The 144,179-nt window shown below is 36.9% G+C and overlaps 9 protein-coding genes, 2 long non-coding RNA genes and 1 pseudogene across 20 annotated transcripts; 9 read left to right on the top strand and 3 right to left on the bottom strand.

Annotated features, from left to right (window-relative positions):
- Positions 1-341: 341 nt before the first annotated feature.
- On the top strand, positions 342-5,316 carry LOC149019051 (endo-1,3;1,4-beta-D-glucanase-like; annotated as a pseudogene). The gene is made up of 8 exons (XR_016173025.1): positions 342-669; positions 1,123-1,144; positions 1,422-1,548; positions 2,287-2,377; positions 2,538-2,627; positions 2,794-2,894; positions 4,441-4,620; positions 4,973-5,316. The product of XR_016173025.1 is annotated as an endo-1,3;1,4-beta-D-glucanase-like (transcript).
- Positions 5,317-10,853: 5,537 nt separating this feature from the next.
- Positions 10,854-14,163, top strand: LOC149019050 (uncharacterized). Its single transcript, XR_016173026.1, has 4 exons — positions 10,854-11,345; positions 11,494-11,667; positions 12,351-13,205; positions 13,655-14,163. It is a non-coding gene; the product is annotated as an uncharacterized LOC149019050 (long non-coding RNA).
- A 4,909-nt stretch (positions 14,164-19,072) lies between these two features.
- On the top strand, positions 19,073-22,904 carry LOC149019049 (endo-1,3;1,4-beta-D-glucanase-like). 2 transcript variants are annotated; one of them, XM_089153141.1, is made up of 8 exons: positions 19,150-19,238; positions 19,330-19,388; positions 19,701-19,722; positions 20,211-20,337; positions 21,161-21,251; positions 21,411-21,500; positions 21,667-21,767; positions 22,090-22,904. In XM_089153141.1, the coding sequence occupies exons 2-8, from the start codon at positions 19,337-19,339 to the stop codon at positions 22,228-22,230; spliced, it is 624 nt and encodes a 207-aa protein (XP_089009267.1). In that variant the 5' UTR covers positions 19,150-19,238; positions 19,330-19,336; the 3' UTR covers positions 22,231-22,904. The 2 variants fall into 2 exon arrangements, with proteins under 2 accessions (XP_089009268.1, XP_089009267.1); XM_089153142.1 differs by lacking the exon at positions 19,330-19,388 and having other exon boundaries at positions 19,073-19,238; positions 22,090-22,422.
- A 7,208-nt stretch (positions 22,905-30,112) lies between these two features.
- LOC149019048 (endo-1,3;1,4-beta-D-glucanase-like) lies at positions 30,113-36,316 on the top strand. 2 transcript variants are annotated; one of them, XM_089153139.1, is made up of 11 exons: positions 30,113-30,504; positions 31,021-31,042; positions 31,132-31,256; positions 31,898-32,225; positions 32,392-33,230; positions 33,370-33,889; positions 34,027-34,142; positions 34,724-34,814; positions 35,052-35,141; positions 35,945-36,120; positions 36,228-36,316. In XM_089153139.1, the coding sequence occupies exons 1-4, from the start codon at positions 30,357-30,359 to the stop codon at positions 31,912-31,914; spliced, it is 312 nt and encodes a 103-aa protein (XP_089009265.1). In that variant the 5' UTR covers positions 30,113-30,356; the 3' UTR covers positions 31,915-32,225; positions 32,392-33,230; positions 33,370-33,889; positions 34,027-34,142; positions 34,724-34,814; positions 35,052-35,141; positions 35,945-36,120; positions 36,228-36,316. The 2 variants fall into 2 exon arrangements, with proteins under 2 accessions (XP_089009265.1, XP_089009264.1); XM_089153138.1 differs by having other exon boundaries at positions 31,132-32,225; positions 35,052-36,120.
- On the bottom strand, positions 36,228-39,522 carry LOC149019047 (sm-like protein LSM2). The gene is made up of 3 exons (XM_089153140.1): positions 39,380-39,522; positions 39,131-39,289; positions 36,228-36,911 (listed from the first exon to the last, which is right to left on the bottom strand). The coding sequence occupies exons 1-3, from the start codon at positions 39,380-39,382 to the stop codon at positions 36,792-36,794; spliced, it is 282 nt and encodes a 93-aa protein (XP_089009266.1). The 5' UTR covers positions 39,383-39,522; the 3' UTR covers positions 36,228-36,791.
- A 169-nt stretch (positions 39,523-39,691) lies between these two features.
- On the top strand, positions 39,692-43,830 carry LOC149019046 (Pentatricopeptide repeat (PPR) superfamily protein). The gene has a single exon (XM_089153131.1). The coding sequence runs from the start codon at positions 39,929-39,931 to the stop codon at positions 42,074-42,076; it is 2,148 nt and encodes a 715-aa protein (XP_089009257.1). The 5' UTR covers positions 39,692-39,928; the 3' UTR covers positions 42,077-43,830.
- A 5,066-nt stretch (positions 43,831-48,896) lies between these two features.
- Positions 48,897-61,488, top strand: LOC149019045 (mitogen-activated protein kinase 15-like). 5 transcript variants are annotated; one of them, XM_089153136.1, is made up of 11 exons: positions 48,897-49,450; positions 49,654-49,853; positions 50,289-50,697; positions 50,866-50,993; positions 51,114-51,173; positions 58,297-58,446; positions 58,560-58,715; positions 58,803-59,014; positions 59,530-59,631; positions 59,720-59,880; positions 60,560-61,488. In XM_089153136.1, the coding sequence occupies exons 2-11, from the start codon at positions 49,830-49,832 to the stop codon at positions 60,832-60,834; spliced, it is 1,677 nt and encodes a 558-aa protein (XP_089009262.1). In that variant the 5' UTR covers positions 48,897-49,450; positions 49,654-49,829; the 3' UTR covers positions 60,835-61,488. The 5 variants fall into 5 exon arrangements, with proteins under 5 accessions (XP_089009262.1, XP_089009261.1, XP_089009259.1 ...); XM_089153135.1 differs by having other exon boundaries at positions 48,898-49,450; positions 49,762-49,853; positions 60,554-61,484; XM_089153133.1 differs by having other exon boundaries at positions 48,898-49,443; positions 60,554-61,483.
- A 629-nt stretch (positions 61,489-62,117) lies between these two features.
- LOC149019044 (BTB/POZ and MATH domain-containing protein 1-like) lies at positions 62,118-86,072 on the bottom strand. Its single transcript, XM_089153137.1, has 4 exons — positions 85,280-86,072; positions 74,901-75,249; positions 70,434-70,710; positions 62,118-62,884 (listed from the first exon to the last, which is right to left on the bottom strand). The coding sequence occupies exons 1-4, from the start codon at positions 85,702-85,704 to the stop codon at positions 62,706-62,708; spliced, it is 1,230 nt and encodes a 409-aa protein (XP_089009263.1). The 5' UTR covers positions 85,705-86,072; the 3' UTR covers positions 62,118-62,705.
- A 4,606-nt stretch (positions 86,073-90,678) lies between these two features.
- On the top strand, positions 90,679-101,427 carry LOC149019043 (uncharacterized). 3 transcript variants are annotated; one of them, XR_016173024.1, is made up of 4 exons: positions 90,679-92,033; positions 92,860-92,998; positions 93,882-94,065; positions 101,355-101,427. It is a non-coding gene; the product is annotated as an uncharacterized LOC149019043 (long non-coding RNA). The 3 variants fall into 3 exon arrangements; XR_016173023.1 differs by lacking the exon at positions 101,355-101,427 and having other exon boundaries at positions 90,679-90,775; positions 91,958-92,033; positions 93,882-95,506; XR_016173022.1 differs by lacking the exon at positions 101,355-101,427 and having other exon boundaries at positions 93,882-95,506.
- A 10,351-nt stretch (positions 101,428-111,778) lies between these two features.
- Positions 111,779-117,013, top strand: LOC149019042 (uncharacterized). The gene is made up of 5 exons (XM_089153130.1): positions 111,779-112,157; positions 113,220-113,400; positions 113,494-113,962; positions 115,439-115,516; positions 116,199-117,013. Exons 1-5 carry the CDS (start codon positions 112,074-112,076, stop codon positions 116,695-116,697), a joined length of 1,311 nt encoding a protein of 436 aa, XP_089009256.1. The 5' UTR covers positions 111,779-112,073; the 3' UTR covers positions 116,698-117,013.
- A 10,433-nt stretch (positions 117,014-127,446) lies between these two features.
- Positions 127,447-130,593, top strand: LOC149019041 (uncharacterized). Its single transcript, XM_089153126.1, has 2 exons — positions 127,447-129,920; positions 129,993-130,593. Exons 1-2 carry the CDS (start codon positions 127,866-127,868, stop codon positions 130,416-130,418), a joined length of 2,481 nt encoding a protein of 826 aa, XP_089009252.1. The 5' UTR covers positions 127,447-127,865; the 3' UTR covers positions 130,419-130,593.
- A 640-nt stretch (positions 130,594-131,233) lies between these two features.
- LOC149019040 (elongation factor Tu, mitochondrial) lies at positions 131,234-142,994 on the bottom strand. The gene is made up of 12 exons (XM_089153129.1): positions 142,664-142,994; positions 142,315-142,390; positions 142,018-142,110; positions 141,826-141,900; positions 141,258-141,362; positions 141,033-141,123; positions 140,736-140,941; positions 139,954-140,037; positions 139,685-139,750; positions 138,990-139,052; positions 138,454-138,694; positions 131,234-131,590 (listed from the first exon to the last, which is right to left on the bottom strand). Exons 1-12 carry the CDS (start codon positions 142,843-142,845, stop codon positions 131,520-131,522), a joined length of 1,353 nt encoding a protein of 450 aa, XP_089009255.1. The 5' UTR covers positions 142,846-142,994; the 3' UTR covers positions 131,234-131,519.
- Between the last annotated feature and the right edge of the window lie 1,185 nt (positions 142,995-144,179).

Raw genomic sequence — 144,179 nt, 5'->3', positions numbered from 1 at the left:
AAGGATGTAACTCGCCTAGAAGTTCCTACTTCCATTCAGTGATCACTTGTTCCATTTAATTAACAAAACCATTCTATAAAAGGGGAAAGGGGGAGAGGAACATATCCAAAAATTATAAAACTTGAGCCTATTTGCTCCAACAGCAAGGAAATCTGCTGTGTCTATCTGTCTTTATTTTAAGCTGACATACTGAGCAAGCCAGTCCAACATGGGATTTTCACTAGGTCCCATCCTCTGTGACTTTGTCTTTCCCACCATTTTTTGTCTCACAAACAGACGAACATCACCCATTTAGAAACTGTAAAATAATAGCTAGACGCATTATCCAAGAAAAAGAAAAAACAAACAAAAGGCAGCATTGTTTGAGAGAAGCCACTTGGGTTGATCTAACTATCTTGCCTGCTCAACAAGATCGAAATTGCTCATAGGGTGTGTTTAGAAGAAGTTGGGGGACTCAAAACCTAATTTAGATACTTCGTGGTGTAGTGTGAGCTTCGTGAGTTTATCTGGAGGAAGAAGAGATGTCAGGTCAGCAATGTTGTGAGAACCCACCAGCCCTTAGCTCAAGCTATGGTCATGGGTTTGTAGAAGAAGTTGGGGGACTCAAGACCTATGTTTCCGGCTCAACAGAGTCCAAGCGCGCCATTCTGCTTATCTCTGACCTTTTTGGTGAAAACAACTAACTTTGATCTATTCTTCTTCTTCTTCTTCTTCTTCTTCTTTCTTGATTTGCAAGTATTCCCTTGTTGGGATTAGTTTAGAAGTTTATGGGTATCACTCATCAAATGGGGTTTGTAAAATATCTAATGATTCCCCCACCCACCCACACCTCCAACTTTGATGGAAATCGTTTTGAGGTTAGAAAGAATGACTTGTTAGTATTCTGAGTATTAGGATGCTCTGAGTCTGTGATCCCTCCATTTTCACCATTTAGTCAGGTGTTCAGGTGCAGGGCAGTTGTATTTGATGAACTGTTCCCTACTTAAATAATTGATTATTTCTTTCAAAATGGTGTTCATTTGAACTTAAATAGATCACAAGTAAAGGATAATTGAGGATTCATAAAGAAACGAATTTTTTACACTACGTGTAATTTATAACAAAATTCTCCTTCTCTTGCAGGATATGAGGCACCGAACTTGAGGTATGAAAGTTATTGACTCAGATTCTACACTGTATTCTTAAAATTTTCCTTGCAGATCTAATTTGTCTAACTGAAAATCAAATAAAAGGAAGCTCTTCAAGTGTTATAATCAGTATAAAAAATAAGATTTTACTTGAATATTTTATTTTTGTGTTGTGGAATAGTAAATAATTTCTGTACAAGCATATGACCTTGTGTTGATCTTTTGAGATTGCTTTAGGTATGAGAAATAAAAAATCATCTTAGGAACTAACCTCCATGCCATTGTACTGTAAAGAAAACTTGCAGACAAAGTTGCAGCTGCAGGATTCTATGTGGTTGTTCCTGACTTCTTTTATGGAGATCCTTATACACCTGATAATCCTGAGAGGCCCATTAGCGAGTGGATCAAGGACCATGGAATGGTAGGTTCCTTCATCTTGGAGATAAATGCTTGTTATTTATTTATTGATAGGATTTTTGCATTAAATGCCCATTTATACTCCTTGTTTTTTTTGCAAGAAAATTAAATGATATAAACCTATCTGGTCAGTCTTTGTACAATGTGACTCATAACCTGTCAGTTCATCTATCCAGTTATTTAGTCAGTGATAGTCATTAGTGATGCTGATCACCCTCTGCATGCTTTTGCTGTCAATCTATGTTTCTGTTAAAAAAATACAAAGTGTAGCTGGGATTCTTGACATTACCAAAATGGCAATATCTTTTAGACAGTTGGTGTAATCTCATTATCACTATGTTCAGATTCAACAAAAAGGCCTGTTAAATTGATAATGCTGACTATTGCAAATCTAGTAGCTTTTTCAGTGAACTAGCTGCTTTAATTAAACCACCCCAACAAAAAAGAGAAATCGCTGATTCTATGATTTTATGGACCACATGTCTGATAATCTTGTCTATGAAACAGTCTCTTCTTTTGTCCAAGCTCCTATTGTGGATGGTTTTATAGAGAAATGGTTTATACCATCCATGATCAATCCATATAGGCCCCTGCTGTCTTCTTGTTTGAATTTGGAGTATGTCTACCTTTATGCCATCATTGTCATCTGTGGAGGCCAATGTCTCTGCACATTCATGCTAATTTTCTTCAATCCATTCAATTACTAGTTCTATGATCTGATATAATGACACTCTTTCTGCAGGATAAAGGTTTTGAGGATGCCAAACCAGTTATAGCAGCTTTGAAAAGTAAAGGGATATGTACAATAGGGGCTGCGGGCTTTTGCTGGGGTGGTGAGGTTTTTTTCACTCCATAGCATTTGGAATCATTCAATGCTCTGGAACACTTCTGTGATATACATTTGGCATTGCAGAAATAGAGTGTCTAATATTAGTATAAACATATATCTATTACTCAACGGAATTGTGATTTAATGTGTTGATTTCTTCTCAGCCAAAGTGGTTGTGGAACTAGCCAAATTTGATTACATCCAAGCTGCAGTGCTCTTTCATCCTGCACGTGTCACTGTAGATGATATACAGGGTATGAATCTTTTCAGTTGAGGTTTCTGCTTGATGTTCAATTATCTATTGATGCCTCTGGTGTAGTTCAATGCTTTTAGGGAAATATATTATACTTTTAGCTTTGATAACTGGTACTGAATCATCTGCTGGTAGAGATCTAATGATTGATGGTTGGATATTTTCAGAGGTTAAGGTCCCAATTGCTGTTCTTGGAGCTGAGATTGATAGGGTTTCTCCCCCAGAACTTTTGAGACAGTTTGAACAAATTTTGTCCTCTAAACCTGAGGTAAGGAACATGATTTTTCTTTTATCGATGAATAGGTTCATGATTTTTATTTGAAGAGTCTCTCTTCCCAAAAACTCCTATTGCTCCTCAAACTTGTAAATGTAAATCCTTTTATGAAATTGAACTAGAGAACACACAATGGTCCTGTTTTGGGATACGACTTCACTTCCCTTCCTACCCATACACTGCTAGGGGTTTTGAAATTTCCCAGGTGAAGTCATAAGAATGGAAGTCCATTATGTTGGCAATATAAGTCACCTATTTTTCTTCCATAAGCATACAAAATTAGTTCTTATTAGCCTAACTTGTCAATTACATGTTACCATGTAGTATGAAGACCTTATATGTATGGCACAACTGTAATAGTTTAATATTTTCTGATGAATATTGCTTATTTATTCAAAGAATTGGATGTTTCTCTGGAATCTTCAAGCTTAGACTCCAAGAAGCTGGTTCCCCACATGCGCGCATGTTCTGTATGAAGCTCATTCAGCAGGGTATGTGTGTAGGTAAGAGCAGCAGATGTGTATGCACTGAAAAGCCATGGAAGTCATTCAAAACTAAGGCTGTTTCACATGAAAACATGGAAATTATCCTGTTAGATACGATTTTTTCCCTTTAGAAATTATGAGAATCCTTGGCTGTGGAAGGGGGAAGGGGAGTGGTAGCAGTGGAAGGGTTCAACAGGGCTTTTGATATACAGAGGGAAAAAAATGGAAAACAGATGAAGCTTGCGGGTTCATTTTCTAAATAGCATACAGATTGCAGCCTCTCCATTTTCCCAAATTGGAGAAGCTTGTGGGTTCATTTTTCTTTGGTACAAAAAGGAAGGAAGAGGGGAGTGGTAGAACTTACCTGAATGGGACTTGCAGGTTCTCTAAGATTACAGCCTCTCCCAAACTGTAGCTTCTCCAAAGGTTGAAGACAGAACTGGTTCAACAGTAAACCCTCTAAATTTTCAGTGAGGGGTAATGAAGGGGTAATATGCTAAAATGGACTTGCAAGACTAGCAATGTTAGGAATTGGAGCCAGTCTAGTAGTTTGATTTGCTTTGCAGTGGCATTACTATCAGAGGGTAAACTCAAGGGATGGTCCTGAAATTTTCCCATAAAAATTATATTGCTGAAATAAAAGAAAAGGATGAATAAAGTAGTAAGCAACAACAAAGAAACATTCAAAAGCTGAAACCATAAAGGATCATAAATAGTAAAACCCCAAATACAAAGATTTTATATCAGCTTCATTGTTCTCTTTGTGTGGCTGTTGAAATGATTTAATTTTATTCTTTTTGGGTATTTCTTCAGTTACATTTCTGTTCTCTCAGCCATGCTTTAAGAGCTTGATATAAACAGCATACAGTTTGAGCCCTTGGGCCATGCATTAGCTTTATGAACAAGTAGGGAAACTAATACATGCTGATTTGATTATGTTCAATAAGCATTTCATTTACTTGTAGCATTTTCTGTAATGAATTTTCATTACTAATACGATTTTACTTGTCTCAAAACAAAAAATTCAAGAATTAACAGATGTTGGTTTTGCACAGCTTGATGCATACGTGAAGATATTTCCCGGGGTTGTACATGGATGGGCTGTTAGATACAATACTGAACAAGAAGAAGCTGAAGAAATCTGCTGAGGAAGCTCATCAGAACATGTTAGATTGGTTTGCGAAGTATGTTCAATAAAGAAAAGATGCACAGCAGTGGAAACTAGTTGTTTTCTGGTATACTACATAATCTTCTCTGGATGCTAACCTTTCCTTCACACATTAACATATAGGAGTACTATGACATTAGTATCGAACAATGGCCATCCGTGCATTTTTGGTATCTTGCTACATAAGAGTCTAGCAAGAAACAGCCAACAGTTATACATAATGAACTCTTTGGTATCATCAGTTAGGAAAACAGATACTTGTCTCAGGTCATCATATCCATGATTCCATAAATTTCTACTTCATTAAGAATTTTTTGATAGCTGCATTTATTCATCAACCATTAGATTTTCCATTTATGGCTGATCGACTATATGGTTTTTATTTGAGTTCTCAATTAAATTATGTTTGTTTTCCACAGATTGATGTGCATGTGAAGATTCTTCTAGAGATGGATTACTTGCTATGATTTATGAGGATTCTCATCTGAACATCTTAGACTGGTTTGTCAAGCTATGTTAAGTAGGAAAAGATATACAGCAGTGGAAAACTGATTTGTGTATGTTATCCCATCTTTGTTTCATACATAAAATGGAACAAGCAGGAACCTGATTGTGTATAAGATGTGTAGTTTAATGGATTTTTATCCTCTATAATTCTCATCCATCAAGTTCTTCTCAATTCCTCCTAAAAACCTGATGAATGTTGCTGTATTATAGAAAAGAACTTGATTATTGTGAAACTATGAAGACATTGTGTGAAATTTCTGCAAGTTTTGGTTCTTTTTTTCATCTTGGGAAAGAAGTTAGACTACCATGAAACTGTGAGAAATAAACACAAATTCCTATTATCAGAAAATCATCAGATCCAATGTGTGGATATGGCAAAAACAACCAATTGAATCAACACATGTTTATCCATGTAGGTTAACAAATTCGCTGTCCATATCAAATATGGCTCTCTGTTCTATCAATTGCATATTCAAACTCTCTTAGAAATTTAGGGTTTAGGAATTATCTTAACTTTAGCTTGTGGGTTCATTTAAGTGATGATTAGTTTTATTTATTAATTGTTTTTATATATTATTTTAATTAATTATATACACATATAATGAATTAACCAATTTAATTTTGGATGAAAGAACCAATTTTTGATAGGGAGGGATGATGAAAAATGCATGCACATCCTTCAATACATGACTCATTAGTTATATATAAGATAATGACTTAGTAATTATATATAATAGATAATATTGATTATTAAAACTCATATTCATATTACTTATATTTAAAACATTTGAAATTTGATTTTTAAATTACCTAAATACCCTTAGTTAGTATCCCTTCACCATCTCTTCACCCATCTTCTTCCTCTCCACCACCGAAAACCGCCATCCGCCAGAAATGACGAGACTTGACGGCGCCCTTGCCGACATGACAATGAGTTCGAATTAGGAGGGTGGTTAGGCCATGATTGAATCACTACCTACTCATTGGATCCCCTTTCACAATTCACATGCCGTAGCTTTGCTACTCTTTTTCTTGCTTCTATTACAGTCTCAGATCCTCTGAAATCCTTTCCTTTCTTCTCGGTTTAGGCCTTCTAATGCTTGATTTAGCTGAGAATTCACACTTTTTAAATATTCTTCATTTGTGTACTTTTTTTTAATTTCTGGAAACTTTGTGCACTATTTCATTTCTTTCTTTCTCTTTGATCCACTTTAATCCTTACTTTCAAAGGAAGATAAGGGGTAAAAAAGAAGTAGAAGACCCTAAACATTCCCTTTTTGGATCCTCTATCAATAGATCTTAAAACAAAGATTTATTCTTGTATCTCTTCTTCTCTTTGAATCATTTAGTGTTGTTCTATTCCTTTTATGGTTTCAGATTTTTCCAAGTTTTGTATTGAACCTAGAAATTAGCCAAATTTGATTTCTTAAAGTTGCGTTTGCTTTTATTAGGCGATGATCAAATTGAAGCACACATGATCGACAACGGCGAGTTCATTTCTCTCATATTGTTCAGCATCTCGGGTGGCTTTCCCCAATCTGCCTGCACTCGTATGTGCTTTGATCTAGTTCCCAGAGCCCTAGCCCCTGCAATTCATCTGGTTCCCCAATCAAACCCACAACTACCAATCCATCGTCGACGAATTCGATGGTGAAGTGAGACAAATTAATGTTAGGTTTTTTATTGCAATCAATATTAAGTTTCAAAATTAGTTTTTGCATTTCTTTTATTTTAATTGGTTTGTTCGTGCGTGGGACTCATGAGGTAACGGTGGTAATGAGGCACCCATGAGTAAAGGAGGCCCTTTATGACCGGTTATGAGGTTCATTATGACATTGATCATGGGTCTTAAAGGTCTTGATCATGGTAATGAGGTGGCTTACTTGTAGGGTGAAATTTACTCAAATTCTAACTATTGACCTTCAATTTTTATTTCAATTTCATGACCATTCATGGCCATTACCATGAGTAGGGTTAAGGTTATTGAATGGATAAATCCAATTCATACAAAAGAGGTGAATATGAGAGTTAATTCTCCTTTTAGTGGGGAGGTTAGGTCAAGGTGGTTTAATCCCATTAGTGGAGAAGGGACATTGCCCATTGATTATCCATTAGCAAGAAATTGATTCTCCCGCTTGTGAGGAGGTGAGTCATTGTGATTCAATGACCCAATTCATTGCCTTGAGAATCTCAAGGGGTGTAAGGTGTGGTTTGGGCATATATAAACCCAACCCCTTCCTTGCATGTGGTATAATAGAGACACTCCTCACTCTTGCATTATTTGTTTTACAAAGTTCATTTCTTCTTTTGAGTTTGTCTAAGTGTTGTGTTGTAGCTTTTGGCTCTTTAAATGAACTAGAAGAACTACCTCATCTTCTAGTTGGAGGTTGCTTTATCTTGGAGGTGGTGGTGCGAAGAATCCATGGTAGCAAGGTGCATCAATTACTTTAAACACAACATTAAAGGTGTGACTCAACCTCGTTTGTCAGTGGTTCGTTCGATTGCAACATCAAGCTCTCCGAATTGACTAAGGATCTTCATCTTTCAATTGTATTGCAATTTCATTATTGTGTTTTTTAGAATTTGTAATACAATTACCCAACAATTAATATTGTTGGAATTAGAAATCAGAGTTCAAATTAAAGGTTTCTCCCCATTTATTGGTTTCAGCATCGAAGGAGTAGGTCACATGGAACCACTTCTCCAACAGGTAGAGTTTGCGATTGTTGGAGACACCAGTGGAGATCCAAGTGTTGGTGCATAATTCATGTGGTGTTTGGTCCTTTTGTCCCATAGACCCATTTGCACGATGAGAAAGAGAGGAAAGATGAAAGACCATAACGGATCCGTTAGTCTTTGAATTCAATTGAATTCAAGTTTTTAAATTAGTTTTTGAATTCAAGTTTTTAAATTTGAATTATTCTCTCAACTAAATTCTATTGTAAACAATTCTTGTATAACAACCATATTTTTTCATGTTTATTTATAAAGATATACACAAGACTTACCTATTAAGTAAACAACGTACTTATCAAAATTAGAGTTTTTCTCTCCATTGTTTCATGGTATTAGAGCCAAGGGTTTTTTTTTTTTTTTTTTAAAAAATAATACATCTTCAATGGTCACTACTAACACTCTATTCTCCATTACCAATCTCTCCAACCTTGTTTCTGTCAAGCTTGATGAAGCAAATTATCTCATGTGGAAAGAACAATTAAAATATATTTTTATTATTTGTGATCTTATGCATCATCTTGATGGTACTGGATTAATGTCAAATCAAACTATTACTACTGGAGGAACTCAAACACCGAATCCAACATTTCAAATCTGGAAACGAATGACCATTTTGTTTGAGTATATGCATCAATGCCACCTTCACATCGTCTCTTTTTTTCTCATATTCTTGGCCTTCAAACAGCAAAGGATGTATGTGATGCTCTAGCACAACTTTTTCAACAACAATCCACTGCTCGAAAGACTTATCTTCGCAGTGAATTGTAGATGATCAATAAAGGAATGAGCACAATTACGGACTATCTTCACAAAATTAAGTCCATCATTGATTCCTTAGCGTCAATTAATGATGAGGTAAATGACTCTGACTTTGTAGCATATACATTAAATTATCCTGGTCCGGATTATCTCACTTTCATTATCATTGTGGAAAATACTATCACACACATTACCTTTACCGACATAAGGGCCAAACTACTTACTCTTAAGCAACAGTTACGCCGCAACTATGGGAACACCCAATCAATCTTAACTAATCCCCATTCCCTTACTGTATTACTTGTTACAAATCAGCATAAATTTAATCAACCTAATAACAATATTAATTCCTATCCACCCAACAACCGAAACTCACCTAGATTTAACTTCCAAAATTCATCAAATGGCCCTCCAAGATCTCAAAATTCTTATAACCGATCAGATCAAAACACGTTCAATACCAATTTCTTCAAATATCAAATATGTGCTAAGCAAGGCCATTTAGCCAATTGGTGCTATTTTCGTTATGCCCAGAGCTAAGATAATCCTAATCCACCACCTCACATTCCTTATGCTGGCTTACATGGTACCCAAAATACCCAACACACTACATCACAGAATGATGCACAGTGGATCAGATTTAGGTGCTACCAACCATATGTCATTTGATCTAGCCATGCTACAACGATATGCCACTTACAAAGGAGAAGACCAAGTTTAAGTAGGTGATGGTAAGAAATTCCTAATAACTCATAGAGGCTCATCAACTTAAAAAACAAATTCAAATATTTTCTCCTAATGATATACTAATAGTTCTCCAATTGTCAAAGAATTTAATTTAAATTTCTCAACTTACATTTGACAATAATTATTCTGTTGAATTTTTTCCATGGGGTTTCTGTGTTAAGGATTTAGAGTTAGGCATCACTTTACTAAAGGGTCCAGGCAAAGATATATTGTATTCTTTCTTAACCAATGTTGTGCCTCTTTTGGCTCTATATGGAAATAAAGCTTCTTCTGATATTTAGCATCGTTGACTTGGTTATCCTTCTTTTGCAGTACGTAATCATTTGAGAAATAATGTCTCATTTAATTCCTTTGAAACAATTAGATCCAATAAAATTTGTGACACTTGCCAACTTGGCAAACATCACAAATTACCCTTTTTTATTTCAGTTAGTAGAACTACTCAACTATTACAGCTTATTCATTGTGATTTGTGGGGTCCCACTAAAACTTTGTCAATTAGTGGATTCAATTCGTATATTATTTTTGTTAATGATTTCAGTTGATTTATTTGGTTTTATCCTTTGCGATTTAAATTTGATACAATTCATTGCTTCAAGCATTTAAAAAATATGACTAAAAATTTACTTTCTATTAATGTTAATTTTTTTTCAAACTGATAGAGCCTTAGAGTCAACAAGTGGAGCTTTAAAAAATCTATGATGATGAATGTGACATTGTATCTAAAATTTCATGTCCTCACACTCCAAAACAAAATGGAGTTTTAGAAATAAAACACAAGCATATTACGAAGATGGGGTTTATCCCTTCTATTTCAAGCTAACATGCCTAAAGAATATTGGTTAGAAGTCTTTACTGCTACTGTTTATTTAATAAACCGGTTACCTACACTTGTGTTGTAAGGAAAATCTCATCATGAAGCACTGTTTGGCTTAAGACTAGATTATTGTTTATTGAGAGTTTTTGGCTACCTATATACCCCAACTTGACACCCTACAAAGAAAAAACAAATTATTGCCAAAGTCCAAGGCTTGTGTATTTCTTAGTTACAGTTTCTATCACAAGGATTATAGATGCTTAGATAAGAACATTATAAATTTATATTTATCTATACATGTTATTTTTAAATAAATGACTTTTCTATAACAACCATATTTTTTAAAGTTTATTTATAAATATATACATAAAATTTTCCCATTAAAGTAAGCAACATACTTGACAACATTAGAGGTCTTTCTTTCCATTGTTTCATAAGAAAATCATATGATTTATCAAAAAAAAGAAAAAAAAAAGAAAAGAAAATCATATATATATTCTTTACCAAGGTATCGAATCCTTGTGGATGCAAAAAATCCCCGCTAGGAGACTCACTCACCACAGCCAGGTGTGCGACGTGGGTCGAACCACCGGTTTATAAAACCGGGGTAGGAAAAAAATATATATAGAAAGAAAAAGAAAAGAAAAGTAAAAACACAAAATGAGAAAAGTGAAAATAAATGGGTAAAGAGTCTAAAGACTTAACTCCAAGTCTCTTCTCGGTCTTTCCTTCCTAACAATGATGTCGTCGTCAGGTCTTCTTTTTCAGCCTTTTCAAGTTCTTCATTTCCTTGTTATTTCCTATTATTCCTTCCATCATGTTCTCGAATATGATATTGCTTTGATTCTTTGGCTACACCATTGGAGATTTTCTGTGCGATGCCGATGGGATGATGTGAGGAAGTCAAAAGGAAGTCAAAAGTGGCTGTCTGGAAATTTCGTGTGATGTGTGCTCAATAAAGCGGTAGGAACTTTCAAGAAAAAGAAAACAAAAAGCATCTTCGCATCGTTTTTGTTTCCTTTTTATGTTCATATGCTCTAAATGCTGCAGCTGCTCTACAAATACATCCATATTCAGATACTTCTGAAAAAATAGAACGTGCCCGGAGCAACAATACTTCGAAAACCTTGAGGGGCGGAATGGTGATGTATAAAACCTCAACTAGGGTTTTGAACAGAGCTTTCTGAAGCGGGTGACGGACGCGGCAGGAAGGCTTCCCCATTCTCGTAAGTCGCTGAGTTCTCTCTCTCTATCGTTCTCAGTATTCTCAATTCTTTTTTATTTGTATTCTCAATTCTTTTTGTTGAAACTTCAAATCACATCTCTTGTTAACAATTTCTGGTGTTACCATTTTCTGGCTCCACTCTTATTCAGATTCGAAGGAAAGCATTCTCCAAGTAATTTGATAGAAAGAACGGCAGCAATTCAGATCTCTTCTTCATCATCAACTACTTCTTGTGGTTCTAAGATCAATTATGAAGTGTTTTTGAGCTCTGGCTTTGGTGGCATTGGAAAGACAACTTGACATTGATAATATAAAAAATTCTTGTAAGTCGGATAGTTCCCTTTTTACTTGAGTGTAGGTGATGTTCTACAAAACCATGCTTAGTCACCAATTAAAGGAACCTAGACAATATGATTTCCATTCATGTGACCAATTTGCATTAGCTGTATCGTATATAAAAAATATTTTAATGGAATATAGATAAAATAATACAAAATGATTTTTTTGATAACTTTTGAAATTTCTGATACAAGCTCTCAAAGTTATCAGAATTAATTAGCATGAACCATGCTCGATCCGGGATCTTGATTTGGACATGGTTTGTGAAAATAATTTTTTGACCTAGTCTTTGGTTCTGGTTTCTTCCATTGTTAGGAAGCAAGTAATTAGTCCATATGGTAACATTATGTTTTCAAAATTCTGGAATGATAAGTAATGTACAATAATTGGTACAAATCATGCAATTAAGCCATATTGGTTCTAAGTGACCGAAGGCACAAAGTATTAGAAATTTATTGCAAAAAGGTTAGTTTCCTGACTGATTCTAACTAGGATAAATGCAGAAACTTAAACAATGAAATAGCATACAAATGCATAGGAAGAGTTCCATAATATAAATATCATATATTCTTCAATTTGTTTTTTTGCATATAGTGCTGATATATATTTTCTTTTCTTACTTATTTATTTATTTATTTACTTGTTTTTAAATATTTGAGTTATGCAGATATGAAGGACAGGTAATTAAAGAAGTTGTTAATGCAGTTCATGACAACTTGAAAAAGAGACCCTTAAGTGAAAATAACAATTTAGTTGGAGTCAGATCTCGCTTAAGAGAAATGTTGATGTGTTTAGACATTGAATCTGACGACAGAAAAATTATCGGAATCCAAGGCCTTGGAGGCATTGGAAAAACAACGATTACTAAAGTTGTCTATGGTGAAGTCTTTAATCACTTTGAAGGGTATAGTTTTATTGGAATGTTCGAGAAGCTGCTCAACGACTTAATGGACTTGTTGATTTGCAAAAACAACTTTTATGGGATACCTTGAAGTATGAAGGTCGAGATATTACTATTACTATTGTGGATGTTGGTACCAAAGTGATCCAACAAAGGTTATGTTCCAAAAAGGTCCTTCTTGTCCTAGACGATGTGGATCATGAAGATCAAGTAGAATGTTTTGTTGGGAATCGCTAATGGTTTGGTGTGGGAAGCAAAATCATTATCACAACCAGAGACAATTGTATTTTAGACTTTTTGGAATCATATAAAATTTATGAGCCATCACCAATGGATTCAAACGAATATCTTCAACTTTTTAGCCGTCATGCATTCAAAAGCCACCAACTTCCAAATGATTATTTGGATCTGCAAAAGCTATGATAAAAATTACTGGAGGACTTCCCTTAGCACTAAAAGTTACCAAGTTTGAGGGCCTCGAAATATCTGAGGACTGCAAGGGTTGTTTGCAACAATTGCATTTCCGACTTTGAAGGCGACAGAATGGACTCTCTTGAGGGTTTGGAATTACAGAAGTGCTACTCATTAAGGAAAATACAGAAGTGCTACTCTATCAAAATGGTAATGTCTTTTAGACAGTTGGCGTAATCTCATTATCACTATGTTCAAATTCAACAAAAAGGCCTGTTAAAATGATAATGCCGACCATATTGCAAATCTAGTAACTTTTTCAGTGAACTAGCTGCTTTAATTAAACCACCCCAACAAAACAGAGAAATATCTGATTCTATGATTTTATGGACCACATGTTTGATAATCTTGTCTATGAAACAGTCTCTTCTTTTGTCCAAGCGCCTATTGTTGATGGTTTTTATAGAGAAATGATTTATTCCATCCATGATCAATCCATATAGGCCCTTGGTGTCTTCTTGTTTGAATTTTGAGTATGTCTACCTATATGCCATCATTGTCATTTGTGGAGGCCAATGTCTCTGCCCATTCATGCTAAATTTCTACAATCCGTTCAATTACTAGTTCTATGATCTAATACAATGACACTCTTTCTGCAGGATAAAGGTTTTGAGGATGTCAAACCAGTTATAGCTGCTTTGAAAAGTAAAGGGATATATGTACAGTAACAGTAGGGGCTGCGGGCTTTTGCTGGGGTGGTGAGGTTTATTTTCACTCCATAGCATTTGGAACCATTCAATGCTCTAGAACACTTGTGTAATATACATTTGGCATTGCAGAAATAGAGGTCTAATATTAGTATAAACATCAATCTATTGCTCTACGGAATTGTGATTTAACGTGTCGATTTCTTCCAGCCAAAGTGGTTGTGGAACTAGCCAAATTTGATTACATCCAAGCTGCAGTGCTCTTTCATCCTGCACGTGTGACTGTAGATGATATAATGGGTATGAATCTTTTCAGTTGAAGTTTCTGCTTGATGTTCAATTATCCATTGATGCCTCTGGTGTCGTTCAATGCTTTTAGGGAAATATATTATACTTCTTAGCTTTTATAACTGGTACTAAATCATCTGCTGGTAGAGATCTAATGAGTGATGGTTGGATGTTTTTAGAGGTTAAGGTTCCAATTGCTGTTCTTGGAGTTGAGATTGATAGGGTATCTCCACCAAAACTTTTGAGACAGTTTGAACAAATTTTGTCCTCTAAACCTGAGGTGAGGATCATGATTATTTTTTTTGGGATGAATAGGATCATGATTTTGATTTGAAGAGTCTTTCTCCCCAAAAGTTCTTGTTGCTCCTCAAACTTGGAAATGTGAATCCTTTTATGAAATTTAACTGGGGAACCCACAATGGTCCTATTTTGAGGTACAAGTTCACTTGCCCTCCTAGCCATACACCTAGGGGTTTTGAAATTTCCTGGGTGAAGTCATGGGATTGGAAGTCCATTACATCGGCAATCTGGACTCACCCAACTTGCTTCCATACATGCACAAAATTAGTTCTTAGTAACCTGACTTCTCATTTACATGTTTTTTTGGGATGAATAAATAAATATATTAAACAACAGGAAACAAGAGAACAAGGTCTCTAATTAGAAGATCAAAAAGAAGAGCTAAGACCCCAAGAGACAACAATAAGCCTGTTCCTTGGGGTATCATCAATAGGGGGGTGGGGCATAGCTAACAGTTTAAAAAACATATCAAAATAGATGGCATTCCAAATCCTGTCTATAGAGCGGGATTTGGAGGTCCATCTCCGAAGATTGCGCTCCCACCAAAGGTGATGGATCAAGGCACAATACACTAACTTACCAATCCGATCGCAGATGGAAGAACCTGAAAAGTTTCTCAAAATCCAAGACCAATCTCAGAAGAACCCATAGGATCACCTCGAACGGGGCAAAATGGAGGCTAGGGATTTTCCACAGATAGATCTAGAGAAGGGGCTAGAAAAGAAAAGGTGTTTAAGGTTCTCCAAACCGTTCCAGCAGATGATGCAATTGGGGTTAGCAGGGATGTGGTGGTCAATAAGGAAGGATTGGGTGGGAAGGGCTTGGTTGAGGGCTCCCCAAAGGGTAAGGGAGGGACGGGGAATATAACCTTTGAACCAAACCAATGGGGCTTGGGTTATTGGATTTGAGAAGGTTCCTGGCTAATGAAGTGGAAAAGGTTTTGGAAGGGGAAGGGAGCCAAATGAAGAGGTCTCTAGTGGAGCTAGGGGGGGGGGGGGGAAAATCCCAAACTTGTGTGAGAATGGGGAGGGGAGAAGGAATGCAGGATCCATTTGAGATGAAGTTTGACAAGGGGGTTGTTTTGGGGATACGGATGTCATAGACAGTGCGGGGACCTAAGTGGTTATAGAGAATACCCATCGGATGCCACGGATCAAGCTAGAAGGAGGTGGAGGAACCAGAGGAGATGGAGATAGAAAACATGAGATCGAACATTGATGCTAGAATATGAAAGGATAATATTTGAGACCCTTTGCTACATAAGGAATAGTATATGTAACTAAGGAGAAACCAGTCCCATTTGAAAAAGAAAAATACAAAGTGATGTGCACAAAAATTCTGACTTTAGCTTTTTCACTGGCCATTTATCTGTTTTAGTGGAAACAAACTTACGTAAACTATCTTGCAGTACTGTAGACAGTAACATATTTCATGCTTACTAGCTCTAGATATTTTATGAAGTATCGGGGCAGTATGCTCTTGGGCAGTGTATGAAATAGAACAATTAATGGATTCATTTCCTTATTTAGTCATATTAACCAATATGTGCACTATTACCTAGAAAAATATTGGAATGCCATCTATTTTGATGTCATTTTTGGACTAGTAGCTATTCCCCATCCCCCTTTTGATGATAACCCAAGGAACATGCTCATTGTTGTCTCTTGGGATCTTAGTTCTTCTCTTTGGGCTTCTGCTTAAAGACCTTATTCTCTTTTTCCTTTTCCTTTGATATATTTATTATTAGCTCCAATGTGTTAACAAATGAATTATTTGATTCACTTCCTTATGCATTCTAATTAAATGTTAATGTTTCATATCCTCATCCAGTCATTATTTTTTCTCTACAGCTAATGTAGGGACTATTACATTAATGATGTTGGGGTCTATTTGGCTTTTGAGTACCATATAAGCATTGGCAAGGAATTGTCTCATGGGAACATAAACTTGTTAGGGTGCAGCCGGGCTAGGGGAGGGCTAGTTTTTTTGAGAGTTTGGATGCTGGCCATGCAGCAGGGGCGGTGGGACCTGGGGGTGGTGTGTGCATGCAGGCGAATGCAACAGGGTATGTGTGCAGCAGGTAAGAGCAGTATGTGTATGCACTGAAAAACCATGGAAGTCATCCAAAAATAAGGTTGTTTCACATGAAAACATGGAGATTATCATGTTAGATTTGATTTTGCCCCTTTAGAAATTATGAGAATCCTTGGCTGTGGAAGGAGGAAGGGGAGTGGTAGCAGTGGAAGGGTTTACATACAAAGGGAAAAAAATGGAAGAGGGATGAAGCTTGCAGGTTCATTTTCTAAATAGCATACAGATTGCAGCCTCTCCATTTTTCCAAAATGGAGAAACTTGCAGGTTCATTTATCTTAGGTACAGTAAGGAAGGAGGAGGGAGAGTGGTAGAACTTACCTGGATAAAACTTGCAGCTTCTCCCAGATCGCAGCCCAACCCAAATTGTCACTTCTCCAAGGTTGTAGAAAGAACTGGTTCAACAATAAACCCTCTAAATTTTCACTGAGGGGCAATGAAGGGGTATTATGGTAAAATGGACTTGCAAGACTAACAATTTCAGGAACTGGAGTTTGATTTGCTTTGCGGTGCCATTTCTCTAAGGGGGTAACTCAAGGGATGGTGCTGAAAATTTTCCATAAAATTATATGGCTGAAATAAAAGAAAAAGATGAATAAAGTAAAGTAGTAAGCAACAATAAGAAACAGTCAAAAGCTGAAACCATGAAGGATCATAACTAGGAAAGGCTGAAAGCCCCGAATACAAAGATTTTCTGTCATCTTCATTTTTCTTTGTGCCGCTGTTGAAATGCTTTTATTTTTATCTTTTATTTTGGCTATTTCCCCAGTTACATTTCTTTTTGAGAGTTATATAAACAGCATGCAGTTTGAGTCCTTGGGTCATGCATTAGTTTTATGACCAAGTAGGGAAACTAATACATGCTGAGTTGATTGTGTTCATTATTCATTTACCTGTAGCATTTTTTGTGATGAATTTTCATTCCTAATACAATTTTACTTGTCTCAGAAGAGGGAGGGGGAAAAATCTTCTGTATCTACCTTGAGTGGGTTTTCCATATATGAATGATCCACTACTGTGAGTATTTCATTAGAGAATTAATAGATTTTGGCTTTGCCCAGCTTTATGCATACATGAAAATATTTCCCAGGGTTGTACATGGATGGGCTGTAAGATACAATATTGAACAAGAAGAAGTGAAGAAATCTGCTGAGGAAGCTCATCAGAACATGTTAGATTGGTTTGCCAAGTGTGTTGAATAAAGGAAAGATGCACAACAGTGGGAACTAGTTGTTTTCTGGTATATTACATAATCTTCTTTGGAAGCTAACCTTTCCTTCACACATTGGGAGTACTGGGACATTTGAATCGAACACTGGCCATTGGTGCATTTTTTTGCATCTTCCCACTTAAGAGTCTAGCAATAAGCAGCCAACCATTGTACCTCGTGAACTCTTTTGTATCATCATTAGGAAAACAGATACTTGTTTCAGGTCATCGTGTTCATGACTCAATAAATTTCTACTTTACTAAAATTTTTCAGTAGCTGCATTTAGTCATCAATTGTTAGATTTTTCCATTTATGGCTGATCCACTATATGGTTTTTATTTGAGTTCTCAATTAAATTATGTTTGTTTTCGACAGGTTGATGTGCATTTGAAGATATTTCTAGAGATGGACTACTTGATATGATTTATAAGGAATCTCATCTGAAAATGTAGTTTGTCAAGCAAAGTAGGAAAAGATATACAGCAGTGGAAAACTGGTTTGTGTATGTTATGCCACCTCTGTTTCGCACATTAAAGTGGAACAAGCTGGAACCTTGTTGTGAATATGATGTATTGCTTAATGGATTTTCGTCCTTTGTAATTCTCGTCCATAAATTCTTCTCAATTCCTCCTAAAAACGTGATGATTGTTGCTGTATTTATGGAAAAGAACTTGACTAATGAGAAATTATGAAGACATTGTGTGGTACTCTGCAATTTTTGGTTCTTTTCTTTTTTTAGTCTTGGAAAAGAAGTTAGATTGCTATGGAAATATGAGAAGTAAACACAATCCCTATTATCAGACACTTCTGGAAAGGAAAATCATCAGATCCAATGTGCGGATATAGCTAGAACAGCCCATTGAATCAACAAATGTTTATCCATGTAAGATGGCAAATTCGCTCTCTATGTTAAATAGCTGTCTATTCTATCAATTACATGTTTCTAACGCTCTTAAAAATCTAGGGTTTAGGGTTTAGGGTTTAGGATTTAGGATTTGGCTTTTAACTTGAGGAGTTTCCAAGTACTCAGCATACTGAATTTAATACTCTGAAGGTCTAAAAATGTAGAGCTTTTGGTTGAAATTGATTTGTTGCCTTGACAAGTCAGAATATAATTATATCCGTAGAAAAGCATATACCAGAATTTAATTTACCATCCCCCACCCACCCCAACCAAAATAATGACAAATCATTATATGAGTTTAAATGGATTCAAAAGTTAGGTTATCCTTATTTTTTTTTCATCTTTCGGTAAACAATCAAATCAGAACTGTTTTTGTTAAAAGAGGTTTACTGGATAAGAAAACCAGTTAAAGGGGGCAGCTTATGATCCTTAAATGGTTATGAATGGCACGTGTAATTCCGAACTTTCACGAATCTAAGGTCATCCAATGGTCCAGGATCCAGATCTCATTTATGACGCAACCGAATAAATCAAAATGGTTTCGCTTATTAGTGGAGTTGTGTGAATTTCGTGAATTTGGCGAGAGGAAGAGGAGATGTCAGGCCAGCAGTGCTGTGAGAACCCACCAGACCTCAGCTCAAGCTCTGGCCATGGGTGCGTAGAAGAAGTTGGGGGACTTAAGACCTATGTTTCCGGCTCAACAAATTCTAACTGTGCCATTCTTCTCATTTCTGACGTTTTTGGTAAACCTAATTACTTTTAACTTGTTTTTTCTTTATGGGTTCTTTTGAAGAAGTTATGGGTATCACTCATCACTTGGTGTTTGCAAAGTAGAGTTCTAATGGTTCCCTTACCAACACATTTCTCCTACTTCAATTGGAAATCCATCAGAGGTTCGAAACAATGAATTGGGAGTATTCTGATTGATAAGGTTCTGTGACCTCTCCGGTTTGCCCCCAATTTTTTCACCATTTAAGCAGGTGTTCTGGGGCAGGACAGATGTGATTGATGAACTCTTCCTTGGGTTGTTAATTTCAAATTGCTGCTTCCTTTTAAAGTAGTATGATTTGAACTTAACTAGGAGATTCACAAGTAAAGGATGCTTGAAGTTGCATACAGAAATAAATATAGATTATGTAAACTTATACCAAATTTTACATTTCCCTGTGTCATCATCTGAACTGTACATTCTTGGTCTTCTGCAGGGTATGAGGCACCAAACTTGAGGTATGACGAATCCTTGATTGGCTTCTAGAATGTATTGGTTGATCATTTCTTGTTAATCCTGATTGTTTCTCTCTAAATCAGGAAGAGAGAACTTTTCAGGTGTTGTCAGTATTAAAGAAAAAGGATTGTCTGTTCTAAATTCTCTCTTCTTGTGCTTAAGCCACTGCTAGACATCCCAAGGAACAGACTCGTTGTTGTTATCTGGGGCCTAAATTTTTCTTTGTTGACTCCTAGGCATCACTACCCTTGGTGGCCTCCCCCCTTCTTTCCCACTTGTTTTCCTCCTTTTTGGGCTGTTTATTATTTGAAAGTTTTTTTTGGCATCATTTTTGGATGGGAAAAAACAGGGTCATAGTAAATCTTCTTCATTACAAGCTTAGTCGATTTTTCTTCTGATATGGCTTCGGCTGTGTCCTCCCTCCCCTCAGCCAAAAAGAAAAAAAAAAAAAAAACTTTGGAACTGATCTTCATGGTATTGTTTCATAAAGGAACCTTGCAGACAAAGTTGCAGCTGCAGGATTCTATGTGGTGGTTCCTGACTTCTTTGGTGGAGATCCTTATGATCCTGATAATGCAGAGAGGCCAATTAAAGAATGGATAAAGGGACATGGAACGGTTGGTTTCTTCATTTTGTTGATATATGCATGTTATTTGTGTTTGAGCAAATTGCACTAGCACCCCAAAATGAAAGACTTAAAGCACTAACACCCCACTTTTTATTTAAAAAGCATAGAGACCCCAAAATTGAATTTTCATTTGATATATTTGTCTAATTTGTCATTAAAAACCTTTCAGACACTGTTTATTATAGCGATATTTTGAAAAATAAGCAGTGATTTAACTGTTTTCAGTGATAACTTTGACAAATATTTCCAACGAAAATCCAATTTTGAGGTCTCTGTGCTTTTTAAACATAAAGTGGGGGTGTCCGTGCTTTAAGGCCTCTATTTTGGGGTGCCAGTGCAATTTGCTCTTTATGTTTTGATAGCGATTCTGCCACAAATGCCCATTTATGTCACCTGAGTTGTGGGAGAATATGTGGTGTAGTATATCTGGATCGATTGTCATATAATGTAACTCATTGCCTATCAACTCATCTATCGAGATTATGGATTCAGTGGCACTCTTTTCATCTTGACCACCTTATCTATGCTCTTATGACTGTCAGACTTTTTTTTTTTTTTCCTTCTTTCTCATGGTACTAACTTCTGGTCGAGATTGCTGCCATTGCCAAAAGTTTAAAATTCTTTGGACAGTTACCATCTGTGATCAATGCATATAGGGCTCTACTCTCTGCTGATTTAGATGTTAAGTATGGTTACCATTACACCATCCTGGATCATCTATTGAGATCAGTATCTGCCTGTTCAGTCTAATTTTCTAGAATTCATTCAAATACTAGTTCTAGGATATAACACCATGATAATGTTCTCTGCAGGATAAAGGATTTGAGGATGCTAAACCAGTTATAGCAGCTTTAAAAAGTAAAGGCATTCGTTCAATAGGGGCTGCAGGCTTTTGCTGGGGCGGTGAGATTTATTTTCACTCAAATAGCATTCGGAATCATTTGTATCCTGGAGCACCTTTCTTGTAGATTTTTTAAATTGTTTGTATAGAGGATCTAATGTTGTTTAGCCATATATCTATTACCACTGCAGTTGTTATTTAATTTATTGATTTCTTTTCAGCCAAAGTGGTTGTGGAACTAGGAAAGTCAGATTACATCCAAGCTGCAGTGCTCTTGCATCCTTCACTTGTCACTGTAGAGGATATAAAGGGTATGAATCTTTTAAGTTGAAGCTTCTGCATGACACTCATTTATCAGTTGATGCCATTGGTGTAGACCAACACATTTTGGAAATATACTATGCTTTTTGGCTTTTATAGCTGCTATTGGATCATCTTCTAGTAGAGACCTAATGAATAATTTTTGAGTATTTTCAGAGGTTAAGGTCCCAATTGCAGTTCTTGGAGCTGAGACTGACAGGATATCTCCACCAGAACTTTTGAAGCAGTTCGAAGAAATTTTATCTTCTAAACCAGAGGTAAGGATCACGATTTTGATGTGAAGAGTCTTTCTTCCCAAAATTTCCTATTTTTCATTACAAGTCTGCAAATGTGGCTAAGATCCTATTGTCCATTTGAGTTGGAGAATCCACAATGATCCTATTCGCATGCTCATGTGTGATTTACATTCATGACCTGAGTATTTCATTTGGTGAATTTTTTTTTTATATTTAATTTTTATAAAGTCGTTTAAGTTATCTACTTTCTTCCCTATTTTCCCAGGGTTAGATTTTCCATAAGTGGCTGATCCACTGCCATGAGTAATTCAATCAAGAATTAAAGAATGTTGGTTTTACACAGGTTGATGCATATGTGAAGATATTTCCTGGGGTTGCACATGGATGGACTGTTAGGTACGATACTGGACATGAAGAAGCTGTGAAATCTGCCAATGAAGCCCATCAGAACATGTTAGACTGGTTTGCTAAGTTTGTCAAATAAAGAAGAGAGCACACATATCTTCTTTCTAAGCTACCCTTTCCTTCATATGTTAACATGTAGGAGTAACAAGGCATTAAAATTAAAAAAAGGCTTTCGACAATTCCTTCTTTTTTTCTTTTGGGTTGGTTTATCCATGACTTAGTAATTTTACTTTTGTTTAAAATTTGTGTTAACCAAACTAGTGCTACATTTATGTAGTCAACTTAATTTTCTCTGTGATTTCTTCAGTTGGATTCTTCACATATGGTTGATTCACTTGTAAGATTTTTGTTTCAATTTTCAATTAAAATATATTGAGTTTTCACAGGTTGGATGCATGTCTGAAGATATTACCAAGGGTGGTACATGGAAAGACTACTAGATATGATTTTCAACATGAAGAAGCTGTGAAATTTGTTGAGGAAGCCCATCAGAACATAGTATGTTAAAAAGATAAGCTGCACAGCAGTGGAAAATTAGTTGTTTGTATCTGTAATCTATGTTTCTTGCATAAAATTAATCAGGCATGAAGTTGTACTCAAGATATTAGCTATGTTGCTCTCTCTCAGTGGGTTATTATGTGTGTAGTTTGATCATTAAATCCCTTGAAATTGTGGATGTTGACAATTTAAATAGCTGTCTTCAGATCTAAATTAAGCCACCACAATTGCACCTACTCTGCTTTGATGTTAAATTTTCATGTCAGGGTACTCCAGATGCCAACCCCAGCTTGGAGGTGATTCTGGTCCAAATTAAACTTAAGTTCACCATTAACCAATTCCATTCTTGATTCTGAGTTTTAGAACCCTGAATTATATATACATAGTGAGGAGCTGGTTCTGCTGGAGCTGAAGAGGGATAAAAGAAGTCTGGCTAAGCTAAAGGATGCTAGAATTTCTGATTACTTCTACTTGATAAAGTGAATAATAATAATAATAATACGGCTCGAACTATGGTCAATTCGATCATCCCGGTCTGGACAAGTTTTAGAAGATAACCAATTGGTGCATTAAGCACGAAGGAGCTTGGCGGTTAAGGAAAGAAACATGGTCCCGCCAATCTCGGGATTGCCAATTGTCCCCTATATGGAAACCTTAACTAACCCAAATTGAGGGAGAAAAAACTATACGATCGGATGGCTACCAGAAAAACTAATGAGCTGATCTAACAGTTGGAAATAAGAGGTAAATCCTACATAAACCTAAGCACAATGTGAGGAGAAAGTAATTGAATCGTTTCTCTCCTTTCTCATCTTTCAATTAAGCTCTGCAACTTGCTGAAGCATGGTGGTAGTTCACTTAATGATTCAACCTTCGGAGGTGGGTTCTGGACCGCTGAGTTGGCCGACATCTGATGTTATTTTGTAAGAACCTAACGGTGGATCAATTTTTGGACATATCACTACTTTAGTGTCTTCCACTGCAGAAGGAGAGGGGATTCGAAATCAAAATCGTTGGGCTTCAAGTGAATTCTAATCTATAAATAATTGAAAATATGATAACTACCTTTCCAAGTTCCAAATGAGCTCTCTCTCCTTTATCAAAAAAAAAAAAAAAAAGTGAGCTCTCTCTCATATTGGTTTTATTGATGGATCATTGTACTCAGTATTTTATTTATTAGAATATCATTATTCTATTTCAGAATTTCTTGTAGGGATTTCTAGGTATTAAATCTCATTCTAGAGCCATAAAATCTGCTCATTATGGGTGACCGTACATTTAATATCTAAATCCTATTTTTTGTTCTATATTTTCCAGTTGTCCAATTACCCTTGGGCCTTCCTAGCGCCCTCACTTAGTACATTAAAAATAGAAAATAGTTTGATAACTCAGTCCAAAATAAATTATAGAATAAAAAATAAATTTGGTATGTTCAAAATGCGGAAGAAAAATGGTAATGAAAATTGAGAATGAAAGAATTGTTATAAATAATATTTATTATGGATGTCCATTACCCCAAAGAGATTGTACTTCCAATTGAAGATCTCAATTACCTCAGGATGCAATATTGGTGAAGATCACAACCATCTCATTACACAATATTCAGTCAATATTTCCATTCTATGCACCTTCTATCTTGGGCAATCTATGTTTCCATATCAGATATCTTATTGTGTCAGATCATATTTGTATTTCCATATCGGTGTGCTCCTTCTACTATAAATATGTATGCACTCAACTGAATAATTGTTCGTTGAACTCATCTTGTCTTTCTTCTTTGTATCTAATATATTTTCTCTTTATTTTATACGTTATCGCGATTCCGTCAGCGTCCGTCGTATTCGTTTGAGAGGGACTATGTATCATTATGTTTTCTATTCCAAAGTAAGTATCGACCTCCTCGTCGTTTTGTAACATGGGTTTACCTTGTCCATCTTGAATGTGTGCATCTGATAGGTATGTGTTTTATTGAATATAAGAATCAATCAAATATGATATTATGTTGCTTTACGTTGTGTTTTATTTATTGTATATATGGTTGCTAGTTTTGCCCTATTGTTAATCACTTTGCAGATTTGAAATTGTAATGAATCGTTTCGTGCACTGGTTGAGATTTGACGTATGATCTTTGGATGAATGGTTGCAGTTGAACTGATATCGTTCGATGCACTGGTTGCAAGATTTGCGTATAAATACGTTCTTGGATACATGGTGCAGATTTGACTAAATAAATACTCTGTAGTATTTGAATTAATTCTCTTTTGAAATTATAAGGAGAAATATTATTCATGAAAATATCCCAGCTTTTCAAGTTTCGATTTGTTGTTACATAGTAATATTGTAAAAGGAGTTTTAAGTACTCTAATGATATCATGCCTATTTGTGGTGAGTAAATAATGGACTATTAATGAAAAGTCATGAGCTCATCTTATTAGTTTTACTCCATTCCCTGTGATCCATTCATATATGCCGAAGAGGCAATTAAAATTATGATCATGCTGTGAGAGGATGAGGCAAGCGGAATAATTACCGTCATTATTATGGAGTTAAGAGAATATAAGGATTCTCAATATAACAATTCAAGAGTGAAGATAATATTTTTTACGATGTGGTTGAAGCTATTAGACCGTATCTATCATACTCCACAATATTTAATTAGCTTTGTCGGCCTTAATTAAAGTAATAATGTAGATAAATTAGATTTTCCAAAATCATGATACTTGAGCAATTTTTGCTATAAGGAATGATTTTGATGGCCTCACATGTACTACATTCTAGATGCTGCAAACTTCTTTGAAGATAATAGTTGAAGATTTGATTATGTAATTCTTTTCTCTTCAAATCTCATCTCATATGTTAGTTTATCTTAAATTTAATCTTTTTCTTCTATAAATTTTTTTTATTGACTTTCTATATATCTTTTAATATATTTTGTTTCATTTTGATGAAGAATGTGAATATTCTCTTATATCTTTGGATATTATCTTGAGAATATACATATTTCTCTTATTTGATGATCTGGGCCAATGTTCATATAAATCGGTAGTACAACATTGATTGGAAGCTCCGGAAGAGCTAATCTATTATTATCTGGAGATAAATTGGTTATAATAATTCATTATTTTGTAGTAAAGAAACTTATTAAGTTTCAAAGCTATTTGCCAAAATTATTATCGATTGAGACTACAAATAATGGTATAAGTAAATATCTATACAAAGTTATTAGATATTTCTCCCAATTTGTACTACCGAATATCGCATGGTCAAACACATGCTTGGGTAAATCAAATGAACATTGATTCCAATAATTTTATTATTTGGTATGACCGGTTGACCATCTGGATCAAGTATGATGCAAAATTCTTGTTCAATTGTCATCCATTGAAGAACCGAGATTCTTCAATTAAGTGAATTTTCTTGTATTGTTTGTTCTCAAGAAATATTTATTATTAAATATTCACCAGCTAAAGTTGAGATTGAACATTCTACGTTTTTTAAGCGTTAGAGGGTGAAATGTATGGCCCATTCACCCATCATGTGGATCATTCAAATAATATATGATTTTAATAGATGCATCTATAAAGTGGTCACATGTATGTTCATTATGAACTCGCAATTTGATGTTTGCGAGATTGTTTGCTCAAATAATGAGATTAAGAGCATAATTTATGAATTATAAGATAAAGCGTTTATCTTGATAATGCTGGTGAATTTACATCTCGGGCTTTATGATTATTGTATAACAACTAAATCACAGTTGAATAGCTTGTTACTCATGTTTATATCCAAAATGGTTTGGTAAAATTATTTATTAATTGTCTCCAATTAATTGCTAAACCATTGTTTATGAGAACAAAGCATCATTTGTACTGTCGGCCAAAATGTTGTCATAAATTCTCCCTATTACAATTGGCTTATGGTCGGCCTTATTTCTCATCTTAAAATTTTTGGATGTCGGCTTCGTTCCAATTGCTCCACCACCAAAGATGAGTCCCAAAATAAAGTTGGGAATATTTTGGATATAAATCTCCTTATATAATTCAATATATTGCTAAGAATAGGAGATTTATTTAATGTAATACTTCTGAGTATTATTTTGATGAATTAGTTTTTCCAACATGAGGGGGAGAGAATAAACGGTTGGAAAAGAGATTGATTGTATGCATTATCATTATCTCATTAGATCCTCGCGACCTGTGACTTGAAGTTCAAGGATAATGCAATAAATATTATAAATCAACTGCCGTTTGCTTTACCTGCTAAGAGTTACTAAATCTCATATTCCAGTTGTAAATGCTCCAATTAAAATTGATGTCCCGGGACAATCTATCGTGCAAATGAAATTAAACCACGTTTAAACGTGGAAGATCAATCGGTTCAAGGATAAAATCCTAGAGGAAAGAGCAAATGATCAAGATGGTCATAATATGGAGACAATTGATTATGAAGATCCTGAAACATAACTTTCTATAAAACCCCGAGAGGTTCGTGTACCTAAAATAATGAAGAGATCTCGATTAGTTATGTCATTGCGGAAAAAGATGGAACCGAAAGATAAAGTTGTCGACAACATTTTTGCATATTATGTTATTGTTGAAATAATACATCAAGCGAGGATCTTGAATATAAATTTGTTGATGAATATAAATCAAGAAATGATTGGCCAAAATGTAGAGCGCAATTCGCTTGAATTCTTGAAAATTAAAGTTTTTGGACCCGTAGTCCAACATCTGAAGGTATAAAGCTTGGGATCATTGAGTTTTCTGAAAATGAAATGAGAAAAATAATGAAATCGTGATATATAAAGTATGAATTATGGCACAAGAATTTTCGGATGCGGCATTGATTACATGGAAACATGTTCTCTTGTGGTGGATGCAATCACCTTCGATATCTTATTAATCTGGCGGATATGAAAATTTTGACATGCGTCTAATGGATATTATTACGCCTATTTATATGGCTCACTCGAGTGTGAAATATATATGAAAATCCTGAAGGATTCAAAATGTGCATATAAAAATTCCTAGGAAGTTTGTTCAATAAGGCTTCAAAGATTATCAAGGCATATATGGTAATCTCCTTAGTGGATATTTACTAAATGAAGCATAAAATGATCCAATTTATTACTGTGCCTTTATTAAAGGATATGGATCTAATTTTAGTAAGTATATATGATGATGATTTAAATATCACGAAACTCCTAAGAGTTTTCAAAATCGTGATTATTTTAAGAAAGTTGAAATGAAATCTTGAAAAGACAATGTTTTGTCTTGATTTGTAAATTGAGCATTTGACGAATGAAATATTCGTTCATCAATCAACTTATATAGAGAATATTTTGAAGAGATTTTATCTAGATAAAATACATCCATTGAGTACCCCAATGGTTGTGAGATCACTCAATATAAAGAAATATTCATTTCAACATCAAGAAACCAGTGGAGAATTTCTTGGTCCTGAAGTACCATATCTTAGTGCAATTGGGGCATTAATGTATCTTGTGATAATACACAATCGGATGTAGCATTTTCTATAAGTGTATTAACAAGATTTATTTATTTTCCAATACGAAGACACTGAAATGTTATTAAACATATATTTCAGTATATTTGAGAAATTATTGACATGATATTATTTTATGAATGTGGATATCAACTTACTAGTTTTGCGGATGCGGGATATTTATCTGATCTACATAAAACTAGATCTCAAACATGCTATTTATTTTCAAGTGAATGTTAACTATTTTATATTTGGTTAAGATCAATGATACAACACAGTCATGAAGCATGCAGTCTTCTACTAGAAGAAGGAATTTCAACAATATTATATGAAGATTATGCTGCATGCAAAGCTCAATTGAAGGGATGATACATCAAAGAAGATAGAACGAAGCATATTTTACCGAAATTCTTCTTCACTCTTGATCTTCAATGAAATGGTGAAATATATGTTCATTGAATTCGTTCAAGTGATAACTTGACAGGTTTATTTATTGAGGCGTTGCCTACTTCAAATGTTGAGAAGTTGGTATATGATAATGGAATGTACGTATTCAAAGATACTCAATGATGTTATCATCAGGGGGAGTAAAATACGTGCTGCACTCTTTTTCCCTTAACCAAGGTTTTGTCCCACTGGGTTTTCCTGGTAAGGTTTTTAATGAGGCAGCTACCAATACGTATTATTTAGATATGTATACTCTTTTTCCTTCACTAAGATTTTTTTCCCATAGGGTTTTTCTTAGTAAGGTTTTAACGAGGTACATTATCTATTGATGGACATCCAAGGGGGAGTGTTATAAATAATATTTATTATGGATGTCCATTACCCCAAAGAGATTGTACTTCCAATTGAAGATCTCAATTACCTCAGGATGCAATATTGGTGAAGATCACAACCATCTCATTACACAATATTGGCAGTCAATATTTCCATTCTATGCACCTTCTATCTTGGGCGACAATCTATGTTTCCATATCAAGAATATCTTATTGTGTGCAAGAATCATATATTGTATTTCCATATCAGAGTAGATGCTCCTTCTACTATAAATATGTAATGCACTCAACTGAATGAATTAGTTCTGATTGAACTCATCTTGTCTTTCTTCTTTGTATCTAATATATTTTCTCTTTATTTTATAACAAGAATATATATTTACTATTACACCCTCAATTTGTATTTGAATTTTTAAGTCATTTATGTAAATATGAATAAAATATTAAAATGACCTTCAAATTATGGATTTTGGGAGCTTTTTTATTTTTTAAAAATAAAAATAAATGTCAAACACATTAAAAAGATGAAAAATGCAAGAAATTGAGAACGAAATTTAACACAAAAAAGGCCCTCATTAGTGTCAGTTTATCCATTTTCATTTCAGAACATAAAGACTTACTTTTCGAGTTCCAATTTTGAGAAGGCACACGGAGAGGATGGATGTAAGATTATTTATTATTATTATTTTTTTTAACAGGAGAGTTTTATATATAGAGGATGTGGGTATTACGTATGCCATCTAAAATGGTCAAATCATAACTTCTTTACTAAGAAATATGAGTTTTTACCACTTGACAACCCTGCATTGACATCATTGTAATTTATTAGTAACAATAAAATGATTCACTTCATAATAATCTTAATGCGTCTATTCTACAAGACCTAAATGTAAACGATCATTTTCTTAAGGGGCTGGTTTTTTAATAGGTGCATGTAAATTTCTCTCAAAACAACCCCAAGAGATGGTTTAGTAACTTTAGTTGGTAAAAAACCAATTTCTCTAAGTAGGAGATTAGAGTTTGATTCTTCTCGAGGCCAAGGACATAGCCCCTATTATGTAATATCCCATCCAAATTTATAAAATAACACTCGTTACAAAAGAAAAAAAAAAATAATAAATAAAGTTATTTAAAATGATGCGAAAGAAAGATAAGGAGAACTCCTTATATACAGAGACATCAACAAGAGTTGAATTCACAACCGTCTGGCTAAAACCTAAAATGTTGGTGTCGAAGAACCTTGCATTGGAGTGCATGTCCTTGGGTTTGCCAGATGATCTCGCTCGCTCAGTGGTCACTAGTGCTACTAAATGTAATAAATTGTAGAAGTGTAAAGGTGAGAGACCTTTGTTTTTCGTACCAAAAAAAAGAGAGACCTTTGTTCCTTCTTGCTTGATAAGTTTTTTAGCAAGAGGAAGAAGAGATGTCAGGGCAAAAGTGCTGTGAGAACCCACCAACCCTCAGCTCAAGCTGTGGCCTTGGGTCTGTACAAGAAGCTGGGGGACTCAAGACCTACGTTGCTGGCTCAACAGATTCTAAGCGTGCCGTTCTGCTTGTTTCTGACGTTTTTGGTAAAACTATGTACTTCAGCTTGTTTGATTTTTCGGTCTAGGTCTTGATTCCTAATTATTCTCTTTCTGGGTTCATTTTATTGAAGGAGTTTATGGGTATCACTCATCACATTGTTTTCCAAAGTAGAGTTTTTAAATGATTCCCCTACAAACCCAGTTGGGCGCCCACTTTTCCTTCTTCAATTGGAACCCATTAGATGTTCGAAAAAATTGAATTGGGAGTATTCTGATTGGTAGGGTGCTGTGACCCCTCGAATTTGCTTCCAGTTTTTCACTATTTAATCAGCTGTTCTAGTGCAGGGCAGATGTTGTTGATGAACTCTTAGTTGATTGTTTGGTTCAAAATGGTACTTCTTTATAGATCAGTATGATTTGAACTTGACCTGGAGATTCACAAGTATAGGATACTTGAGCTTTCATATAAAATGAACTTAAATTATGTAGACATATAGCAATCTTACGTTTTCTTGTGTCATTATCTGAAGTTCTGAACTGTAAACTCTTGGTCTTCTGCAGGATATGAGGCACCAAAGTTGAGGTATGAGTCCGTATGACATAGTCTTGGCTCAGCTTCTACATTGTATGTGTTGAGTTTTCTTGCTAATCTGAAAAGAAGAAACTTTTCAGGTGTAATCAGTATAGGATTTTACTTGAAACTTCTGCTGGTTCTAAGATCAATTATGAAGTGTTTTTGAGCTCTGGCTTTGGTGGCATTGGAAAGACAACTGATGGTGACATGTTGGCGAGCGAACGTAAGTCTAAGAGTTCCTTTTTTACTTGAGTGTAGTTGATGTTCTACAATACCATGCTTAGTAACCAATTAAAGGAACCTAGACAATATGGTTTCCATTCATGTGAGCAATTTGCATTAGCTGTGTCATATAAATATATTTTAATGGAATATAGAGAAAATAATACAAAATGATTTTTTTGGTAACTTCTGAAATTTCTGATACAAGCTTTCAAAGTTATCAGAATTAATTAGCATGAGCCATTCTTGATTTGGAGTGTTACATGGTTTGTGAAAATAATTTTTTGATCTAGTCTGAGTTTGGTTCTGGTTCCGACCATTGTTAAGAAGCAAGTAATCAGTCCATATGGTAACATTATGTTTTCAAAGTTTTGGAATGATAAGTAATGTACAATAATTGGTACAAATCATGCAATTAAGCCATATTGGTTCTAAGTGAAAGTATTAGAAATTTATTGCAAAAAGATTAGTTTCCTGACTGATTCTAACTAGCATAATGCAGAAACTTAAACGAAGAAATAACATACAAATGCATAGGAAGAGTTCCATAATATAAATATCATATATTCTTCAATTCGTTATCTTGCATATAATGCTGATATATATTTTCTTTTCTTATTTTTACATATTTGAGTTATGCAGATATGAATGACAGGTAAAGAAGTTGTTAATGCAGTTTATGACAACTTGAATAAGTGAAAATAACAATTACTAATAACCAAAAATCTTGGGTAAATGCAGAAATTCTTTTTCAGAACTAAGGTGGCTTCGTTGGATAATTTGACGTCGCAACTCTAGTTCAAAATTGAGATGGTTTAGTTGGAAAGGATGTCATGAACTATTTTCACTAACCAAATTTTGTCCCAAAAAACTACTTATACTTGATTTATCACTGAGTACAGTTGACTGAAAAGTGGATGGGTTGGAATTACATGTTGATGAGAAAACGTAAGTCCAAGAGTTCCTTGAGGTACGACATATTCTTGACTCAACTTCTAAAATGTATTTCTTGAATTTTTCTTGCTAGTCTGATTGTCTCTCATTAAAATCAGAAAAAAAAAAAAAAAGTAAATAAAAAAGAAACTTTTGAGGTTTAATCAACATTAATTTAATAGAATTTTTTTTTGTTAATGCAGTTCATGACGACTTGAAGAAGAGATCCTTAAGTGAAAATAACAATTCCTGAATGATACTTTTAAAGTAGACTCAAACATAAGGGATCGTGATAGATTAAAAAGAATGATAGAAGAAAGGGTTTCAAGGGAGAAGGTTCTTCTTGTTCTCGATGACGTCGACAGTAAAGAACAAATAGATGATTTGGCTGATAGACGCTATTGGCATGGTCAAGGAAGTAGGGTCATAATTACAACCAGAGATGAGAATATTTTGAACTTGGTTGAAGTTAATAAAGATAAATATACAGGCCTACATTGCTAGATCATACGGACTGTCTTCAACTATTTAGTTTGCATGCCTTTAAAAAGGACGAGCCTCGAAAAGACTATTTGGATCTCTCGAAAGCAATTGTGGAAGTTATTGGAGGGCTTCCCTTGGCTCTTCAAGTTGTAGGTTCATCTTTGTTTTCAAAGAATAAACCAATATGGGAAGAAATGTGGAAGAAGTTGCAAAAGGTTCCCAATAATGATGTGATGAAAAGGTAGAAAATAAGTTATGATGGATTAGGGCATGCAGAGCAACAAATATTTTTGGATACTGCTTTTTTTTTTTTATGGGAATGAAAAAAGACATTATGTGTTATATATGGAAAAGCTATGATGATTTTCCCCCTCAAATAGGACTTGATATTCTTTGTGCAAAGTCTTTGATAACAATTAATGAATATGATCAGCTAAGGGTGCATGATGTGCTTCGAGATCTTGGAAGAGAGATTATTCATCAAGAGAGTACAAAACCGGAGAAACGTGGCCAAATATGGTCTAAAGAGGAAGCCTTGGATGTACTGGTGAACAGAAAAGTATGTATCTAGTACATATATTGTTAATTCCTTCTTTATTTTTTTTGTGACAATTTTGTAAATTAGTTGAGGTCTTTCTTTTTGGAGTTGTTATGTAAAATTTAATTTTGTAGTTAATTGAAAGTGTTTTCTTTTGTAGGGAACAAATCAGTGTATAGGACTTGTTGGTGAGTTCGAGCGCAGATTAAAGGGTGAAGGCCTTAATACAATGACCGAATTAAGATTATTGCAATTTGGTTATGCAGAAATTCTTTTTCAGAACTAAGGTGGCTTCTAATTTGTCGTTACAACTCTAGTTCAAAATTGAGATGGCTTAATTGGAAAGGGTGTGATGAACTATTTGCACTAACCAAATTTTGTCCAAAAAAACTAGTTGTTCTTGATCTATCACTGAGTAAGATGACTAAAAAGTGGATGGGTTGGAATTACATGTTAATGAGAAAAACTTAAGTCCAAGAGTTCCTTGAGGTACGACATATTCTTGACTTAGCTTCTACAATGTATTTCTTGAATTTTTTTCTTGCTAATTTGATTATCTCGCACTAAAATCAGGGGGGGAAAAAAGAAGAAACTTTGAGGTGTAATCAGCATTAATTCACAGGATTTCACTTGAAACTGCTCTTTTTGCATCATTTTTGCCCGGAAACAAATGCATCCTGGTAAAAATTCTTTCGTTCAATCATGAATGACATTTATCTTCTGAGATGGATATAGTTGGGATTAAAAAAAAAAAATCATATCCATATCTACTTTGGAACTAATCTCCACGGCATTGTATCATAAAAAAAACTTGCAGACAAAGTAGCAGCTGCAGGATTCTGTGTGGCGGTTCCTGACTTCTTTTATGGAGATCCTTTTGCACCTGATAATGCTGAGAGGCCGATAGCAGCGTGGAGAAAGGAACATGGAATGGTTAGTTACTTCATCTTGTTGATATATATGCATGTTGATAGCATTTTGTTATGCTGAGTTAAGATTCTGAGACTGAGGCGTGTTAAGATAATTATGTTAACTACTGCAAATCTATAAACTTTTTTAACTGAACTATATCTGATTTAAACAATTCGTCCACAGATACCCCCCCCCCCCGCCCACCTACACACACACACACACAAATGCCAACTCAAAAACAGAAAAAGAAAGAAGAGCTGATTCTATGAGTTTATGTATCATTTGTATCTGATAAAATCATCTATTAAAAATTCTCTTCCTCTGCAAAGCTCCAATTGTGGGCATTGATGATTTGTATATAGATGGTATTGCCATCTCTAGCTCCAATTGTGGTCATTGATGATTTGTATGTAAATGGTATTGCCATCTGTGATCAATTCGTATAGGCCCCTGCTGTCTTTTAGTTGAAACTTGAAGTATGGCTACAATTAAGCAATTTTGGATCATCTGTTGAGATCATTATCTGCCCATTCATTCTAATTTTCTAGAAACCATTCAACCATTTGTTCTAATATCTAGTATCATGATGTTCTTCCCTGCAGGAGAAAGGATTCGAGGATGCTAAACCAGTTATAGCAGCTTTAAAAAGTAAAGGCATCCGTACAATAGGGGCTGCAGGTTTTTGCTGGGGTGGTGAGATTTATTTTCACTCTACTAACATTTGGATTCATTCATTCTCCAGAACACTTATGTAATAGATTTTTGCTGGGGTGGTGAGATTTATTTTCACTCTACTAACATTTGGATTCATTCATCCTCCAGAACACTTATGTAATAGATTTTTGGAATCCTGGATGTAGAGTCTAATATAGTATATCCATCTGTCTATTACCACTGGGATTATTACTTAATGTATCCATTTCTTTTCAGCCAAAGTGGTTGTAGATTTTGCAAAGTCAGATTACATCCAAGCTGCAGTGCTCTTGCATCCTTCATGTGTCACTGTCGATTATCTAAAGAGTATGAATCATTTCAATTAAAGCTTCTGCGTGATGTTCATTTGTCAGTTGATGCTCTGGTGTAGATCATTGTTTTTTGGATGAAGCTTTTTAGCTTTTAGCTGCTATTGAATCATTTCTGGTAGAAATCTAATGAATTATGGTAAAATATTTCCAGAGGTCAAGGTCCCAATTTCTGTTCTTGGAGCTGAGTTTGACAAGATATCTCCACCAGAACTTTTGAGACAGTTGAAACAAATTTTATCCTCTAAACCTCATGTAAGGGTTGTGATTTTGATCTGAAGAGTCAAAGTCAAACTTGAAAATGAGACTAAACTAATATCCTTATTGTGCAATTGAACTGGAGAATCCACAGTGATCCTATTTTGAGGTGTGAGTTCACTTCCCCCCACCCACAAACTGCTAGGGGCTTTAGAAAGCCCCTGGTTAGGTGATGAGAATGAACTCCACTACCTTGACGATATGAACTCACCCGAGTTGCTTCTAACACTTACTAGATTAGTTCTTATTAACCTAACTTTTCCTTTTACATGTCTCTCCTATATAAAACTTGAGAATCGAACAATGGTATGGATGAGCCTAGTTGCAGATGCAACTAATAATAGTTTCATCTTTTCCAGTCGATCAGCCTTTGTGTAATAATTCCAAGAATTGGATGTTTCTCTAGAACTTTCTAGCTTAGTCACCGATAACCAGACAAGTGCCACATTTATGTTGTCAACTTTCTTCTGTATTTTCCTTGGGGTTGGATGTTCCATAAATGTCTGATCATTCTATCAGTTAAAGAATGTTAGGTTTATACAGGTTGATGCATATGTGAAGATATTTGCTGGGGTTCCTCATGGATGGACTGTTAGGTACGATGTTGAACATGAAGAAGCTGTGAAACCTGCTGAGGAAGCTCATTAGAACATGTTAGACTGGTTTACCAAGTATGTTGAGTGAAAAAAGGATGCACAGCAGTGAAAACTAGTTATCTGGTATACGCCATACTCTTTTCTGTAAGCTTACTTTTCCTTCACATGGCTGATCCACTTCCATTAATGTATTTGTCAATCTTCAATTGAAACATGTGGGTTCTTCATAGGTTGATGCATATGTGAGGATATTTCCCAAGGTTCAACATGGATGGACTACTAGACATGATTTGAACATGAAGAAGCTGTGAGATCTGCTGAGGAAGCCCATCGTATCATATTAGACTGGTGTGCCAAGTAGGAAAAGATGCATGAGTAGTGGAAAATTGGTTGGTTGTATATGTAATCCCAACTCCATTTCTTGCCAAAAATGTAACAGTAATAGCTATGTTGTTCCCAGTTGAATTATCAGATGTGTGTAGCTTGTTTGTAAATCCCTTAAAAGTTGTGGAAGTTCACAAGTTAAATAGCTGACTTCAAGTCTCCAGTAAGCCACCACAACTGCATCTACTCTCCTTTGATGTCAAAATTTCATCAGGGTATTCCAGATTAACACCAATTTTTCATAGGAGGAACAAAACAGAATTTCCCTTTTCTTCAAATAAAAAGACAATTCAAATTAACCAAAAATTACTAGGAATACATAAATCTAAAACTGCTTCATTGAAAGATCCACATCTATGAGTATTAACCACTACATGACCAATGTATCTGATCTGTTCTACGATTAACAGTCAGCCACCAAGAGCTTCCCTCCTTGTTGCATCATGAAGGATATCAATGTCAACTCCATCTGGTGGAAGCTGAACGTATCTGACAACCGATCCCCTGATGAAGCAGTTCCTCACTGAAAGCTGGCATGAGAAAACAACAATGGTTATTAATTGCCATCCTTCCATCTCTTTGTACAGATGTATTGTACAAATACAGTTCTACCATGCATTTTGCATCGACATAAATAATGGGATGAGGAAACAAACAACCAAAGAACAGTCACAAACTTGAAGACATTCGAAAGTCACAGTCAGATTGTATAACACAAGAGAAGGGTAAAGATAGCCGAAAGAGGGGGTCGGAGGGGATTTTTATCCAGTCAACTTCTGATTGTGGATGTGTGAGAGAATTGCAGAAGTCACATCAAAGGGATGTGATTGAATTAAAATAAACTTTAGTTAATCTTGTACACGTAACCTCCACTTTTTTATGTGACGTAAGAACATGTCACACATCCACAAGAAAATGGACTAAACTGCATAAAATTCCAGGAAGGAGGAGGTGGGTTTCTACACTTGGGGGAAAAGGAAAATGGAGCAAAAAAAGATGTGAAAAATCCTACAACCTATTAGATTCTTAAACTGCCTGTTCAAGTCTGCAATAACTACAATTACATGTGACAACTGCCTATTGTTTGATCCAATATTGACAGGGACAATCCCCGACTTCAACAGGCCTTGGTTTGAACTCTCGTAGCGATCTGTGCTTTGTTCAAAGCGGAGCCGGCCGATTTCTTGTACTTCCTCTCACCCCCCCCCGTTCGTCAAGTGCCCCACCCGGTTCACCGGGTTGTTGGCCTACCAGGAAGCTGTCGGGTGCTTGGTATCCTTACTGCTCTCTCTGCTAGGGTCCCCTCCCACTGCTCTAGATATAAAGCTATTACAGCTGCAGCTCGCAACCACATCTATTCTGTTTTTTGTTCCTCCATTTGAGAAAAGGAAAACAGATGGTTAACAGAGGAAATAAATCCATTCAAGAGTGGAGCTAAAAAGTAGTAGATCCCACAAACAAAACTCAAGGTACCAGAGACTTAAAGGTCAGCTAAGGATAGTTTCAACTCTTTGACTGAACCCATCATGTTTATGGACCATTGCATGAATGGGTGTAATGACCAAGTTAGTATAAAAGTAGGCGGTTGAACTTTATAACACCCATGCTTAGCTCAATACGAACTTAAATTCAGGAAATCTACGAATAATACGCCGAAACCTAAAACCTTAAGCCCATACATCCTTCCAAAATCCTTATCCTTCATTCTGAAACACTTGAAACATGTTAATATGTAACCATGCCCTGCTTCAATAAACTCCTGCCTTAAGAAAGGCCAAAATGTTTTCTGTAGTAGAATCAAACCCCAAATATACACCATCTCTACTCATCCCCACTTGCATGAAATCAAACAACATTTCATAACGCAATCCAGAATGAAATTCTACCTATAACTTTAAAGTTATGGTTCCTAATCTCAAGATTGAGTTCCTCAAACAATTATACCATAGAAAATCATAAATCTAGACTTCTGAACTACTTTGCCTCAACTGGCAATCTTCAGCAATACCAGAAACTATTTACTAATTCAAGACTAGGAAAATTTTAAATACACTAATTGCTGTCGAGTACTAAAAATTGAGTAAGGTAACCACTTCTCGACATGCTTTCTTCTTCATACTGCACATAACTCAAATCCCTTAAACCCAAATTTCAAACCAAACTTCCAGAATAGGGTTTCATTCAAGAACTTTTTCTGTTATCTTTCCTACATTTTACTAAATAAAAAACCAGTGGAAAATTCACGTATGACAGAGAACAGAACACCTATTACTATCATGTCCCAAAACCTGAGCAGGCTACCCAGTTCCTTGACGTGCTTTCTTGTCATTTTTCCCATAACTCTAAGTCCATTGAACCCTGAAACCTTAATCTGAATACCCAGAAACCCAAACCCCCAAACTTCCAGAATAGGATTTCGGTCAATCGTTCAAGTAATTCTTCTGTTATCTTTCCTACATTTTTCGAAGAAAAGCGCAGCTATTTTCAGTGGGAAACTCACCTAGACTGAGAATAACACACCTATTCCTGTCAATTCATGAAACCTGAGCAGGGCAACCAGCTCCTTGACATGCTTTATTCTCATACACACAACTCAAATCCATTGAACCCTGAAACCTTATTCCGAATTTTAAATAACAGGGTTTCGTTCAAGAACTTTTATTTATATTCCTACATTTTTCGAGAAAAGAAAAAGCTCAGAACCAAGGAGAAACTAGAAGAAAAAGGTTCAAGAAGGAAAAGAAAATACCATGTGAGGATACTTGTCTTGATCTACAACCCTTGTGTTCTCGAGCTTTATGTTGAGGTACTGATCAACAGAGTGAAGTGTCCCTCTTATGGCGAGATCATTCTTCAATTCCACAGTAACTTCTTTCCCCACCAAATCTTTGAAGTACGAGAAGAACAACTGCGAAATAAACACAGAATAACAATCAGGAAATCTGAAAATCTGAACCAATCAAAGAAAGGAAAAACCCACGAAAAGAACTCCCAGTACCATCTTTTTAGCTCTCAATCACCGGATAAACAAAGCAGAATTCACCGATTTTTGCTAGCAATCCTATCAAGTTGTAACCCTAGTGCAATACCATTCATCGTGTCATAAAGAATCAATTGAGGCGGGCTTCGCTGCTGCTGTGGGTCCAAAGACTCGAAATTTCTTTACTTTCTTTCCCATCTTTATAACCCTAGAAATATATGACACGTCACTAGATTCTTTTTTTACGTCTCAGATCAAGTGATCAACACAAGACGGAGTAGAAAACAGAGAGAAACAGAGAGGCGACGGAGATTTTTTTTGCGCCTTCTTCAGTTCTTCTTCGCTGTGTTCGCGGTTTACGAGGGTTACCTGCTTTTGGGCGTTGATACAAACAAGAAATTATGCTCGGGTTTGATTCTCAGATTCGTTGAGAGCTTTAAAGCTGATAATAACGAGCTAAAATCGAGCTTTCTAACGTAATTCCGATCCAATCTAATGCCCTCGTAACCGAATTAGAGTTGGGTTTTGGTGGTACAGTTGTGGGCAGTGGGAGAGGAGAAATAAAGAATGAGGAGAGCATTGATTGCGGATTCTCTGAAATCGTTATCTTCTCCTTTAGGCATTCGAACCCAAAAATGGTTCTTTTCTTCTTCGACACAATCTGATCTGAAGAGACCTCTGTTTGAGATACCACCATTGAAACGGAATGACAGAGACCTGAAAAAACCTGTTTTTGAGATACCTCCATCCAAAGCGGATGACAGTGATGGCCTTGTAAGTCGGCTATGTAGAGAGAACAAATTTACAGATGCCATTCTCCTACTTTGTCAGAAGAAACGCCTAAGGGAAGCTATTGAAATCCTTGACCTTCTTGATCGTTCTAAAACCTGCCCATCTCCTGCTGTGTACTCTGCTCTTCTTCAGCTCTGCCTCCACCAGAGAGCGCTTAAAGAAGGCAAACGGGTCCATGCTCACATTAAGAGCTCTGGTTTTCTACCGGGTCTTTTTATCTCTAATCGCCTCATTGATATGTACTCGAAATGTGAAAGCTTGATGGATGCTCGTAAACATTTTGAGGAGATGACGAATAGAGACATTTGCTCTTGGAACACCTTAGTTGCAGGCTATGCGAAAGCAGGACAACTTGAAGAAGCCCGCCAGTTGTTCGATGAAATGCCACATAAGGATAATTTCTCCTGGAGCACACTGATTTCTGGTTATGTTCGTTATAACCGGCCCATTGAAGCGTTGGAATTGTACAGAAAAATGCAAACGGACGAGAAGCTGGAAGATAACAAGTACACCGTTGCTAGCGCTCTTTCGGCTTCTGCTGCCCTCCCCTGTCTTCGGCTTGGTAGAGAGATTCATGGACATATAACGCGAACTGGGTTAGACTCAGATGATGTGGTTTGGAGTGCCGTGACAAGTATGTATGGGAAATGTGGGAGTGTAAAGAAAGCTAGGCGCATCTTTGATGGGATGTCAGACCGGGATGTTGTTTCATGGACTACAATGATTGGGAACTACTTCGAAGGTGGGAGGAAGAAGGAGGGATTCGAGTTGTTCTCAGAACTTCTATGCTCAGGGGTCCGGCCCAACGACTTCACGTTAGCTGGGGTTCTCAATGCATGCTCAGAGCTTGCTTCAGAGGACCTTGGCAAACAGGTTCATGGATACATGACCAGAATTGGGTTTGACCCTTTTCCATTTGCTGCACTTGTCCATATGTATTCAAAATGCGGGAACATTGTGAGTGCAAAAAGAGTTTTTGAAGCAGTGCCCCAGCCAGATCTGCTCTCATGGACTTCCATGATTTCTGGGCATGCACAGAATGGTCAACCTGAGGAGGCCCTTCAATACTTTGAATTGCTACTTAAATCGGGTACCAAGCCTGATCATGTTACATTTGTTGGGGTTCTTTCAGCATGTGCTCACGCTGGATTAGTTGATAAAGGCCTTGCTTATTTCCATTCGATCACTGAAAAGCATGGTTTGACAAGAACTGCTGACCATTATGCTTGTATAATCGACCTGCTTAGCCGATCAGCCCGATTTGAAGAAGCTGTTGAGATTATTGATCAAATGCCTATGAAGCCCGACAAATTTGTATGGGCTGCCTTGCTTGGTGGATGCAGAATTCATGGAAACCTGAGTTTGGCAAAAAGAGCTGCAGATGCATTATTTGAACTAGAGCCTGATAGTGCAACCACCTATGTCACACTAGCCAATATATATGCCACCTCTGGTATGTGGGATGAAGTGGCAAAGATCAGAAAGAAAATGGATGATAAGGGGGTGGTGAAAAAACCAGGTTCAAGTTGGATAAAGATTAAGAGGAAGGTTCATGAATTTTTGGTGGGAGATAAAACCCACCCAAATACTAATGAAATCTATGGTTTTCTAGAGGAGTTGTCAAAAAGGATGAAGGAGGAAGGATACGTTCCGAACACAAATTTTGTATTGCGTGACATAGAGGAAGAGCAAAAGGAGCAGGACCTTACTTACCACAGTGAGAAGCTTGCAATTGCATTTGGTATCATTGCTACACCAACTGGAACACCAATCAAGGTCTTTAAGAATCTGAGGACTTGTGGAGACTGCCATACTGCTATTAAATTCATCTCAAAGATTGTTTGTAGAGAGATCATTGTTAGGGATTCAAACAGGTTCCATCATTTTAAAGATGGCAGCTGTTCATGTGGAGACTTCTGGTGATTTGCCTTGGTACTCTGCTGATAGACTTTAAAATCTGTAACATAGTCTTCCCAGTCATTTAACAATTTTAAGGAAGTTTTAGTTAATTCGTGAAGATTGAGATTTTCATTCTATTTTGATAGGCATTTCTGATAATTAGAGGGACTTTTGGTGTTAAGAGGTAGCTCCATCTTGTGGAAGATATTGAATTGGAATTATTGAAGGGAACAATAGGATAACAACAGATGAGAATTTCGTAGTCCCAGAATTGGCTCCAACAATTTTGGGTAATAGAAACTGAAGCTGTATTAAAAGGTGCAGGAAATGAAGTTCAATTTTGAGATCATCTGAAGTTTGAGAATTTTTTTACGTTCATCCAGTTGTGGATTAAGGTAAGTAAAGTGTTTCAATGACTTGGAAGAAGTAAGGAAGATATTGTGAAATAACATGGAATATGAACTTGGGGTCACTGAAATGTTTGGAGATGTAAAGATAGGCTCTCTTCACACTTTTTACCAGCCTTGCATGACCTGTGGTTGAAAGATCAATCAGTTGGCAGGTGAAGAAATGAGATGACGTAGACATACAAGCTTGGAATGCATCTTTGTGTTAGGCCTCAATTTCATTAACCCTCAATGCCTCTCAACCTCTCTGGTTCATCAATGGATGTGGAGTCCTATTGCTGAATCTGGGTAACTTGAAGGAAGCTTGGTAGATGGATAATTCAATTTGTTGTGGGCTGCTTCTATTCAAAGTTTCAGTTACTGCATTAGATACAGCATGAAGGATCTGCTCCCAGCTTTAGCTTTTGCTAGGTGGAACTACAGTAGCAAGCAAATTTATCTGCTGTCGAAATTAATTATCCACAAGGGTATTCAATCTCATACCCCCAGGCTTACAGGAAGTGGTGAATATTAACACTGTGGATCTCTGGATTAGGTGATGAGCAATATTGTTAGAATACATATCAATCAGGATCAGAATGGTGATCACAACAAATGATCAAAGGCTGGAGGGTCTCTGACTGACTTTGAGACAGAATGGTGATCACAACAAATGATCAAAGGCTGGAGGGTCTCTGACTGACTTTGAGATCATCATCCCTGTCTGCACTCCTGCATGGTTCAATGACTCCAAAACTCGACTGAAACTCTACACCTTCACTGGTATTGGCATTAACTCCGCGTTCTCCTGCACTGCCTGACCTGTATCCTGAGGTTTGCATTCTATTTTTTTCTCTACTTTGAACTCAACTTGGACTGAGCTTAGCAATGCAGCTGAAAATCATATATAATCTCTGTTGAGGCAAATGAGTCTTGAAAGGAACCATCATATTCCATAACCTTAATCCCTGGTCCACCATTCCAACTAATTGGCTACTTCGATCAGGCATAAAAAGCCAGCTGAAGCTGAATCATGAACTTTACTTAAGCTGATGATGAACTACCCCTATTGCAGTGCTCCACGTTGTTGTTTATACTGGCAGACAAGTATAACTTAGATTTAATTAAAGTTTTAGAAAACGAAGCACTAGATGGTTAAGACCTTGGAATGTAAGTCAGCAACGAATGCAAAAGCTAAAATCCTTAAGAAATTGACACTTCAGAAAAAAAATATCTTGGAGATGAACACAACAACCCTGCTATCAAACTAATCAAAAAGCTAATTACCAATATCATGATCAACAGCTGGTTAATTGCAATGTCAATGAACAAAATCTACAGCAGAGATCTGGAGTGAAAATTTGTTAAAAGGACTTAGAAAGCTTCCAAAGCAAGAATATCCTCACCTTTTTCCCTGCACTGGAAAATATTTCAGGAAGTATAATAACTTGCACTTCCTTTTGAAGGAGCAGGTACTTGATTCATGCCCCCACTAAGTCTCTTTGTTAGTGGAGAGAAAAATAAATTGATGCTTCTCAACTTGGTGAGCTCTTTCTTTCTATATTCTTTATTATTTTTTCTTCTTTTTTTTTCTTCTGCATGGTTGATGATTCCTTGAGACTTTATCTCTTGTCTCATAACTGTTGTTTAAGAATTTGGCAACTTTTTGAAGTACATTAGTCATTAAAGGTCTTAGGTAGTTGAATATGATACCCATATGGAGAGAGCACCAATAACATGCAATGACATGATTTCGTCCGTAAAAGGACATTAAGGTCATTTCATATAAAGACAGAGAGAAAGTGTGTGTGTGCATGCATGCTAGCGTACCCCTTTCTTAGGTTTCCTCAAATGTTACAATGTCTAATCTCGTTCGATCAGTAATTCAAGATTAAGTCTTGATTTTCAATCATTGATTCTAAGAACTTTCACGAATCGAGATTCAATCTTGACACTTGTATGCTCTCAAACACGACCACTTGTCGAATATCTATAGGCTGAATTTTTAGTGGTTTATCAACCCTAAGGACATGGAAAGATCTATTGTGTGGGGTAGTCAATAAAAAGATGGCACTAGAATGGCATTGTTATGGAAAGTTAGGTGGTTCCTTAATGAGGACATGCTTTCTAAAACGTAAAATATCTATTGTTGCTTCCTTCATAGGTTGGGAACTGAGATAACCAATTAATTGTCTAGGTTGTTGGGTGTTAAAGAGGATTGCTTCCTTTATATGTGGGGAAGCTGAGATAACCAATTATTTTTAGGTTGTTGGGTGTTGAGAGGAAATATCTTCTCTCTCTCTGTGATGTTGGTATATCTAATTATTACCATTTGTTTTTGAGAGAAACTAATGAAAACCCAGATTTCTGGTTGTAGATTTAGCTCTCTCATGTTGTTTTGAGAGATAAACTTGGGCCAACAACCCCTATCAATTCATGAAGTGATCCCATTTGACCTAAATTGTGTAGGTTATTCACTTTATGTAAGCTTTTGACCTAAACTTTCACTTTATGTAAGCTTTCAATCTAACTAAAGCAATGTCTAGGGGTTAGGGGTGGAGGGAATTTTTCTACGTAGTGTTACCTCAGCAATTTTTACTAAGAAGTTATTTTGATACATTGAGGTGAGCAACCTATACTTGAAGTCCTAAAACTATGACTTACAAATCTAATTGAAGACCCACCGCCCTGTGCATGTGTTAATTATGTTGAAAACGATTAGCGACACTATAGCCCACATTATTCAAGTTTGGGTCATGTGTCTTACAAATTGAGAATCAGTATTCGATGTGATTATAACCAGGGAAATTTTCAACGCCACCCCGTGAGTTACCTACCCCATAAAATTAATGCCACCGCCTGAATTATTCAATTTGTCAATTAGACCCTTATAGAGTGAAAATGTATAATGACACTTTACGTAAGTAAGTTAAATTTTTCAAAAAGACAAAAATAACTTTGAATAGAAAACCTTGTGCTCAACTCATTTCTTTCATCTTCATTTATCACATATCACTTTTTTCTCTCCCAATTAGAAATTCTCACAAAGTTTGAAGATGCATGATTAATAGAGTGTTTTATACTTAAGAAGAGAAACTAAAGCCAAAATAGGAGGTAGAAGGTAGTAATAGGAATTGATAAATAGAAATTAAAATAAAACCAACAGTATTTTTTTGTAAAGTGGATCAGAATCCCCAACAATGATCTCTCTAGCAACTCAAGGGATGAGAATGAAAATTTATTATTTTCATAATTTTATTTGATTGCCTTTATGGAACTTTTACATTTAAAACTCACACCTTAAAGGCTTCTTTTCTTTCTTTGTCATTACCATTTATGCTACCTATGTTCTTAAGAAAAACAAAATTATCTTTTCTCCAGAAGCTGATTCATTATTCTGTGAGGTAAAAAATTTCACAATGGATGGAATGGTTTGAGAATCCAATCCTCCTCAGGGTTGGGAATCATGGGACCCCATTACAGTGAATTTAAGATATAACAATTAAAATCCAACTGAAACTAGGGATTCAGTGGTGAATGCTCACCACATGTTTAACAAAAAGCCAAAGTGATGTGTTTGGCCCCATACAGACTTCATGTCCAAACAACTGTGTCACTTTCTTCTTCTATGTAGATCTCCCCCACCATAAGCTATTGCTTCTTTTCTCTCCAATGCCTAGTTTTCTCTTTGCTTCTTCATCTACTTCTCTCCATTTTATCCTTTTGGTCCCATGACCTCATATGCTTTGAAAGGTCCTTGAAGGGTGTGTATGTTTTCTTTTTATATCTCTTTTTCAATCTATTTTTCAATCTTTGTTTTTCGTAATCAAACTCAAATACAAGTATCTTACTCTTTTTCTTTCATTTATTTTCTATGAATGGACATATTTACGTGTCATAATCATAGCTGCAAGGTAATAGAAAAAACAAGAGAGAGATTTTCATAAAACGTGTTTTAAATATAGCAGATTGGCCCAATAAAAAGTCAAGCATGAGAAATGGACGAAGATGGATTGATACAAATTGTCTTCCACCCCCTCTGAGAACGACAAGACGTCATAGTCTCGTTAAATTATTATCAAACATGATCTAAAGTTTAACGGATTAACTCTTTTATTCACTCTAAATCTTGATTAGAACATTTTTATTTCAATAAATCTAAATTTTCATTCGTTGTATACGAGTCATTATATGAGAAAGCGTATCAAGAAATCTGAGAAAGTAGTGATGAATTTTTCTTTCTTTAATTGACTTTAAAAAGTATCTTTCATCTCTATCAATTTTTTTTCTATTTAAAAAAAAAATTGTTATGCAATTATAACTCTTTTTTCTAATTTTATGTCAAAGATTCTTTGTCTACCACATGCAACGCACATGCATGAAACTGGAAACTGGAAACAGAATGAAAAGAGAACAAAAAAATTAGAAAAATATCACTCACTTTATTATTAATTATTATTAAAATATCCATGATACATTTTGGCATAATGTTACTATTTATTTGGTTATTTTTGTTTTTCTAGAAAGTGCAGTTGTCATTTCATGCATACTTGTGTCTCATTTCATGCATGGAGAAATCTTTTTTAGATATTGAATAATGCAACTCTTCTTGAATTCGGATCATCACTCCCCGTCAGTGCTCTCTGACGGTTTTATCACCACAAATCATGTGGGACCCACATGTAAAAATTAAAAAAAAAATTTAAACAAATCCCATCACCCAACCCCTGGATCCCCCCTGTATTTATGGTGGTAAAGTCGTCGGGGAGCACAGAGTGCTCCTCCGACGGATAGTTGATCCAGACTCACTGATCTTCTTACGTGCTCTCCTGCTATTGTTATTATTGCTATTGTTATTATTATTCTGTTAATCATCTTATCTATGAATATGAAGACAATTGAAAAAAATATATATTTGACCATCATCTAAGATACTTGTATTTTATGAACCAATTGCGTGTTAACAATTGTCTTTTATTTTTTTAAGGTGAAGTAAACGGTTGTCTTTTCTTATTGTTATTATGTAATGAGAATAAAAATTAGATAGATAAGGAATCAATTTTGGTGCTTATTTAAAATTTAAACAATGTATTTTTGTACTATAATATCACGTTAGTGTTATCCACCTTTTTTTATATTTTTTGGTACATGCATTATTTAATTTTTTTAAATGAAATTAATATCTTAAAATAAGACTTGAACCATGACATGACAATTTCTGGTTGCTTGATAAGTAAATCTAAGATTGGATTAGTTATATATCAAACTCTAAACCTCGTAAAAGATGCTCAAATTTTGTACATATGAATCAATATTTATTAATTTCAGTCTAGATCAAATCGAAATCAGTCCCAAAACCCTTAAATTTGTATTGACTCAATGACTTATACTAGTTTCAAAGCAATTTGGTATTTTATCCCAAGGAATTGATTCAATATAAGAGGTCAAGAATTTGAATCTCTATATACCAAAAGGAGGGGGACAATAGTTATGTTTTCCCTTATATGTAAAACTACCCTTTGACAAATAGTTTGTTTAATTTTTTTTTTCTAGAAATATCATAATTTTGTTTGTTTGTTTAACGAATAATGAAAAGACAATCATCCATGATTTAAGAAAAATGTTTACTTATAAAACAAAAACTATTTTCTTCACACCATCTTTTGTATAATGCATATTACATATAGGCCCCTGTATATACAATCAATTATACCACTATTCTTGAAAAAACATTAATTACAGATGCAACTGTCAATTTAAAGCTTTCAATTCTTAATAGTAAAGAGAGCATCTGAAATTGATTTTTTTTTCTAGGATAGTAGATGTAATTGATTACAAACATATGGACGATTCTATATGTAATTTGTCCTTTGTAAAAAAGTCCAAACTTTGTAGTTTGACATATTTGAATCCTTTTATTTACTTACTCGTTCTTCTATCTTATTATTGGTGGATCTCGTATTTTTATCTTTCTCACCCCTTTCTCTCTTGCAAATAAGAATAGTCAAAACACAAATAAATTAGTTTGAAACTCTAGATAATATTGATTTGACCAAGACTTCAAATATTTTTAACCAAAATTTTGTTGATTTTGACTAAGTTTGGATGAGTCCGCAGCCTCCCCTATATAGAGTGAAAATTTTCAATTCACATGATTGGATGTATAATAGGTGTCTAACGTAAAAACAAAACTTTAATTTAAAAAAAAAATTAAAAAATATAAGAATCCAAATTTTCTTTCCCAAGAGAATTTTGTTTTCAAATCTTGAACATACATCATGCATTCAACAACCAAAATGAAAATTCAATCTGGTTTGGGTAGAGAGTCTAGGGACCCGTTTGGACACACCTATGAGTTCCTTGTGGTCCTATGGGTAGTGAAGCAGTGGTCCTAAGCGACTTTGGCGATAACAATCCCTATGTGGCCCAAAGTGACCAAAATGAACACAAGATTCACCCACCCAAAAGCACAACTCCCTCTCTCTCTCTCTCATCTTTCCCATTTATTATGAAGAATAAGAAGAAGAGCTTTTAATGGCTCCTCATACTAACTCTCTCTCTCTCTTTCCTCTTTTGCTTGAAGAACCCAAACGCACATCTTCTTGAATTTTCTATTCTAGTTCTCTGAAACCCAAGTAGAGAATCTAGTGGAGTTCCACTAATCTTATAAGTTCCATTTTCTTTTTCCGCTCCTTGCGATCGTCTGCTTATTCAAGCTTTATTTTTTTATGTGTTCTTCTACGACAATTTTAGCAGAGATAACTAAGGCATCTGGGTTTTACATGCTATCGACTTGCTGTCTGTTTTCCAGCTATATTTTGCGGTGGTTCCTGTAGATTTTCGCCTTACTTCGTTCCATCTAGTTAGGCTGATACGACACATTCAGTGAGAAGAAGAGATTGGGAGCATTCCTAAGATTTTTTTGATCTGGGTTCTGTTACTTATAGCTGCATTTAATTGAGGAACTTCGAGTTCTTCCTAGTTCTAAATTTTTGCTTCATTTGGGTAAGAGGTGAGTAGCTTTAGTGTTGAAACATTTCATTTTGATCTTGCCAAATTTTCTTCCATCTGAAGATGATTCTCCATGTCAATTTTTCCGGTGATACTAGGGTTTCATTTTTGTATTTTTGTTTCCCTTGAACTTGAGAAGAAATTAGTTAATTCTTCTATTCAGCTCTTATTGTTTGTTATTTTCTTTTTCCTTGTCGGGTCCAGCTTCTGCCGAGTTTGGCCGTGAACAGACTCCTTGATTTTTCTTAATTTACCACCGATCCCAAGATAATTGATTGCTTCCTGGTTCTTTGTCTACTTGGATTCCTGAAGCTGGTGATATGTTATTATCGGTTTCCTGCTTCGGAAAATTTTGAGCATTTTGAGCTTTGCTTGATAAGATGCAGCCTGAACAGCGACGCAAGGTATCTATATATCATTTACTGATTTGTCTGGTTCAATTTGATATCATTTTCATGAACTGGTTTGCTTTTGTTGTTTGCACGGGTCTTTATGCATTTCTACTATTGCTAGCTAAAATTGTATAAATAAGGTGAAGGGGGTTAATTTCAGTGAATCCAGCTGTGCAGGGGACTTTCTATGAAAGAGGAAATGAAGTGAACCAGATCTGACATGGAGCTGCTGAAAATGTTGGCATTGGCCTCTGTCCTATGATTTAGAAATATATTTATTCCTTTTGTATGTACTGTTTGTCCTAGGTTAAAAATTATGGGGTCTGAAATTACAGTCAGCTAAATGTGGTGCCATATGTGGGTGAATTGCTTTGTTTGAGAGTCCTTGAACAATTTGGAGTCTTTGGACTGATAATGCAATAATTTTAATAAATTTTGGTGATGCAGGCACCTGCTGAAGTAGATTTCTTCACTGAGTATGGAGAAGGTAACAGATACCAAATAGAAGAAGTAATAGGTAAAGGAAGTTATGGAGTTGTTTGCTCTGCGTATGATACACATACTGGGGAGAAAGTTGCAATTAAGAAGATCAATGATATCTTTGAGCATGTCTCGGATGCAACACGTATTCTTCGTGAAATTAAGCTTCTTAGGCTCCTTCGGCATCCTGATATTGTGGAAATCAAGCACATCCTCTTGCCTCCTTCAAGAAGAGAATTCAAAGATATATATGTTGTTTTTGAACTTATGGAATCTGATCTTCACCAAGTAATCAAAGCAAACGATGATTTGACCCCAGAACACTATCAATTCTTTCTTTATCAGCTTCTCCGGGGCCTAAAGTACATACACACAGGTTATTCAAAACTGCCATAGTCAGTTTGATTGTATACAGCTTATTTATTGCGGATGGAGAATACGTTGCATTGTTTACCAATAACTGGCGTTAGACTGATATTCCTTGGTCAGTTCTGATTTTTTTTTTCCTTTTACCCTTTTTCTTCTTTCCCTATTGGTGGTTCAGCAAATGTTTTTCATCGGGATCTAAAACCCAAAAACATCTTAGCAAATGCTGATTGCAAACTCAAGATCTGTGACTTTGGTCTAGCTAGAGTGGCCTTCAATGATACTCCAACAGCCATATTTTGGACAGTAAGTTTTCTACCCGTCAAATGTTGTCAGGTTTTGAGATTTACTTCCTGGATCTGAAAATAGCAGTTGTGTATATGCAAATTTACAAGCAGTCATGTTATTTTGTTCCCATCCTTACAGGATTATGTTGCGACGAGGTGGTATAGAGCTCCTGAGTTATGTGGTTCTTTCTTCTCAAAGGTGTGTGAGCTGTTCGGTTGGCCATTTATTTAGAAGTACCTTGATGTGATTGCTTTGGTGGTGTGATATTTATTCCCTTTGTATTGATCTGATGATTTGTCTTTTAAATTACTTATTTCTTCTATTAATATATTTTTACCTTGCCTTATGTATTCCAGTTCTGCATTTATTTCCCTTTGTTTTACTTCCCATGCTTCTGCTTTCATCTGTACCTTCAGGCATTCTCCTCTGTCTTTATGCCACTTCCTGTGCTTATATCCTGTCTTTCGCTCACTTTACCACTCAGTTGAATGCCATGTTTCCATATGGCATGTGAAATATCTATACCATCATTTTCAAGAGAAGTTATTCTTCTGATAAGGTTGGATGAAGTACACCTTTAGCCTTCTTTGCTTTTGGTTTTTCCCCCTTTCTTTCTTTTTATTTGTGACTCTTTCTTTTTTTCTCTTTTTCTTTTTTTAAATTATTATTATTATTTTGGGTGGGTTGGGGGAAGATTGATACAGCAATGCTACCTTGGAAAACCCCCTGCTGGTTTTTAGACCAAGATGGACCAGGTCCGTTTGAGTCATGGACTTGGTAGAATATTAAGTACTTACACTTTTTTTGTAAATAGCATATTAGTCAGTCAATTATGAAAAGTGGGATACGTTTGCAAGAATCGGAGTTGATTGGGAATCTTAAGAGATTATTTCCTTTGTTAAAGTTTCTCTCTTAGGTTTCCTCTGTTAGTTGGTTTTCCTTCTGTTACACAGCTTTTATAGAACTACATTTTGTGTATGTGTGAGAGCCTGTCTGGTTGTGTGCACTCTTCACCCTCCCCTTTCTTCTACCTTGCTCTTTCTGAAGCCACCATAGCAGATCAGCCACTGGGTCTGCACCAACTTGGTATCAGAGCCAAAGTGCCATTTCCTCTTTCACATTTTCTTTCCCCTAAAAGTCCTGTCCTGTATACCCCTCCCTGTTAAATTTTTTAGACCCCTTCTAATATTGTATCCTTCCCTTTCTGCCAATGTTCTGCAATCAGCAGCAGATATATAAACTCACAGAAACCACATTTCCTTCCTGCAGCAACCCTTTGCTCTACATCTGTGGCTGAAACCCATATTCACCCTCCCTTAGATTTCCCACCAGCTTTTGACCCAAAAAATAGTTTCCCACCAGCAAAAATCTCACCAAGAATTCCAATTCCACCCCCCCTCTGGAGACCACCGGAGCTTTTTTTATTCCTGAAACTGCATCATCCTTTATATGTGGGCAAAAAGAAACGTGTAGAAGCGAGGGTGGGAAAGTCCTGGGGAAAAAAAAGGGAGTGAGAAGAAGATAAGACAGAGCAGGACAGCCAACAAATTAGGGGCAAAAACAGTACCTCTTTCAGAATTCTTGTGCAGTCAGCACCATCTATTCCAGTGTCAATTCGCATATAGTTGAAGTTCTGTCACCGGTCATAGAACATCCCATTTGATTCCACTACCAGTTCTTGGTTTTCCAGATCCCTAATACTTCTCTCTCTCTCTCTCTCTCTCTCTCTCTCTCTCTCTCTCTCTCTCTCTCTCTCTCTCTCTCTCTCTCTCTCTCTCTCTCTCTCTCTTTTTATTTTTTTATTTTTTTATTTTTTTGGTTCTCTGGTTCAAGGAAGTGAACCCGGACCCAGTTGCACCAATGATTTCTTATTATTACCTTTCTTCAATTTATTTAATTTGTTTTTACTGAACTGTCCTTCCCTTTCCTTTATTCCCTTTTGTCCATCTTTCCCTGTGTTTCCAAGCTTGCCCCTCTATACAAACTACTCATTTATCCCATTTCTTTCCTGTTTTCGATTTTAATTCCAATATTAACATATTGACATTCCCTCATAGAGTGTCTTGTTTACAACTCTCCCATTGCTATCGTAAACTCATACATGGAGATTTATCAAGACTATTTATTCCTTTCAACCAGTGATGGGTTCCATAAAATGCAATGTATTTTTTAGTTAAATGGTGTTGATACTCTCATTTTACAAAACTTGGAGGGGAGGAAGAGTGCATGGAAACATTTTATTGAACTTGGCTAGTTAAGTTAGATTCTCAAGGTTTAGAGGTTAGTGTGAAAGCTTTGCAACTCTTCTTTTAGTGAAGCCCTCTTCTTTTTACCTTCCTCCAATCCCTTTAATAGGGTGGATGCTTGAACTTACATGAGGGGATGAACTATCCATCCATTTCTTTCCCCCCCCCCCCCCCCCCCTCCCTTTTTTAAGGTGTACACTAGGGAGTGCACCCCTATGCAGGGGTCCCCTTCTCCTCTTTTTTTTCCCAGCTGCTTTAATTTTGTTTCGTGTAGCACTTTGTTGGGGGGAGTTGCTAAAGCTACATAATGACAAATGGTCTTACTTCCTTTAAATCCTGGATATAGGTGGGCAAAGGGAGTCTTCTTCACCTTACTTCACATCTTGTTACTTTTCTTTCCCATTGCATGCATTTAATATTTTGATTTTTTTCTTCTCCCTCACCCTCTGAGGACCCACATGCTTTTTCCCACCCCTTTTTCCCACCCCACCTTGGGGGTGGATGACTAAGATTCCTTTCTATGGGATAAAACTCACTATGCTTTTATTTTTTCAAAACCAAAAATTTTCAAATCATTTCAAAACTTTTTATCAATGGTTGAAGCTTATTTATCTAGTTAGTAGAGTAAAATAGAAGGAAGTTATGACATGTAAATCTCTAATCTTATTTAGTATTTCATGTTTTAGTTGTGTTCCTCTATAATTCTTTGAGTATGATGACTTCGCTAAATATCAGATGAGTATGTGAATCACTTTAACCTTTGATTATGCGACCCACCCTTTGAGCACTAAACCTTGCTATTGAGTTATTGCATTTAGGGATTTTCAAATGAGACTGCAATTTTCTTGTTCAATCAACATATTAGAATCCACCAAGATTTTCTCTTGAGGCAAAATTCATGAGTGCCACTTGTTTAGAGAAATGATAAAGGCCATTCTTCTTTCATTTAAATTTTTGAAAATATATATATTCTCTTTTAATTTGTTCCACTTCTACTATACCATGTTTCACTTCGTGGATATGTATATGGTTTATATGTTAGTATCTCATTGGTGACTCTTCCAAGTCGTGTGATCCCTTGAATAGACCGAAGGTGATATGGATTGTTAAAAGCATGGTGAGGATTAAAAGCATTGTGAGTAGATCTTCTTTATAGTTGCGGGTCTCCGTAGTTAATGTCACTTAGTGAGCCTTTTGGATTCTCACTGGGTTAACATTACACAATTGGGGCTTAGGGACAAAGGCCACCGCAACGCTTGGATAGATAGTTATTTGAGAGCCGTGTTATGGGTGTAGGATATGTTTTGGACTGCTTCTTGGGAGATGTGTTATCACCGTGAAAAAAAAAAAAAAAAAAAGAAGACGAAGAAAGAAAAGAAAGGAAAAGAATTTGGTGCTCCAATGTTATCATCTCCATATATGTAGCCATATTCTACATTTCTTCCACCTTCACAAGTCCTCTTGACCTTGGATAAGTGATTGCTCTTCATTAGTGGAGAGAGGGATGATAGGCTGGACATATAAGAATTGACTTTGAAACTAGGGAGTTGTCGGTTGAATTTGGGATCTCAAACATGCATGCACTTGATTGGTTAAGGTATACACACACACATGGGTCAAAGTTTTGATTTTGTGATCTATCTACTCATCTCTTATTTAGCTTATTTTATACATTCTTTTGAATTATGGTTGAACTTGACTTAGATTGAATATTTAATCAAAATGAGAGTTTGTCTGATCCTGATGTTTGCTTGAGGACTAGCAAATGTTAAAGTTGGGGGTAATTTGATAAGTTGATTTCATGCATATTATTTTATACGATTAATTTACTACATGTATTTACAATTGTTTTATATCAATTTATCCTAATATGATATGAAAATGAATATGTTGCACCCTTTCCTTTAATTTCTCTAATTTTGGTGATTTTATATATTTCCTAACAAATTCTAATTAAGATTTATTACTTTTACGTGTAGGAAATTATCAATCAAATCTATCTAGGTATTATTGCAAGAGTCCTACCTCAAGTCAAAAACATAGAGATAATGAGTCCTTGCATGTTTCTATGTTTTATTTCCTATTTAGGATTTGATCAAAGAAGGGGAAAGAGGAAAAAGAATCCAATTCAAATAAAGAAGACTCAAAATTCCCGTTTTTGAGTGTCTCTATCCAGTTTTGATCAAGCCGTTCATCGGATAGTCATCCAGTGTCTGATCGAGCCAAATTTTGGAGGAGAGCTTCATGACTTCTTGGTCTTCAAATCCAACGGTGGGATTATGCATTGGAGATCTCTAAGTTAGTTTGATTCGTACGTCAAAAGACTCCTTGGTTAAGTCAGATAGGCCTGAGTTTGATTCAAACTCTGAGTTTGATTCAAACTCTAAGTTTGATTCAAACTCTAAGTTTAATTAATCTATAAAAGGAGAGCAAACTCCAGGAAGAAAAGGGAAGGACGTTTTTGGGAGCTTTGGAAGAGCGGAGAGAACCTTCTTGGAGCTTTGGAGGAACGAAGAGGTCGAATTAGGAGACGTTGGTTGGCTTTGGAAGATCTGAAGTTTGGGAATAAGTTTTTCTTGATCTTCTTTCAATGTTCACGAACTCTTTTGTGATGTTTTTTATTTATAGTATGAACTAATTTAATTTTTCTAGGGATCAGATGTAGCATATCTTTGATTCCCACTCTTGAATTCATCAATATAATTTTGAATATTGTTTTCTTTGATTGAGTTTTTACTTCTATTCTTCATACTTTTGATTAATTGGCCACTAATCAATTGATTTGTTAATCATAATGAACTAAGAAAGGGATTTATGTGTTTAGTTCATTGGAATAAAAGCCATGAATTACATGTAAGATAGAGATATACTTACATGGTTTGTGTAGTTGTTACATGGGAATCTATAGAGTTTAATGATTTTTTAGTTGTTTTAACCTACATAGAAATATAGTGGGTTAGTAATTGAGGGAATTTTTATTGGTACTCAAGAGAGACTAGTAGATAGCGAAGGGAATCCCGACTATCAATTAGAAATTCCCTCAATTGCTAACCCACTATATTTCTATGTGGGTTAAAACAACTAAGAAATCACTAAACTCTATGGATTCCCATGTAACAACTACACAAACCATGTAAGTATATCTCTATCTTACATGTAATTCATGGCTTTTATTCCAATGAACTAAACACATAAATCCCCTCTCAGTTCATTATGATTAACAAATTTGGCCAATTAATCAAAAGTATGAAGAATAGAAGTAAAAACTCAATGAAAGAAAACAATATTCAAAATTATATTGATGAATTCAAGAGTGGGAATTCAAAGATAGGCTACATCTGATCCCTAGAAAAATTAAATTAGTTCATACTAGAAATCAAAAACATTACAGAAGAGTTCATGAACATTGAAAGAAGATCAAGAAAAACTTATTCCTAAACTTCAGATCTCCAAAGCCAACCAACGTCTCCTGGTTCAACCTCTCCGCTCCTCCAAAGCTCCCAAAAACGTCCTTCCCTTTTCTTCCTAGAGTTTGCTCTCCTTTATAGATTAATTAAACTCAGAGTTCTTATCTGACTTAACCAAGGAGTCTTTTGACATACGAATCGGACTAACTTAGAGATCTCCAATGCATAATCCCACCGTTGGATTTGAAGACCAAGAAGTCATGAAGCTCTCCTCCAAAATTCGGCTCGATCAGACACCGGATGACCATCCGATGAACGGCTTGATCAAAACTGGACAAAGACACTCAAAAACGGGATTTTTGAGTCTTCTTTATTTGAATTGGATTCTTTTCCCTTCTTTAATCAAATCCTAATTAGGAAATAAAACATAGAAGCATGCAAGGACTCATTCTCTCTATGTTTTTGACTTGAAGTAGGACTCTTGCAATAATACCCAGATAGATTTGATTGATAATTTCCTACACGTAAAAGTAATAAATCTTAATTAGAATTTGTTAGGAAATATATAAAATTATAGAAATTAAAGGAAAGGGTGCAACATATTCATTTTCATATCATATTAGGATAAATTGATATAAAACAATTGTAAATACATGGAAATATAGTAAAATAATATGTGCATGAAATCAACTTATCAGTATGACTATAATGTCTCTTGCATATGGTATCTTGCATGCTTGAAGTTGAGGGTGCCTCTACCAATAATTCATGTTACTCTTTAGTCTTGTAGCTGGAGCCTGTACTCAATTCATGTTAACGTATGAAAGGATTAAACTCATTAAATAAGTCCTCGGGATATTTACAGTTCTCTCTCCAATCTTCTGTTGATTCCGTAAAATGTGCTTCAAATCCCTAATCAGATGATCCTTAGCTGATTCAATGTTATCAGCATGGGGTGGGAGCTGATGTAAGTGAAGATATAACTTTTGGTGGACTTTAAAATGGGTCACATTTACTACTACTCGGTGATAGTGGAGGGTATTGAGTTTTGCCTGAATGGGTTACGGTGGATACTTTAACATAGACAGCCATAGAGTTTTCCTTGCATTAACTAGCTGCGTTTGTGCTGTACTTGGGAATGACTTAAGTTTTCTTCCTCTTTGGCTAAAAACAAAAGTGGAGTCAGAGAGAATTTCCTCAGAACACTTCTAAGAATTCCCCTGAGAATTTCTCTCTGAACAAAATACTTATCTAATCTACTGTTTAAAACCTACCAAAATCTCTCTGAACAAAACACTCAAATCTACTGGTCATGTTTGTTGCTCCTAACTTCCCATGGTAAGGTTTTTCCCTTAACATGGTCCTCTATGGTTTTTGAAATTTTACCCAAAATAACTGCCAATGAAGCAATCGCTTAAAGAATATGATAGAACTAATGCTTTTCTATCATCCTAATGGCAATTTACGCTGAAAACCCGGAATCAACTATTCTAATACCAATGATTAAGGCCACTATTTGCTTACAGAAATCTGAGCAAACCTTACCACATGGAAGTTTGAAATTGTGAGTGGAAACCTAAGCCTGTGGTTCATGTTAATATTTGGCAACTCTTCTTGTACTTCAGTCATAAAAAGAGAATCTCATTTCTTCTCTTTCTATTGTTGCAGTACACACCGGCAATAGACATATGGAGCATTGGATGTATATTTGCCGAAATTCTAACTGGGAAACCACTCTTCCCTGGTAAAAATGTGGTCCACCAGTTGGATTTGATGACTGATCTTCTGGGAACACCATCTGCTGAAGCAGTCGCTAGGGTGTGTTCTCTATCCGTCTATCATAGGACTTTTATGGATACAATTCTAGACTGTAGTTAATTCACACATTGTTTGTCTTTATTCTAGCTTTTGATTATTGTTATTCTATCCAGGTACGTAATGAGAAGGCACGAAGATATTTAAGTAGCATGCGCAAGAAGAAGCCTATACCATTTTCACAAAAATTCCCAAATGCAGATCCCCTTTCTCTTCGTTTGTTGGAAAGGATGCTGGCATTTGAACCCAAGGATCGACCTACTGCAGAGGAGGTAGGGTGGGCTTGCATTTTAACCCGCTTTTATATCCATTGTGTGACTGCTCTCTCTAATGGGGTGAATTTGTGCCACATGGTTCAGGCTTTGGCAGATCCCTATTTTAAGGGCTTGGCCAAGGTTGAGAGGGAACCTTCTGCTCAACCAGTGACAAAGATGGAGTTTGAATTTGAGAGACGAAGGATTATGAAGGAAGATGTTCGAGAGCTCATCTATCGGGAGATTCTTGAATACCACCCAACAATGTTAAAAGAGTTCTTGGAGGGATCAGAACCAACTGGGTTTATGTACCCAAGGTATTGAATACTATTTATTAGAGTATTAGTTTGTTAGCTACCAATTTGCTTGCTCTAAGTCAACCTACATGGGCTTGCACTGTTTTTGTAACCATTTTATCTTCCATATCACATAGATGTTGCTTTGGCCCTTATTGTCACGGCCAGCTTCTGATACTCGTCAGACTATAGTATCATTTAGAAGTTGGAACTGTTGCCTGTATAAGTTCCAAACTAAGCTTGTATCAAGTTTAGTCTTTTGACATTAAGCTGGGTTGTCAACCTTTTAAGTTTCTAGGATGTATGTCCTGTACCATAGAAGCCTTAAAATTGTCGCATAAGCATTGAGGTTTGCTACTTTCTTAATTGTTAACTGTAATCAAAAACGTCGTAGCTGTGGGCCTACTGCCAAATTAAACTATATTCTCTACATTTAAAGTTTTAGCATTTATTCAAGAGCTCTTGCCCTCTAAGCTTGAGTTGCTGACTTTTGACCTGGAAAATGGTTAAAATAACTATTGGATTTGTATTTGTAGTGCTGTTGACCAATTTAAGAAGCAGTTTGCTTACCTTGAGGAACATTATGGTAATGGTGTGACTGTTCCTCCACCAGAGAGACAACATGCATCATTACCCAGGTATTATATGCCTCGAAATTTTCATCATACTGCTCATCTCTATGTTGAAACATCATTAAAATAATTGATGTAACTTCAATTCATGCAGAGCATGTGTGCTATATTCAGAAAGCACAGGACATCAGTCAGCAGAGGTCGCCGATGACTTATCCAGGTGCTCCATCAAGGAAATTGAGCAGCAGCAACCAGATAGGGGTTGTGGCGACCCTCTGACAAGAGTTCCTCTCCAAGTCCCTCAGAGAATTCAAGGTGAAATGTGATCTTACATTTTTTGTGATGTCTTACTGAACTGCTCAATTTAGCACTTGCACTGTTCCATGTGCTCAATGTCGTTAGCATTTCCACTGCATTCTTTTGTTCCCGCTTCAGAGGCTAGAAACATTGAGGGATTATTTTTTCCCACTAACATAACCAAACCATATAGCTCAAGATTTTTTTTCCCACTAACCATAACCAAACCATTAGTGAGCATGAGACCCGTTCAGGGAGATGGGGGTTTTGAGGGTGGTTACCCCTCTCTGAGATTTGGGTTTTTCTCAAATCAGAGTCGATGATTCTGAAACCTAAAAACCCTTCTCTCTTCTACCCAAAAAAAAATATAGCTCAAGACTAAGTCACCCTACAGATAAAACATGCATGGTAACTGTGGGTACAGGCAGGACAGGATGTTACCTGTGGCCTTAAAGCAGTCTCATCCTACCGGACCCCATCCATTAGGACATGGCAGGCTGGGCTTTATAATTGGTCCTTGTTTATAGCCCCTATCAGACACCAAGGATTTCTTCAAGCCCCAGATAACTGTCTATTGTAGTTGTTTAATTAATCAACCAATAAAGTTGGAGTTGCAAGTTTTCATACCTTCACTGAGAATGCTGATAGTCTTTTTCTTTTTACACGTCCCTGAAGAGTTGTTCTCTTATAGGTGCAGCTGCAAAGCCTGGGAAAGTTGTTGGTTCAGTCTTGCGCCAGAACTGTAGAACAGCAGCAGAGGCTTTTGAACAACGCAAGATTGTCCGCAACCCTGCCATTTCAACTCAATATAATGGTTCTGGCTGTTCATACCCTAGGAGGAACCCCAGCTGTAAAACCGATGGTGGAGAGGGAGAAGGACTTGAAGGATCTAATGGGGTGCAACCAAAAACACAGTACATTGCAAGGAAAGTGGCTGCCGCACAAGGTGGTCCTGGAGGTCAGTGGTACTGATTCCGTAGTACATTAGCACTTGTTCCAGGTAATGAAGTTCTATGTTGCCTGTTGAATGGTAGAAATCATCTACCTTCAACCACTACCCGAGCCCCACAACCACGAAATACCTGTATATTGGCATCAAACGTGGGCTACGAGTTTTCAAGGGAATCCAATTGTTTGCCGCAATAGGAGGATGCAAGTACATTACCTCAGCGGTCTCTGGATACCGGGCTTCTAACTGCTGAAGATGATTGAGGATGGTGATGGTTATTTTAATTGTTGCATAAATTATTAATTTGTGGCTAGATACACATGGGGTATGGACAACTCCATAACTATATCCCACTCCTGTTTAGGTAAATTATCAAAATCTGAAAAATAGATTAGTGACAGCAAGAAAAGGGGTATATGCCTATCAAATTCTACTACCCATTGTTTCATATGTTTCCTATCCCTCAGCAGCATGACTCTTGGTGTAAACAAGAGCCCCTGATTGGTGCTGAATGACATGGTCAGTTCTCTCAGATCTTTGTTAGACTTATGTGAACATTGTATCTTACTTATACGGCAAACCAGCATTTATAAATTGCTAATGATTTATATCTCAAGCTCTTCTGTACATTGTTGACTAATTAGGGGAAAATTTGAGCATTTTTCCTGGAAATGGGATGTTAAATACCTGCTGTAACATTACAATGTGGATATTCAGAATTGGATGGTTAAGTTATGATCTATGTCAAATTTCGGAATCCAATTCAATCAAATGGCATGCATCTTTCAGACGCCCATAGAATCTTCACTGACAATTACAAGAAGTATTTTTCCACATGGATAATTCTTAGGGCTGAAAAAATTGATATGTGCAATGTATTTGTGTAAAATACAGAACGGTGTATTCACAAAAGATGAAGATGAATGTATTAAGACTGCTGCCATAGAAGCATAAACATAACTTCTGATTCTTAACTGTCCCCAGCAATCAAACTGCTGATGCACCGGGGCCAAAAGAGAAGAGAAGAAAAATACTTCGCTAATATCAACAACCATTCTCTATGGATCTAAATGGTGCTACCAAAGCTATGTTCTAACATCAACCCTCCAGACAAGGTTGTACACCTCTTTTGTACCAAACTGCTCGCTTTCTCTGTTAGAGGGCAACAACAATTAAGAGAGGTAGAGATACAGAATGTCGAAACTGAGAGTACCATATGGGAGGAAAGGCCAGGATAATAATGCTACACAGGCACACAACCTGAAAACAAAGGGATCTGTGAAGCCATGAGAAAAATTTTGCAACGAAAAGCAACATGCAGAGAACAGGGAAGCAACCTAACAGTATTGAAGACTCAAGTTTCAGCATCAAAGTCTCATTCCCAGCCAAATTCAAAGCCCAGATGTCATGGCTAAAGAAGTAAAATAATCAGTGTCTACTGCATTGACAACGGAAAAAGACCTACTTTCTGCATTCCCAAACAATCAAAATGGCGAGCGCAACGCCAAGAGTAATAGTTGAACATTCCCAACCATTCTCTTTAAGGATGTGAAAACAAAAAAAAACAAAAATGGTACGTAATCCAGAGAGACGCTCAACCTGATCAATTTGAAAAGATAGGTAAGGCACAGACTGAAAAGATGAGCCCAATAGAAAAAGCCTCAAGATCTAGTTAGGGGGAACAAAATTAAGATAGAAAAGCTACAAAAGAGATATTCAGATTACTAGGCAACATGTAACCTACTAATTTTACATCTCGCGTAAAATATATAACTAATTTTACATCTCTAACAAATGGTAGCAAACTCAATCAGAAATCTCCCCTCAAAACATTTTCTGGCTCTGGACCTTTGGTTGCTTCTCTTTTAAGATGGTGCCAAGGGATCTGTCATTGCTAAATCCTTTGTTTCACGCGCCTTCCATTGATGTCACTGCCATCAAGCATGGTCTCATTCCCATTCCTGCAGGCAATGATTGAGTGCTCACCAAATTTCACCACATATTCCAGAAGCTCTGTTAGGACCGACGGGCAACTTTCCTTCAGATGCTCAAAACCATCTGTTTGCATCACGGCTGCAGAAAATTTCAAACCACCAAAAAGCTTTTAATGACAATAAATTCCAATATTTACCTGAAAAGCATTTCCCACAAACAAATAGAAAACAAAATCATAGGAAGACATGACAAAAGCATCACATCGAATGCATGAAATTGTCACCCTAATGATTTGCTGGTGCTATTCAACCATGAAGATACAAAAGGCAAACTGGTGACCAAATTGTTCAAATTTAAACCTTAATCTCCAACAATGCCTGTCACTCACAGAGATGTCTCAAAAAAACCCTAATTTTACCGACCAATCACAACACAGGTGCACATCCACCTTTCAAACACTATGTGACCAGGTCTGCCAGCCTCACCACTCTGCAGACCAAACATACCTCAATATATGCGTTGGAAAGTAATTAGACACAAGACAAAAAGTAACTTAAAGCTAAGATCAATGATGCCTTGGCTCAGTTAATCCCAAAAATCAAAGAACTATAATAGGGACATAAGTGATTGAGTGTCTGACAGGCAGCTGATTGGCTCGAAACTTGGATCAAATGGAGGTCCTGTGGAGGCAAGACTATGCTGCAAATTAAAGACGATTTTGATGGCTACAACTTAAGTTACAGAAGTGGACTGAAATTAGAAAGTTTATGTATAACGAAGGAACAAGGTGACAAATGGTTGTATGATGGATGAACGAGGTCCATCAGCAACTGTAACAGCAGTTTGAATAAAAGATATTCTAAATCGATGTTCTCAGCAGCAGCAAAACTTCAAGAGCAGTAACTTAGAACAAGAGAAAAGGAAGCAAAGGTAGGTGGATTTAAATCTCGACAGCAATACTCCTTCAGCCCTAGCTGTTTAGCTCTCAAAGCAAGCCCTAGCCCATATAACTCACAATGGACAAGAAGATCTTCATGCTCAAAGGCAAAATATCATCAATTCAATAATTCCTTATTCTGGGCTATGAACAGCCAATTAAATGTATATATATGGAGCATAGATTCTAGGATGAAAACCAGAAACTTTCTAATTGTGAAATTAGAAACCAAGAGAACTAGAAACTAAGGAAATAACATATTCAGAAACTTCTAAAAAGGTCCTCAGTCTTTCATTAAAAAAAATCTTCTGGTGACCCCAGTCTTAGGCCTCCCACAAAATCTCCTTCCTTCTTATGTTCCACACCAAAAAGTATACGTGGATAAGCCACACTGCCTACATCCACAGAAGAAAAAAAACACCCTAACCCAGCTTCCTATATTATCTTAATACACAACAATACTTTGACTGCTGCAGCGTCCCAGGAATCGCAGTACTTGCTAAAACCTTGCAACACAAGACCAAGGGCTGCAAAATACAATTTACACTACCTCAACAGTAAGCACACAGCAACACTTGTGGTATCCAGCTACAACTAAAAGAGAAGGTCATACCCCATTCTGATGTATACAGCCTTGCCCCTGTTTCCCAAGAGGCTATTTTAAACCTGTGACCGAGCACTCGGCAATAGAGCATTACCTAATACATCAAGTCTACCCTTATACCCCCCCCCCAACCCAAAAAAAAAAAAACTTACCAACCAATGACGAATAAAAGGATTGAAATTACTAACAATGCAACTCCACTGATTTCTGTGTCTTCAGGTAATGACCACCTTCACAGACAAGGGGCCGCATTTTCACAAGAATCACAACAGATATGGCAGCAGCAATACTTTAAATTAACAAATGGGCAATGATAAGAACCCACAAATTGAAAAATCATAATGAGAATATTTAATTACTAGAATAATATGGATGAACACTTAAATAAAAAATAAGAAAGATAAACTGATTTCAATGGGGCCAATCACCCCCACAGCATACACTGCCCCTCAACCAATGGCTGCCGAAGCACTCTCATAAAACATTCCTCCCCTTCCCTCACATCTATCCCCCCTATTTATATTCCACCAACCAACGCTAACCCTCTCTCTCCCCTCCACGTGGTGAGATCTCGTGATCCTAGGGCGGCCCCTCAAAATTTACCTTGTCCTCAGTGTTAGGGCCCTCGGAAAACTGCCTCAATTGGACCAGGTCCAGTGGTCCAACCGCCACTCTACCTTCTTCTCCTTCACTTCTGCGATTCCAACCCTAATCTCCTCATTGCTGCCGCCGCTGACCCTGCAATCACCATCTCCTCTCTTTGGAGAGCAATCCACCATCGGAGACCACACATGAAACCCCCCTCTATTGCCTAGTGATCCTTCCCCACAATTGCCTCCACCATGGTGCCTTTGCAAGAGCTCACTCCACGCAACATCTCTCCCATGTATCAGTGAATCTTCTTCCCTCAAACCATAACAGAACCATGGTCTTCAACTGCATCGACTCCAGATTTCCATTCACTCGATGTCATTGGTGCTCGAAAACCTTCTAGTTTGTGAAATAACCAAAGGTCATTCTCTTTGGTCCTTTCGACCTCCTCTTTTTTTTCAGCATCACACTGCACCTCATCTTTTTTTCCAAGTACTCCATCTTTAGTCTCTTTGATGTTCTTCCTTAAGATTCTTCTCCCCTCTAAATCTGCCTCCCCCAAGGCTGCAATCCATTTCCATTCAACTTCACTTACTTGATTTTCAAGTTCATATTCTCCAGCCTTTTCCTAAGTCTCAACCTGGCTGGTGTCTAAACCCCCTCCCAGATTTGTCGTCTTTCCTTCACCTAAATTGATTTTTACGGCTTCTTTGAAACTCGCCAGGTAAACTCTGGCCAACATCTCCTGTATACCCAATTCAACGCATCTCTCTACTCCCAAACGGTCCATCATATACTTGATCTGGCATGCCCAACAGAAGAGTATGACCTCAATCAGCCATCCCTGTACATCCCCTTCACCAGAAAATATGGACACTCCATCTTCCCCCCCCCCCCCCCATGGCCTGATTGCACTTTGATACCAGCTAATAAGAACCCCATGAATCGAATACTCAAAATGATAGGATTTAATTACTAGAATAATATGGAGGAAAATTTTTTATACAAATAAGAAAGATAAACTACAATGATCTAGTCACCCCCACAATATACGCTGCCCCTCAGCCGATGGCTGTCCAAACACTCATAAAACATTCCTCTCCTTTCCTCACATCTATCCCCACTATTTATAATCCACCAACCAACACTAACCCTCTCTCTCCCCTCCACATGGTGTGATCTCGTGATCCCCACTGCCCTAACAGACAGCATTATAAATTTCAAACTAACCATTACATAAAGAATTAACAATTCATTGCAGGATATACTTCTGAGCATAATTGCTGAGCCAAGAACAAGTATTATTCTAATGCCCAAAGGCGGCAGAAGCTGGATCCGACTGATCTCTTCATTTATAGACTAATTGGAGCATGAGACTATTGAAATGGTTCAAAACTGGGCAGGATTCGCTTTTTTTTTTTTTTGGTTGGTTGGGGGGGGGGGGGGGGAAAACTGGGCAGGTTGAAAAACTAAATTTTCTGTTAAAACTAACGAAGTACTTCAGCTTTTGCCAAAATCTGGTACAACACAGTGTCGACCTTAAGTTCCATGGTGAAGTACTACCGAACATATATATGATATGGTGACTAAAACGTTGAATTGCAAATAGCAACCACATCTATCCCACATCTATCCTTGATATATAGAATGCACTTTTTTCTATTGGACAATCCATGTAACCAACCACTCATTTAGTTGGGATAAAGGAAAGTTGTAGTCAATGTCAATGTAATTTCAGTTGTACATATTTTGGGTGACCAAAACATAGGAGTCACCATTTGACTCAAATCCGGATAGATGGATAGATCTATCTTTCTATTCATACAAATTATTATTAGAACAAATTACGCGGCACCCGCTATATTTGGGGCAAAACTCTTGACCACCCACTATTGCCTCATAAACTACATGGCACCGACATGTAAATTACAAGTTACCCACAGTTAACTTTTGTAGTTAAAATAGATAATGAAATTACCCAAATGCCCTTACTTTAATTTAAAGCATTTATTTTGAATTTCAAATTACCTAAATACCCTCTCTGTAGGAAAATGACAATAATACCCCCATTTTGATTTAGAAAATGACACTAATACCCTCACTTCAAAATTTAGTTATTCAAAAGCTGAAGTAATTACGAATATGCCCTCCCTTAAGCAAAATTACTAAAATACCCCAAGCATATGCCAAGCTAACTCAACAGGATCCTTATACCCCAAGCATACCTCGTCTCCCTCTCTCTGCAACACATCTTCTCTGCCACCCCTTCGGCACTCTCCACCACACTACCGTTTCTTTGGCCACAGCACTAATTCCATTGACTCCATCAAGTCTCACAACAATCACCTTAGTCGGAGTGATTCCATCTCTCTGCAACTCGCCTAGAAGCGGTTGTCCCTGCAACTTGCCTCTACAACTCATCTCCGTGAAGGAATTCGCCTCTGCAACGCATCTTACTGGGAGATACCAATTGCCAAGACTTGGTCGGACATGATCAACTAGAAGCTCCCCAAGGTCGTCCCCAAGACCCCTATCAGAACTCTGTTAGGCTAACCAGAGAGCATCAACACCTGGGAATTAATGGAAGGCCGAGAAGATAGCACTCATCTTCATCTTCCCAGTCTCGCAAACCCAGAACGCTACTTCTCCTTTAGCACCCCCCCCACAATTGCTCAATAGTCATCTTCCTATCAAGGAAAAAATTTCGATCGATATGATAATTTCGACCTTGAAAAATGTCGAAATTTCCATGTTTCGGTTGAAATTTCGACTGAAACGGGATACTTTTTATCTGACTCTTGAAAAGTCAATTTCGAGCCTCAAATGCACTCAAATTGATTTGGATTTTTGTATACTACCTATTTCAAGCATAATAAACACTATAGAACTACTAGTTTACTAAAAAACTACTGAAAGTGTAACATCCAACATTCCAAGTATATAGTACATGAATCAGAGAAGAAGCGGGAATGTTAGTACTTACAAGTCTATTCTATTTAAGCCTCAAGGTCTCCCTCTTCCGTCTGCACTCCATACAAATGACAATACAACTCCCATGATGTTTGCCCCATATAGTTTTGGACATAGTCAACAACTGCATCTTTGTACGTGGCCTCATCCACATGCATAAGATTTCCTGACGGTGGGAAGTTGTGAATCTCCAAAGGAACTGGTGGTGGTGGGCCTTGTGGCTGTGGAATGGTGTGGAAAATCTGCTCAACAAATGAAAGAGCACCCTGGCTCTCAGGAAAAGGATAAGGATACTGATAAGGTCCCAGTGGTTAACTCCGATAATTGACAGTGGGAGGGACACAACTATCTTAAAATATATCTTATGTATTTTAAAATATATAAAATACACACAAACTATCTTAAAAATATCCACAACATGCTCCAAAAATTGCATACATGCTTCCACTAATACTCTGCTATTTTAAATTTTAAAACAGATAATAATTAGTTTTTTTTAATATTTAAATTTTTGTTAATTATTTAAATATATATTAAATACAGTAAAATTACATAATTAACAGGAAAAATAAATAATTCAACACAATCACAGCAATATGGTGTCTCAACTCTCACATACATTCATTTGAAGCTTATACATGTACTATACATATACATTTTTAGCAATATACATAATTTAGTAAATAATTTTTAATAACAGAAAAATAAAAATAAAAAGTAAGAAGAATCAAAAAATAATTTTGACAGTACAAATTCATAGATCAACACTCTAAAGTAAACATACATAAATTTGGAAGCAATCTAACATGATTTAAGGCACAAATGAAACAAAAAAAAAAAAAAAATGAGGAAGTTGGTTACTCACCTTGTAAGATTTGAGAAAATGCACAAATGGAGGAGCAAATCAAGTGTTTGAAGGAAATGGAATACTAGAAATGAGGTGTAGAAAGGGATGAAAGCCAGAGAAATCAGCAAAAATTTCCAAAGGAGGTCGAAATGCAGAGGGCGATATCAAAATGATCAATATGTAGAATCAGAACAAGTCGTTGCTGAGATTCGCGCGAGAATAACCAAATTCCAATTGAAATGAAATCTTTAGGAGGAATCAATGAAACAGGAATCAATGAAAGGCTCAGTAGGTCGAAATAGCGTCGCTAGGTCGAAAAGTGGCTCGGTTTGGACACTTTATAAGCTACGCAAGTAACATTTCAGCCAGATATGGTATCGGGCTGATATTTCGACTCGTATCGATCGATATATCGGTCGATACGATATGGATACTTTCTGTTCCTACTAAAACATTTTGTTTCGAATTCAAAAAAATGTAGACATATCGATCGATATTTCAACCATATCGATCGATTTTTGTTCCATGCTTCCTATAGCCAAAAATCACAGCATGACTTCTCAATTTCCTTTCAATCCATCGATTCTTTGTTCTTCGAGAACCCAAAATGTCATGAATCATAAGAATCACCTTCAACTAAGAAGCTTTCTGGTTTCTTCATCATCTCTATCATCATCCAAGGCAAGATTCTCCAAGGATTTGCCCTCATCGAGTTTTCTAAGATTTTGAATTAAGGAAGATTCAGTTGAGCTTCATTCCATCTCAACCTTACTTAAACCTACTAGGGCATTTTCAAATAATGTTTATCCAGCTCGGCGCAATTCGTCGAAGAATGACAACGAATTATAGTTGCCAAATTTTTTTGAATTCGTCATGTTTGAGAGTAAAGGTTGTTGTGATGCTCGGTTTGACATTGGCTCTCTGTAATGCAAATCAAGTTGTAATGTCTATGGCTATTGTTCCCTTGTCTTTGGCTTACGGATGGACCACTTCTTTTTCTAGGATTGAAAATTTTTCCTCTCTTTTTCTATTCCTCTCCAATCTCAATCTGTTTGGGATCAAACTTTACAGTCCCAAAATAAAGCAAGAAAAAGAAAATTGAAAGGAAACACATAAACATATGTGGCATCAAATGTCCAACAGCGATCTTGAGCCTGATCCCAAGCCCATTGTCTCAAAATTTCGATCTGGAGATCATCTCGACCTTCAAAAAAGCCTCGAAGATATATCACCGACAAACACTTCCCTTCTCCCATCACCGGAGGTGGAGAAGATTGCATACCCGCTCAATAACCGGTGCTGCATGATCCTTTCATCTGAGGTATTTTAGTAATTTCGCCTAAGGGAGGGCATTTTCGTAATTTTTTACAGTGAGGGTATCAATGTCATTTTCTGAATCAAAATGGGGTTATTAGCATCATTTTCCTACCCATAGGGTATTTAGGTAATTTGAAATTCAAATTTTAAATGCATTAAATAAAAGTAAGGGCATTTGGGTAACTGCATAATCCATTTTAACTAAGTTAATTGTGGGTAAGTCATAATTTACATGTGGGTGCCATATAATTTATGAGGCAATAGTGGGTGGTCAAAGAGTTTTGCCCCAAATATAGCGAGTGCCGTGTAATTTGCTCTTACTATTAAAATGGATTTAGCAATATATGTAGCATAGCAATAAGCCCCAAATCCTTGATTTCGCCAGGAAAGACTGCAAGGACAAGAGGAGGACCAAATTTACCTCTCAGATTTTCAGGCAACGCAACAAATTTGAGACACACAGATTTCAATTGAAGACAATGGTGTTGCTCTGCCAAGGCAAGTGTAGTTGCCACAGTGAATATGGCAACATCATCACACAGAATGGCCTCGCAGAGCAACCTCAGCCTTTCAAGTCCATATTGATCTGCAGCTGCAAGCAGATGCTGAGCCATAAGCGTAGAAGCCCATTTGGAGCTCGAACCAGTCAGTGCTTCCATGTCAGGTAAGTCATCCCAATATATAAAATGGAGGAAGGCCTGCAAAGGTGCACAACCAAAAAACAACAATGTTAAATTTCAAGCAGGAAAAATCAACTAGATAGATTCAATGGTGAATACAATAAATGAAATGGCTGAGATATAAAAATTGGATCAAGGGACCAGCATCTAGATGTGATGATAGAAAAAAAACACCAAAAATAACATAGAAGCTGAAACCATAGTTACACTGCTTCAGCATACAAGTTCCACGGTGTTTCTTCTTAGTTTCATATTTTTAACATATAACTACAATTATTAATCTGATTAGACAGCCACATTCCATCCAAAACCATGCAAACAATGGCAGTATTTTAGGTACATCCAAATTATTAATCTGATTAGACAGCCACATTCCATCCAAAACCATGCAATCAATGGCAGTGCTTTAGGTACATCCAACATTAATTCAGCCACCATACTTGTATGGATTTTTAATCTTCATTTTATTTATGGGTGGGGAATGTGGTAGGGGGGGTTTTTTCAAGATAGGGCTAAGATTGGATTTAGTTTCAGTAGATGGTGAATAAAAAACAAAGAAAGTGCACTTGAAAACGAATACAGATAAGTAAGTTCTTTAAATAGACTGACTTTACTTACAGAAAAAAAAAATGCTACACTCACAAAGGCTCTATTTGGTTTGACTAGAAATTTGCATGATTTTTCCACCTTGAAAATTTTGACGTGTGAAATTTTTACATCAAAACAGACAGAACCAAAGTGAAAACCAGTAAATATACTAATCAAGGAAAGACTTGATACAATTACAGGACCAGTTGCCAGTTAGTGAAAGGAACTGAAAAGTTAAGGAAGCCACAGCTGGAGTGGGAAGCGATGGAGACACCTTAGGAGAAGATTCTGGCTGAACTGGTAGATTGTAAGCATCCTTAATGGCACCATAAAGTAAACTAACCCAATACAAACTCCTAAAGAAAAAGTTGGGAGATGAAAGAGAAATGGAGAATACACACCTCTCCAACAAATTACATTTAGACATCGTAAAAGTGGAAGGTGCAAACTTAGTGTGCAATCACAATAATGACAACCTTTACAGTTGATGTTGCTAAAAAGAATTACTCATCCCACAATACTTGATGGACAGGATGAAGAAGTCTCCATGAAATCTGAAACAGATTTTTTGGCAAAGTTTAACTATCAGTTCAACATCCATATTGGAATGCTCCAAAGATCATACAGGAGTCTCTTTGAATGTACAACTACAGACCTCAACTGAAGGCAATAGTAGCATGCCTACGAAGACAAAAGACAGGCACTACGTACCCAACCAGAAGGACCCAAGTCAGAGCACCCCCAGTTTGATGGCTGAGTCCAGTGGAGCTCCCAAGAAGCCCAGCCAGAGACCAGTATTTGTTAGACAAGGGGAACATGAAGAGGAACCCCACTCATCAGGGATGAATGTTTTCAAGAGGTGAAAAATCAATGCAAACAAGATCCCCCCCCAGCCGAACCGATCATTTGGGCACTAGCCCTAAACCCAAGTGCCCAAAACCCAAGTGGCACACCTGGTGGCTGGCCAAACCCTCCCATGGGCATAGTGATTATTTTCGCACTCTTTTGTTAATTATTTAAATCCAGTAATTTTTATTTACTTTACTTCTTTAATTGAGTTAGAAATGAGAATCCTAGCTAGAGGGAAAGTCCCAATTGGAATCTATTTTGAATTAAGATTCCTTTTGGATAATTAGGTTTTATTTTTCGAAGTTGCTTTCTTTTATTTGTGGTTGTTATTTAATTGAGTTGTAATGGGGATCCTACTCTATAAAGATTCCTATTTGAGTGAGTTGAGTCAACTTATGTTTCCAAGTTAGAGTCTAAGTCTTTCCCTCCAATTGTAAGGCTATAAATAGCCCACCCTACTCCATTGTAAAACAAGTTGAATTAAATCTTGGGGGAATCAAGTGCTTTCCTGGGAGGGCCACGGCAGTTGTGAATGTCTTCTTTTCCAAATTCCAACAAGCTTCTTCCAATCTCCAGCATCAATTCAACAAATCCAGCAGCATTTTTTCATTTTTGAGTAAATACAGCAATCACAGCCCCCTTCCCGCTTCTCCCTCACCCACAACCCTCCCCCAAAGGTTTGACCAAAAATGGCCAAGAATTTACCAAGAACTCAAGAAACCAACCAAAGATTTGACCTTTACCTAAGAACCAACCCACAACGTCCACAACCCTCCCATACCTAACCACAGCCATTCTTTTCAGCTCTAAGGTGGTTCTGGTTGTCTCAAAACCATCCCATAGGGATTTGTTAAAACCCTAACCATTTCAAACCCAACACATGTCAAATTAGCTAAATCCTAACTTGTCTCTAGAATCTCCCCAAGACCTCATCCCATATCTTCTCAACAAAACCCTAAACTCATTACGATCTCAATTTTTCCCAAATTCCTAAGTTTCCCAGACTTAGTCATCCCATCTGGATCTGTTAAGAATCTCTCATTCTTTAATTTAGTCACTTATTTTCTGGTTCAAAGGGACAGGATTCTGGGGTAACACAAATTCTAGGGAGACAATCACAAAACCTCTAGCCCTAGAATCATGGTTACATCAGCCTCCAATGCTTGGAAGCAAAGGCATAGTTCTGGCAGCAAGCCTGATAGTACTATTTTGGTGCTGGTCCTGCATCAATCAGATGCCTTCTAATTCTGTGATTCCATCATAACTTTACATCAGGCCATCTACAAAACCTCAAACTTTGACCACATCATTCCTTGTGCATAAGGAGGTTTCAATCTCCTTTACATTCCCGTTCCTCCATTAAAAACCTAACAACTTCCATGTCAGGTTCCTCCTGGAAAACCCTGAACTTCACTCAGCCTCAACCAACTGTCAGAAAGAGCTCCAATTCTGAACTACTACACCTGGTACCTCCTAACAAAACCGTTCAACTTTGGTTGCATTCTGACCTGCCGAAATCCTAGATCCCCTTATTCTTCAAGAACATAGTCCAGAATTGCTGCAATGTCAGTTCAAATTTGGAACTCTCTCCTCCCCATCCTATCCTCCCCCCATTATACATTAGTTTGGCTCCCTTCCACCACTAAATCCCTCACCACGTCTTCTGCTTGGAACCTGTTTCGCTCCCCCTACCCCTCTAGCCCCCCATGGTTTGGCTCAAAGGTCACATTCCCCGTCACTCCCTCACCCTTTGGAGAGCCCTAAACCTAGTTCTTCCCACCCAGGCTTTCCTTATCACCCACCACATCCCTTGGAACCCCAACTGGATACTTTGCTGGAATGGTACTGAGGACATCAAGCATTTATTCTTTTCTTGTTGTTTCTCTAGTTTTCTTTGGAGGAAAGCCCTAGCCTACATTTAGCCCCACTCCCATCGCTTATTTGGGTTTGATCGTGACTGGTCTAGGATATTGAGTAACTTTTCAGGCATCTCTATTTGTGACCAGATTGGTAGGCTTGTCTTTGGTGCCATGGTCCACCATTTGTGATGGGAGCGTAATCTCAGGCGTTGGACTTCCAAATCCCGCTCTCTTGACTTGATTTGAAATGCTATTTACTTTGATGTTTCCTCTAGGATTATTTCTATTCCCCATCCCCCGGTTGTTGATTCCCCAAGGAATAGGCGCAATGCAGTTTCCTGGGGGCTCAACTCCCAATTCCATCCTTCTCTCTGATCCTCCCCAGTTTGGATCTTTCTTGTAGTTCGGTGTTTCGTACCTTTTAATTCAATTATTTATTCATCCAAAAAAAAAAGTTATCTAACAGCCTTCCTGACACTCACTAGACATAAACCTAGGTCATACCAACCATAACCCAGTTTGACTTTAAAACCCTAATTTAACTTGCCCAAGCTTATGAGGTCAATCAGATCCTGGATATGGATCCTAGTTGGTCTCCTAACAGTCCAGGATTACATGATATAATATGTTCCAATAATATTCAGTATAACTATTAAAGCATAACCACTAAAAGCATGTCTTAATCTTAATCATACCAAACGAAATCAACTTCAAGACTGGGATCCAGAGGAACTCATAAACATAGTGTATGATGATGAATGATGACAAATTATCCAAAATTCTACCTCACATTCAAGTAGGAATAGACAGAGTGTTCTCATCATTATTTTGTGTTGGTATGTAATAGGGGCAAAAGTAGACTAACACAATATAACAAAATAAAGTTATTAAACCATAGAGTAATAGAAGAACCTTGAAAACTGGGGCCTCCATATCTTCAACTTTTATGCACTGAGCATTCCGATCCTTCATAGGACCAAAAAGTTGGGCCCTGAAAACAGGAGAACGAGCTGCAAGGACCAGCTTGTGGGCTGCAAATAACTCCCCATCAACTTCAAATTTTACATCAGTTCCCTTCCCAGTGTCCAGGAGCTGCCCAAAATGTTGACCTATGTTAGAAGATGGCACTGTTATTGAGTAAATCTTAGGTCCTTCTGTTTGTGATCTAACAAGACCAACACTACAGTGAACTGACAAACAGTCATCTTTGAGGTAATCTGATGTCTCTAAAGCAGTTCTTTTGAAAAAGCGTTTGTAGCCCCTGCAGAATACATGACAAGCCATATATTATGGTGCTCAGTATCCATAACTACTACATTTTCCTAGCAAACACGAGAAAAAGAAAAATACAGAAAATTTGTACAAGAAAATCAGAAAAAGATCCCACAGGAACACAGCAAAAAATGGGAAATCTACTAATGCTTTGTATCTATTAACTTGGATAATGTGAAGAAAGTTTATGATTTGAATAGTCATTGAATATAATGAGTAATTACATAGGCTTTCCCTGTAGTATGCCTTAATCAGGTGCTCTTCAGAAAAATTACATGTCTTACCCTTGATCCTCATCAGTTGCTACAGTCAGCCCCACTCTGTTAGGTCTCTACCATTAATTGTTGTCATCATATCAACCTATATACTTAATTGACGAATCTACTCTTCTTGGCAGAGTTAAGTCACTTCTTTCCCCTTACAATTCATTCCACAGTATGAGAACAATATATCTGATTGACAAGTTGAAGGTGATATAGAAAAGCATGTTATCTCAATCTAGTCAAGACCTCAGTTCGACTGAAATCAGACCTCATTCAACCCAAATCTTGACTCAACTCGAACGAAACTCAGGTATAAATGACCCCTTATCTTGATCAAGTCCACATATCTCAACTCAATCGCACCAAGACAAAGGAATTCCACCAGTTTCTTCCCTTTGCTTTGCTTTACTTCACCTAATTTGCCCAACCTTTTGCAGCATCTTTGGTCGGAGCAGCAGCTGCTAGAGGGAAACACTAACACTTCTACAGCACATTTACTGGCATTCTATCCATTCCAAGCTAATCTGCAAGAAGGTATGATGCCAAATGTATTGATATATGATGCGTACAATAGGCCATTTTGGGGTATCACTTCAGTAGTTCAGTGTAGTGGTTTCCAACTTGGGGTCAAACTGGAACCCACATGGGGGTGACAACAGATTGGATTGGGCTGGACCGCTGGACAGTGGACCCTTCCGCAACCCATTCCCAACCCTGGGGACCTAAAAACTAAAACCCCTAACAAGCCAAAATCTATCAGGGCCAAGATACCTTGAACACATCCCAACCCTCTCAGGGTTTTCCTTAACCTGTTCCAGCCTGATTAATCCTGATTGGGTCAGGTTAGGACGACCCTGATTAACCCTAATCTTATCCCTACTTGACTGTGAATTAACAAGCAAACATCATTGGTCTTCATTCTTCAGTTTCAGTAAGTGTTGGTGTTTCAATTCAGATAATAGGCTATAAGAAAGATGAAAATACTCACATGACTCACATCTCATTTAAATGTCTCGCGAAAAAATCTATCTCTCTTTTTTTTTCTTTCTTTTTTTTTTTTTTTTTTTTTTTTTTTTTTTTTTTTTTTTGGGGGGGGGGGGGGGGGCTTAACCTAAACCCAACCCTGCCCTGTTGGGACCAGCACATTTGGAATCCAAATCCCACTTCAGGTTGGAAAATGACGGTCGGGTTTGGGTCGGGATCTGGGCAAGTTCGGGGCCAGCCGAGTATCACTGGCACCCCTAGATTTACACTGTTTTCTTAAAGCAGAGGGCATCATTGCATTCCAAGGCCTCAATAGGTTGGATACTAAGTCACATTTGAAACGACCCCTAACCTTCAAGTTGAAGAACAAAAAAAACCACCAAGAAGGTTAGGGACAGCGAGATGGGCCTGGAGTTTGAGTTCTTAAACCATGATTCCATTACAATAATTGGTTAGTGGATACCTCCCTCTCTTTTCAGCTTCTTTCCTTGCAACCCAGCCCCACCACAGCCAGGAAAAAAAAATACTTACCCATCCCTGCAGCCCATGAGAGTTGCCTTCCATCTATTGCTAGGTGTTGCTCTTTCCTGTGGTCAAAAGTTGCTGTAATTTTTGTGCATGTTGCAAGCATGGTTGTCAAAGCGTCTACCTAGGCACCTAGACCCATTTTTGGGTCAAGGCAACTTGGTGTCGCCTTGGTTTACATTGCCCTCTATTGCCTCATCTTGAGAACCATGGTTGCAAGGAAGGTTCATCGCCTATCATATGGCACAGGAATGAAGACCGGAAATCAAAATCGCTTAAGTCTCTCTCTCTCTCTCTCTCTCTCTCTCTCTCTCTCTCTCTCTCTCTCTCTCCAAGCTCCTCTCCTTAGGTCCCAAGGCAATGATTGTTGATTTTTCACACACAAAAAGAGGCCTTCAATTGTTCACTTCCACTACCCACTTTAAGCATCTGAGAATGTAGTAAATGAATCTTTACAGAATGTTAGAAAACCTTGGACTGTCTTGGGAGACTTCAAGATTCTTCACCATTACAAGAATAAGATTGAAGGCCAAGGAATTTGTTCAAAGCCTTCATGAATTGCTGCACAAAGGGTTAAATGATCAAATTAATGATGCTAGCTTGATAGAATTGAAGTGGAAAGTAAAGTTGTACACATGGTCTAATAACCAGAGCAGCCGCCAAAGAATTTGTTCAAAACTTGATAGAGTTTTAGTTATGTTGGGTGGATGGACAATTTGAAGGTATCAGAGGCAGAGTTCCTTTAGCCTGGTTTGTCAACCCAAAACCCTACATAGAAGAAGAGTTTGGAAGGATGCAACTCAGGACCTGAACCATTCAAATTCTTCCAAACTTGGACTTCAAAGGCTGATTACCACATTCTTGTTCAGAGAAACTGGGATAAGCCTTGTAGTCAAGTCAATTCTCCAACCCCCTCATGAGCCTGCTACCTAAATAGACACTGTAAAGTTAGAGCTGAAATTTTGGAATAGATAGTGTGTTGGAGATGTTCATATAGTGGTGAGATAAGCCAAAAAGAAGCTAATGCATATCCAAAGTTAACTTAGCAGTTAGGCTAAGGGAAATCTTTGGACAACATTACGAGTAGAATACAGTTTCCCTAAGGAGAAATTTAGGGAGCAATGGCTTTAGTTAGAGGATGGGGATAACAGTTCCTTTCATAAAGCAGTTAATTGCAAATGGAATAGGAACCACGAGACCAAAGACTCACAAGAGCTCTCCGTAGAAGATCTAAAAGACATCAAGAAGGAAGCAATCAAGTTTTGCTCAAACCTAATAGGGTTGAAAGCAGAAGATAGGGGAAGCTGCCCACCTAATACTCCTCTGAAGAAGCTAGCAGCGATGGTTCGAGGAGCCTGTCTTGAAGGACGAGTTTTGAAAGGTGGTTTTTGGAATGAAGGATTCAAAGGCTCCTCATTCAGATGGCTTTCTGGTTCTTCCTATATGCCTAATTTTATCAATCCAACATTCATTACTCTGATTCCATATGAAGGGAATGTAGGAACTTTTGTGGGATTCTTGCCTATTCTGTCATAAAGTTTCCTGTATAAGATTACCACATAGGTCTTGACTAACAGGTTGCAACAGGCGTTAACAGACCTAGTTAGTGAGAACAAAAAACTTTCATTAAGGGAAGATCAATGCAGCTAAGGTTCTACCATGTAATGATATGAGGGGCATTCAACAGAAAGCAGCCTCCCATTCTACACTTTTAAAGGTGGATCTGCATATAATCCATGACTCTGTCAGCAAGAAGTTCTTGATGCAAGTAACAGGAAGGATGAGATTCCATCCCAAGAGGCCTGCATAAATTTCTCAATGATTCATAATTTTATTAATGGCATCCCAACAGAAAATTTTGCAGGGCAGATGAGGTATTAGTTAAGGGGATCCATTATCTCCTTATTAATTTCCCTTGCCATGGAGGTGGGATTACTAGTTTACTCCAGCATAATGTTTGCAAATGACTTATTGGTCTTTGTGAAGACACATTAGGAGTCAATTATGCCACTATGGGGGCCCTAGATGAGTTTGCTACCTTCTCCGAGTTGCATCTCAATAGCACTAAGTCCTCTAATATTTTATGGGGCCTTACCTAGAACAGTAGGCTGTATAACTTTTGGAATTGATGGGTCTTCAGAACCAAGTTACCTATTAGGTGTCTTTGAAGTAACCATTATCTTCAGGTAGAGTCTATTGTGGACTGTTTACATATTCCAGAGAGGAAGGAGGATTTGGAAGCTGGAAAGTAAAGTTCCTGTCATATGCTGGATTGCTCCAACTACCATCCTCAAGCTGCAAGGCTGCTCATCTACTGGTTTGGTATCTGTGGTTCACCTGGAAGATGTACATGTTGTCTTAGGATTCGGTATGTAGACCTAAGAAAGAAAGCAGACTAGGAATACATCGCATCAAGGATCTGAATATCGCATGCATTATAAAACAAATCCTGTGGTCCGCTTAAAAAAAAAGGAAAGTGGAAAGAAGAAAATAAAATATATATATATAAGGCCGCAAATCTTTTCTTTGACTATTGTATCCCTTATTTTTATTCAAATGTCATATTTTGTCCATTAATTTTCTTTTCTTCTTTTCTTTTTCCTTACAAATTGTTGGTACAAATCGAGGGATGAGATAAATCCATGAGACCTTATTTCTTAAAAAAAAACCAATCTCAAATAAGAAATTTTGGTTTCAATAGATATAAATATATTAAAAATATATTTTTCAGTAAAAAAGGGGGAGAGCTTTTTTTTTTTATATTACCTTTTAAAAAATTACCCTACGGTATTTCATTAGTTTATTAAGAAAAATATATATCTTACAAAATATCAAGATTCGTATCTCAAATCATATTCTATTATTATAATAAAAGGAAAACTAGTTGTTTGGTCAACACTAAGAAAGTTTTAGGGAGCTGAATATATTTTGATAGAAAAAATAAAAATAGAAATCAAGAGAAGGTTCAAATTTAGGCAAATATTTAAATTATGATTATTATTATTTGTTTATTTTTTAGATAAAAGGAATGCAATAAAATTAGGAGATTTTTTTTAGACAACTAATCTATCAAGAATATTTCAATAACTTCTAATTAAAAATAAAAAGGAAACTTAAATCCGGGGGATGAAATAAATCCATAAGACCTTATTTCTTAAAAATAAAAAATAACCGAGTCTCAAATAAGGAATTTTGGTTTCTCCCCCTTTTTTAATATAATTTTAAAATTAAAGAAACCAAAATTCCTTATTTGAGATTCAGTTTTTTTTTTTTTTTAAGAAATAAGGTCTTATGGATTTATCTCATCCCCTGATTTGAGTTTCATTTTTTTTTTTTTTTAATTAGAAGTTATCGGAATATTCTTGATAGATTAGTTGCCTTAAAAAAAAAGTCTCCTAATTTTATTCCATTCCTTCTATCTCAAAAATAAATAAATAAGTAATAATAATTTAAAATCTTTTCCTAAATTTGAACCTTCTCTCGATTTCTAATTCCATTTTTTTCTATCAGAATCTACTTATCTCCCTAAAACTTTCTTACCGTTGACCAAACAACTTCCTTTCGTTTTTTTTATTATTTATATTTTTTAAATAATAATAAAATATGATTTGAGATACGAATCTTGATATTTTGTGAGATATATATTTTTCTTAATAAACTAATGAAATACCATACAATCGGGTAATTTTTTAAAAGGTAATATTAAAAAAATAAAAATAAAAACGCTCTCCCCCTTTTTTACCAAAAAAATTTTTAATATATTTATATACCTATTGAAACCAAAATTCCTTATTTAAGATTCGATTTTTTTTTATTTTTAAAGAAATAAGGTCTCATGGATTTATCTCATCCCACGATTTGAGTTTCACTTTTTATGTGTAATTAGAAGTTATCCGAATATTGTTGATATGTTAGTTGCCTTAAAAAATAAAAAGTCTCCTAATTTTATCCCATTCCTTCTATATTCCGGGGAAAAAAAAATTATCATTCCAATCCTTCTATGCCCCCCTCCCCGAAAAAAATCCCACAAACGAAACCAAATATTTATAAAAAGTACTCTGAAAAAAATTCTTCCCCTATTTTTGTGTGTCTTGCAAAGATACTTGGTGCACGCGGAATCACATGAAACGATTGCATTCAAAGCTTCAAAGATTTGGCAATGGGAGAAGGTTGCTGCCGCCACCATCGCAGGTTTTGCACAATTTCTGCTCTTCACCTGTGAGATATTGTCCATACTTGGTTTCAAGGTCTCCAATTTCACCTCTGTCGATTTTTATTTCCTTTTGGTTGGTTTATCTTTCAGGTTAAAGATAACAACTTTTGATGCAAAAGGAATTTCAAAAAAATCAAAGTTGTCAAACTGTGAGTTTGTAAATATTGGTCAAAGGTTATATAGGTTGGTTGATCTTGTTAATAAGATATTCATCTTAAAGACATCATTTCCAATCTCTTCAAATTCCTTTTCCCTGTGTTTCTCCATTATAGAAATTTCTAGGCACTTCACTGTAAAACAAATTTCATCTTCATTATTATTCAAATTCATAAGGAGAAACTTAGAACAGGTTTTGTGTTTACATGTTAAATCAATTGATGGAATCTTGCAATTTTCAAGCATTAATTATGCATATTAGTTTTGACAATTTTGTGATTGTGGCAATTGCTTGGGTAGCTTACATGGCATCCAAACAACATCACTTCTTCTCTTATAATGGTATAGGCTACTTTTATGTTAAAGGCTATAGGATAGAAAAGAAGAATTACACAAAAGTAAGTCAACGTTGCTTATGGTCTTCTATTCTTAGGTTGCATATTCCAATTATGTAAATTTATTGTTTGATACAATAAATTCACATTGCTTGTAAAGTGAAAGTTTTTATTGGTTATAATATTGAATTAGAGATTTGTAGACACGCTGTCTTATTTGGGTGTTTTAAGTAATTGGTTTAGAATTTAGCTATGATGCTAAATTTTCCAAGTGCCGAAGATGAATACTCATGATTGTGCAAAATATATAAAAAGTGAATGCCCAATAATAAACTGGTGATCTCCAAACGCTCATAATATTAAGTCAAGAGTTCAAATTCTTTGAGGGTTAGGGGCAAAACTTTCCCGAACATATAACATATGTAGTCAAGGTGCATGTAAACTGACCCAAATGAACCTCAATTTCCAAAACCCCTCCCCCCCCCCCCCCCCAAAAAAAAAAAAAAAAGGAAAAGAAAATAAAAAAACACATTGGCAAATTTGAAAAGGAAATAGTCGCATTGAAAACACCTGAAAAAACAGGTAGTTTCTTTACAGGTTGAAGATTAAGTACTCTACAAAGGGGTCACTTGAATTCTAAACTGTCTATACGAAGGTGGAATACGACTAGATGAATCTAGAATTTTCAAAAGCAGAAACTTAAGAATTTGACGTCCAATTCAAGAAATCTGGTTACTAGTAATTCTGAAGCTGGTAAAAAATTTTCCTTTGTTTATGTTATTCTTCACTTTCTATCTTTTTAATCAAGATCCAATATTAACATATGATAGAATTGCTATTATTAGGAATGGATTGCTTGCTTTATATATCTTACTCGCTATGGGGGCAAAGCTTTCTAATGTACACTAAAGAATTCTAGGCTTTCCAAGCACATCTTAGATTTCAGAGACAAATTTTTTCATATATTAAAAAGAACTTTGTTACAAACAAACACAAAAAGAATAAATAAAAACATATCTAAAAAAACACATAAACATCAAAATTATGTAAATGATATTTGCTTTGTATGTCTTATTTGCTATTGGGATGTAAAGCTTTAAGGTAAATCATAATATATTCTATAAGTACCTCCTTAGACATCAAAGTAAAAAGAAAAGCTTATACATTTAAACGAATTGTATTATAAATAAACAAAAAAAACTAGAGCAAACAAACATAAAATTATATCCAAAGGAACATCTAAGCATTAAAATGATATGAATGAGATAATAACTTTATTGTTATTTAGGTTAAGCAATATCATTAAGAATAGAATGTATAATGTTATAGACATCAATTAATTATTTCGAAATTCATAGATAAATTAATGTTTAGTATGATTGTCTTCTCATCTATTTTTTTAAATTTATACTTCAATATTTTTTCTTTCATTTTTTTTCTCATATATAGTTGCACGTAACGTGTAAATTTTACTAGTGTGTGTATATATATATATATATATATATATATATATATATATATATATATATATATATATATATATATATATATTGGGTTTGGAGGAAAATCCTATAATATTGCACCGATGATTCAATATTTCATAGGTGGTGGAAAGGACACTAATTGCATGTGGCTACACAACTGACATCCTAAGGAGATCCTTTCAAAAGATATGAGTCAGCTACTCTTCCACCTAAAAGTTTGAATGGCTAGGGAAGCGCAACTTAAAGGTATAACCAACACTCCTCCACATTTGCAGGCCCTATTGGTCATTACACATGACACATGATACAAGAGACAATAATCAGGGAGAATACAATTTTATTCCTAGAAGTTAAACACACGAACTCCCTACTCTTACACCATATTTGTCTTTTTTCACCTAAAAGCTGAAACTGTAACAAAGGCAGCACAAACGTACACATCAACAATATGAGAACAGCATAAGGTATGATGCAAGGTCTCAACACCTACAGAAGGTAGATACTTCATCCAAGATGGTGTCCGGCAGGCATGTATAAGCCGATCCTCTCTCTTTCATGAGGCCACAATGGAGCTTCAAATGCTGGAGCTCCCAAGTGTTGGCAGAATTGGTTCTAACCAACGGGACTTAATTGTGTGGAAATAAACTACCACAGGATTATTTATTAAATCTGCCTTGGATCTCATTAAACAGAACTTGCTAAGGGTGGATTCATGGGCACTAGAGTGGTTTCCTAAACATATCCCCTAGACAATCCTGTAGATGCATCAAGGATGCAGTACCAACTAAGGAGACTCTGTCTAGGAGGAATATCAAAGTACAATCAAATTGTATATTTTGTTGGGCAGGAATTGATAGCTGAGTTCATCTTTTCTTTAAATGTCCACTAGTGCTTCAGAATAGCAATGCATCTTTAAAAGACAGACAAATGAGATGAAACTCATCTTGCAGCTGCAACAGGCAGCTTGATGGGTAAGATAATAAAAACAGGAGTTACAGGGAAGCTGGCTTTACATGTAACTATGTAGCAACTCTGGACTGTGAGAAACTTCAGAATATTCAGAGATGAAACAAGAAACAAAACCCAGGTGGTGGCACGCATTAGTGAAGTTGTAGTAACCAGTGTAGAGCCTTCAACATTATAGGAGACCATGATTAAAAGCCAGAACATGCAGCTGGAGAATGGGGCATCCTCAATTCCTCATTGCTTGGAGATGCAATGTTCCTAGATCCTGCTCATCGAATAAAACAGCCTGCTTGATGGTGGCTTTATGTTTGATAGAGCCCTAGTAGATATGCAAGCAGCCTATGGAGGATTAAGGGATGCTAGTGCACACCTATGCTGGCCAATGGAGTAAAAGATGCAAAATTATTGGTCTTGGCTATGGAAATGGAACTACCAGCAATCCTTGATGGGCTGAATGTGTCAGATGAGAGAGGTGATATAGAGATCTCCACTCGCTCTGATTCGCAGCTAGACATTGTTATCATCAACGGAAAGATTCAAGGCCCTTGGAGAGTACAAGGCATAAAGTAGGAAGTCCGGTAAAAGGCAAACTAACTAAATGACTAGGAATTCAGGCACATGTTGACAGAACTGAATCAGCCTGCATATTACATGGCAACGCTTAGAGTGGATATGGACAGCTAGTACGGACACCAAATAAGCTACCCAATGAACTTTAAAGATGATTCCAAGAGATGCAGATTCATATTTTCTTTTTTTTCTTAAAAAAAATCTTCATCGGAGATTTACTGGAGGGGAGGGGAGCAAGAATCCAATGCAAAATGCAAGTGTTTACAGCAGACGCGTAAAATGCAAAATGAATCTAAAAGCTATACACTAGCATGATCAATCACGACCTGTGAATCCATCTTCAACGATGCTGAATCGAAGATTCCAAAACTCTATTAGCATTGGATTTAGTTCAAAACCCAGAAAAACAAATTGAAGCCAAAATCCAAACGTCTCAACCGACGACAATTTTTACCAAAAAAAAAAAAAAAACCGACGACAATGAATTTTCCAAAATGAACGAAACAAAAGAAACCCGACTTACCACATGCTTCCACGGTATTTGAGTGTGTAAGGCCCGCTCTCCAAAGACCTGCCAAAATGGCTGTGAACCTTATGTCTCTCCTTCCCGCTTTGATCTATGAGGGTCAATTCGAAAAGAGCTCTAACATCAGTACCCTCACTCGCAAGTGCGATGAACAAAGAAACGTAATTCGCGTTGTCCTCGATACTCTTCCCATCCGGATAGAAATAGATCGCCCAATCATATCCACCCACTGCGAATGTATCGGAAGCGATGTACTTCCCGATCCCAAGACCTTTCGACAGAGAATACCCAGTGATCTTGAACTGGTGAGAACCATTAACAGTCTCGGTGAGAGATGTGGAGGTAGTTACGGAAGGCGACGAAAGAGAAGAAGACGACGACGAAGGCTTAGAATGCCCTCTGCAAACCCTACCCATACCCATTAAAAACTGAAATTGGAAGCCCTGATCAAGAAATTCTTTATTCCCTCGGTGATATTCAGTTGAATTGCCTTTGATGAAATTAATTCTTAAGGGTTTCGCAATACTAAATTCCGGCGTTTTCCGGTGTATTTTATGCCATCAACGCAATAATTCAGATGAAATCGACGAGTTAGACTAAGAGGTCCTAAGTGAATCCAGGTGACGAATTCTGCAACAAAATCAAAATTGGGTTTCTACTTTCTAGGGTTTCATTACTAGAGAAGATTAGGGGTAGAGATTTTGTTCAATGTTACATTCCGATGTCAGTGGCGCTTAAATAGCTAAAACGGTTACAGGAAAATGCTAGCGAATTTAGAGAATGGGGTTCGCTGGGGGTTGAATTTTTGCACACGACGGTATTAAATATTGAAAATAGTGCATGGCCTTCTGTATTTTTGTTCTAAACAATCGTGACACGTCATACTATAAGATTTAACGGTTAGGATTTCTTTTTTTCTTGATGAAGCAACGGTTAGGATTCTTTTATTTTTTTTTTTGGGTAAAGACAACGGTTAGGATTTCAAGTATGAATTTTAGTGCTGTTTTTGTTTTACAAGTTAAACTCCAATCATGGTACCCCATTATAATAATCATATTACATCATAGAAGTGACATTAAGCTCTCTATGAATCCTCTGGAAGCTAACAAGGAAAGTTATCATACTATCATATCATATGATATTATTTTATTTTTTATGAAAACTTGAAACAGTTGTGACATATATTTTGATTGACCAAAATACCCTCATTAAATAGATATATACCTTATCACCAAAATCCAACAGCTACCAAGCGCCAATAGACATGTACACGTAGACATGTACCCACCCTCCATAATAGACTTATACCCTTTCACATGTGGTTTCTATTTACCCCATATCAGTTTCGGCCAATCAGTCCCTTCTTCTGTGCTTCTCTATAAGGAGGAACTAATAGACAATTGTAAAAGTAACAAGATTTATTTAATTAACAAATTTTATTTTATCATCATCAAATCTAACATTACCAATAGTTGCATCAACTAACAATTGTACATGACGACCACTTACATATCCAAACCTTCCCCCAAAACAACACTTACACGCAACTGTACACAACTAGCGAATACATATCCATCCAAAACTCTTTCCACACGGTAGTTTCACACAGGCTAACTCACTGGATTTTGGCCTTCATTCTTTTTAATGAACCGACACCAAGGTCCTCATGATGCTACCCTGTCCCCTCCTCCAACACAGTACTTTTTAACTTGTACCCAAGCCAACTAACAAAGATTGAAACCCAAATAAAATTCCAACAAACACACATCGTCAACCATTTGCACTTTCTCACGACCTAATGGTTGACCACACATCCACCTCTGCCCCATAAGCAAGCCCATCCAAACACAATAAGCAGTGCAGGAAATCAACAACCTATAACCGCACCAACAAGGCTAGATATTGAAGGCTTCGATATTGCAGAAAAGCAAAATCCATCAGTACAACACCCCCAAAGGCTCCAGCAAAGTTCAGAAAGTCATATTAATAGACGGCAAGGTACTGAAACACGAGTCACATACTATAGAGTGACACACATACTAGGCATGTACCCCTACAACACTACTGAAAAACACACCCTATCAACTCTTGTATGGACCACTATCATCTGCTATTTCACAGTGGGTTACAACTCCTGTATGTAGAACCAAAAAAAAAAAACAGAATTATACCAAGCAACTAAAATTCGACAAAATAGTATTATGAAACCTGCTTGACGGTCTAGTGCAAAAGTTCTACTCACTTTCTATCCTCCATGCATTTTTCATATTGATTGATAATATACCTTCTAATTTTTTTCAACTTGCCTAAATCTCTTATTCATTTTCACCACACTTTGAAGTCCTCGTCCAATGATATTATTCTATATTGGGTGTACAAAAAATAACATAAATCAGTAGTTGCACGTAACAATAAGCAATTATCAAATTTAACTACCTCACTTTTGCTTCAGATTGGCCAACATGTGATTTTCTAAACTAAAATTGTCTATTTAGGTTATTCGCTTCAATAGTATCTATGCCAATAGTATGAATAACCAAATGTGAGATTAATGTCTAAAATATAACAAAAACCATCATACACTAGCAATCATAGGGAAGAGTCAAAAAAATAATAAAAAATAGAATGCCCTTCATACCAACCCTTATTGCAAGCTTTTTAGAAGCCTCAAGGACGTGTCGTCATTAGAGAGCCATGAGATAATGATCATAAGTGACGTAAAAATGGACCAGAGAGTATACAATGCACCAACAATGAACCAAGTTGGAGCAATATGAGAAGAAGGGAACAACCCAAAGACATATCAGATATGCAACATCATAATCCATGGCCACTCAGGGAAGACACATCAAGTGCGACATTACTATGGTTGTTATGTCGCCTTGCATTGCCCTTTGCTTTCCCAAATGGAGAAGTCGGTTTGCATAGAAAAATCAGAAGAAAAAAAATGTCAACCCTATGCAATATAAAATGAGATAAGTACAAAAGAAGCAATCTTCAATAGCGAAAATTATGACAACGAAGGTATCAATTAAAAGGGATGACTGCCAAAATTACACCAATTTTAAAGATAGAAGACTAATACCTTCTATTATGAAATGCAAGATTTAATGAGAATAGAAGAAACATGGTATCACCAAGAGCTTACTATTGCCAAAAGCTACAGATCTATGATGCGAACCATTCAATTCTCCTACATGCGAGGCGTCCACTGCGTCAAACGTCATAGATATGTATATAAAAATAGAAGCAACATGATTGCATTACTACTGTTCAGGACAAACAAATCTTTGTGCTGAACTTTACCAAGGGATTGTAGACAATATTTTAGCCTGAGAGACAAGAGGAGAACAAGTACATAAAAGAATTATCCAACCAACACCTTTTATTGGAGACCCAAGAGATATGCAAAAAATGTATTTCTATGCGATGGCCTTGGTACAACAATTTGAAAAGTTAGATCTCTTCATTGCTATCACATGCAACCCTTAATGGAGAGAGATATTAGAAGAATTGCACCCAGGCCAACTTCCACAAGACCAACCGGATCTAACAACAAGGTTTTCATAGCCAAACTACAAAACTTAAAAGATCAAGTCTTCAAGAAATCAGTGTTAGAGAAAGTCGCAGCATATGTTCATGTTATAGAATTCCAAAAAAAGGGGTCAACCACATGCACATATATTAGTGATTCTACAGAAGGATAACAAGCTCACAAGTGTTGATCAATTTGATACAATTGTTGGCAGAGATACCAGAAGAAAGATAGCTACTTAGACTTATACAATAAAGTCATAAAACACATGATGCACGACCCATGTGGAGTTCTAAATAGTAGGAATGCATGTATGAGAAACGGAGTATGCCAAAACCAATATCCCCGCTCTTTCACAGAGCACACAATCCAAGGACGAGACTCATACCCCATATACAGGAGAAGGACTACTGCAACACAAGTGAGGGTATGCAAGCAAATCTTGGATAATAGTTGGGTAGTCGCCTATAATCCATACCTTCTTTCAAGATATGATTGTGACATCAATGAAAAATTTGCTTCGGATTGAAGGCAGTGAAATATCTCTACAAATATGTGTATAAGAGTCATGATAGAATAGCATTCTCAATGATAAATGAGAACGGGGACAACCAAGTGGATGAAATCAACCAATTTAGATATGGAAGATGGGTCTTTGCACAAGAAGTAGTATGACAAATTTTTGAGTTCAACCTAACTGAGATGTATCCTCATGTTATGTACTTGCAATTACATTTACCAAATAAACAAATGGTATAGTATTGGGGAAACAATAACTTACAAAATATTATTCAGTCAGATAACACCGCCAAAACAATGCTTACGGAGTTCTTCAACTTCTTTAATAAAATCTTTAAAGTAGCTAGGCAACTTATCTACAAAAACATATAGGAGCACTATGTAGGAACAAACAAGACAAATGTTGGTCACCAAGGAAGCTATAAGAATCAATTGGTGGTGTCAATTCAGCGAATCATAGAAGGTTAACGATTCTATCTAAGGCTACTCCTAAATCACATCAAAGGCCCCACTTCATTCCACGACCGCTTGTGTGTCAACGACGTAGAATATCATAGCCCAAAGAAGAGGTCTTCTCAAAAGTGATGATCCAATTTCGGAATGTCTCACAAAAGCAACACATTTCTAGGTGTCAAGAGTAATCCAAAAGATTTTTGCACTAATACTGGTGTACTGTGAACTAGCAAATGTTAGGAGGTTATGGGATGAATGCATAGAAGCTATGTTTGAGGACTATAAGAATCAGGATGTCTTGCCTAACCACATGATACTAGCATTCAAAGATATCTGCAACCACCTACAAAGCATGGGCAAAAACATTAAAGACTATGAGCCGTCACAGTTCGAAGACCAAGCTACCGAAGACCAAGCAAAACAAATCAGAGATGAATATGCTATAAAAATACCAGCACAAGAATATCAAGCTGCCCATAAGCTAAACTTTAAACAGAAAGCAGCTTATACATTAATTCTACAATATGTACTTATATAGAGCCCGTCTAGCAACCATAAGATCAAATGGACAAATTGCTTTAGCAGCTGCGACATCGGGAGTAGCTGTTACTATAATGCTATGGGGTAGAACAGCACACTCAAGATTTAAAATGTCCATAAATATTAATAATACAACTATGTGTAGTTTCTCTAAACAAAACAGTACAATAAAGTTATTCGTGAAGCAAAGCTAATTTAGGATCCAATGTTTAACAAAATAATAGTTTTTTTTTTTGTTGTTAACAAAATGATTTTGGCCGTTGGATTAAAATAATTTAAGTGTCGAAAATCGAACGATCAACTAAAAGTAAAAAGAGGGTAAGGAGGGCAAAACAAGGCCGTCATTCTTCGATCGGCAAACTTAAAACCCTAGCTCCTTCATCCAGTGGCAACGAAAAAAATGTATGCACGCTTTCTCGGTGTCCTCCTCCTCCATGAGAATCAAGGTGAGCTTTTTCGTTTTTTTTCGTAGAAACAATTCATCACGATCTTCTTCGTCTTTTCTGTCTCCTCTGCTTTGGTTCCTCCCTTGCATTTTTTTTCCTTCGATATTTTAATTACTTGTCAGATTGTTAAATCTCCGGTGGCTGGCAAAATTTTGTCAGCGCCGGCACTGTATTGGATGAGCTTTGTCTTCTTCTCCTACCCCCTATCGTCTTAACTTATCTCTGCTGCATTTGTTTTGAAAGCCATATGGGTTTACTCGATCATGAAAGTAGAATTTTATAATGATTTCCTGCTTCGAATGTCTTAATCAGCTATAGGGCAATCGAGGCAGTTATGTGTACCAATCTTTATTACATATTTTGATGTGTTTAAGAGTAATAAAGCTTCTTCTGCAACTTGTAATAACTTTATTTGCGATGTGATTAGCTTAAAATGAAAGTGAAAGGTTGGACTCATTTTATCTTACAAACAGAGTTCAATTCATTTTTTTTTGGTATTTTGCAAATTAGGACTGCTCTGGTTAGAAGTTTAGATTCCGCAGTTCCACAGATTTCACTTTTCTTCCATCACAAATTTGGGTTTAGGATCCAGTTTAGTTGCACTTCCAGATTCAAGAATTTGAACATAAATCTGAGATTTCTAAAGGCTGATTATTGGATGCTGAAATCAGTGTTCAGTAATCGACAATTGGTAATAGAATAATTGATTGAATCGGTTAATTTCTGGATATCCTATAAACTTTTGAATTTGAATTCAGAAACCATTTGTAAATTTCCTTCAGATATCGGATCAGATTGAAATTGTGTATTTGCTGAACGGATTTGGATATGAATAGTGGTATATCTGAGCAAATCCAATCTATTTACGCGTTTAATGCCAACTCATTTTGAGTTTCTAAGCTTGATCTACCATTCAATTAATTTTTTTTCTTCAAAGGATACTTGATAACCAGTATTTTCATTTTTTAGCCCATCTTTGCCTGTTTTGCCTAATGGCAGGCTTTGGTTTCTCTCTTTGTTGGTTGCTCTATGAGGTAACTCTGCTTTGTGTTTTCTCTTGTGGATCTGTTAAACTCTGAAGAAATTGAACCACTCGAATGTCACCAGTGAAAGAAATTTAAGCTTAGCTATTGGTTGTGTTTCATTCTTTTAATGTAGCTAACATTGATCGTACTAATGTAGAAAATAGTCAAGCTCCTTTATGTTGGTGCTTAAGAGAGAGTTTCTTTGGAGTGGGTAGTCTCGGCAATTTGTTTTGGTAAGTACCTTTGCATTTCTTAATTTTCTCAATATGATTGTTGATGATTTTTGTTTATGAAGGATTGTTAATTAAGGAATAGAAATATGTTACCCTTGGATTTTCTTATTCTGGGAGTGATAGACATTTTCATGGATTTTAACCTTAAATAACCAAGATCTGCATCAACTGAGGAATAGAAAGATGTTATGTGATAGGCATTTTTGCAGATTTTAACCTTGAATGACTAAAATCTTCATCAATTAAGTAATAGAAAGATGTTGCCCATGGATTTTCTTTACAGTATTCATGGACTACAAAACCCTTATCTTACTCACATCCTTGTCTCAATCTTATCCCATTTGGGGTTGTCAGTTACATGCATCACAAAATCTTATAGACAAAAAACTAATTTCTGTGACCAACAATCTGTCCCAAAGAACGGACATCAAAGGTGGGAAAAATGGAAAATTGCATAATTTACCTCCAATCTTCTATCCAAAGCTGTCCCTTGTATTTACAACTGAAAAGGTAAACCTAGTTCTTTATTTATTGGAATATATCTTCACTGCATTAAAAAGAGTGAATCAATTTAATGATGTTGTAGCTTCTCCAATTGTTATAAACATTAATGTGTAACTAACTAGTTGTGTTAACACCATCTGAAAGTATCTTAAGATAAATTTTTATATATCTAGTTTGAGGACGTATGTAATGAGGTATGAGTATGTTAAATGAAAACCATCGCAATTTTTCTATTTATTATTTTTTAATTTCTATAGCATTTCATCTAATTCTGTTTATACAATTAAGCTATTGATAGTTTAACAATTTTTTTTTTTTCCAGGAAAATATTTATAAAGGTCGTGAGCAAACATTCTATCTACAGGGTGTGGCCTAGGAAATATTTTACCAAATCAGTCAAACTTGAATCTCAGAAATGTTTAAAGCTGAGGACTGCAAGAAGCTAACTGAGATTCAATTTGGTAATAATCTATTGGAATTCTTGAGTTATTTTGATGTTGAGGGTATTCTTGAAAAGTTACTAGATCTTATAAAGTTAGATGAGTTTTGGTCACCAAATAGTGTGCACCATGTGCAACTAATTGGTACAGATTGAGTAAAGCTTTTGATGATGGTGGTGCTCAAAGTTATAGTTGGCTATTCCATCCCTAGCCCCACTCCCGCACGCACAACACCCAACCTTTTGGCCCAACTCCAATCACCCGTTTGCCTTGTACTGGTCCAACCCCAACCCTATAGCTACTGCAGTGTCCCATGTCCACCCTACAACTGCGGTGGCCCACCCCTAAGCCCCAACCCCCTATTCTTGAGCAAGCCCCCTCACCTACTGTGCACCCTTGGTCCTAACCCCCTCCCCTCCACCCCAATCCTTAATGCCAATCTCCACCCACATGTCTAGTCCCAACTCCTAACCCCTAGCCCTCACCCCCACCCCCCCCCCCTTACAGCAACACCCCAACCTCCTTACGCTTATCCCAATCCCTTGATTTACATCCCCACCCCTTGCATGAACACAAACACCGCAACTCCATACCCTTGCCCTAGTCCCTTGACCCACCTCAACACCTATTCTTTAGCCCTAACTCCTTTTTAGCAATATAAACACCCCAACCCTTTTTTAGCAATATAAATTTGTTGAATTTTCATGTCCAAATTGTATTCTTGATGGATTTTTTTCTTCAAATAAACCATCCCAGCATGTTTATCAAGTCTTATGCACATGCTAGTATGTGTGAATTGCAATTTGGCCAAAATCAATTTTTTTGAAAAATTACGAAAATGTCCTTCTTTGGTGCAAAACAGCTCAAGTACTAATCCATTGCAATCTTTTTCTTGTCTTAACAGGTTCATGCTAGAGGAGGGCTGACAGGGGTCGGGTACATGTTCCACGGCCGATAGTTCTAGAGGAGGCTCTTTTCACTACTCCGATGGTCGAATTTTTACACGAGTATTACTTCTAAGACATATCAATCAAGTACGGGCGGTTGGTTATCTTAAATGATTTGGAGGCATTTCGCATAAGAGAGAGGTTGGAGACGATGGATTGGTTGTATTTGTACATTACTAATTATTTAATTTACCTAGACCTTGTTAGGCAATTCTATAGTAACCTGACCTCCCTTTACAAGGTAGACCCACACGACAACACTAGGATTGTCATTGAGTCTATGGTCGGGGGTAGAGAGATCAGTATTCTTGATGTCTCATATGTTTGAGATTCCCGCTGGTGGATTTTGGGCGGCACAGACATCACGGAGGTTCTTCTCCCACATGAGGCTTATGAGATCTATATGACATTATGGGATGATCTCCGCTGCCACAGTCTATGGGGCGGTACTAGGATGCGTCCTTCAGCTAGAGTTATCGCTCGCATTGTCGGGTGAAATATGTGATATCGAAGGTAGGGCACCACAGTAAGGTGTCAGTGATGGAAGCATTGGTCATATATAACATCTTCTCTGGATTTCAGATAGACTTAGCCTACATCATGCAGCTTGTCATGAGTGATCGAGTTGAGTTCCCTGGGGTCAGGAACTTGGCTTTTGGTTGACTCTTGACCCGCATCTTCGAGTACTTTGGTGTTGACTTCAAGGATACTCCGATAATCTATGGTTGAAATATCTGAGAGAACATTGGTTCTTGGTTGACCGAGAAGATGAAGCTTTACCATGCAGCTAGGTTAGAGGATGAGGATGATGATACAGAGGATGATGATACAGAGGATGAGGGTGCTGACGAGGGTGATGATGGGGATGATGATGAGCAGTAGGATGCGGTTCCAGCTCAGGGCCAGGATGATGTCGAGGATCAGGGAGATGAGGATCAGGGTCAGGATGAGATTCCGATACACGAGGAGATTCCTATACCATGCTTCCGCGAGGTTGGAGGTCCATCACATATGACTTCCGAGGCTCCAGGTGTGGCTTCTCATTAGTCATCGATTTCTTCCGCGCTCGAGAGGATAGAGGCTCGATAGGAGAGTTAAGAGGCTGGACAGAGGAGGATTGAGTCCTTTATGTACACCTTGGGAGAGCGATTTGCGCGACTGGAGGAGGAGTTCAGAGTTAGGAGGGATCAAATAGATCATCATAGTCGATGCCTAGATAGATAGTGCTAGGAGTTTTCTTTTTATGCTTTCACAGATGTATTTACTTTCAAACTTGTAAAAATTTTCTAAGTGATTTATGAAGTTCAATTTATTTCACTTGTATTGTATATTATGCTTTTCTTTTATTGTATTATTAATTGTTCAACATTTGCTTATGACTCATAACTCATGACTCGCAACAACCATTACTCTCAACAACAACTCCATGACAACAACTGACTCAAACTCATACAACAACACATAACAAATGACTCACACAGCAACAAATGACTCACAATGACAACTTACTCCCGACAACATCTCACAACAAAAACTTACTCACAAAGACAATTCGTGGCTCGACTCATAACTGTAACCCACAACCACAACCCAAGTACAAGTCATAAATCTTTATTATTGTGCATTATTCAAACTTGGTGTATTATGTTTTATTGATTCAAATTTCTAGTCCAAGTTTTATATTATTCACTTCTAAGAAAGATTTGAGTCATTTATGGATTTATGACTCAAAGATGTTTCATCACTGTGTTCTGTAGTTATAATTGTCTGAAAATTTTGGGCTTTTATACCATTCTGTCACACCCACCTAGCTGGTATCCTATCTGGAATACCCGAGTGTGTGATCCATAGCCCCGAAGATTAAGTTTAGGAACGATCATATCCACTTAGCATAATAATATAATTAAAAGCAAGAATAAATCATTGTATTCAAGTATTTTAATAATAAAAGTCAAGAAATGATCTCAGAAGGATCACAAAAGAATATCAGAGTGCGGAAATAACAATATATCAATCAAAAGAAACTGTAGAGTATAGCAGAAATATACCCCACACACAAACGTGGAAGATAGATCGAAATCTAAAGCAAAACTAACTATTACAATATAAATAAAAGGTCTAGAAAGAACAAAAGGAATCTAATCAGCATCTTCCATCGGCTCTTTTTCTTCTTCACCATAGGGTTGTGCACTTGTAACTTCAGGTATGTGTCTAGCTCATGATCCCATCAGCGAACAAGACGGTGCCGGCTGGCATCAACATGAACCATTAAAGCAATCCAAACCTGTGAACTGGCTACCCCACTGGTCATAACCTTCTTCAGAGACTTCCAGAGCTGCACCATATGAGGAAGGGTCCTTCGTACCGTAGCACGGGTTCTCTTCCGAACCTGCAAAGTCATCTAAAAACAAGTCCCCCGAAGGCTAAGCTCAAAAAGAACTTAGCAAGTATATCCAATCACAATACACATTTTCACACACAATCCAAGGCAGACATAAATACAATGATATGAAACAATATATGCAAGTATGCTTCTAACTCTATATATTTATGCTAGTGTCTATTGGCAGACACGCTTTAAGTCATAGCACTATACTCCTCTGGGTGGGTCATCAAATCACTCTCCCTCAGCCTTCCCCGCATTTTGGGTTCTCTGTTTGGTAAATGGGTCCTAAAACCTTCCCGGACATCTTTGGCCAGGGTTTAGGTCAATACTCTCTCATATCACCATTTGGCCTGAGTATTGGCGCGTGTATAAGGATAATCTTAGCCCAACGCAAGTCATCTACTGAGTCACATCTACTCAGAGTTAGATACGTTAATTCCTCGCTTCCCGCAATCCTCTCATGTACCTTTCCCACTAGAGTCACCGTCTCCTTCTCGGCTACGTAGACTCTTAACCCTATTGGTCTTCCACACATAGTAAAAGGGAAGCTCTCGTGTCCTCTCATGCTTCCTGCAATCTCGAGCACACACGAGCCCAAGTCCACTACATGCAACCCTACCAATGAATGATCCCCACAATGTGATTCATGTCCTCTCACGGGTTGGTTAACGGTCTGAGCGCCCACAAATCCCCATTACTACCAGGGATCACTCGGTCTCAATTCCCCTTCCGATAGGGTCAGATATGACAAGTGTTTCCTAGCAAAACACTTCTAGACATGTCTTAGGTATGTCAACCAGTAGTTAGCGAAAGAGTCAATGGGCACCATAGGAAAGCGTCCCATACCTCCTCCACTAGTGTCCAAAGACAGAAACGCCAAAATGGCATTTCCCATTCCAGAACTACAACCTAGACATTCACATCATATCATGATTCCATACATATCACATTCACATTCAAATTCACATTCACATCGTAGTCCAAATCACATTCACATTATTAAATCATCAATTCTAATATGTAAATCACAATATAAACATGCTACTGTAGTTATAGAAGCAATACAATGCTAAGAAAGTAAAACAACAGTAGTTAAGTCATGCATACAAGTCATATCATAACAAGGTACGTAAATATGCAAATTATGAGTAGAATACTCACCTCGTAATCCGAAATTATAACATTCAAATAAGAGATCAGAGATCAATTTCAAAATCACTTATACAAGTTTGAGAAAACATTTATAGACCATAAGAAGTAATCGAAACGGAGGCAAAACAGTGAAAAGTTGCTGTCAGCAGCCCTTTGGTTGATGCATTGGTCGATGGGATCGACCAAGGCATTGACCAAGTAGATACAATACGGACAGAGAATACTAAATTGGTCATAACTTCTTCGTTTGAAGTCCGATTACTCCGAAATTCGAAGGGGAGATCCACATAAACATACTAAGACTATCTATGAAGGTTGAATCATCTAAAAGGGTCAAAAGAATAGAATTCTAACAAAACTCATAATAGGCTAAAACCATGGATTATCAAGGAAATGCTAGAATGGCTAGAATGAATGGGGATTCATTCAAAGATATAGAATATAGTAGATCAGTATAAGAAAACTAATAAATGACAAGTTTAATATTGATTATAATAGAAAATTATAGTAAGAATAGATCATGCTATCAAAATTAACTCAAAATCATGAAGAATCACCATATGCCTTCAAGGAATGCATAGAGTGAATGGGATTCACTCTAAGACAAAGGAGATCAGAGATTGGGTCATTACAGTAGTGTAATACCTTCCTCATAATCAAAACAATAAGAGAGAACAGTAGAAGAGAAGAGATTAGAGAAGAAAGAGGTAGAATACCCACCTTGAATGAGAGAATCAAATTAGAAACTTGGTTGAATGCTTGGGGATCTTCCTTGGCTTGAGGATGAGGCTCTAGGGTTCTTCTCACGTTCTCCAGTAGTTTAGAAGCCAAACAATTAGGTTTAACACGAGGTTGCAATATATAGGGGATCCAAAATCCTGAACTTCCAAAAATAATATATTCTGCTTTCCAAAAATAACATACTCTGCTTTTCCAAATGCTACATTTATGCTAGAGTTGGATTTTTTTCTTCTTTCTCTTAAACAAATTTATTCACTTGCTCTTTTTCTCCAAGGAGAAGGCCTGCAATGATAAGAGAACCTCCCTCAACCTCTTCTTAACTTCTGCATCCACTAAATTACCTACCTTGGGTAAAATGGAATGGGAGGGAAAGCAAATAACATAGTCACATCTCAGTCAAGCTAATTGCTTTCTCAGAAATTAAGGGCTGAATTTTAGATCCTGTTGCTGTCAGACACTTGCATCTCAATGAAACAGTGAATAAAAGTAATAGCATAGCGAGCAGTATTAATGGCTCAACTAAACATCTAATTAGTGTTGCTATCACCTGATAATTTGCAAAGCTACACAACGAAACAATGTCCGAGAGAATTGTTGGCAAAGCTATACAAAGCTATAAAAATGCCAAAAAGCACCCAAGCACCAGAGGAGATTTATGTGGTTCAGCAGCAAGCTATGCTTTTGGTTGGGAAGCGAGATGGTTTTCACTAGAAAGATGAGAAGAACAGAGCATAGTTTTAATTTGTTTTCTTTCTACCTTTTTTTAACAGCGATCCCAATGGAGCAAATTACACATATTTCTTTGATGGACATTGGAGTTTTTGTTTAGTAGAGAATGGGAATAGTCTTATTTTGAAAGCAAGAAAACCTTCTGGAAAGTCAGAACTACATGCCTCTGTGGCTCTGTACATACGCTTGTAGCAGCAGGCAGCTGATGCTCTTGCCGCAAAAGAAACAAAAAAAATAAAGAAACAAGAACAAAGGAGAACTGAGAAGATGAAGAGCAGTCGAGCAAATCGCCGCTGCTTGCTCACTGGAGTAGCCAAGAAGATGAAGAGACAGTGAGCAGTGAAACCAAAAAGGGCGAAATAAAACCCTGATTTCGTGAAATAGAGAGTGAGATGTGAGAAAGAGAAGAAGAGAAACCTAAGGTGTTAAGAATTAGGTTAAGGTTCATTTAATATACTAACTTATTTTATCTTAATGGGTTAAACGGGCTGTGTTTTGGTTTCAGGCTGATTCGGGCCAAGCAGTTCGAGCTAGCAGGCCGCACACGGGTTGGCCCGGATCAGCCCAACCGTTCGGGCTGAGGCTGCTCAGCCCAATCACGCCCATTAAGGTTCGGTTTGGGGCTATAATGGGCTGGGTTGTAAATTGACACCCCTACTTGGCTGGAGTCCAAGAGGTGCTCCATTGCGGTGTGTACAACTTCCTCTGGTGACATCTCAATCCCTTAAAATGTGAATTTGTTTCTTGCTATCCAAAGACCCAACAAATGTAGGCTGCTGTGCTAGAGATTCTCTGTCTTTCCTTCTTATCTGCTGCCACTTTGTTCCAAGCTTCAATAAAACAAGGGAAGTAGACATCAGTAGTAGGTGCAGCAAAACCCAGTTTCAGAAAAACCAGACTGCCCTGGCCATACAACACTCAAAGTAAAATGTGTACTACAGTTCCCTCTTTACATCCACATATAGGGGATTTTTGCCCTTCTTATATCTTGAATCTAAAAGACAACCTTACTACTGCAATCCCTTTGCCCCTGTTTTTTACCCTGAAAAAAATTTCCTTTGCCCGTTATTTAAGTCAGCAGCACTATTAGTTAACCTATTGATCTAATGTATTTTCTGGATACACATTCAATTTCTTAGGTCCTGTAGTCCAGTTAATTATTGCTTCTGTTAAGCACTTGATCCCTGGTCATGAATTTTAATCATAATACACAAATTACTGGAATATTTTTTTTCCTCTGGAACTGCAGGCTGTCTTTGATTCTTCAAACTGAGTCTATTTCATGTCTGTACACGGCCATACTTGTAAAAGTTTAATTTTGTGTTCTTAGTCTAAATTTAAGGATCCTTAGTTCTCAGGAATCATAAGTTGCAGGCTTAGGGTTAACTGAGTAGCACTCTTATCAAGACTTTGAAGACAATCTAGGTTTATGTTTAATTAACAAAGTTCTACGTGCTGAAATTAAGAAAAAGGGTTTATGCAGGTGCTTTAAATCTGAGACTAAACTCTGATCGAGTTTGATTTGTATGTTGGGATATGAAATGGGGGAAGTTTCAACTAATACAGAGAAATCTAGAACCAATTGATACCCAACAGCTGCAGCTGTCAAACAGATCACAGGTGCAATATATGTTGTTGGTGCCGTAGCAGCAATCAAACAAGGAAGAGGGAGAAACCTACTTCAGTATTTAGGGGAATCTCACCTCAAAGGATCAGCTTTAGTGTTGTTGGCTTCTAACTTAGACCAACTCATGCAGCTTCATGTGTAGAGCTAACTCAATTTTATTTCAAATCCATAGGAAGGGTTGAAGTATTCAAGGGGCTTTCACATTCCAAATTGCTCTCCAAACAGATTTGTAGATTTGGAGTTGTTGAAGTTCAGCTCCTCTAGGTGGTTCTCTTTTGATATCTGCCATGTCACAGAGAAGTTGATATGCTGTTTTTGAAGACCAGACCCCATTGGTTGCTATGGTGGTCTTCTTTATAAGCTAGGCTGATATGTACAATAGCCTTTGCATCCTCCTCATGGAAACTCTTGTATGAGATTACTCTTGAGATATTGGATCAGATTCAAATGGTGTATTTGGTAAATGGATTCAGATATTGATGGTGGTATATCTGAGCAAATCCGATCTGTTTACAGGTTTAGTGCCAACTCATAGTGAGTTTCAGGGCTTGATCTACAATTAAGTTAATTTTTTCAAAGGATATTGCAGTAAAGAAGTGTTTTCCTGATGGCAAGCTTGGCTCCTATCTCTGTTGGTTGCTCTGTGAGCTAACTCTGCTTTGTGTTTTCTCTCATGGATTGGTAAACTCTGAAGAAATTTAACCATATGAATGCCACCAGTGAAAGAAATTTAAACTTAGGTATTGATTGTGTTTCATTCTTTGGATGTAGCTAACACTGATCTTACTACTGCAGAAAATAGTCAAGCTCCTTTATGTTGGTGCTTAGTCGAGAGTTTCTTTGGAGTGGGTAGTCTTGGCAATTTGTTATGGTAAGTACCTTTGCATTCCTTAATTTTCTGAATATGATTTTTGTTTATGAAGATTGTTGATTAAGGAATAGAAAGACTTTACCTTGGATTTTCTTAACCTGGGAGTGAACAGACATTTTTGCACATTTTAACCTTGAATAACCAAAATCTTCATTCATTAAGTATAATAGAAAGATGTCACCCTTGAATTTTTTTTGCTCAGTTCATGGACTGCAAAACTCTTCTCTTGCTTGCATCCTTGTTTAAATCTTCTCTAGTTTGGGGTTGTCAAATTACATGCATCCCAAAAATCTTGCTGACACAAATACTAATTCCTATGACCAACATTCTATCCCCAAAGAGCCAACATCATGTGTAGGAAAAACGAGAAACTGTATAATTTACCTCTGATCTTCAATCCACAGCTGTTCCTTGCATTTACATACTCAAAAGCTAAACCAACTTATTTTTTTTATTGGAATATATCTTCTCTACATTAAAAAGGTTAATTTAATGATTTGGTAGCTTCGCCAATTGTTATGAACATCAATATGTGTAACTAACTAATTGTGTTTTCACCATCTAGTAATATCTTAAGATAAGTTTCTGAATATCTAGTTAAAACATATCTTAAAAATGACTTTTTTAATGTCTAGTTTGAGGTTTGTTGTGAAAGTAATAGTATTAATTGAAAGGCATTGCAGTTTTTCTTTTTATTATTTTATATAGCAATTCATCTGATTCTGTATATACAATTCAGTTATAATTGATGGTTTAACAAATTTTTTTTCCCCTTTCAGGAAACTGTTTTTGAAAGCTGTGAGCAAGCATTCTATCTTCGGGTGGATGTAGCCTTAGAAATATTTTTCCCCAATATGTTAAACTTGAATCTTAGGAATGCTATAAGCGAAGGACTGCAAGAAGTCATCTAAGATTCAAGCTGGAAAATCCATTGGAATCTTTGAGTTACTTAAATGTTAGGGTGTGTATATCCTTGGTTAGGTTGCTGGATCTTACTAGATAATATGAAGTTAGATGAATCGTTGTCACCAAATGTGTGCACTGTGTGGAACCAGTTGGTATAAACTCTTGATTGATGATAATGTTCAAAGTTGTTGCTGGTTTTTTCATGTCAGATTTTTTTATGGTGCTTCTTGTCTCTGTCTCAAATGAATCTGACATTTTCTGAGAACCGCTTCTAAGATCCAACTAAGTTCTTCTATGAAGAGCATTCAAGAAAAGTACACATCAACTATAGATTTGAATGGATTTGCCATTATTTATTTATTTATTTTTGTTATATAGACTTCAAATCTGTTAGATAATTTTTATCTTCCACTTGCAAACCTTTTTTCCCTTTTTTTTTTTTTGGGGTTCTTGGGCATCTATGAAAGCTTTTGGCCCTTGAGCAACATGCTGTTACAGGTACATGATGCTGCTACAATTTATTAATACTTCACTCTTAACTAATATTGCCACCCTGATCACGCTCCATCCCTCCCTCACTCAGAACACCTCTTGTTGGCCTAACCCCAATCACCTGCCCCTACTGAACCACCTCAATCACCCCCATCTCCAGACACCACCCCACCACAACACTCATCTTATTGGCCCCACCCCAATCACCAACCACCCCGAGCTGGTCCAACCCCAACCTTGCAGCTACTGCAGTGCCCCATCTTTAGCCTGCAACTGCAACCCTAACTCCCAGGGCTCCCTCTCCTACTGCACTACCCCACCCCCAGTTCTAACCCCCTAGTTTGTAGGACTGCCCCAACCCTATTCACCACACCACCACCTTCATCTCAATCCTTAAAACCAACGTCCATATCCAGTCCCAACCCCCAGCCCTTAACCGTCATCCTCACCACCAACCCCTTCCAACAACACCACAATCCCCTTGCGCCTATCCCAATCCCCTGACCCACCTTAACCCTTCATGTATAGCCCCAACCCCTGCATCAACACAACGCCCCAGCCACCTGCCGTTAGCCTAACCCCTTGGCCCACCTCATCCCCTGTTGCATAGCCCTAATCCTCTTGTAGCAATAGAAACACCCCAACCCTCTTTTTTCTCTACCCCAAACCTGAGCCACCTCATCCCCCTTGTTCAACCCCAACCCCCTTGCAGCAACACCACCTTAACCGGAGCACCACCCACACAACCAACCTCTTGATTCAACACCTTTATCCCCAATCCCAAAACCACTCTTGAAGCAACAGCACCAAACCCAACATTAACCAAATCTGATTCCATTTGACAAGATGTCAACTTCAAGTATCAATGAGACAAGGTTCAACTACATAAAGTTTGCCAACCTTCTGTGCAAGTGTAAAAAGAGTGCAATTGTTAGAATTTCAGAGTCATCATCACCTAATAGGCTACATCGATGCTATAAATGAGTAGCCACATGGATATTGGTTCTTCATAAAGTGTGAATTATTAGGACAAGTTAATGCAGTTGATGTGTATGGATCTGGCAATCCTCCTTTTGTTTTGGGCACAGAGCAAGAAGAAGACATATTGAAGGAAGACATGAAACTTCAATGAAACAACTTTGAGAAGGATGTAATCTTACTGAAGAATGTTGTGATCTATGGCAGCGCTAGTACCCCTCTCCTATTAGGTCCCTAATCTTCACCCCATTACCTTCTCTTTCCCTCCTATTTGGATCGCATATTAGCCTGCATCCCATCCCCACCCGTAATTCCATTTAAAGCTGAAAACCTTAAGACTTCTCTGTACTTCATTTTCTTCAATAAGATTATTCAATTCTTCTTCAACCTCTAGACCTAAATCCTAGTTCAACACAAACCCCTTAACCATACTCCAAACCTACTTAGGATTAGCATCTCCCATATCTACTCTACTTTGCCTTTCAAATCCTAACCTCACCTCAGTTGCCTTCCCTAAAGAGTCACACTTCAAGTGGAAACTTTCAACTAAACTAAACTTAAAACCATTAGGATCATATGAAATACAAAATATCAACAACAGGTCCCATTCCTGAACCGAAACCCTACACCCTAATTATTAAATCCAGATCTGAAATTATATTACAGCAAGGTTTTAAGTTTAAAACCCTCAAGCACTTAACCCTAAGCCTGGCTGAATTCTCCTAGGCCTTTACCTAACCCTTATGAACCCTAAAACCGTCCCAAACATCGCATAGTATTAGACTTGTTTGCTAGAAGATTCTGGGCAATTGTTAATTTTAGGAAAATCCTTAAAATTGGATTTCACATCATTACTTGGATTTTGCGTGAGTGTAAATTTTAATCATGTAATGCATATTGGAAAAAAAAATGATATTGATTTTGCATTCATGCTTCCTACATAAATAGAGCAAGTCTTTTATGTAAAGGATCCAATGAAACAAGATAGGTTAATAGCAATAGTTTTTGGGTCTTCTAGTAGGTAAGTGATTTCCGGTAGAGAATGGTGATTTCCGGCAGGGACAAGCCATCACATCGTTGATTACGGAGTCGGTGATGGGTGGTTTTTAGTATGCAAACATTAGGGGGGGGGTGGGGCCCGCCCCCCCCCCGCCCCCCCCCTAGTTGGGTATATGAGGTGATTTAAAAAAATTGATATTAAGATGTCACTGTGCTAATTTTATTTTGGGCTTAACTAGGATTAATTGAATGTGTTATGTGTGAGTACTTGGGCTCTTTTTGGCATCAATTTTCATTCTCATTTATTTCAATTTACAAAATTTATCAAAAAAATCATTTTTGATAACAAAATGAAAACTTGTTTGGTAATTACAAACATAACTGCTTATGAAATGAAAAATAAGCTTGGTAATTAAATTTTTATAAATAAATTTGTATCATTTTTTATGAGGTCGTGGGTGAAGCGGATACGCAGGTGCTAAAGTTACACGTGTTCTCAAAAGTAAGGGATGGTTGAGATGTATCGATGGGTTTTTATATTAAAAAGTTTAAATGATTGCCAATGGAGGGTTAGTGGAGTGGTTGTGAACCTCACCTCTTAGTGGAGAGGTTGTGGGTTCAACCCTTGTTTGTGACATATGTAATATCCCCATCCCCAATTTCTCTATGTATAAAGCGCATTTGTTACAAAAAAAAAAAAAAAAACCCCCCGAAATTTGCCGAATTTACAAAATCTAGCCCAAAATTCTCTGATAAAAAATCTCAAAACTTCGATCAAATGAAATCCTAAACTTCAAAGTCATCCTTCCTTGCAATGGTATCTTTGGATCTTCTTCGAAGTTGCTGTTCTCACAACTTCTTGTTTGCTTTGCCTTCAAAAAGATTAAAACATAATCGGAGAAGAAGGATCGAAACACTAAGAAAACGTAATTTCTTGTTTAGAGAAAGGGATCTTAGTTGTAGCTATTGCAGAGTGATTGCAGCAAAGATTGATGTGGCATCGAAAATTAAGGACATTAGGGTTGTAGCATTGTAAGATATTTTGAAGCTACAACTACAGGGACGACAATGGGAGTTAGCAACAGGGTAGCTGAATTTAGGGGAGAAGAGGTAGCAGGATAGAGGCCATTTGTCACATCTCACTTAGCCGGTATCGGATCCAACCAAATACACTTGGAAGTGACCTACAACCACAAAATTAGGTTTATCGTAAATCATATCTAATCCACGTAATAACATAATCATGAGCAAGAATAAGTAATAAGTTCAATTTAATTAAAATAAAATGTCACAAAAGTAATCCTAGGAGTCTCAAAACTGAAAGGGATGTCAAAACTCACAATGTCTACTTCATCTAGGAGTTCTTAATTAAATGATAAATGGCAAATTCAAAGGACTTAAATCTCTATAAGTGACACTCTTCCTAAGCGAAGGGTTGAGTACCGTATGAACAGTCCAAACATACAAATGTGTCACCGAGTATGTCGTCATTCCCATAATCTTGTAGTTCGTAGTCATCAGTCAACTTCTCATAATCTTGAAGCACCGAGGCATTGTGTCTTGCAACACAATCTAAAAATAATATTTTCACAAGGGGTGAGTTCTTCAGAACTCAACGAGATCATTAACAACATATGTCCACATATTTAACTCACAATAGCATAAACGAAGTACGATGCAATGCAAAGGTGCTCCTAGGACTATAACCATGTTGGTTTATGACTAGTTTGACACACACTAAGGAACCACCATCAATATCCTCCAAGTAGTCTCACAAAGACCTTTTACAGAATTTCACCAATCTTGAGTGTCCCGATTGAAGTATAGGGATAATAGCCCAATCAACGACCATGCCTTGGGTTTAGGGCCACACTCTTTCACTACGATCATTGGTATGAGAACTGGCACGTGTTGGAAAAATACCTAGTTCAATTCATAAGTCATCTATATCAACATATTACACAACGTCCAAATACCTTCCCTCATGCATCTCGCACTCTTGGTCCAGTATCCTTCCAAGTATAGGAAATGTCATTTCTTCACAGGATGGCTATCAACTGTCGGATACACACCCATAAACCTATTGGTCGTTCAACATATAACGAGGAGGATGCTCTTGTAGTCTCACCGATCTTGGGTGCCCACAAACCTTACACCTATCACATGTAACTCTACCAATGAATGACCCACATGGTACGACTGTGTCTCCTTTCAGAGTCTCATTGGTCTTAGGCACCCACCAACCCATAGCGTGGCCACGGATCACTCGACCTTAATTTCCATGCCGACAAAGTCGTAGTATGTTTGAGGGTATTCCTAACCAAATGCAACTCGACACTTAAAATATGTAGCAAAATCTACAATGGTCGTTCTAAAGCTCCAAGGCCAATGGTCAATGCCACAACCTTAGGTCAAAATCCAAGATAACAATAGCAAACCAATTCTGAAATCATATCATCATCATATCATCATCATAAATTGATTATGAAGCATAAAAAAATAAATCATGATTCCACATAATCCATAATTTTCCCATGCACATATGCTTAAGAAAAACATGTTAACAACGGTATAAATGGACATCATGGAAATTATGAAAATAATGATTCAAATACATGCAAACATGAGGTTGAATCTCTCACCTGATAAGTAAACCTCTCAATGAATGAACTGTTTTGGGCGACCTCCACACAAGTGCTCTAATAACAACTTGCTGTGAACTGCGCGGCATCGGCTTTGATATCTTGCTTCCGACGAGTTCTAGCTCATTTGAGGGTCCCAAAACATGCACAAACATTTCCAACAACTCTAGATCAGAATACCAACTCGGATCTAGCAAATCATGAATCTTAATCTATTTTAGAGATCTTTTTATCATAAAATTTAAGCAACTAGGATGAATGGAGAATCATCCACATCACTCGATCCAATTAAGAATAAGGTTTCTTTGATTTAATCCAACCCTCAACATTGATTTTCTTCAACTAAATGAACAAGAATAAAGAAAGCAAAGGTTGAGAATGAGTCATTACCTTTAATCTGGCTAAACTATATTTGAATGGTAGATCATAACGGACATGCAACCTTTTCCTTCTCCGACACGAACTCTTTGACAAGTGCTAGGGCTCTATAATAGCTAAATAATAAAATAATTCGTTTTAAGGTGACTACACCTTAAATAGGGTGTTTAGAAGTTAAAAACCTTACATTGCCCCTATATTGTTTTCAAACTCCAGTAGGGGCTCGCTTGGGCCAAACTCCCCCACTCGACCTCCTCCTCTGAATTCTCACAGCGGTGGGGTCTTTTGGGCTGGTTTGTTTGCGACATTAATACAACCTTAAACACTATATTAAATGCTTTTACCTAGACTAGAGTATCTTCCAACTCTATCTTCTATGAGTTATTGATCCACCTTCCTAGTCCATCCATAAAATTCAGCAAGGTGTCAGATCCTTCATCAACATCATTCATATTCATAGATTCTGATCCTAATCCAATGGCCTCTATCTAGATGGCTCACAACTATCTTCGACTTGCATGTCAAGTTGTTGGACCTGTAAGTAAAATTTCGGGTTAGGATCCTAGGGATTTCACATTCGTAGTAATTGGTAGGGATCCTAGTTGATTTCCTTTGCAAAATTTGGGCAGCCTTTATCGGACCTAAAAGAAGTTTCTCTTTGACTTTTTCAAATCATAACTCACGTATAGGAAAATGGGAGAAACTACACAAATCTTGGTTGTTTAAAAGCATATTCCATTTGACATACTTTTCTTTAGTATTACTTCAATTGAGAAACACTTTTATGTAAAATTATGATAGTTTATATAATCACAAATAGAAAACCTTAAAATTATTGGTAAGTTCAATGCCTCATAATTAGGAGGTCAAAGGTTTGAATTTTCTTGGGCTAGGGATGAAAGTCTACCTTATATTTTATATTACATGTAAAAAGCAATCTCCCATAAGAAAACCTTAAATTAAAATAACAAAAAAATTAAATTAGGGCCTATTTGGTTACATGAATCCAGAGATTTGAAACCGTTAGATTCATAAATGCGAGATTTATACTCGTTTGGTTGTGAAAATCTCTAGATATTCATATTTTTACACTAAAAACGTGAATATGTAGATTTATGGGTATGTGGTGAAATCTAGAGATTTCATCCCTACTATAAAAACACTTAAACGTTTGTGCGTTCAAAAAAATTATAGAGAAATTCACAAATTTTATTCCGCATATTCGGTTGACCAAACAGTTAATTTTATAAATTTTGACTCCATAGACTTGAAATCTCTAGATATTTGAACTCTCCAGACTCATGTAACCAAATAGGACCTTAGAAAATTAGATCCACAAAAAAAGAAAAGAAAAAACTACTTAAGCCATGTGTATTATGTGGTTGTCGTGTTGACAATGCATGATTGGTAGAGGAGTAGAGGTCCATATTTCTCAGTGAAGAGGCACGCAAGTTGGCTCAGATGAACCTCCTCTTCCAAAAAGAAAGTAAAAGGTTTCTAATTCCTCCAAAAGATACAAAAAGAATCCTGATGATATAACATTTATTTATTTACCTATTTATCTTTTTCGCTGGCAGCGTGGCAACATGGTACCACACACATGGCTCAAGTCTCCAAATCTCTTAAGCTATCTCTAAACGAAAAACCCTGGTTTGAATGTGAGAGGGTTAAAGAAATAAATTACATGCATGTACATTGTACACTTATTGTGTTTGTAAACTCTTATGTTTTTTCGTTTGCCCCGCGGGTTTGGGGGGGGAGTCTCACACGGGTTTTGCATCCCGGATTCGACAACCTGCTGGCGCCCCTGGCCCCCCGTGGCCTTGTTACATTCTGAAAATTTATTGTATTATATTTACAGTTATTATGTTTTAATTTATATATCAGATACATTTTTATGTACATTTTTTATGTTTTAATTTATATATCAAATACATCCTTATTGCTAAAATAATGAGGTCAACACCAGTTTTTTCGTAAAATTCAACTACACTCCTTTGCCTTAAAACTAGTTTAAAAAGGAAAAAGAAAGAAAGAAAATGAAAAAAAATTAAAAAAATTAAAAAAAAAAACAAGAAGGGAGAGTGAAGGACAATTGGACAACCATTTTTTTCTTCATTATGATAAGATACAACAACAAGGGTAAGTATGTCTTTTCCTTTTTAACAAAGCAGTAATGAATATTAATGATACATTAATGAGAATTCAGGGAGTGTAAACATAATAGTTTGTAATTTCACGAGCAGTATTATTTAATTGGCTAGAGTAACTATAGCACTCATAACCATATGGTTAGCACCTTCTTATGCTCTTGGGGATTTGGCATATAGAGTTCAATAGATGTTCGACGTATAATAGTATAAGACTTATAAAAATAAGAAATAAATTAGATTATGTTTAAATTAAAGAAGATATATCAAAGACAAAAATAGAAAATTAGGATAAGATGAATGAAATTTTTATATTGAATTGTGTGCATTAAATATTTATATTATAAGTATTATCTTTTCTAATATGAAAAGATCACAGTCTACAGAAGAATACAATATATGATTCTTGCATACAATAAGATGTCTTTGATATATGGTGATAGATTATTGTTCTAATAAAAGCTACATAGAATGAAAATATTGATTGCCAATGTGAATTTGAATCGCTAAAATTGTACACTGAAGTGGTTGAAATATTCAATTAAAAATTACATTTTTTTATATTATCTCTTTGTGTGATGCATTATCAATATAATTTAGAGAAGGAAATTCTCAACCTGCATGGCCGGATGCTTGACATGTGTCTTATTTCAAAGCATGATATTTTTTTCATAAATTATTTAAAATAAAAATTAAGATCATTAATTATTGTTTACTTAAAAGAGAAAGAATGTTGCTTTGAAATTGAACACATGTTAAATATTCAACCATGAGGACGGGATATGTTCATGAAAACTCTTAAAAAAATTTTAAAAATTAAAAAGAAGATGGAAACGTAGAACTAGAAAGCAAAATATAGACAATGTAAGTCCGGATTCACATTCTTTACAATTCTCAGCCCCTACAATTCCATGTAATTCAAATTTAGGATTGTGACACTTGACAGTTAATTATCCAAGGGCTTGTTTGGTTACATGAATTTGGAGACTTCAAATCTATGGAGTCATAATTCGTAAAATTAACTGTTTGGTTAACTAAACATGTGGAATGAAATCTGTGGATTCATCTATAATTTTTATGAATAAACAAATATTTAGTGTTTTTATAGAAGAGATGAAATCTCTGGATTTCACTTCATACCCATAAATCTACAAATTCATTTTTTTAGTGTAAAAAGATGAATATATAGATTTCATGAATTTAGAGATTTTCACAACCAAATGTGTATAAATCTCGCATTAATGAATCTAGAGATTTCAAATCTCTGGATTTAGGTAACCAAACAAGCCCTTATGGAGTCATGGTTCAAATGTTTAACATTTTTATAGTAAGGGTGGAATCTTTGAATTTCACCTCATACTTGTAAATCTACAAATTCACGTTTTAGTGTAAAAATGTGAACCTCTAGATTTCATAAATTCAGAGATTCATACAACCAAACGGGTATGATTTCTCATGTGAATCCAGAAATTTCAAATCTGTGAATTCATGTAACAATACAAGCCCTAAAATTAAGTCTCAAAGAAAAGAAAAGAGATGAAATTCTCGAAGAAAATTTAGGAATTTATTAGATTTAGTTCCTAAAGAGGATTGACAAATTTGGAGAAAATTTAGAATTTAGTTACTAATTGGATTCTAATTTTGACATTTAAAATAATTAACCTAATCCTACGTATGAATTACACAGGACATTGCAAAGGTGAGAAATGTAGAGGATGTGAAGCGTGGAAATCTACGGCCAAAGAACTCAAACATGTCATGAAAGGGATAGAAACTGACGTTTTTGTTTGGCTTCGATTCGGAAGTCTAACCCAGCTTTGATGGGTATTCGGAAGGCTTACGAGCCACATGATGTAGCAGGGATTTCTCAAGTGGACGCAAGAGACCAAATTTTGATTCTCAAGTTTTATTGTTGTCAGTTGTCATAAAAAATTTCCTTTATTTCTGGTTGTTTTGAGAATCCGGGATGGATAAACAGCAATTATAGTGGTTGTGGAGGAGGTGAGGTTATCGTTTTGCAAGGCAAAATGCAACTCTAAAGGAAGGGAAGGTTGAGTTTTAGGTATTCATTTTTCTCTTAACTGGGTTCCTCTCAGACATGGTTGAGCTTTGTCTGATGGCCTCTTCTACTTCACCTCCTGGGCTTTTTCAGCCAGAGCAGGGCCTGTGCAGGACACCAAAGGTAATTCATGATAGACTTGCATCTTTTGATATTTTGTTTTTAATCATCTGGGTTGTTGAATTCTGCTGTGATTACTGCTTGGCGTTTTTGAATTTTAATCCTTATGACATGGATTGCAAATTACTTCTCCCTTTGGTTTCCTTTTGATTCAAACTTCATCTTGAGTTTCCAAGGATCATTTCTGATTGGATTCTAGTAAAGTTTATGTCGAATTTTTCCATTGAATCCATATAGGCTGCTACGTATCTGTTGGTTACCCCAGAAGAAGTTTATTTATTCTATCATTTGGTTGTTTAGTTTTCCTTTCTCCCTAGATTTCTTATTATGTAAATGGATTTGTCACTCTATGGAGAAAATGAATTCGGTGTTAGCCATCCAAATCGGTATCTATGGGCATTTATTTGTATTTTCCAGGGTTAAGGTTTTATTTGGGTTGCTATATGGCTTTGATTGCTCAATCGATTGATTGGTGGTTCAAATCACCTTGCTTGCTTGTAATCACTCCATGTTTCCATTTCCTTTTCTTGTATTTTAGTATTTATTAGCTTTCAAAATACCTGCAGATTTTGTAGCTTCTCCCTACCTCCATCTTTGGCTCTATAGATTTATAATATGACTCCAGTATGACATCTCTCAGAGCTTTTTTATGATATATATATATATATATTTTCCCCTTCCCTTTTAATTTTATCTTCCTATTGGTAATACACTTCTGTTAGTACTGTAATTAGAAATAGTGGCTTTTAATATTTAATCTCTTGAAAACCCTTTCATTTTCAAAAATCAATTGTCATTGGTTTCTGACTTTGTATTCTAGCTTTCATGACTTGCACTGATATCTCTACACACTCTTTCTCTACTCATCCATCCTCCCTTTTCTGGAGTTCTTAACCATAATATATCTCTGGAGCTTCTGATCTATAGTCATATTCTTTGATTTCGATCAATTCCTGGGCGATGAATGTGAAAAAATTGATGTAGAATATCCTATTAAAGTATAATATGTGATGCTTCTCTACATTGAGAAAATGCTGAAAGCTTGTAAAATTTTGGCTGATGCAGGAGTTTCAACCTTTTATTCCAATTCCTGGAACAAAACAGCAGATGATAAGATCAGGTTGCATACCCAGACTGCTACTTCAGCTTGAAGATCCATGGAAATCGAAAACTCGATTACCAGAGTTTCACCAGCAAATCAAGCGTGATTCAACTCTTAAGCAGCCTGTGCTTGTTGATGTGCAAGGTTTATTGCTCATTATCCTCCATATCTAAGTTACTTTGTGGAAGGATTACCAAAAGTATACTTTTTAACCCTTTGTTTTTATTTTGGTAACAGAAACCAACCCAGACTCAGTGCTCTTCAGCTTTGGGATAGCTGAACAGTGCAGAAGGCATGAAAAGATTTTGCAGTTCCTCATGTCTGGGTCAAGCCTAGCAGAAAGAGATGGGCTGGACTTTTCAGTTATATCTGATTTGATGGGGCTTCAAACATTGGCAATCAATATGCATCCACAGCCATATGGTTCCTATGATGATGGATTCTCTCTATATGAAGTTGGGGATGATGTGGCACTGCCTTCTTTTTCATACTCAAATGGGGACTATAATGCACAGAAACGTCTCTTTGATTTTGTTGGGGATTTGGCCCATAGTTCAAAAGTCATATTTCACCCGGACGGTCGGGACCTGTTGACAGGCACAGGAGTTGAGATGAAAGATTTACTTTCAGTTGTTGCTGAGCTTTACTTGTCAAAGAGTATAACTAAATGCAGAACCCAATCAGTGTTGGTACCTCACTTTACCAGGTGAGACAAATTGATTCATCATTTTTGCAAATCAAAATTGCTCCTTGTTGCAAGCTCACACTGACACTTGTGATTCATGGAAATTGCACTTTTGTCAAACTTTTATCATAACAACCATTTTTTAATCAAATTGCCTATTACAAATACCCTCGTTTACCACTTCCCTCAAAGAGACTTATGATCTAGTATATCGGTTCTGATCCAACCCAGAAGACTGGTCCAATGGGGTTCCGATCAAACTAGAGTTGGATTTAAATAAGTATTTTATTTCAGTTTCAATTTTAGTCTTCAATTTGTTTTAGTACTCTTACGTGAGGTTTTAGGTTTTAGAACTTGTTTTGGATTCTATTTTGGATTTTGATTTCAATTAGGATTTACACTTTCATTTCCTAAATGGATTGTACTAGGATACAATTTTCCGATTGAATGAAATGAATTGAGTTATGTTTGCGAGAGCATGTGTGGCTGGTGTGTGTGTGAGCAGTCTCTCTCTGCTTCCTGCTCTTCCTCATCTTCTTATTCTTCTAATTCTCCCTCCATTACAGCCCACTGTAGCAGCCCTATACCAGGCCTGCATCACTTAACCCTCCAGTTCATTGAGAGTCTGTTTCCCAACTTGAACCCATGACCTGTTAAACCTCAGCCCGTCCTCTGATGTCAGGATTCTGAAAGTGCCTTTTTATCCATGCCATACTAATCAGCATGTGGCACACTTCTTGAGTAGTTTTATTCAGGGAACTTGGTTGGACATTTTTAACTGGCATAAACATAGGATCCATTTATGTATTGGTTTACAATGTTATATCATTTAATAGTGTGAGTTTTTCTCTGATTCTTTGCTGCAATTTCAGTTGACTATATAAATCAAATGAGTGTTTTATTCAGCCAGTAAACAAGATGCATCAGATCATGTGGTGGTATTATTATTACATTGCTGTGAGATGGAACATGAGCCATTGCTTTCTCTTCCTTCTCGTTGTGCCAATAATTGTGATTTACCCAATCTGCAGTTCATGACTTGGAATCTTCTTCTTGCTCCACTTGTGGGTTGAACTTCTTTTGTATTCCAGTACATGAAGCTCCCACCACTTCGGGGTCTGGGGAGGGTGATAACCTACACAGCCTTACATTGCTTCGCAGAAATACTGCTCTCAACTCAAACCTATGGCCTGTGTCACAATGGACCGACCTCACCTTGTGCTGAGGTCCGCTCCTTGTGTTCAGAAAATTGAAATGAATCAGAATGTTGGAACTGTCAATCCAGAATAGTTATTTCTCAAATAGTTGAAAGCTACCAATTGGTAATTGATTGGATGTCGTGGAACTATTCTTTGGTCTATGAAATATTAGGATTAGGTTGTTTACCTTTATCATCATTGATCTTTGCAGAAGCGTCACCATAATGATTCTTATCTTTTCTGTCATGTTGAATACTCTGCCTCATTTTCTTAATTGCCTTATTTATTTACTGAACAGGTTGGACAGGAGCAAGGCACCTAGTATCCATGGAAATTCTTTGAAGTTGGAAACTATGACAGTTGCTCCTCTAAAGAGGTATCTTTTGATACTTCCACAACCAATTTATTTTATAATCATTTCTAAACTGACTTGTTTGTTTGTTGTTTGTTGTTTGTTTTTGGAATTCTACATAAAAAAACATCTCTTACCAGACTTTTACAGTAACAGTCTTCCTCTAGATATGACATAGGGTTTCTTCATTAATTGCAAACCCTGCAAACTGACTGACCTTAAGCAAATTTTTTGTACAAATAGTCATGATTTTTGTCCAACTTATTTCACATTGTAACGTTAATGGGAACTGTATTACATTCAGTAATTTGTTGACCATTTATGTGTCCTTTCAATATTCTTTGCTTTCTTTTTGAGTCACAAAACTCCGACCTGTATATTTTGAAGTTTTGTCTTCACTTATGAGTCACATTATGCATCCTCTACACGCAAGGTCTTGCAAGATCTGGAAGGATAAATATCTCCATTGGAACATCAAAATATCCTAAAAAATTGAAGATTGAAATGAAAAAATTCAGTTGAGCACCGAACATCTTCACCCATTTCACCATGTTGTAATGTATGATACATATGAACTGCTTTAGGTCACGGCAAGGAGCTTTGACTTGCACTTGCCGATGTCTGTTTTATGCTATTTTTCCTTCCTAGCATTAATTTTGTATCCTTGCTGCTTCTGTTCAAAATTTCTGATATCCTATGTTTCCAGCCCTGAGAAAAATAAGCAAACTTCATCACCAAGGAAGAGAAACAATAGGAAAGCAGGGAATGGAAGGGATCTCTACAGGAGGAATTACTTCCATGCATGTGAGAGCCTTCTAACCTTAGTTCTTGAGAAGAGGAAGGGAAAGACTGCAATCACGTCACTCAAGAAATCAGGTTCTGAGCTGCCAGAGCTTCTAAATCAGTTCTCAGCCGGAATAGCTGGTACTGGTCTTGCTGTTATCTTATCCATTGTCTGTAAGGTCGTAGGTGGAAGGGCTTCCTTCTGCACATCTAAGCTCTTGCATACTGGACTCGGGTTCGGTCTTGTTTGGCTCTCTGGGGCAGTGAACAGACTTAGAGACACGATCGTCTATATCAGCAAGAATTCAAGCAAGTTGGGGCCAAAAGAGGATGAGATGATAAGAAGAGTAGACAGTAGCATGAAAGAGATTTTCTTCAGGGCAGCAACTATTATGGTGGTGACAGTATTGAGGTTTGCATGAGGGAAGAACGAATCGGAATGAGACGGAAATGCTTATTAGGTACAAGTTCATGGTGCAAGAACTTGAGGTGAGGCTAGATGACCGAGCTTGATTTTGTGGCTGTGATGTTGCAGTTTGGGCTAGCTGATCAAGCTTCATGACTTTGGCAGTGAATGTGGTTAATTATTGGGACCGTATTATGGTCTTAATCATCGACTTGGAAGAGCTTTGTACAAATTATAATGAAGCTTTGTAAATTTAAACCACGCTATATTTCCTCTGGCGTCTTGACATTTTGTTGATCGTCAAGGGACAGGTTTAAGTTTCAGTTCTGAGAGTTCTGTTTTTTTTCTTGCTGGAACTGTTTTCTTACAACTATCTCCACATTTTTATCCTAAAAACAACTGTAGGGCAACTCTGGATGCACATCCAAGCAGAATGAGATCCACATTCTCTATTTCCTTATTTTGTATTTTGTGTCTACTTTCTAGGGTTGTGGTTCCACCACATCAGCAAACAAGCTGATTCAGTGGTTGACAACCAATCTCAAATTTTGGGTTCAGGGTTGGTTGTCAACCACTGAACTAGAGTTTGGGTTGGTTGTTGTCTGGATGACCTCCCTTGAGAGGGACCACAAAATGTTCCTTTGACACTTTATGACCATGGACATAGGGAGGTCTGAAGGGGAAAAATTATAAAAAAGAAATTTAGAGTTGGGACCTATAGTGTGTACCTGTGGTCCCTTCTAGTTCTGTGGTCTTAAAGAGTTAGGCAAGCACTCCCCGTCACCTCCCAGACTGTCAATTGTTAACCACTGGATCAACATTTTGCTGAGGTGGAATGACTACAACCCTAGGAAGAGCAAGATCTAGAAGTAGAGGATGTGAATCTATTTGGTGAAGGATTTCTCATTTTGAATTGTGGCTTGAGGAAAGTGTTGAATTGTGGCTCCGATACATGATTGAATCTCCTAGAAACGAAAGTAAAACTGCATTCTTCAAAAGCGGAACTTAAATGTCAGATGTTTTCTATAAATGCTTGAATTGAAATAGGCGGCAGCTTCTGACTTAGTAGAATTGAAATTAATTCTTCACAGTTAGACTAAAAAATAACACGGTCAATGCCTTCAGTTGACGCATGAAGTGCTGCCTCCCTCATCGCCTCCGCTTCTACCATTAAAGCTATTGATGCATAATTGGGCTGAGAAACTGCAAAAGATGGTGTTCCTTGCCAATCGTGCATGATGAAGCCTAGACCCATTTTTCTATTAATATAATCAAAAGTGGCATCTGAATTTACTTTGTAAAAGGGTCTCACTGGGGGCATCCATCTCATCTAGAGGCAGAATTAGTAGGAGACCGAATGGGAGCATTAGAGAAGGTTGAGTGGGCTTGTAAGTACTCTTCGGCCATACTCCAAGCAAGAGGCCCAACTTGTTGCGGAGTCCTAAAGTTGTTGCCAAACACCATGTCGTTTCTAGCCTTCCATAGACCCCAACACATATGGAAAATTGTGGCTATTCTTTGTTTTGAATCTGACGCCTGATCCAAAGTTTGTTTGTTGCAATAATTGTAACCAATCTTTGATATCATCAATTCCATTTTCATGGACCCTGAATCCCAATGGGCTTACCAGCCATGCAGTTTTTGCAAATGGGCAATGAAATAACAATTTTAGTATAGGACTCGGCTTCTTCCCCACATCAACGATAGTCTTTATCAAGGTTGAACTATCTACTCTTCATTGCTGCTCTTGTAGGTAAGCCTCTTGCCACTAATTGCCATAAAAAGAAACGAATTTTTTGAGCCACTGGGGCCTTCCAAATGAATTTCCAATCCGATTATGATATTGTTCTCCAATTAGATAAATAGGAAGATGATGCATCAACAATAATTTGGTCATCTTTCTCTTTAATGAGATTGTGATATATCGCCTTGATCGTGATAATTCTTGTTTGCGATCCAATCCAAAATAAGTGGTCTTCACCTGGAAAGAGTCGAAGTGAGATACTCAAGATGGTCGTAGCATCATTGTGTGGAAGGTTTCATTTCCTAAATCTTAATTCTAACTCCTTGTTATTGGGTCAATTAATTGAGAGACCTTCTATAGTAAGCATCCTGTTGGTGGAGAAAATTGGATCTTGAGATTATTATTTGAAGGTAACCATTTAGCTATGCCAAATGTCCACTTCATCACATGTTTCCACACGCCAAAATATTTGTTTGCATAGATTTTCTTTACCTTCTAACAAGCTTCGCCAAGCCCATGAATCACCTTGTTTGACACTTGCTGATAAGAAGTCAGATCGTGGGAAGTATATAGCCTTAAGGAACCGTGCCCATAGATAATTTGGTTGATTCCAAATTCTAGCTGCAACTTTACTGAGTAAGGCTAAGTTTTGCATAGCAAAATCTTTATAACCCAAGCCTCTTGTTTGTTTTGATTTACAGAGGCAATCCAATGAAATCCAATGGGTTTTATATTTCTCAACTATGTTTCCCCAGAAAAAATTGGCTGATAACTTTTTAATTTGGTTGTGAACTAATTTGGGAAGTTTGAGGTGTGCAACTGCATACTGTGGTAAAGCAAACACTACAGATCTTAAGAGTGTGTCCTTACCCGCATGGAAAAGGAGACGAACCTTCTAGCCTTCAAGTTTAGTTGTGACCCTTGCCAAAACCTCTTTGAATGCTTGTGTTTTAGAGTTACCAATCTCCGATGGTAGACCCAAATATCTAGTGGGACTTTTAGCATATGTAATCTTCAACCCCTTGGAGAACCATCTTTGGAATTTAATGTGTATTTGGGCTGAAGAAAAGATTGGATTTGTTAAGGTTGATGGCCTGACCACTCGCCTTACAATAGAGATCCAAGCATGCTTTAAGATTACAAACCGCATCAAGGTTGACCTTCCGAAAACAATAAGTAATCATTAGTGAATAGCAGGTGAGATAATGGGGGTGCTCGATTCTTTACCCAAATTCCTCTAATAAGACTAACATCTTTTGCATCTTTGATAATGGCACTAAGTCCTTGGGCACATAAAATAAACAAGGCTGGTGATAACGGGTCTTCTTGCCGAATGCCCCTTGTTGGAGTGATTTCCTCACTAATATGACCATTGATCAACAACCAATATGACACCGATGTAACACTACTCATAATCATAAAGACCCATCGAGGTGAGAAACCAAGCTTCAACAACATAGCTTCCAAGAACGACCATTCTACTAGATTGTAGGCTTTCTTCATATCAAGTTTGAGAGCAAGGAATGCCTATTTTTCCACCTTTCGACATAATGAGACACACCTCATGTGCCAAGAAGATATTATCCGAAATCAAATGAGATGGAATTAAAGCTGATTGAAAGGGTGACACAACCTGATCCAGAAATTTCTACAACCTAGTAGCAAAGATCATAGAAGTTAATTGGTTAGAACACCTGCAAGACTAATTGGTCGGAACCGTTCGAGAGTCTCAAGGTTATCAACTTTAGGCAACAAGAAAATGTAAGAAACATTCAACAGCATTCATGCATCCAGTCATAAAAAATTCTTGAACAAAATTAACAATGTCACCATTAATTGAGTCCCACATTATCTAGAAAAATATGGGAGGCAAACCATCGGGGCCTGGTGCCTTCAGCGGGCCCATTGCAAATAAGGAGGTTTTGATTTCTTCCACAGATGGCATGGCACAAAGAGAATTATTCATGCCTACAAATATAATTGGTTGCATCGATTGTAATAATTGTTGTAAGGCCTTTTAGTCAATAGGCTCGAGTAAAAGCTTCACATAAGTGATCATGAACGAGGTCCTTGATACAACTAGTAGAAGAAATCTAGGTACCCTCTTTTGTATAAAGCTGTAGAATTCTATTGAACTATCTACACTGAATTGTACATGCATGAAAATACATTGTATTTGCATCTCCACCATAGAGCCACTCAATGGGAGATTTTTGCAACCATAGCTCTTCTTCTCCTCTCAATTCTTCATCAAGTAATTCGGTGATTTGGCCAACCTCTTCTTCAAAATAGGTGTCACTAGATCGAAGTTGGAGTTGTTCCAACTGTTGTTGCAATTTTCGAATGTTGGTCTGGATATGGCCCAAAAGTTTGTTTATTCCACACTTTGAACCCCGTTTGACAATTTTCCATTTTCTAAGATAAGTGTACAGCCACCGAACCTGATACTTGTTTGTGCCATGCATAGTGTGCAATATCCTTGCATTATGGATACCGAAACCAAGTATTCTCAAAACGAAAGGGACGCGCTTGCCACGACATTTGCCGCCTATCGTATTGAGAAGAATGGGATTGTGGTCCGACCTGTAGCATGGTTTCACAAACACACAATTGCATCTGGGTATAAAGATCGCTATGAGTAATTAGCTAGAGCTCTATCCAGCCGAACTCGAATATTGGCAGAGCCAACTCTTTTATTTGTCCATGTATAGGAGGGTCCTTTGTAACCAAGGTCAAGCAAACCACAAATATTTAATAATTCAATAAATGAAATGCAATCATAAGAAAGACCTGCTTTACCTCCCTGCTTTTCATGCCAGACTAAATGAAAGTTAAAGTTTCCAATTAAAACCTAAGGCTCCTTGTGATCTTCTCCCATCTTTGTTATTTACTGCCATATTAAGCTTCTAATAGTCTGGACAGATTGACCATAAATGAAAGACATGAAAGTAGGGTCTTCTCGAAGAACCTAGATAGATGTATCTATCACATAGGGATCTACTAAGAGGATTTGAACATTCAAATATTTCTGTCAGAGAAGACATAAACCACCTTTTTTGCTCATTGGTGAGATGTAAAAGTGTGAATATAGCCTAAGAGATTGTAACCATTTCTTCCATTTTTCTATTGTTGTTTTTGTTTCCATTAAAAAAATAATGTCAGGTTGTTCACTCTTGATCAAATTCTTCAAAGTCCGACGTGTCAAATGATTCCCAATCCCTTGTGCTTTCCAACTTAGGATCTTTAATGCTGCCCATGGGGGTACATTTATTGGTACAACCACATAGTCCTTGGTTAAAAAAATGTTGTCCGCCGGATTGTGAGGTGGGATCAAAGGCCATGAGAGATGAGTTAGTGGGAGGGTTTTCAGGGGGGTGGTTTGGACGAGGACGTTTGGCTTTAGAAGGTTTAGGAGTGTGAGGTTTCTAGTTCTCGTTTTTACTCTCAGAAATTATTGAAGGTGAGTTGGGGTTAGAGATAGGTAGGAGTTGAAGTATGGATGGATCAAAGTGAGTGGGGTACTATGGGTGGGCCTGGGTAGACCAAGTTTCACTACTCACCGAAGGGTATTGTTGTGGATGGGCTTGAGGATGGGCTAGAACAGATGGGCCAACACTATTGATTGGTGAAGGTTGGGGTAGGTATAAAGGCGGCGGGGTAATTGGGCTAGATGGGTTAGAAATGGGAGCTCCAGTCCATTGGGGAAGAAGTTCGAATACGGTGTGGGTCAAATCTGACCGTTGGGACTAACTGGAGCTTAAGGAAGGATAGGGATGAGATTCCAATTAAAAACATGAATTTCATAAGCTCAAGGTTGATTGGTAACACTTGGATCAGCATTTTGTTGAGGTGGCATGACCACAACCCTAGGAAGAACAAAACCTAAAAAGTAGTGGATTTCAATCCAGTGAAATGGTGGTAATTGGTAGGATATTTTATTTTTCATATATAAGGGGTGGGGATGTTACATATACCATCAACGAATTGTCAATGACAATTCCAAGATTTCTTCCTTAAGATGTATTGGTCATTTATCAATCGAAGCAACCCTACAATGGTAATTGATAGGATTTCTCATCTTGAACTATGCTCCAGGAAAGTTGGGTCCAATTTAAAACGCGAATTTCGTAAGTCCAAATGTTGTTTGCCAACCCGTTGGATTAGCATTTTGCTGATGAGATGGTACAACTACAACCTACGAAGAACAAGATCTAAAAGTAGAAAATGTGAATCCAACAAAATGGTGGCCATTGGTACATGAATTCATTTTGAACTAGGGTTTGAGGAAAACTAGATCCAATAAAAACCATTGTAAACAAGTTGATACAAGTGAGTTTAGATCATATTTTCATATGGGGAGAACAATGTGCTCTACTAACACTTTTTTACCATACAATAGTAAATATTAAAAAAAAATTAAAATAAGATTTTAGTGGAATTCATCCTCAATTTTACTATTATTATACAAATAAAAAACATCAGAGAAGCACATTATTCTCTCATGGTGGAAGCATGGAGCTGATATGGACTTCTTACAAGCAGAGGTGAATGACTCTCTTAGTCTTGTCTGAATACTTCTTCATTTGGTGGAGTCCACAATTGCTTGTGTCTTATGCAGATTACGGTGTGTTTGGTTGGAAGTCGTAGGTTTGGTTTACCCTTTTGAGGACAAAGTGGGGATGCACTTACCCTCTTTGGACAACCAAACACGTCATAAACCCAAAAGTTAAAACCCTAACTCCGGCAAAAGCGCATTACATGACGATCTTTGACCTCTTCTATGACGAAACGCAAGGTTGACAACAATACAAATGGCACCTACTTCTTTCTACAAAAATAGAAATAAAAACAGTTCTTTTATTTTCTTGCCAAAGAATCCTGGAAACACTTTCTTGAAGTCATTTTATTACTAAAAATGGAATATTCTGATATATTTTATTTGACTAAAAAACATGTTGAGAATACATGTCATAAAAAATTCATGATACCGTGTTTTCTAATCTTTGATTCTTCATTAATTATTTTAAAATTAATTATTTAAATTGGAATCCTTTATCCTTATGCTTCAGTGATTATTTTAAAGAGTTTTTCTTTTACGTGCGCGTCTATTTGGTGGACTATAAACTAATGGTGGGTTCTCTTAATATAATATATTACGTGTGAGTCCCAAGCAGACTAACACCATTAGCTGCAACTAAGCATATTCAAATTTCAAATTTGAAATGACCAAAGTATCCTTCAGGTTATTTAATATATTATAGTAATATATAATTTTAAAATGAGATAATTGGTCATTAAGTGTTAATTATATGATTAAAAAAATAAGGTAAGCATTATTAACACAATGTATTAAATTAAATAACTTGAGGGGCATTTTAGTCCTTCCACATTTGAAATTTGAATATACTTAACAGTGACGAACGATATTAATCTGGTTAGGACCCACACGTAATATATTGCACTAAGAGGACTTAACATTAATTTGTGGTCCACTAAGAGGGCCTACACGTAAAAAAAACTCTATTTTAAATTGTAGAAATGCTTTTAAATGCCATGTTACGTAACTTGACTACGTTCCAAGGTGTAGCTTTTGTGTATAATTTAAATTTAAATATAAAGTAGTGTTCATCTCTAGTCTTGAAAAGAATTCAAACTCCTGACCTTACACAGGCATTAGTTTACTCTAAAAATGATTCTCATGACATTAAAATGCAAAGGTTAAATTCATCTTTCATTCTTCTAGAAAGAAGGAATGAAACATTGATCACCCTTAAATAGGAAAATCAACTGATTCTTGAGTTTCTTAGCATGAATCGGATCAACTCTGATACAAATCACCAATCCTGTGTTCAAATTTAAAAGTGAGATAACCTCAACAGGTGGCATAAAATTAGAGCTCCACTCATGAAAACAGAATGACAGAGTTTGTCAAGGAAGAAATTAGGTGTGAGAGTGTTTTTCCACTCTAGTACGTACCATGAAAAATTTTCCTTTGAAATTTTAGCAGAGGAACTCACACGTCATGAGGTTGGGATAGAAACCCTAAATCAAATTAATTGGACCATGCATACATTTTCTTCTCTTATCGTGAAAAAAATATAAATATAAATATAATAATAAAAGCATATGAATAAGGAAGCTAGTCAAGACACCGAAGTTCATATAAGACAAAGATAACTGAGATATTGGAAACGCAATCATCAGCTTAGAAAGAGGAATGGATGCCATGTGGGTTTAATTAAATTTTAACCATTCAAATCATATTTTGGTTTGTTTAAATTTCTCACTTAAATTGATTACATGTGCAAATGGTGTTTTGAATACTTAGGATTTAATAGAATTATGTAGCGTCTATCTAAGGCACGCACCATCACATCAGCGACATAACCTAGAAAAATCCAAAGTTTATGCTAGCGGTGGATTAGTAGAGCAGTTAAAAGCCCAATTTTCCACGGAAAGGTCCTGGATTCACACCCATCCGGCAGCACCTATATTACTAATATTCCCCCACCTATATATAAACTTTTCGGATTCAAAAAAAAAATTCCAAAATTTCGAGTTTAAAGTCCTCCGTCATTTGGTTTAGAATCTCTCCTCGCCTCCAACACCCCCAGCAAAAAGAAAAAAAGGATCTTCTACCCCAAGAATAGAGGATATTGCTATCTTGACGTTCTCTTCACTTCTCATTCAGGAGAGAGGCTCACCACAATTTAGTTTTTTGGATAAAAGAATAATTTGTCTGAACCGGGGACCTCCAGCTCCAGTGTGATGACCAACTACGTGGCCCAGAAAAGTTGAGAGGCTCACTAATGAGGACAAAGAAGACTTCTCCCTAAAAATATATGGTGACATAAAATTAGGATTGTGTTATCCTCGACCCTCGAGTATAAAGGAACCAGACACAACAAAGGGCAGCGCAAGCATCATACAATTAATAAAAACTTCATTTTTCAGTATTACAATGTGCAGTTCAGATACATGTTGTTCTTGTCTTTTGGAATTGACGATTTTATATATATTCCGGGTGAAGACTGTCTCATATAGTACTAAGGAGTGTTTGTACTCAAGACCCTTTATTAAGAAGTGTTAGTCGTTGCCACTAAGCCAACTCTTTGGTTATAAGTTCGCTACATATTATTAGATTACAATCCTCCACGTAACCTACACTCGGATTAGGTAAACAACTTATGTGATTCCAATCCAATGGTTGATAACCTACCAAAAAAAAATGAAAGACATTTATTGTTTGCTCTTTCCATGTGAAGGTTCAGGGTATGTCATTATGTTCCATCATTTATTTTCAAAACGACGCCACATAAATAAATTTTAGAGAAAAATTTTCAGACGCTACCAAATTATCATACATCTCTCATGTGCTTTTTCTATATTTTCTCTTCTCCTGTCATGATCATGTGTAACTATCTTTGAGGTTAGAAGATAAACTTTAGATAATCTTTTATAACCACACGTTCAAATGTTTTATCGTCAATGTTCAGAGGAAGGCCCCTCCTCTTACATACGTAATGAACAAAGCATCGTGGTCGGGAGAGTTATCGTCTATCATCGAATCCTAATTCCTACCTACTTGTTATATTATGAATTATAAATAAAAAGTTTAACAATAATCATATAAATTTCAGGGGCATTTAGGAAATCTTGCAAGGCTCACCAGCCCAAGTAGTCACGCAAGAGCAACTTGATGATTTAGAGATCATGAGATAACACTTGGATCACGAGATCATTATCCAACTCAATTAATATATCTACATAAATAGATAGTTTGGGAAACACTAAGAATAAGATTAGTACAAAGTGAAGTAAATGAGATGCTCTTTTCTTTCTTTGAAGTACCCATTGTTAATTAATCATTTCTCCAAAAGATTAGTCTTTTTAATTAGTTATTAAGCCTTAATCCACGAGTCTAACTTTGTTGTTGCTGACCGACGTGTACCATTCGAGATCTTCGAGAGTTAAGAATGTCACAACTATGACGTTTCCTTCACCATACATTTAGAAGTGGAACCCACTTTAAAAATTAACAAAATGAATGACCTTCCCACATGTGGATTCAATGTGAATTCTATGTCAGCATGGTGGCGTGGAGGGAACGCTTCATCTGATGAGCAGAGGGTAATGTTGCAAATCAGCCAAATTTTCTGTTTCTAGATAACCAAATGGATGAGGATGAGAATCCAAGGAAAGTCAATTTTCTCACTGGAAACACATGTTTCTCAGGAAATCAATCTTGAATCTTTTTCGTCCTGGAAAAGTTTAGTATGGGAATCCAGTTTTGGCAGTTTTGCTGTCTCCATATTTTATGATTTCCTTCTTTATGGGTTACTCTATCAGAAATTCAAGCTTAGAACACAAGAAAATTTCAATAAAAATATTGACTCTGATGACTTTATCATCAATCTTTCTTATTCTTTGCAAGCTTTACAGTAATCACAATCTGTAGATTAATAATAAATTATGGGTTACTTGACAATCTTAGTTTCATTAAACAAATTCATTTCAGCCTTCAAGACTTCAGTCAATGCTTCCAACAAACCTAGTATGTCAAATGATAAGGAAACAAGAAATGTCCATATTAACCTAACCATTCTCCATTCTACCAGATTCCCCCACATGGGACCGCGGATTGGTCGGTTCGGTTTGGCTAAATTGGTTTTTAGGTATGTATTGGATCAAACAGAATCCAAAATGCTTAGTTGGAGTTCGGTTTCGGGCTAGTTTGGTTGGTTGGTTGTTCTCCGGTTAGTCCGATTCGATTTTCGATTCATGAAAGGCAGTTTCTGAAAACCCAAATCCTAGCTTTGGTTTTTGAACGGTCCGACCGGTTTGGGTTGGAACTTTGGGTTTAGTTGCAAAAGAAAAGTTAAGAGAAAGGACATGAAAGAAGCATTAAAGCGTCAAAGCAAACACATAAAAGAAACAAAAAAGATAAAACCAAAGAGCATAGGAAAACAATTGCCTTTCTGTTAAGCAACAGAAGGAGTTTCTGTTTTTTGGGGTGTTTGATTATCTTGATAAACTACCCAAGAGCTATACATCAAGACCAGGAGTATAAGAGAGAAACAGATCAAAACCCTGGAAACAGCAAGGAAATGCGTTGTAGAAATTTAAAGGAACAGAAAGAAGATAAAGCAAAAATAAATGCTGTTTCAGAAAAATGAAGAAAAGAGCCACTTAACGTTACTCTTCTTCCTCTTCATTTCATACCTTTAAAACGTGCTCCCCAAGTTCATCTTTCTATTGTTTTATACACCACATATCACCTGTTCTTCCTACTGCAGAAAACCAATTCTAAGCCTCATAACACAATAATCACCTGCAACCTGCCAGTAGATCTCAGTTTTCCTTGTTCCACCTTCAATATTTCAAATCAATCTTCAGCAAAGTATTGAACCCAGAAGCCTTCAAATCCTGGCTTTGTCAATATGGATCAGCTTAGTCCAAAATCGACAGAAGGCGATGGAAGCATAAGGTTGCAGATACAGTACAAGCTGAGTGATAATTGGGGTTCAGGTTCTACCACCATATTTGAACCTCAAAGACAAGTTGTCGACCCCATTGACACCAGAGACAGCAGCAATGCAGACACTGATTCTTCATCAAGACATGCTGCACAAGCCCCAGAGAAGAAACTCACTCTTTTTGCTCTTCAACTTGCAGTTCTTGAGAAAATAGCAAGTGGGCTAGGAGCAATGGGATTCGTCTGGGCTACCGTTGTTCTTCTCGGTGGTTATGCAATTAAACTAGGCACAATTGACTTCTGGTTCATCACAACCATCCTCTTAATTGAAGGTGCCAGAATCTTTAGCCGCAGCCATGAACTTGAATGGCAACACCAGTCTACATGGTCAATTAAAGATGCCGGCGAGTATAGCTTCTTTTCATTTGAACCGAGCTCCCACTTCATTGCTCGATCCTTGAATAGAATTCGTGGGTCAGTTTCTGAAAGCCAAGGCAAAGAGCTCAAAGAGAACACCAATGAAGAAAGGAACAGCAAGAGGACTACACGAATATGGACATCATCAGAGGTCCCCTTGCTTCCGTATGCAGATTGGTTTTTTCTATCTGGCAATGTAAGCAAGTTATTCTATTGGATGCAGCTGGTATCAGCCACAGCCTGCATAACTCTTTCATTAGTGAGAATAGTTCAGTTGAACCATGGAGAAATTACAGTAACAGACGCAGATAAGAGGAATGAGAGATCTGCTCTCAATGTTTTCTACTGGTTGGCTTTGTCTGAAGCTTTCTTGTTTCTGCTGGAGAAATCTTACTGGGAATGGACTGTGATGAACCGGAGGTTATTGGAAGAGGTCAATGAGGAATGTGAGTTAGGAAGTACTGGAATGATTTCCATTAAAAGGTTCTTCTATGATGCATTTTCAGAATGTATCAATGGAAGCATCTTTGATGGGTTGAAGCTAGACCTGGTTTCTTTTGCTACAGAGCTCCTGGCCTCTAATTCCAGCGACGAGCAACTCATCGGGGTTCGAATTCTTCAGAAATTCTCAACGAATCCCCGATTTTCTAATGACACACTCCAGAAGATTGGGACTTCAATATTTGTTATTGAGAGGTTGGTGGAGATGCTGAACTGGAAGAGCCCACAAGAAGAAGAGACCAGGAAAGCAGCAGCAGAGATTGTCTCCAGACTAGCCGGGAAAAAGCAGAACTCCCTCAGAGTTGCAGGGATTCCTGGTGCAATGGAGTCAATATCATCTTTGCTATACACTCCACGAAGCTCTGATGGAGCAGCTGATGAAATCTGGGAGAAGATGACCATATGCGACCGAGCAAATTACGATATTTCGGTTTTTAACAATCTGGGTCTCAGCATTCTTAAGAAACTAGCAAGAGACCATGATAATTGTGAGAAGATTGGTAACACTAGAGGTCTTCTACCAAAAATTGTTGATCTCACACATGCTGGAGAGAGGCTTCTCAATAACAGTCTGGAAACAAATACTCGAATCTTAACAATAAAACGAGCCCTGCAATTGCTGAAGTTGCTAGCAAGAACTTCTGGTACTGCTGGAAATTTTCTAAGGAAAGAGATTTCAGAGATTGTTTTCACAGTAAGCAACATCAGAGATATTCTTAAGTATGGTGAGAAATACCCAGTGCTTCAAATTCTGGGAATCAACATTTTAACCAGTTTGGCCTTCGAAGATGAACCAACAGAAAGGATTGGAAGCACAGGTGGAATCATCAAAGGACTGTTCGGAATTTTCTTCGAAGAGGGATTACCTGAAGACCAAAGTCGTGTGAGGATTGCAGCAGGGGAAGCAATTGCAATGCTGGCACTAGAGAGCAGCAAGAACTGCTCTCGAATATTGAATCTGGAAGTAGTACCAAAGCTTGTTGAGACACTAGAAGATCCAGTTCTTGGCATTCATTCTGCAAGAATTCTAAGAAATTTATGTGCCTATGCTACTCATGATTGCTTTCAACAATTGAAGGGAGTCTCAGCTGCAGCACCTTTTGTAAGTTCCTCATCTGTAAACCCATTTCTTGTTTTCTAGGGTTAAATCATTCTAACTAATCCTCATCAACAGGTGCTGAAGACGATAATGTTTAAAGAGGACAAACTACAAGAAGTGACACTTGGGCTTGCAACAGAGGTTTTCAAATTCATGACTCCTCGAGAAGCAAGTATCACATTCAAGCAAACCGGAATGAATGAGATCAGATTAGCAACGAAACTTCTGCAAATTCTGAAATCCAATCAACCCCCATCAGCCAAAGTTCCTAGAATAAGGAGGTTTGCAATTCAGCTAGCAATTTGGATGATGAGAAACAACAAAGCGACGGTTCGTAGTTTTAGGGGTCTTGGGATGGTGGAGGAGCTTGAGATTGTGAGAGAGACAACATCTGATATGGAAAGCTTCAACATTTTCTCAGGAACAGTTGGACTAAGCAGGCACGGTGAAAGTATCCACTCAATTGTTGATGATGCACTTGAGTTGCTGGCAGTCGAGTGAAATTACTCTGCAAATCTAATAGTACATTGTTTATGATTATTTGCTTTCTTCGGAAAGATTTTTTTAGCCATAAAATTTTTCATTCTTTCTGCTCTCCTCCCAGTTGATTTGATTGTTTCTGTTAACACAAAAATGTTTAACCATAAAACATTTGATCATATAAGATTGTTTTTACTTTTCCAAAAATGACTTCGCATATCCAAAAATGCTGATCTCTTTGAATTTTTGAACAATCCAACTTTCAACCTCTAGGCAACCCAACAATTTAAGATTACTGATTACCACAACAAATTTCCCTTTCATCAACAGTAGACATGGGAGTCTCGATCCTCTACCTGACAAGTAGAGATCTGTGATTTCCCTCACACTTCATCACAAATTAGAAGGGGTCCATTGAGACCCCACTTCCAGTTTCTCTTGTAAGAATTCAAATATATCCCCCTTCCTAATGCATGGTGAAAAAACGCAGGGCGCAGGAACAGATCCTTCAGAGGGCCATTGCTTTCCAAGTTGTGCTAAATTCATCAATAAACAAAATCTTAGGGTTTTCTTCATGTCAGTTTTCGTTATCAGACATTGCTGGTATAACTCATTTAGAAAGCACTAGATTTGAAGAGAGAATTTATAACCAGCTCTTACAGTAAGAGGCAAAACCCAGTTCCCAAATATAAAGAATCACACCCACCTCAAGATCACTTCAGGAAAGTTTACCCGTGGCACCATGAGTTATAATACTAAACAATAAAAGGCATTCTGTGATCTTAACAAAATAGCTCATGCAAGAGAAGGAAAATGATGTAACGTGCTCAATACTGTTTTGTAAATCATCATCATTCAGTTTATTTGTAAAAAGAAACTGTGAGAAGGTTGACAATAATCAATGAAGTCAATGATGAGCAATTCCAGCACACTAAAAATACAAACGAACCTAATTTTTGGCATTTAGTACAAAATTTTAGACCATTGTTGCTTCTGTTTACCCCCCAAAAAGAAACTCAGAAAAATTGTCAATTGAACATTTACTGCAGGTAAGACGATTACAATTTTGGCGTGTTTTAGGCGGCAATCTTGTTCCAGTTTCTGACAGTTGCATAAGAAAACTCAACCAATGACTTTTGATACCACACCAGCACCAACCGTTCTACCTCCTTCCCTCAGAGCGAATCTTTGTCCTGTTTATTCACAAGAAATATACGCAGCTCTTAAAAGTGATCTCAAATTCAAAATCAAGTTAAATTCCAAAACTACAAAAGTTTGGAAGCTTTATAATTGGTAGACCACATCAGTACTGCACATTATGCCGACTGATGTTTCAGACACGAGTTGCCAATAGTAACGAACATTTCTGCAGGCAATAAAAATCAGACAAGCAAAACTGAAGTTTTAGTTCAATATTGTTGACCAAAACTGGAGTGGAAGGGGTGGGCCTTAGCACACTCGGTGGACCACAGTTGTAGCTTGAAGTCCCGGTGTCAAAACAGCCTTTCAGCAAAATTGAGGCAAGGCTCCATAGAAAAATTGACCCCTCCAGACTCTTTTTGTGGAAACCTATGACAACGGGGTGACTCTTTATTGTTGATCAAAACTGAACTTCCCAGTTTCTATCAACCTATTGGAAAGTAATTAGACAACATGTAATCAATCAAAACAAGCACCTGAAAGAAAATACCCCCACTTCAAGGCTGAAACTTCAGGAGTTCTATCCATAGGTGAGCTACCCAACAAGGGGAAAGGTTCAGGATCATCCAGGCGGGTGATCTATCGAAACAAGCATCTGAAAGAAAATACCCCCAATTCACGGCTGAAGCTTTGGGAATTCTACATATAGGCAAGTTATCAAACTAAGGGGAAAGGTTTAGGATCATCCAGGAGGGTGATCTATCAAAACAAGCATATGAAAGAAAATAGCCCCAGTTCAAGGCAGAAGCTTTGGGAGTTCTGACCACTGGATAGGCAGGTGAGATATGAATTGACCATCTGTAAAATTTCAGCTCAAACTTAACCGCTTATGCTCAGATGTAATAGCATATACCATCAAGATATCCATGCACCCCCCGAAGTCCAACTTACCCTCCCCATAGTCCATAGCCCTGGAATTTTTATGATTTGTTTTGCCAACTCTTCAACTATGAGAAGGCTGAAAACTAAGATACGCGCAGGGCAGCTTGGGATCACCATGTACATGCCCTTTGGAGCTACCATGTGGCATTTGATGTCACGTATTGTTGAAGTATTCACACTTTGGGCTATTTACTGTTCATGACACTGTTCACGTGAACAGTAAACTGTTCATGATACCATTCACGTGAACAGTAAAATCCATTTGTACTGTTCACATGAACAGTATAATGCTGGTGGTGCTACTCTACTTTCTATTTCTAATGTAGGAGTCTTGCTACATTAGTTTTGGGAGTTTCTAAAAAGCATATTTTCTATTTTGGTGGTAGTTTCTATTTTTAGAACTTTCTATTTTAAGAGCTAGGAAGTTACTAAAGCTGTAATTTTTTGTTTCCTTTTTTCTAGAGGACAATTACTTGTCTCTCAAGTTATATTAGATTCATTAGAAGCTATAAATAAAAGGCTCGGTGATTCTAGACTCTTAAGCAAGAATCATAGGCCTCTTCTACTGGTTCTTCATCTCTCTTATCTTCTTCTTCTTCTGTCTTTTCTCTATTCAAGTTCAACTGCTGTTTTGATTATTTAAAGCTTGTTTTCTAACATGGCATCAGAGCAAGTTTAATCAACCTAGGGACTGTTTTCTCTCTCTTGGCTGCCCAGTTTTTTTTCCCCCTTCTTTTTTCCTTTTTCTTATCTAGGGCAGCCCCAACCTTCGCTGCAGTAATTGTGAATGGCTGTCCTTCTTCTTTGACGTTTGAAGCACCAAGTATCTATATATTGATACTAAAAAAGGCCCTAAGCTTTCTGGGGATATGTCTACCTATTTGATTCAACTGAGGCTGCTACTACCCTGTTTTTTTGTGCAAATCTGAAGTTTGATCTACACTATACTAATGTCCTGGGATTCCTCTTGATTCTTGCAAAGATATGCCCATAATTCGGATTGCAAGACCTAAGTATTATCTTCCACTGTTTGTGATATAAGTTCTGCTGCAAGTCGTATACTAGTAACCCATGTTTCATTGAATTTCTCTTCTGAAAAATTCTGCTGCTAACGTCTTGCTTTACTACCACTTCCGTTGTTTATTTCAGAATCAAGTTTAACCTTCTTTTTACCTAATACTTCTACAAAGACCTAGGGCACTACTTTTCCTTCATATCGAGATCTATGGTCCGAGATCTGATATTATCTACTACTGCAACAACTGTAATTGCACTTCTTCTGAGTGGATTGCTGCAGCGACTACTGCAATTCTGAGATTCCAAGCTGGTTCAGTAATTTTCTCCTGAACTAATTTGCTCCTACCCTATTTGAGGGTTAGTGGTAGTCCAGAATTATTTTTTTCCCCTGGTAAACAAGACTTTGTCCTATGAGACAATTTACTGCTGCTTGATCAGCTTTATTGGTGAATAATACACTGCTCTGTGGCTGCTACTTTTCCTTCTTGGGTTTCTTTTGTGCTTATACTTTAAGATGCTTGTCATTGGTCATCATTAATTGTCTAAGTGTAATGCTACACGTGAGGGGGAGAATGGTACCTTATTCTATATCTACTCAAGATCTGTTGATGGATATTATTTGTGAAGATCTTTGTCTTCAACTTATGGCATTCTACAACGATATCATTACCTATCTTTACCTATATTGTCCTTTACCTAACTACTTGGTCCTTAGTAACCCATACTACCTTACCTACTTGGTCGCAGTAACCTATACTGTCTTTTACTTTACCTACTTGGTCTGTAGTAACCCATACTGTCTTTTACCTTACCTACTTGGTCCGCAGTAACCCATACTGTCTTTCACCTTACCTACTTGGTCCACGGTAATTCATATTGTCTTTTACCTACCCACTTGGTCTGTAGTAACCCATACTACCTTACCTACTTGGTCCACAGTAACCTATACTGTCTTTTTACCTACCCACTTGGTCCACAGTAATCAATATTGCCTTTTACCTACCCATACTTTACCTATTACTTGCCTTCTTGTGAAGCATTTATATGGACATTGGAGGTGCAATTTTGAAGATTTAGCGTGGATATTTCTCCTTACTACTGGCATTATGTGGATAGTGCCTTTTGCCTACCTACTACTTGCCTTCTTGTGAAGCATTGATATGGACTTTGGAGTTACAATTTTGAAGATTTAGTGTGGATATTTCTCCCTACTACCAGTGTTATGTGGATAGTGTCTTTGATCCTGCTATACTTACGGACTTTGTTCGTCTTCAAAATCGTTGATCGTTTTCATTATTGGATGATTCTTTTGACATGAAGAATTAAAGTTTTTTTTAAATTGGTGTTGATTATCTTCTGAGTGAAGTTTTCTCAGTGTTTATTGACATCTACTATTGCTACACGATTCAAGATTGGTGCTACCTTTCAAGTTTATTCTTATTGTGTAAGCTGAAGTTTTCTTTGTGTACACTCCAGCTTAAGGGGGAGTGTTTAAGTATACACACTTTGGGCTGTTTACTGTTCATGGCACTATGAACAATAAACTGTTCATGGTACTATTTACGTGGACAATAAAATCCATTTGTACTGTTCACATGAACAATATAATGCTGGTGGTGCTACTCTACTTTCTATTTCTAATGTAGGAGTCTTGCTACATAAGTTTTGGGAGTTTCTAAAAAGCATATTTTCTATTTTTGGTGGTATTTTCTATTTTCAGAACTTTCTATTTTAGGACCTAGGAAGTTACTAAAGCTATAATTTTTTTGTTTCTTTTTTTCTAGAGGACAATTACTTATCTCTCAAGTTGTATTAGATTCATTAGAAGCTATAAATAAAAGGCTCTGTGATTCTAGACTCTTAAGCAAGAATCACAGGCCTCTTCTACTAGTTCTTCATCTCTCTTCTCTTCTTCTTCTTCTCTCTTTTCTCTGTTCAAGTACAACTATTGTTTTGATTATTTAAAGCTTGTTTTATAACACGTATGATTTTCTATTAACACCTAAGTGGATGTACCATAACAAAACTTCTGTTTTTTCCTTTGGGGGGGGGGGACCCAAGAAGATCTTTTCTGTGTGCACGTTAAATACAGCTTGACTAAAGCCACAATACCGTTGATTTTAACTGAGTCCATTTCCCACAGTACATACAGATATTTTAGTATGACTATTTTGTACATTACATGGTGTCGTACATAAAAAGGAGTCGTAGCCCCCAAAAAAAACAATTTTTCAATGAACTGACCCTAAAAATTTGACCACAGGTTCCCTAATAACTAAAACACCAGTCACCTTCTACATGTTTATGGGCATGCTCAGAACAAGCAAGTTGAGACCGCCACTACAATTTTGCCAAGCCAACTGCATTCTCCTCCATGGTTCCACTAACAAAATCAGGCATCTCTCTCTCCCCTCTTAAGGATCATCTTGATCCTTCTGTTGACGAGTCCTTTAATTTGCCTATTGCTTGTAGAAAGGGCCAAAGAACTTGTATTCAGCGTCTAATTTTCCACGTTGTGTCCTATCATGCTCTTTGTATCTTCTCAACCCTCTATGGTGTTTTGTTCATTATAAATAAAGAAGACAGGCCAAAGGAGCCCACAGTTCTAATTATAGAAAAAAGCTCTCTTCAATGGAGTAGCAGACCTTGTGGGGAAACAGAAGCAAATCTAGGAACTGAAGCCTCTCACAAGGCTCAGTGGTGAATCCAAATCATACCTTCATTCCTTTTCCCACTTTCCTCTTTTCTCCTTCCTCATTTTCTGTCATGCTTCCAGAAAAATAGCATCCCCAACCATGTACTCAAGACATTGCTGATCTTTAGACTGAACTAATTGAACTCCACATCGATAAAACAGATTCTGCTGGTTTTCAATATTCCACATCATCAATGGTCCATAAATTACAAGTTTATTTAGCTGTTTTGACCGACATATTGTCAGTCCACAATTCTAAGGGTTTTCTTATATATTTCCTTTTCTTTTCTCTACTGTTATGGCTACAAAATGTCACTGTTACTGTTTGCAGGTCTAACTTGTGGCTTTCTACAAACGTACTGATTATAGCATCTGCTAGTTAGCATGCGGTTCTAGTCACTAATTGATCTCCATTTAAGTACACTTTTCTTATTAGTTAGCTGTGTGCCTTAAATTTGACGACCATCATATCTGTTGATGTTGACGACAGTTCTAGTTACTAATTTCTGTTACAATTCATTACACCAATTCAATCTTGGATCAGTTCATCCTCTGGAGGGCCTCACCATCATAGTAAGATGACCGTTTGAACAAAATATCAACCCCATCCAACAATTCCAAGTTCCAAACATTAGATCTCGATTTTATAATTCCTAATCTGCCAAATTATGAGTTTACTTGGATAGTTGTATTTCTGTCCTGTGGGCAGTGTCCTATTTATCTATCCTAGAACCCACCAGAAACCAGTATGACTATGAGAGATACGGAGTAGATGAAAATTTCAAAAGAATTATTAAATTTTGAGTACAGATCTGGTAAACACCCCATTTGGGAAGAATAGTTGTTTCATGTTGAAACAAATGAGCTGCACTACCCTTGGAGCATACAGGTGAAAAATTCCTGAGCTTTTGGAATCATTTCGAACATGAGAAATTGTCTACCAGGAAACTACAAGAGTTACAAAGCATGCTCTTCGAAGGATTTCCTTCCATTCTCTACTGAGAGGTTGGCCACTTGACATTATCTTCATGTCAGATCTAATTACTCTTTCATTTGCTTACATTGATCAAATTGTGCATCACTCCACCAAGCCAATTTTTTACGGATGCTCTTTAGGCAATTTAAGAACCCCGGCAATCTAGATCTACTCAGAGAGTCAAACAGAGGTAACTTCTTACCGAGACACCATGAGCTGAATAATTATTTGAGAATCTAGTCTACCACCATCCCCAGAAGATGAAATCTACCTAGTACAATATTTGAAAATCACTGAAGGGTAGATAATGCACGTTAATTTGTTATGGAGCATTACCTGATGCTATACTCCCAGACAGGCTCCATTCCAACTGGTTTTCCAGGCCAAGGTGAGCCAAGTCCAGTTTGAATCTCTGGGTCTAGTGAAATTAAGAATTTCATGTCATTGCATAGAATATTTGGTTCTTATTGCCAATTGGTTTCCTTATTTGAGTTAGTGTCTTAGTCAGAGTGTCTGTCCTAATTTAGGAGACTTTACTTTCTTTATGTAGTATGTAACCACCGTCATAGATAGATTGGAAAAAATACATTGAGTTTTGTGTTTGTAAAGAGCTAGTGTGGCTGTGGGTGCATGAAGACTCCCCCCCCCCCCCTTTTTTCCTTCCTCTCTCTCCACTTATGCATTCTGCTCCTTCCTGCAACTCCAAAATTTCTTCCAGGTTTTCCCTCTCCCTACAGTCCTGCCATCACTACTTCATGCCTTTGAGCTCAAGAAACAACCACAAGGAACTGGACCAACAGGCAAGATTTACCTATGAATCAATTCAATCAGGTTGGCCCTGACACTATCTAAAGCAAGTTTAGGGAAGGTGATGGTTGGTTAGCTAGTCCAAGAATTTGCTAATTAGAGAAAAATTTAAGTTATTGGGCTTAATAAATGTCTTCAGGGAAGCACTGGCTCACCTTAGTAACAACTCTAGTGGGGCCCTGTAATCATCAAATTAAAAAACACAGCAATCTTTATTTTGGAAGGATGGAAGGGTAGGAAGTGAGTTCAACGGCTCGTTAAAGAGATTGCTAACTAGGGAAAAGGCATCATAGGAACTAGATAAGACCTATCTATTAATCCATGCTTAAGAGCCTACTAGAACATAACACTAAGGCTACTACAAAGGGAAGAAGAGACGATATTTGTTGGAGGTAGCAAGTTTATATGCACAAATCACCATGACATCTCAAAAGTAACTATATCTACAGAAGGGAAAAGAAAATTACAAGAAATTATACCTGCTTCAAGGGGAACCGGTGAAATCAACTCAAAAACTGCAGTCACATTGTCACCAGGCATCACCATCTTAACATTTTCAGGTAGTTCAACCTTCCCTGTAATATCTGCCGTTCTCATGTAAAATTGAGGTCTATAATTTGAGAAGAAAGCAGTATGGCGACCTCCTTCATCCTTTGTAAGGACATATATTTCTGCTTCAAACCTCTTGGACGTTTTCACACTACCAGGCTTAGCCACAACCTGTGAAAGGCATAAGAAAACCCACATGCACAAAGTGAAAGGTTAATCATTACATCTGTTCATAACAATAAAGTGAAAAGAAATGAAAGAAAAGCAGGAAAATCACATATTACATAACTAGGATATGGAAAACAATAACTTTAACAACTTGCATTTCAAAATTCAGACAATTAGCCCTTCTCTTTAAATTTGATTTCCAAATCAGGGTTGTATATCTTAACACCAATTTGGTGTCACAATTACTCAAAATATACATAGTTGCCAGTCTCAAATAAGTTCACAGAGTACCACTTACCTGTCCTCTCTGTACATCTTCACGTTTTAAACCACGTAGAAGCAGGCCCACATTGTCTCCAGCCTATATCATCAAACACCAATCAACACTTAAGAAACCCAAGAACTACAAGCTCCATATACAGTATAAAATAAGTGAGTATAACACACAGCCACATCATAACCTGATCAGGTAAAATTATCATGAAGGTCCATACAATTATACCACATAGCAGGATGATGTAGTGATTCCAACCATTGGATGGAAAAAGCAATATCCAGGTGACATGGCAAATTTAATACCCAATTTATACCAGATAGCAGGACGATGTAGTGATTCCAACCATTGGATGGAAAAAGCAATATCCAGGTGACATGGCAAATCTAATACCTAATTCAATTAGTACCCTCCCAAGTGGCCAAGTTCATCCATGCACCCGTTGATCTTCAGATATTCACGTGTTAGCTGCACGTTTTATAAGCCTTTAGTTCCAAGCTTTATTGTGCCACTGGGCAATTTCAAATTTGGGCTGAAACTTGACATGTGGGCATGGAACCTTGGGGTCTACCTTCCACAATATTTTGGGCACATCTATAATGACACAGAGCATAGAGCTTGGCCAAGCAGATAAGCTTCTCTTTGTGCGATGACAAAATAAATTTTTAACACCCATCCCCCATAGAAAAGAAGATTATGGTAGTAAGCCAGTAACTTACTTGCCCATTATCCAAAATCTTCTTGAACATCTCCACACCAGTCACCGTAGACTTCAGAGGACCACCCTGTTCAAAAGGAAGATTAACACAAGAACCAAGCATCACAAATGTACTAATAATCTTCTACAAGTGTAACACATTAATATTCTCTCAGTGGAACAGCGGCATGCAGTATTGAGCTGAATAACAAAATGATTACATCACAGCATTCGAAATATACATGAATAATTAATAGTATCAGATGTACCAAACATTGAACGGTAAAGTACCTGCATTAATCCCAAGATTTCAACATCTTCTCCAACTTTGATCGTTCCTTGCTCAACACGTCCGGTCACAACTGTTCCACGTCCCTTTAGAAGCAGAAGCAAAAACATGAAAACTAGTTTGAGATGATGAAGCCTATCAGGTCTCTGAAATTTTGAACCCCCCCCCCCCCCCCGCCCAAACCCTGCTGAATGCCGGAGCATTCTGTAGTTGGCACAAAAAAGAAACATTCTTTAGGGAGGCAAAACTAGAAACTGAAAAGTAACTTTTGGCAGTGACACCCCAGCTATCTGATAGTAATTATTTTGACATGATGAATTCCATCAGGTCTCTGAATCTTTTGAATATAGGTGGAACAAACTAGAAACTAAAAAGTAACTTTTGCCAGTGACATTCCAACTAATTTGACAATAATTGTTAGCCAATTATTATTTGCACTGTAGTTGAACCTTAGCCAATTTATGAAATTCATAATAGAAACAGAATTACAACTATCATATGGTCATTAGTTACACAACCATTGGTGCATACTGTTTAAAGGGAATTGAGTTGCACCAGACAACGCAGGAGATACAAGAATCAAATAGTGGTAACCTTAATTGAGCATCAAGCAAGTCCTAACTTAAATGGCTGTCTGACAAAACTGATGGGAATGAAAACATTTCTGATTATCTGGATTGAGTACGTATCCTATAATGAATTAAGCAGTACTGCTTGAGTATCAACCTGCCCTAACTTAAATAATTAACCAACAAACTCATGGCAAAAGAACATTTCTGATTACCTGGATAGAGAACACATCCTCAACTGGCATTAGGAAAGGTTTGTCGAGTTGGCGAACAGGATCAGGTATATATTCATCTACGGCATCCATTAATTTTAAAATAGCTTTTTTCCCAATCTCTTCATTTGTTCCCTGTAAAGCGGACAAGGCTGAACCCCGAATAATTGGGATATCATCACCTGGGAACTTGTAAAAACTTAAAAGCTCTGCAAGAAACACAAAATCCAAGTAAAATTCTTGAAAGGAAGGAAGAATTATCATTTGACCATTATTTACTAAATAGTTCATTAGACATACCGCGGAGCTCCATTTCTACAAGTTCCAATAACTCTGGGTCATCAACAGCATCAACCTTATTTAAAAAACACACCAACGATGGAACGCCAACCTAAATCATGGAGACATTAGAAGATACAATTTACCAGAAAAACCACAAGAACAGAGTGAGAAACTCTACAGGTATGTGAAAGTGCGACTAAGAACCAATATTCTTTATGAGGGTGCAAATAATAGGTTACCCACCTGACGAGCAAGCAGAATATGTTCCTTAGTTTGGGGCATGGGTCCATCAGGGGCAGATACAACCAAAATACCACCATCCATCTGAGCAGCTCCAGTAATCATGTTCTGAAATTCAACAACAATTTCTGTAAGGACATTATTCACCAAAACTAAAAGCATTCAGAAATAGGTTGCGGGGACATGGATACAAGGACAATTCTATCTGGCGATTATATTAATTAATGTTTATTTAACCAACTAATAATTTTAGGGAACTAATAGGTTAAGATATTTTGCTACTCGTAAAAAAAAATAAAAAATTGGGAGAAATATTAGATCTAAGTATTAACCAAGAATATGTATAGAGGGGGTACTCTATTTTTCAAAACTCTTCTTTCTGGGATGGTGTTTAGATTCTTATTATCTAGGCATACTTAATAGGAGAACACTGTCTCTTCCATTTTTATATTTCCAATTATTACCTATAAACCAAATGAAAGACACTTCTTTATGGTCCTAATACTTTTCTTTTATTTGGTAGTAGAGTTTGTAATAGAGAACTAGTACAATATCAAAACATCATCTTCACCTTAACGTAATCTGCATGTCCTGGACAATCCACATGAGCATAGTGCCGTTTGGCCGTTTCATACTCAACATGGGCCTGCACAACATTTACTAACTTACAGTAAGTTCAGATATATTTCTGCAAAACATTTATTGTCAACCAAATTTATCTATGCTGCATTATCAAGTCATTAGATAAGAAAGATAATCTAACCGTGGCAATAGTAATTCCCCTCTTTTTCTCCTCAGGAGCCTTGTCAATTTCATCAAATGCAACAGCCTTAGCTTTCCCTTCTTCTGCTAGAACCTATGAGAAAGCTAATATGCAGTACAATCAATTAAACAATTAACAAAGTTTAAATACATTTGTTCAAAAAAAAATCCATAATACACATCCTCCGAAATCCCAGGTTTTAGCCTTTGTCATCAGACACCAAAAAATAAATAAAATGAAGAATGAGCCACCAAGATCAAAATCAAAGTCATTAAATACATAAACAAATTAACAGACCTTTGTGATTGCAGCAGTAAGTGTGGTTTTCCCGTGATCAACATGCCCAATGGTTCCCACATTTACGTGAGGTTTCCTATTAGCAGAGCATAATTAAATGGCTAAGAAATACATTAAGAACACAGATATGAATGCGAAATGCTATGCCCAAGACTTTACAGTGATAAACTAGAAAGGCAAAAAGAGAAATTTATAATACAAGATCAGGTAAAGGTTTGCTACAATGAAAAAACACTCAGCTGCGGGATTTAAGAAGTAACTGCAAACGGTCAATGCTAATACCCATACCCATTATGAAAAAATGGAAACTTTACAGTTGAATTGATACACCAAATGAGTTTAAGCTTACGTTCGCGTAAATGTGGCCATGGATCTCCAACACGGTCCAAAATCTGGGGTTCTTTCAGTTCCATTGAGTGATTCAGGAGCAGAAAACCGATGCGAAATAGCTCCTCGACTGCATGAGTATATTGGAGAACACAAACCGATCAGACGCCTGGAATTACGGTTCAAAAGCGCAGTTGACGCCATTGGAACGAGAGAAAGAAAGCCCAATGAGAAGAAAACAGGAGGGAAGCCCTAGAATCCCAACGTCTCAGAGGTTCAGGGAGAGAGGCGGAGACAAAGGGTTTAGCCGTTTAGGGGTTTTTCTTCCCCTTGGAAGAGAGGTTTTAGAGAGAGAGAGAGAGAGAGAGAGAGAGTCATTGGCTGCATTGGTCTCTTTTAGAAACTGAGGCAGATGGTAGATTTCGAATGTACGGCTACGATCGTCTGATGTTCCGTCACGTTGACCAAAATGGTGGTCAAAATATCGAGAGTAATCATCCCTCAACCGTCCGATTGAGACAATGGCAAGTGAAAATGCCCTTGCATAGTTAACTTGAATCCCTTCTAAACTCCCCTTTTCATTTAGCAAAGATATTAAATGCCTCTTTTCATTTTTAAATTATTAAATATTTTTCTAAAACTTGAAATTATCCTTAACTTGAAAATGGGTTTAATTTAAAAATTAAAATACCTTCAATTATCTTAGTAGTTAAAACATTGAATTATTCTAATGAATAAATCCCAAAGTGTCTTTAATTACGTTAGTAGTTAAAACCCTAAAGGACACTTGATTAATTTTTTATTTACCATAGGTACTAAGTTAAGAACATTTATTTCAAAAAAAGTGAGTGTGGTATTGTATAGAATATGAAAATCATTATTTTCTCTTTAGGGTGTTGGAGTACTAGAGAGAAAGCAGGGGTTATCAATGATTTGGTTTGAGGCAGTTTTGGTTTGAACTTAACGATTTCATTTCAGGTTGACAACACCAAAGCTAAATCCAGACTATTTGTAAAATAATGGTTTCAATTTGGTGGGGGTTTGGGTTCAGATTGACTCAAAGTTTGGATTCAAGTTGAATTAGTTTTAAGACCATTAGTTATCAAACCGCTATAATCCGTTTCAAATTAAAAGTTATATAAGTTTTGGATCTTACCTCACGGGCTTATGGTCCAAACAAAACCACTTTAATGTCTTTTACCCCCCCCCACCCTCCCAAAAAAAAAAATCTTTAACCTCTTCAAGAGTAAATAAACTTGGAATATTTTAAAAAAATAACTGTATCCTTTTAATCGTAAAAAATTATATATATATATATATATATAAAGCGATATATATATATATATATCATATCATATCATATATCTCCATATATATATATATATATATATATATATAAAAGCATGTACTCCTCTTTAGCCGCAAATTTTTTATTTGATTATTGTATCCCTTATTTTTATTCAAATGTCATATTTTGTCCATTAATATTTTTTTCCTTACAAATTGTTGGTACCCTTTGTAATTTTTCATTTATTTTA

Source organism: Hakea prostrata, chromosome 4, assembly GCF_041222555.1.
Source record: "Hakea prostrata isolate BN-2017 chromosome 4, UWA_Hpros_2, whole genome shotgun sequence".
NCBI lineage: Eukaryota > Viridiplantae > Streptophyta > Magnoliopsida > Proteales > Proteaceae > Hakea > Hakea prostrata.
Note: the sequence above shows the minus strand (reverse complement) of the source record. Positions and strands in the feature narration are given on the sequence as shown.

Coding starts and splice junctions, on each gene's coding strand:
- LOC149019049 (XM_089153142.1), top strand. CDS start 19,091: ATGTCAGGCCAGCAGTGCTGTGAGAACCCACCAGACCTCAGCTCAAGC. Junction 19,723..20,210: donor TATGAGGCACCAAACTTGAG/GTATGACGAATC, acceptor TGTTTCATAAAG/GAACCTTGCAGACAAAGTTG. Junction 21,252..21,410: donor TGCAGGCTTTTGCTGGGGCG/GTGAGATTTATT, acceptor ATTTCTTTTCAG/CCAAAGTGGTTGTGGAACTA.
- LOC149019048 (XM_089153138.1), top strand. Junction 34,143..34,723: donor GGAGAAAGGAACATGGAATG/GTTAGTTACTTC, acceptor TCTTCCCTGCAG/GAGAAAGGATTCGAGGATGC. Junction 34,815..35,051: donor TGCAGGTTTTTGCTGGGGTG/GTGAGATTTATT, acceptor ATTTCTTTTCAG/CCAAAGTGGTTGTAGATTTT.
- LOC149019047 (XM_089153140.1), bottom strand. Junction 36,912..39,130: donor AAGACAAGTATCCTCACATG/GTATTTTCTTTT, acceptor TTCTCATGCCAG/CTTTCAGTGAGGAACTGCTT.
- LOC149019046 (XM_089153131.1), top strand. CDS start 39,929: ATGAGGAGAGCATTGATTGCGGATTCTCTGAAATCGTTATCTTCTCCT.
- LOC149019045 (XM_089153135.1), top strand. CDS start 49,830: ATGCAGCCTGAACAGCGACGCAAG. Junction 51,174..58,296: donor GTGGTTCTTTCTTCTCAAAG/GTGTGTGAGCTG, acceptor CTATTGTTGCAG/TACACACCGGCAATAGACAT. Junction 58,716..58,802: donor ATCGACCTACTGCAGAGGAG/GTAGGGTGGGCT, acceptor CACATGGTTCAG/GCTTTGGCAGATCCCTATTT.
- LOC149019044 (XM_089153137.1), bottom strand. CDS start 85,704: ATGGGTATGGGTAGGGTTTGCAGAGGGCATTCTAAGCCTTCGTCGTCG. Junction 75,250..85,279: donor AAATACCGTGGAAGCATGTG/GTAAGTCGGGTT, acceptor TGTATTCTGCAG/GGGCTACAAACGCTTTTTCA. Junction 70,711..74,900: donor TGGAGGCCCCAGTTTTCAAG/GTTCTTCTATTA, acceptor GCACCTTTGCAG/GCCTTCCTCCATTTTATATA.
- LOC149019042 (XM_089153130.1), top strand. CDS start 112,074: ATGGTTGAGCTTTGTCTGATGGCCTCTTCTACTTCACCTCCTGGGCTT. Junction 112,158..113,219: donor GCCTGTGCAGGACACCAAAG/GTAATTCATGAT, acceptor TGGCTGATGCAG/GAGTTTCAACCTTTTATTCC. Junction 115,517..116,198: donor ACAGTTGCTCCTCTAAAGAG/GTATCTTTTGAT, acceptor CTATGTTTCCAG/CCCTGAGAAAAATAAGCAAA.
- LOC149019041 (XM_089153126.1), top strand. CDS start 127,866: ATGGATCAGCTTAGTCCAAAATCGACAGAAGGCGATGGAAGCATAAGG. Junction 129,921..129,992: donor TCTCAGCTGCAGCACCTTTT/GTAAGTTCCTCA, acceptor CCTCATCAACAG/GTGCTGAAGACGATAATGTT.
- LOC149019040 (XM_089153129.1), bottom strand. CDS start 142,845: ATGGCGTCAACTGCGCTTTTGAACCGTAATTCCAGGCGTCTGATCGGT. Junction 140,038..140,735: donor AGGATGTGTTCTCTATCCAG/GTAATCAGAAAT, acceptor CTGCTTCTAAAG/GGACGTGGAACAGTTGTGAC. Junction 131,591..138,453: donor ACCGGTTCCCCTTGAAGCAG/GTATAATTTCTT, acceptor GTGAATAAACAG/GACAAAGATTCGCTCTGAGG.